Raw genomic sequence first — 125728 nt, 5'->3', positions numbered from 1 at the left:
AAGCCAGCCACCCTAGCAGGGTATACTCAGAAGGCACCGATCGAAGAAGAGAGAGGACACAATTAAGGGTTGCGAAAGGAAAAGTGGACATGTAATAAGTGAAATGATAAGAGTTATATAAGGGCCAATTCGATAATTAAAGGAGCATGGTTTGAGAATAAGTAAAGGGTCATGTGGCAGAGGGCAAAAATGGGACGTTGGGGTAATTGAAAGGAAATACTTTCCGCTAACGACAATTTAACAAGATAGGACATCACAGAACGCATAAACGTATAAAACATGTAATAATACACAAAGACATTCATGTGAGGGAACACAGAGGGGTACCGACTTGGAATGGTCAGTATTATGTGATAACACTACTGGTGAACAAGAACCTGTTTTAGCCGCGCCAAACCTATACCTGACTCGTAACCCCAATATACTGCTATAGAACAAGATAGTGTGAATCAAATTAATCCCTGCCAAGTCAAAATTCTACTAATTTTTATGGTCACATAAGACAAAGTATATAAAACATATGTATATATACAAAAAGATACAGCCTTGTGACCACAACAAATGCACTCGATGTCTAAAAAGAAGGCAGAGCAACAAGAAAATCACCAATAAGGGTCTGACGAAGCAAGCCAGAAGACGAAAATTAATGCAATCCAGTCGGAAAGGCATTATCAAACCGAGCCTGCAATTTTCATGTTATTTTGTTGTGATCAATGCTTCCGAGGGATCACACTTTGTTCCAATTCTTTAGAACTGTCTATCATAGCCTTTTCCACTTGTTACGTCAAATGCAATCAAAAAAGGAAAGCGTAGAGTAAAACTTTAATATGGTATGCCTTAAAATAAAAGGGCCCTAGCCTCTTTTATAAAGACAGAAGAAAAAAAAACTATGACCTACAATCTTACAACAACAAACTTGTAAAAATATTTTATAAATTAAATCAAAGTCATAAAAATGAAATTCCCCTCATAAAATATATTTTTTAATATTAATTCACTCAATATACTTATCTACTCATTATTCAGATTCAATCTATATGATATGCCTGTATGTAATTTCTCTGAAAATAGGTAAGTTCAAAACCCTACATTTGATCATTTTGTCATAGTAAGGTGACCTTTCTGTTGAAAATGTATTAGAGTTAATTAAAACGTATACATATACATGTACAGTGCGTTAACTGGGGTAAAGGTATTAGTTACCCGCACTCTAGGGCATGCCAATTGATTGGTTTATTTTTCTGGGGTTTACTTATTGTGACGATGGAGAAAAGGAAAGCGATTTTTAAATAGTCAGATGCTCGTTCATTGGTTACTTTTTTATGGGGTTTCGTATTGTGCCAACAGGAAACGTGTTTTCATTTTTGCCTATGATACAAAAGAGAAAGATCATCAAAACACTCGGCAAACTGATTTTAACTTGAGTCTACACCCACTCGTACAAGTCAAATAGCTTCGTTTTTCCATGCTCATTCTATTACTAAATTACCACAACCACAACTTAAGTCATGGTCTTAAAACAAGAGCTTCAAATTGGACAGCACGCTCGAATATTCAAAATCAAGAGCCTGCATAATAAAGGACTTTTTTTGTCACAAAATGTAAAGTTCTTTGAAAATCATGTTAGAGGGAAATGACCTACAAAAATGATCCAAAACTTTAACTTAACTCACATGAATTCCCTCAATGGTTGTGAAGTTTGATCTTGTACGAGGAATTCCTAACTATTCGAAATCAATGCTAGAGTAATTGGTCTTGAACAGTGACCTACAGATATGTATATAAAGCAGCACTTTTCTATTGAAAGCACATTAAGAGATATATGTGAATCAAATACAACTGATGCAAAAAAATTCATACTGTGACAGAACTTTTTAAATATAAGAGAAAAATGTATACAACATTTAAGTATTTCTTCAGTAAGACGAACTCACTGGACTTATGGACATAAAATATTATTTTAATCCTCTCTTAAATTTTGGTTGAAATTATTAACGCACCAATAACAAAAATGTTATATATTTGCAAAGGTCGAATGTTAACTGAATTCTAGAGGAAAACTAGATTATAAAAGAACTTTTCAAAGAAGCAGATAGCTATAAATTGTTCTGCTATAGAAGGGAAAAGCACGGTATAATGTATAACATGAACCCTTAAAAAGCGATGATTTAGAAATGCTTATTGATTAAAAACTTACACCACTTACGCTTTATTATTTTATATAGATCAAAAAAGAGTTCAAGAGTTCAAATGAGCTGAATTTATATACTAGTACATGTATATGAAAAAAAATCATCATCACATTCAAATGGCTATATCTAATTTACCAGTACTTAGATCTTCAAAAAGTAATTGGCTCTTTTATTATGCTAATTTAAGCTGTATTATGCAGACGATTAATCTGCTTTTACACTGACCTAGAGTATAAAATCTACTGAATGAAGCTCAGCACGGGTCCACTTTTTGTCATGTTTCTTATTTTTCTTTTGAAAAAGATGGTAAAAAAACCTGAAATGGGATTTAAACTATTTTTATGGAGTTCCCTTGTGTAATAACTACCTGCACTTTCTTACCTTCAAATGTTATAACTGATGACTATATCAACATAATTATATATAAAAAAAATACTCTAGTGAAAGTGACCCCGGTCTACCTTTAATATGACATTCAAATTTTTTTACCCATTACGTAAAATGTAAATTAACAAGAAATCGCACACCCGTAACTGACACAAGTTTTTTTTAACCTTTCCTGATTGATTACTTTGATTTGAGTTTTTTTTTATTTAGGGTGGCCAATTATTTTTCGTGATTTTATGCTAATTATGTAAGGTAACGTAAGTATGACAAAAGTCTACTTGAACTGATAAATAAGACGAAATAAAATGTTTCCATCAATAATTGCTTTAATCAAGATGGAGACTATATATCTGGGAAAAAAAACAAGCGGACATAAACTGGCATTTAAACTCCAAAAAAGCTATGGTTGCTGATTTGTGCCATGTCGTATGAGCACGGAACGTGGCGGGGCGAATATTGTAATTTGAACGTATTTTCGCAATGCGACCTTTCGTCCCGATACGCGCCACATTCAATTTGCCGTGTTTCTACCTTCAGTATGTCCTGTACGTCTTTGTCTGGCGGGTCAAAAACCGGCAAGCAAGAACACGCCACAATTTGAATATCATGTTTTGCCTGCAATCTGTCGTATCTTTTGCAATATGTAATATAATATATTAGTTGCTATTTACAAAATTAAATTGGTCGCGCAGCTACTTTTCTTTATATATATATATAAACAGTCGATTTACTAGACTGATATCAACCAAAATAAATGTGTTATGGTTCATATTAAATACTGCAATCCTATTGGACAAAAAAAGTTTCAAACACATAATGCCGTTCTTGACAAATTCAATTCTTATGCTAACTTAACTTACTCTGTATCGAATGGCATATGTACTTTTACCAGTTTTATTTATTTTGATTGTGATGTATATGTACATGTGATGAGACGAAAATAAACTAAGTGAATTGAATTTAAACACTCATGCACCTATACTTGTTTATTAATTACCTTGAAACATTTTGATGAGTGGTTGGACTATGGCGCATTCAAACAGTAATTACTTCTATAGCACCACTCGGTATCGTCGATTTTATTAGATGATATTATATTTTGTCTAAGTCACGCCCGTTTAACTCACAACGAGTGAAAAATGTCCATCGGTAAAAATGTTGTGAGCAACTTCCGTTCCTCGCTGTGAGCACCCATCTTTGACGTGTGACACGATAAACAAGGTGACTTTTTCATAATTTTTGAAGATTGCAGACATTTATGTAAAAATATCGGAATGCAGTTAGCTAGCGATGTGTTTTCCGAGTATGCACATGTAAAGATATTGTCTGTTGGTGGACAATTTGATGGAAATACCGTGCGACGCAGTCACTCGGGGTAGCTGGAAAAACTGGAGACAACTTCTCTTTGGACCTAATTTAACATTGAAAACGTCGATTCTGGTGACGTTTTGTGCATTCTTACCTAAAACAGATGCCCACATGTCATCAGCGTAAATTATTATCTGAAAGTCTTCATAGAAACCAAGATATACCCTTTTTGCTTTAATCCTCGTTGTGAGCACCATAACCTCGTTGTGAGCAAGACAAGCGCAGTGCGTGTATGGTTTAAATATGTTATTCAGATGGTGAAAATATAATTTTCAATATACCACAGCAATTAAAACGTTTTTTGCACAGCAGCATTGCTTTGCACTTGACGTTGTGCATACCCCAAAGGGAGGCATATTAGTTTTGAACTGTTTGTTTGTCAGTCCGAGCAAATATATGATATTTATGAGCTTCATTCCGTAGTTAAATAAAGGACAAAAACTCATAAAATTCGAAATAAGAGCTATTTTTGAGCTAATTTTGGACGTTGGTCCAGGTGGTGTTTATGAGCTGATTTGCCTCATAAATATCAAAAGTTGGTACGTCCGTCAATCTGTCCGAAAACTTTTACATTGGCCTTAACTTCCTTATTAGAAAACGGATTTGATAACCCTATTTGAACACAACATCCCTTAGCACCTTCCTACGGACCTGTATTTTTTACCTTGACCCCTGAATGGCCTTTACCTTGAAAGTCAAATTGTCAAAGAACATTTAAGATTGGCCATAATGTCCTGGCATAAAGTTTAGGCACAACACATCTTTGGACAAGGCCTTTCAACTATCCTATTTTATTTGAACTTGACCCCTGAATGACCTTCACCTTGAAGGTCAAATTGTCCAAATACTTAAAAATTGGTCAAAACTTCCTTATTAGTAAACGGATTCTACTCATATTTTGAAACAACAACCCTTTAGGCAAGATCTTCAAACTGATCTGTATTTTTTTTATCTTGTACCGTGAATGACCTTCTAGAACATCCAAAAACTTTAAGATTGGTCATCACTTCTTTATAAGTAAGTTGGTTTAATTCATATTTGGACACAATGCCCCTTTGGACAAGACCTTCCAGCTGACCTATATGCATTTCACCTTGACCTTGAATTACCTTCACATTGAAGATCTAATTGTCCAAAAACAAATAATCTATCTGGTCCATAAATCAAAGGACAAAGCACCACTTCAGGGGCATTGTCAACTTACCGTGATATTTCTTGTTTTACACAACTTGGTCAGTCTTTAGCTCCGGAGAAACACATGTATGTGTGTATCACACAGACTGTGAAATTGTTGAAATATTCGTAAACTCCCGTGATGTTCACTCGAGCCAAACTAGATTATACGAAATAAAAAAACCTACACTGATTAGTTCTTCTGTTAATCTGATGACTTGTGAATATGAAGAATAATTTTCAAAAAAAAAAAAAATTTTAAAAAGAAAAAGGAGAACTATTGCAAAGAAAAACTTTTGTACAAAAACGTTTTGATTGCTTTTGGTAGATTGAAAATTGTATTCTTGCCATTTGAATTACATATTAAAACCAGACAAGCACTGCGCTTGTCTTGCTCACAACGAGGTTATGGTGCTCACAACGAGGATTAAAGCAAAATAGAGTATATCTTCGTTTCGACGAAGACTTTCAGATAATAATTTACGCTGAAGACTTGTGGGCATCTGTTTTAGGTAAGAATGCACAAAACGTCACCAGAATCGACGTTTTCAATGTTAAATTAGGTCCAAAGAGAAGTTGTCTCCAGTTTTCCAGCTACCTCGAGTGACTGCGTCGCACGGTATTTCCATCAAATTGTCCACCAACAGACAATATCTTTACATGTGCATACTCGGAAAACACATCGCTAGCTAACTGCATTCCGATATTTTTACATAAATGTCTGCAATCTTCAAAAATTATGAAAAAGTCACCTTGTTTATCGTGTCACACGTCAAAGATGGGTGCTCACAACGAGGAACGGAAGTTGCTCACAACATTTTTACCGATGGACATTTTTCACTCGTTGTGAGTTAAACGGGCGTGTAAGTAGGTGTTTTCTATAATATATAATGCTAACCGTGATGCAATAAGCGGGTGCTGTGGTCTATATAGTATTTAAAGCAGCACGCCTCCAGATTCATGCTAATTTTGATGATAATTTTTTTGAAAATGATTTTAAAGTTTTATTTAGGGGAAATCCCCCCAAAACCGGAAGCAATTTACAAAATTTAAAAATTTGGCCCACTTAAAACCGCCCTTTAAATTTATTTAAAAAGGGGGAAACAAAATAGGGGCAAAAATACCCCTTTTATTTGCGTTAGTTACGGGGTGGGAAAATTTTAAGTATAAATACTAAAAAAAACCCATTCATTAATCGCCCAAAAATTTGTAAAATATCATTTGAATTTTGAATATTTTACATTTCCTAAAAATCTGATTTACATTTTCCCCAAGTTGTTTTTTATTGAAATTTTTTATGCTGATCTGGAGGCATGCACCCCTTTAAGAAAAAGGGGCTTCAAAAGTCAAGGGTTTTGAAAAAATTTAATTAAAAATGTTCTGTTAGTGTCTTTCCCCGAAAGGAAAAAGTTTAAATTTTCCCGGGTGTTTTAATTTTAAATAAAGTTTCAAATGTGACATTAAATAGAGAAGAACATTAATAATAAATAGATATTGAAAACAAACCATTTCTTTTTTTAAAAGCATTGATGGCAGGTCATGCATGCATGTACCACATTTTATGTGGCAGTTCGATTAATGTAATAATTACATTTTTAGTTAGTTACAATTTTAATGGAAAAACACTCAAAGAAGTTAATTTATTAAAGCAGCATGTTTCCAGATTCATGCTATTCTTTTCATGGAATTTTTTGAAAATACATGAAAAGCAAACACAAAGATAGAAAATAACACATTTCAAACGGGACTTTCGATCCTCCTAAATAACGAAATAAATGTTAAAATATGCGGAAAACCCTGACTGCGTTAGTAACGCAGTGGAAATATGTTGATAAAAACTGCAAAAATCAGCCATTAATTTGCATGTAACATGTAAATAATTACATGAACTGAAAATACTTTACCTTTCTTAAAATCTTAGTTCATTTTCTTAAGGTTGATTTTCTTGAAATCTTTTAGCTCATCAGGCGGTATGCTCCTTTAAGAACATACACATATTGTATACCAATAAAAGAAAAATTAGATCCAAAAGTTATTTTAAATTTATTTTAAGGTAAATCACTATATATTGAAATATTAAAGATCTATACGTTAATTATAACCTTAGTACAATATTGTAACAAAACTAAAATGAAAAACAACCCACCTATCAGTTTTACTTTTTTTTAAGGAAATCTTAAAAAGGTACCCGATAAGCGAAATGAATTAAAAAACAGATTTTTTGCAGAGATATCTTAGATTTTAATATCAGATCTATAAATTACAGAAATTAATGAATTATCAGTAAATCAAAAAGAAGGTGACATATTGTCTGTATGCCAAAGGGAGAAAAGGGCAAAAGACTTTTAAAAAATTTGGGCGTCTAATACCTTTACTAAATGTCTCTTACAAAAAATGTATGTGCTTGTATCTCAAATAGATTTTACAAAATCCTTCCTTTTTTAATAAAAAATGATCAAACTGGATTAATTTCTGGTAGTTTCATACAAGTAAAAAGCTTAAATATGACCTTTTTCATTTTACGGAAAAAAAATAAACCGTTTTTTTACTGATAGATTTCGAAAGGGCCTTTGATGAATTAAAATGGGCATTTATATCTAAAACATTAGACTTCTTTAATTAAAATTGCTCTATTAAGAAATGGCTAAATGTTTTTTACTAAAATATACATTCGTGTGTTTAAGCGAACGGGCAAATCTGGGAATGGTTCTTTATAAAACATGGTTGTAGACAAGGAGGCACACTATCCCCCTATATTTTCATTCTCTGTGCAGAAATATTGGCCCTCTTAATACGTTAAAATGACAGTATTGTTGATATTAAAACAGGCAACAAGGAACACCTTATCTCTCAATAAGCAGATGACACGTCTTTTACCTTGGATGATATAGAACAATCCCTAAAGAATGCGTATTTGGTGCTATAATTCTATGCTTATGCCCCCTGCCTTCACATTTAAATAAAAGAAAAAAATCTTAGTTTTAAAGATGCATGTATCATTAGTCTTAATTATACCGATAAAATAGAAGACATTAAATCATCACTTCAACAGCGGTGTAAAACAATTTTAATCCCGTACGAGAAAATAACTGTTATTAAAACGATGGCCTTATCGAAAATCAATCATTTATTTATTTCTCTTCCGAATCCATCAAACAAAGTTATCAAAGAACTAGAAACTAAATTTTTTCGATTTTCTTTGGAGAAATCTTATAAAACAGATTTAAGAAAGAGGATTGAATATGATAGAACTAAAATATTTTATTCATTCTTTAAAGCTAGGCTGGATCAGACGTATTTTGTATAAAAGCAAAAAATGAAGAGATATCTTTGAACAATCTTTTCCTGGTGGATTTGATTTTTCAAATTCCAACCATTTCCTGGTATATTTCTTTTTTCAAATTCCAACCAGGTTTTATTAAAAATCAATTATCGAGAATCGAACGTCGTATAAACATCATAGATAACATTCTGTTTGAAAGTAGAAATTATAAATTGGAATGAATATCTCATGCAACCTATCTGGTTCAATCCGACAGTGAAGGTCGGAGGCACAACCATTGTTATAATAATCAACCTATTCCAAAATGGTATCAGTTAATTGACAATAATCATGGTCAATTCTTTGGTTTACTATCTATTCAAAATATTTTACAAATTAACATAAACTTCCTACAATATATGAAGGACTTTTAGGATCTCTAATTAATTTAAAAGTTAAACTTGAAATTAATGCGGAAACTTTGATACTATGAAACCAATAAATTCCTTATATTAATCAAATTCAAGTTATACTCAAAAGAGGGGTGTCATTCTATTTATAAAATACTTGTTAAAAGATAAATAAGTTCCGAAATCTCAACAACAACAACAACAAAAATGGAATCATGAGCTATTACTACCGGAAAAAAATGCTAAAATGCTATAGTTATACAAACCTAAGATGATTCAAATACAAATAAATAAATATAATATTTGCAGACGACACATAACTAAGACTGGAATAAAGGGAGATAATACGTGCACATTAACGATACACTTTTACTGTGAATATGTTGGACTCTAAAAACTTACATAAAAACTAAATGTCCGGATACTACAGATTATATGAACTCTCAAAAGAAAAAGAAAAACTGATCCTAAGAAAACGGATGATACTTTTAAATTTCATTTTTCTTGTTGAAAAATGATACATCTACACTTTGTGGGTACAATTTCTAAAGTTCATATCAACAAACTTTTCATAATATATTAGTTTTTCATTAAAATGTGGAATCGTTACTAGGATAAAGTTAATAGTGGATGGGATCCTTACCAAACTCTTATAAATATTACAGCTATAAATTAAATGAATACAAGGAAATTTACTGTTAATTTATCAATTAAAAAAAATGTATTACCATCCAAAGTGAGAGAGGTGTCTTGTACAGAATGTCTTCCTACAGTCTTTTTTTTTTCAAATATAGCGTCATAAATATATTGTTTGTGACACGATCGTGTGCAAAAGCATCGAGCCGCTTGTATATTGTAACATATTTCTACGCTGCTGATATAAAATCAGTTTTATTTGCTATGTAGAATTGTGAAATAGTCTAAATTAACAAGTTTATATATGAACATATACATGTATATAATTATTATGATACGAAGCAACGAAATTAAGCAGTGAACACCCTGCAAATAAATGTACTAAGGCAAGTAGAATTATAATAACAATATGCATAGACTTACCTTTTTTTAATCTATGGACTGCATCTATATACGTATACAATATACATTATTGTATAGATAATTTTTGCCACCTGTATATAGTTATTTCTGACTCCCGTCCACCACTAGGGCCGAGGGTCGAGAGTGCACTTGCCACGGCCCGGGGCGCATGTTACCGCAGGAAGACCGTTATGGAGCTTCATGGCCCCAGGTCGTGCTCTGATATTTCATATCGCTTGTCTAAAAATTGTGACAGTCTAATGTTATATAACTGGCACTTTGAAGAAACTAACTAGATTTAAGAAAAAAGATTAGGCATGTTTAGATTTAGTCCAAGATCACATTCGACTAAAGGGAAGTAAATGCCTAAAAATATGTTAGGTGAATTATATTGTTTACCCCTCTTTCCGTCCCACGAGAAATTTTGACATTTTCTTTCTTTTTAAAGAGTTTTAGCATTTGCACACAAATTTAAGCTAAAGTTAGAATTAAGATAAGATAATAATACAACTATTTTAACTACATGTACGTGTATTTGGTACAGCCTCTTCAATTTCAGAAATTGTATAAAAATAAATTCTAAATGTAATATAATATGATCAAATTACATAAGCCGTCATCATTATGAATATTGCTATAAAGTTTTGAAATGTTTCACTTACACATTTTGTATATATTTTTGTTATAATTTAAAAATAAGGTAATGTATACTGTCGATAAGCACAATGTGTAATCAGAAAACAAATGTTTGCAAAACATGTTTAATAAAAAAAAACACTCAATGTTCATGGGGAAATCTAACATGTAAACTGAAACCGCAGTTTAATTATCAAAGTACCATGGCAACCAACAAAACAAGAGCCGGTTTGAAACGGGTGATGCTCCCCGAATAGGTATTGAATACAGTAAAGTACACCTCTTGTAGTCCCAGACAAAGTTCAAAGTGCAATAAATTAAGCAAGGCAGAGTTACTGTTCTTTGCACTGCACTTCTACTCCATGAGATCTTCCAGTTTCTTGTTGATACCTCTTGTAGATTCACAGTAATGTCCTGAACAAAGTTCACAGTGTAAAATTGAAACAAGGCAATAACTCCAAAAATTGCCAAGACAGAGTTAAGGTTCTTTTGTACAACATATCTACGCAATGAGATATATCTACCTACACAGTTTTATGTTAATTTCTCTTATAGTTTTAGAGTTATGTCCCGGACAAAGTTCGTAGCGAAAAAATAAAAAAAGGCAATAACTCCAAAAATAGGCAAGACAGAGTTCCTGTTATTTTGCACTGCTAATCTACTCAATGAGATCTATCTACCTACAAAGTTTCTTGTTCATATCTATTATACTGTGAGAGCTAGTTCAAAGTGTAAAAATGAACAAAAGGCAATATCTCCAAAATTAAGGGAGGCAGAGTTACGGTTCTTTTGCACTGCACTTCTATTTACTAGATCTATCTAACTACAAAGTTTCTTGTTGATACCTCTTATGGTTCAGAGCTATGTCCCGGACAAAGTTCTAAGTGAAATATGAACAAAGGACAAAAAATCTAAATTAGGCAATGCACAGTTATGGTTCTTCTGCACTGCACTTCTACCTAATGAGATCTTTCTACCAACAAAATTTCATGTTGATATCTCTAATAGTATTAGAGTTATGTCCCGGACAAAGTTTAAAGTGTAAAAATGAACAAATGGCAATTATTCCAAAATTAGACAAGGCAGAGTTACATTTATTTCGCATTGCACTTCTTTTGAATGAGATCTATCTATCTACAATTTTTCTTGTTGATACCTCTCAGAGCTATGTCCCGGACAATTTTACAGTGCAAAACTGAAAAAGGGCAATAACTCCAAAATAGGCAAAGCAGAGTTAATGTTCTTTTGTACAATATAACTACGCAGTGAGATTTATCTACCTACAACGTGTTATGTTAATATCTCTTAAAGATTCAAAGTTATGTCCAAAAAATCCAAAATTTGGGAAAGCAGAGTAAAGGTTCTTTTGCACTGCACTTATACCCAATGAGATCTTTCTACCTACAAAGTTTCATGTTGACATCTCTTAAAGTGTTAGAGTTATGTCCCGGACAAAGTTCAAAGTGTAAAAATGAACAAAGGGCAATAACTCTAAAATAAGGCAAGACAGAGTTACATTTATTTTGCACTGCACTTCTATTTAATAAGATCTATCTATCAACAAAATTCTTGTTGATACCTCTTATGGTTTCAGAGCTATGTCCCGGACAAAGTTCAAAGTGAAAATATGAACGAAGGACTAATAATCTAAATTAGTAAAGGCAGAGTTATGGTTCTTTTGCACTGCACTTCTACCTTATGATATCTATCTATCTACAAAGTTTCATGTTGATATTCACAGTAATGTCCTGAACAAAGTTCACAGTGTAAAATTGAAACAAGGCAATAACTCCAAAAATTGCCAAGACAGAGTTAATGTTCTTTTGAACAACATATATACGCAATGAGATATATCTACCTACAAAGTTTTATGTTAAAGTTTCAGAGTTATGTCCCGGACAAAGTTCGTAGCGAAAAAATAAAAAAGGCAATAACTCCAAAAATAGGCAAGACAGAGTTCCTGTTATTTTGCACTGCTCATCTACTCAATGAGATCTATCTACCTACAAAGTTTCTTGTTCATATCTATTATACTGTGAGAGCTAGTTCAAAGTGTAAAAATGAACAAAAGGCAATATCTCCAAAATTAAGGGAGGCAGAGTTACGGTTCTTTTGCACTGCACTTCTATTTACTAGATCTATCTAACTACAAAGTTTTTTGTTGATACCTCTTATGGTTTGGTTTATACAAATTTATTTTAGTTCGATTGTGTTGGAAGCTATAAGCTTATTGAAACACTCTCGAATCCGTTCCTGGAACCAACCAGTACTAAGCAATGAATGTAAAGTTTCTTGCTCAAGGAAACAACGGCTTGCCCCTGACAGGGTTTGAACCCACGCGGTCAGCAATCCTTAGATTACTAGTCCAACGCGTTAACCACTCGGCCACGCCGCCTCTTATGGTTCAGAGCTATGTCCCGGACAAAGTTCTAAGTGAAATATGAACAAAGGACAAAAAAATCTAAATTAGGCAATGCACAGTTATGGTTCTTCTGCACTGCACTTCTACCTAATGAGATCTTTCTACCAACAAAATTTCATGTTGATATCTCTAATAGTATTAGAGTTATGTCCCGGACAAAGTTTAAAGTGTAAAAATGAACAAATGGCAATTATTCCAAAATTAGGCAAGGCAGAGTTACGTTTATTTCGCATTGCACTTCTTTTGAATGAGATCTATCTATCTACAATTTTTCTTGTTGATACCTCTCAGAGCTATGTCCCGGACAATTTTACAGTGCAAAACTGAAAAAGGGCAATAACTCAAAAATAGGCAAAGCAGAGTTAATGTTCTTTTGTACAATATAACTACGCACTGAGATATATCTACCTACAACGTGTTATGTTAATATCTCTTATAGATTCAAAGTTATGTCCAAAAACTCCAAAATTAGGGAAAGCAGAGTAGATGTTCGATATCTTTTGCACTGCACTTATACCCAATGAGATCTTTCTACCTACAAAGTTTCATGTTGAAATCTCTTAAAGTATTAGAGTTATGTCCCGGACAAAGTTCAAAGTGTAAAAATGAACAAAGGGTAATAACTCTAAAATAAGGCAAGACAGAGTTACATTTATTTTGCACTGCACTTCTATTTAATAAGATCTATCTATCAACAAAATTCTTGTTGATACTTCTTATGGTTTCAAAGCAATGTCCCGGACAAAGTTCAAAGTGAAAATATGAACGAAGGACTAATAATCTAAATTAGTAAAGGCAGAGTTATGGTTCTTTTGCACTGCACTTCTACCTTATGATATCTATCTACCTACAAAGTTTCATGTTGATATCTTTGATAGTAATTAGAGTTATGTCCCGGACAAAAAATGAACAAAGGGCAATTACTCCAAAATTAGGCAAGGCAGAGTTACGTTTCCTTTGCACTGCACTTCTATTTGATGAGACCTATCTACATTGATACCTCTTATGGTTTCAGAGCTATGTTCCGGACAAAGTTAAACAAGCTAGTGCTTTCAGGTTATGCTCCGGACAAGATTCTTCTAAAAGGGGTGATAATTCAAAAGTTATTATGTCCAACGGTTTTCATACTCAGTTAAGTCAAGTTGAATGCTTGTCCAAAATAAGGATTGTTGTGTCCAAGTATGATGACAATTCATACCATAAATATCATCAAAATTCTTTCTTTCCTAGGAACATACGTCTTTTGGGGAGCATAAAAATATCATAAACTGTGTTCAAACTTTTTCGCACTGATTCGGTTAACTAACCTAGATGGGAAAAGTAAGCACAATACGAAACGTGTTTACAAAATGGCCGACATTAGTCAAAGTTTGAAAGACTACATGTCAAAAAGTCAATCTAAAGAGCCTTTACTCGGAGATGAATCGTCAAGTGGTGGATTTAGTTTTGGAAAGTTAAATCCATTCAAAAAATCAGAATCTAAAGCTAATGATGATCCAAATGAAGTAGCCAACTCTTGGTTTTCACAGGCACAAAAAGATCCACTATGTCCCGGATTAGTGAGCATTATTATAATTTTGGCGTGTCATAATCGTTATTATTCATCTTGAATTGTATTTCCCAAAAACTGTAACGCCTTTATAAATCAGAAAAAATGTGACATGAAATTCTTTTTTTTTTAAGTGTATATTAATTCGGATAAATTTTTTTGACTAAATTTTATTACATGCTTTTCGGTGGTTTATAGAAATATATCAGTGATATAAAACTGGTAATTCCACTGTTTGAAACAGTGAAATTACCACTTTGAATTTCACTGTTTTGAATTTAAGCCCCTTACGTTGTTTCAATGAAATACCAGCATCCACAGGGTAGTCCGACTATTCTCTCCCTTACCAGTTCCTGCCCTGACGTTTCCTCCCTGACGGTTCTCTCCCTATTTTGGGGGAGAACCGTCTGCATATTTGCAAATAAGCAGACAGTTCCTCCCCATCATTATTTTTATTAATACATTATTATTGAAGTATTTAGATGTTTAATAAATGGATAAGTTTATTGTTAAATTATAATATTAATTGAAATTTATAAGAAAAAGAAAGATTTATAAATTTTAATTGCTAAATATCATACTTTTGTATAATGAAGGAAGGAGATCAATACACATGTGCGTTTATGTTTGCTGTCAGAGATAATTAAGGTGTTTATTAATTCATTATTTAAGAATCAAGGTGTAATCTAATGATTAAAATAACTGTGAAAAGGTGTTGATAAACAAATATTTTTATTAGTTATTTGGTAATATATATTGTTTCATGTTAATGACTACATGTTCTTTAATCAATTTTGTATAAAAGTAAATGTGAAATGTGATTGCATACCAGTTGTTGCTTATTAATTTTCTATAACATACTTGTTACCACCTTTTTCGCTATTTAACAAATGAATGAATATCACTAGAGTAGACCTTCACATAATTACAGGTGTATGTATATCAATTACTGTCCATTAATCATAACCTCTCACAATGAAGGTGTTAATAGGATTAAAATATCTGAAAAAGGTGTTAAATTTACAAACACTTTTCAGAATCAAATAAACATAAATTGCACTTTACTTAATATCAAATACATTCTTTTAAGAAATATTATTAGATTAAGACAAAACTAAAATGATAACTAACAAATAAAAATTGGGGGAGAACTGTCTGCATATTTCAAATTTGGGAGAGAACTGTCAGGGGAGGAAACGGTTTGGGAGAGAACCGTCAGGGAGAGGAACTGGTAAGGGAGAGAATAGTCTGTAATTCATGCACAGTACGATTTCAGGACTTTACACCTCCTGGACGTTTTGGCTACTTTTTTTTTTATAGCGAGCTCGACAAGCTGGCCCGAAGGGCTTGCTTGCAAAGCGAGCTTAACGGTAACGCAAGTACCTGCTAAGTGATGGTTTTGAAAACTTTCGTCAGAAGTACCGAATTGGACACATCGCAACTTTTCGAATTTAAAGATAAGGATAAAAACTGAGGAATTCTGACTGAAAACGGATGTGTAGACTGGTCACTCGCGCACGTCTATGGGAACCATAATTGGACAGGGAACCAGAATAACGGAAGCTGTGTATAAAATATCGAATGACAGTTTTAAAACGGAAAATGTAAAATGAAAATTAAAGGCGCCATTTTGTTTGAAAAATCTGATAAATAAAAACATTTTTTTGTCGAATTTTGTTGTGAAAACTATCTAGAATGAAAGAAAATGGTCTAACTAAGAAAATGAATCCGAACACCAATATCTTTTATTCAGTCGTTAACGCTGTACAGACGTTTAAAGTATTGTTTACGTGACGTCACAATGTAGCGCCAAACAACACGTGCAAAACAATCAAATCAAGTACGCTATTTTAATGTCGCAAACTTTTTAAGTTTTTCATTTATTTCACTTTAAATAATCTTTATTTCGCTTGAAAAATTATAGAGTGAAATAAAATAAACAAACAAAGTCAACGTTTTCAAAACTCGTTATTCATTTAAAACACAATACGTGTGACATCACACGCACTTGTCACTGCATTTGAAATAAAAATGAGCGATTATTTCATACTATTTCACGTTAAAAGTACATCGAGCTCGCTTTGAGGCTTTGCCTTTTTCATATTAAATAATATTGTATACTGTATGGATTAATATCAGTAAACTTGTTTGATATACCTTAGTTGTTGCACCTTAATTGGATTATATTGAGTGATAATTGAGATAACTCAATATCATATAAATTTGCATGATAGACATTGAGAGAATATTTGTTTTTTGAAATGTATAATAAAGAAATTTTATTTAAAAAATGACATTCTTGTTCAAATAAAATTTACCAAATATGTATCAATGTATGAAAAACATAAAAACAAAATGATCAGATTTACTAAATTTTATTCAGAGTCAATTACTATATCTACAAAGACTACAATGTATGCACTATACAATAACATAACATTAAAATAAACACTGTTATTTTCATCATATAATTTTATTTCCTATTTTATAAAAAATAATAAGAAAATAAAAATGGTATCATATTTTATTCTAAATATTCAACTATCATTTTGTCATCTTCATTTTTTGTCATTTTTATTCATTAAGATTAATCTATTACAAAAACTTGCTGAAAATGCTTTAAAAAATCAAGTTAGAATGAGTTTATTACCAATTATTTCAAATAAAATACTTTAATAGAAAAATACTCACTTGTAAAAAAAAAGTTAAAATATTAAAAATCATGTAAGTAAATCAAATTAAATGTACTAACATTGAATTTTCTTTTATATAATACTGTGTGTATATAATACAAAATATTAAAAATCTATAATAATATAAAACATTTCGGACTAATCACTATGATTACTATAATACAATATGTACACTGTACACTTTCACCAGTTCAACCTTGCAAACTATTAAAATTGCTATATGTACATCTTAAAGTTTATAATAAAATCACAAATTTGTTACACAGAGCTATTAGTTACATACTTCTAAACCAGTGTTTATAATGCTTTATTCAAAATTCTTTCACACTTCTAATGGTTCTTATCTGTTATATAAAAACATATTTCAATTAATCAATATTTTTTATGGTATTTAATTTTTGGATAACAAAAAAAATAATGAAATAATATATACATGTAGACTTATAGCTGATAATTCTTTCAGAACTCATATTTATAATTATTTTCCCAGGGAAATTTCACTATATTTATGTCCAAAAAATCTTCTTTATATCATGAACGTAATTGTTTGCAAGTATGTGTTATATTATATATAATATTACAACCCATTATGGTATTTATTTCATATATTTATCAAATTTAAAAAGTGGAGGTGAAAAGACCAGGGTTTTGAGGGTGAAACGTCCAGGGGTGAAACATCCAGGAGATGTAAAGTCCAAACACCCACAGTACTAAGGTACCAACTGTATTATCATTTGGTGCGCTTTTCATTCAGTATTGGGTTTAATGTCTTTTTAAAACGTTTCTTTGCATATAATAAAAAGAAAATTTGTTTAGTTTAGTGTAAGATCGAAATATATTTCACCTTGTGAACACCAAAAGTTCATATTTCATTCGTGGCTGCGCCACACATGAAATATACCTTTTGGTGCTCACTCGGTGAAATATATTCCGATCTTACACTGAACTAAACAAATATCCTCTATGTAAATTATGCCACGCTTATATTGGTATTTTAAAGAGATGATTGTAAATTTATAAAAGTTAAAAACATATTATAATGAAAGGAAAATAGAATTACACAATAAATTTTTCAATGTCTGGTATTATTAAAAGAGGTTGTTCTTTCTTTCTTTAAATCCTTCTGGCATCAAATTGATTTATAAATATTATTTTTCACAGTTATATTGAAGAGTAGACTGTTGACAGCTACTTCCTAGCCCCCTCAATATGTTTTAGCTGAAGAAAAAATGAGCTACTCACTGCCACAGCCATGACCAAGTCATCCAAAAAAAATTAACTGGCCATTTTGTATTTTTTTCTTCTTACTTGGACACAAAATCCCTTCTGACAAGATTTTAAATAGGTCAGACTGAATCTGTCCTTGTCTCATAAATGACATTGATGTTCAATGTCAAATGCTTAAATTTTGCTTAAATACATAATTATTCATTATTGACTACGACTTTATTATTTACATCTACATGATACTGCTGTTGAGCATTGCCAGTGGCTCTTGTTACTCTGTTAGTTTTATTTCTGAGTGTAATCTCTTAAATTATCAGTCAACCATTATTGTACAAAAGTCAGAATATGCCTACAGACATATATTAAATTTAGAAATGTTTGCAATATTTGCAAAAAGATCGAAATGGAAGGAACCAAACCAAAACTTTTTGGCTTTAATCTGCAATGTCAAAATATATATTTTAAGCAAACTGATACATGTATATAATTTATTTCAGACAAAGAAGCAACGTATTCTTGGTTTTGTGGTTTGTCTGCTGATGGGTACTTTCTGTTTCTGTCTAGTAAGTTATTTGTTTGTTTGATTTTGTTTTACGTCACACAAACACAGTATAGGTATGCTCCATCTTTATTGGCCAAGGAAGAACTCAGAAGCCCTTCTGTGCATTTTTTCAGGAACGAACAGGCACCTGAGTAACACCACCAACATTTTGTTAGCTAGCTAGATAGCTAAGCTTTGTCACATGAAATAATCCAAAGTCCCTGTCAGGATTTGAACCCACAGCGGTGAGGGACAAGGGTTTTGAAGGCAACAACCTTAACCACTCGGAGAAATTGTTTAAAATTTATCAAAGATTTATGTGGAATGGCACTACAAAAACAATATTTCATGTAAGATTGTCACATCTACAAATAACAGAACATTTCTTAATCTGTGAGGGAAAATGAAAATTTTGTTGTTAAAATGGTAAACCTGGTTATATAGTAGAGCTTGGTCAGGTTGAGAGGCCGACACCTGAACTACTAAGCTTTGGCTATTTCTGCTTAATGTATGCAAATTTTGAGGTTATTAAAAATAATGTATTTGGTAAAGTTATTGCATTTCAACAATATAGATTTTCTCTGTTGTAAAACATGATGATTGTGTTTAAAGTTCATCATTAAAAAAAGAAGAAAAAAACTGGTTTAAATTTGACCAAGTGCCAGTTGTCCAGTGGCAACATCAGGAATTTTTTCCAGGATTTTGGGAACATGACCCATACCCATGGAATTGGGAATTTCAGCGTTTTTTTGTTAAAAATTGGAAAAAAATGCATGAGTGAAATTTTACAGTGATTTATTGGATGCAAACAATTACTATCTACATGTAGGATGGCATCTTCAAACATTTAAGCACTGCAATTACAGTGAAGAAGCCCTTATTTTCAAAGATTTTAGAAATTTTATTCAATAATTTTATATTGTAACTTTCAATTGAGAATTTTTTCCTGTGTATGGGAAAATAATATACTATTTTCAATTGGGAATTTGACCCAATAACGGCTATAAATAAGCCAAAAAAAAGTCCCTGAACATTGACCACAAAAGGTCACAAGGTCAGTACCACATTTCATTTTCTAAAGTTACTAGCAAGTATTTTGAATGAATCTTAAAACTAAGATGTCTTATGTATTGGTGCGCCTTGCAAAATAACTCTTAGTCTGCTAGCAGCAACTTAATGTAACTGCAGACCAAGCTCAGCCATCTAACAATCATGGTCTGCACTTTAATTTGCTATTAAATCAGTACATATTTCAAAATTTCCCCTAAAAATGATGAAAGGTCTTGTCCAGATTAAAAGTTGGAAAAGTCCATTTAAGATATCTAGAGTGGGCCAGTGGCTATGGATTAAAACCTGATATTTTTCCTGGAATATAGTAATTTTGCACTACACTCCAAAATTTGAAATTACTATCAGTTTCTGAAGTGCATTGCTGGTCTGGGTTTCCTGTGGCAGTTAGCATATTTTTCATCTATATCACATATGTATAGCCCTTTCAATTCTGGTAGCAATAACAAAATAACAAAAGTTTGTACTTTTTACATGATAAGTCTCTGATGTTAAAAAAATCATAAGTATTAATAATTTTATATGACATAACAAGTATTGAACTACAGTTAAACTTCGTTTGCTCGAACTCGGATCGCTCGAATACCTCCGGGAGGCTCCCTTTGCTCGAACTCATCGCCCAGTCCCGGCAAAATTCCTATATAATATATATTGTTCTACCTCGGATCGCTCGAACACCTATTGCTCGAACTCTCGAACCTGATCTCTGGTCCCTTCGGAAGAAATATAGTGTAAATCACACAATTTCGGTCGAACACAAACAGACAACAAAAGATGCGGGTCGACATGTTCTAAATAATTGACAGCCGGCGACCCATGTTTTTAACACCTCGTAATCGTGACAAGGGCAATTAAGGTTAATTGATACAAAATAAAAGGTGTTGAAACCGATTTGTTTGTTATGATAAAATTGTATATTTGCCGTCTTTAGTAATAATAAAAAGAAAATAACCCCTGAAATGCGCAAAAGTCAATAATCATTTGCCCGATGTAAGTTTGAAAACCGTGAGGCCTTTGTTCTATGTAATAATAGTTCAACCTCGGTTGGCTCGAACTACCGATCTCTCTAACAAATTTGAACAGGCCCTCCGAGTTCGAGCGAACGAAGTTCGACTGTATAAATAGCTTCATACACTCCAGATGTATTTACTTGAATATAATGTTTTAAATTTCAGGCATGCTTGTATATTCCCATATTAGTCCTGAAAGCAAGAAAGTTTGCCATGTTATACACTGTAGGAAGTTTGTTCATTATTTGTAGGTAAGTTTTCAGCATTTCTTATGTATATCCATAGTCTGCTGATGGCAAAACATTTTAGTCATGTGACAAGTAATGAGAGCACTTCTGTTTTCATCTGATCTTGATCGGCACTGCTCAACTTTATTATTCTGTCAGTACTGATTTTGAAATTTTTCCCCAAAATTAAAAATTGCCTTTGTCCATTCTGAAAGATGGATGAGTCCATTTGAGATATTTATTTTCTTCTGTGATATGGGTTTAAAAATAATCATTTGCTTTCAAATATAACAAGAAATTTAAAAATCTCATCTTCAATGTGGTATGTTTTATGGTAAAATAAACTATTTAAATGCAATGATGACTTCAGGCATCATGGAAAAAATTAATATGTTTAATCGTGTAGGTACTGTAACTAATTCTTTTGCTTGGAGATCAGTTTATCCTATGTATCCCTCTCTGTGCCTTAGAATTGGCGCTGAAAAAGTTATCAGAAGTACACAGCAGTGGTTATATTATAATACCATAACACAATAACAGGAAGTAAAGATGTGACTTGTTTGGACAGAGTTGTCATGGTAACCTTTTAGGCCTGATTTTTGTTCATTTTGTATCCTCAGTTGTTTCATATGACACCCTCAGAAGCCCCTGAAATTTATCGAAACTTGCTAGGTATGTTTCTTGCTTAAGAGCTGGTCAGAGTTGTTCATATAAGTATATCGCCATTGTTTTTGTCTTTGCTATTAGTCCCTCTATCCGTCTGTCAGCATTAGGCTTGTCAGGTTTCCATCCTTAGAGAACATATGGGGGAGACATGTTTTTGAACAAAAACCCCTTCAAGTTTAATACTATTCAGAAGTTTAGTTGCCATGGAAACTAGTGTGCCCCAACAAAAAGCAAAATCTTTAAAATTTAAAAAAAATCTTGTCCAAATCAGCAAGACACGTGGCCTGACTTATATGTATATAAACTTCACCTGGGACACATAGTATTATAGAATGCTTTTCTACCAAATTTTAGCCTGATGTCAATATTGTTCCAACCATTGTGTTTATTTGATAAACTTATTAGTATGTTTATATGCATATATCATCATTTCATCACCTAGTGGTGCTCTTCAAAAATTGTTGAATGTGTGGTACTGGAGACATGTTTGTATATATTTCAGTTTTTCCATGTTATGGGGACCAATGAATCACATAAAACATTTACTAGCAGCAGAAAGACTACCTTTTACATCTGTGTATTTTGGAACAATGTTTGCTACAATATATTTTTCAATATGGGTAAGCATTCTATCTATATTTATATAAGTTCCACTTATTTCTTTTATGTAGATCTGATGACGACGGTATATGTTTCGCATTCTTTATAATTCAGATTTCCCTAGAAGGCATTTTTTAGCCATGCAATCAAACTGGTTATTACATAGGCATTAGAAGAAGTATCAAAATACCGTTATACATGGAAGTTAAACAAATTGTTGATTTTTGTTAGAAAAACAAGTGTTGGAAGTAATTTTTCACAAATTACTTGAAAAAAAAAGTCAATTTTTAATTGGCAAGATTGTTTTGCCATTTTACCTGTCGGCTTTATGGACAATGCCATGTTTGTTCTAGAAATTGTGAATATTACGTACTCAGTGTTTGTTTTCCCAGGGTTAAAATAAGAAACTGTGTCGCTTTCAAAATAAGGAAAGCTCGCTGATAATTGGTTGTGTGAAAAGTCACCAGAAATGATTTCGTATTAGGTCATGGTTAGATCTAAAAGCGGAGCGTGACTTAGAGCTGATTTTAATCAGATTGAGTCCCTTGCAGGATTCAAACCCTAAGCGAAGTAGTTTGAAATCAACAACCGTAACCACTCTGCCATGGATGCTCCCTGCATAAACCTTGCACTAAAGTACATTATTAGCCTATTTTTAGCTCGACTATTCGTAGAATAATCGAGCTAATGCAGTCACCCATTTGTCGGCGTCGGCGTCCCTGTGGTTAAGTTTTTGTATGTAAGCTGGTATCTCCATAACTACTGAAGGGAATGGATTGAAACTTCACACACTTGTTCTCTGTGATTATCTAAGATGATTGGCACAAGTCCCATAACTCTGATTTGCTTTTTTACATAATTATGCCCCTTTTTCGACTTAGAAATTCTTGGTTAAGTTTTTGTATGTAAGCTGGTGTCTCCATAACTACTGAAGGGAATGGATTGAAACTTCAAACACTTGTTCTCTGTGATTATCTAAGATGATTGGCACAAGTCCCATAACTCTGATTTGCTTTTTTACATAATTATGCCCCTTTTTCGACTTAGAAATTCGTGGTTAAGTTTTTGTATGTAAGCTGGTATCTCCATAACTACTGAAGGGAATGGATTGAAACTTCACACACTTGTTCTCTGTGATTATCTTAGATGATTGGCACAAGTCCCATAACTCTGATTTGCTTTTTTACATAATTATGCCCCTTTTTCGACTTAGAAATTCTTGGTTAAGTTTTTGCGTGTAAGCTGGTATCTCCATAACTACTGAAGGGAATGGATTGAAACTTCACACACTTGTTCTCTGTGATTATCTAAGATGATTGGCACAAGTCCCATAACTCTGATTTACTTTTTCGCATAATTATTCCCCTTTTTCGATTCATAAATTCGTGGTTAAGTTTTTGTGTGTAAGCTGGTATCTCCATAACTACTGAAGGGAATGGATTGAAATTTCACACACTTGTTCTCTGTGATTGTATTGAAACTTGAAGGGTTTGTACCTTTTCGTACAATTTTATGTAGTCATATAGGTAAGCATTATTATACTCAATGAAACACCCTTGTGACAAATTTTCGAATAGTCGAGCGTTACTGTCCTCCGACAGTTCTTGTTACACAAATACAGTCATGTATGTATATTTCCAGGTTAAAAGTACAGTATTTACAGTCATCTTTGCAGTTATTCAAATATTAGCTTTAGTTTGGTAAGTACCCTTAAATCTTATATAAGAGCTTGGGCATTGGTAAAAAGCCTGCACTTAAAGTTCAATTGAACTTCAATAGGGAGAATACTGGATATATGCACCTTGATATGGCAAATTTGAGGTTGTGTATGGCGGGATACTACATCCTTTGTTGTAACAATTTGGATTTAGCAATTTATTTTTATTAATGGAATTGATATATCAGTTTAAGTTTGCAGTTACTTAGGGAGTTAAGTTAGGAAGTGGGAACAAGTCGGTACTGGTTTTACATCTAAGATTAAATTATTTCTATTACTTTGAAACAACTAGTGCTATACCCGACAAAATAAACAAAGTGGCTCAGCAGATATGATCACTGACTTCAATTCACTTGTCTCTCATCAGTCTACAAGGATCATTGCCCTCTTGTTTTTAACCAGGTTTTCAACGAAAACTGGGTTATTGTAATGCCGAAGTGGGCGGGCAGGCAGGCGGGCGGGCGTCAACTTTTGGTTTCCGCTCAATAACTTTAGTTTGCTTTGGCCTATTGACACAAAACTTGGTGTGTAGGTAGCTTATATCAAGAGGCAGCTTGGGATTGCTACCCAGGTGTCTGTGATCAAGGTCAAGGTCACTGTTACTAAAAATAGAAATTCAGTTTCCGCTCAATAACTTGAGTTTGCTTTGGCCTATTCACACCAAACTTGGTGTATGGATAGCTTATATCAAGAGGCAGCTTGGGATTGCTACCCAGGTGTCTGTGATCAAGGTCAAGGTCACTGTTACTAAAAATAGAAATTCAGTTTCCGCTCAATAACTTGAGTTTGCTTTGGCCTATTGACACCAAACTTGGTGTATGGATATGAAATATCAAGAGGCAGCTTGGGATTGCTACCCAGGTGTCTGTGATCAAGGTCAAGGTCACTGTTACTAAAAATAAAAATTCAGTTTCTGCTCAATAACTTGAGTTTGCTTTGGACTATTGACACCAAACTTGGTGTATGGATAGCTTATATCAAGAGGCAGCTTAGGATTGCTACCCAGGTGTCTGTGATCTAGGTCAAGGTCACTGTTACTAAAAATAGAAATTCAGTTTCCGCTCAATAACTTGAGTTTGCTTTGGCCTATTCACACCAAACTTGGTGTATGGATAGCTTATATCAAGAAGCAGCTTGGGATTGCTACCCAGGTGTCTGTGATCAAGGTCAAGGTCACTGCTACTAAAAATAGAAATTCAGTTTCCGCTCAGTAACTTGAGTTTGCTTTGGCGTATTGACTCCAAACTTGGTGTATGGATAGCTTATATCAAGAGGCAGCTTGGGATTGCTACCCAGGTGTCTGTGATCTAGGTCAAGGTCACTGTTACTAAAAATAGAAATTCAGTTTCTGCTCAATAACTTGAGTTTGCTTTGGCCTATTGACACCAAACTTGATGAATGGGTAGCTTATATCAAGAGGCAGCTTGGGATTGCTACCCAGGTGTCTGTGATCAAGGTTAATGCATTTAGTTTTCATGTTATAACTTGAGTTTGCTTTGACCTTTTGTCACCGAACTTGCTGAGTGGCAGCTTTGGATTGCCACTTAGATATCTGGGAGCAAGGTCAAGGTAATTTGCTTACAATAGAATATTCAGTATCTACTCAATAACTTCAGTGCACTTTGACCTATTGATTGCTGTCACATCAAAACTTGGTCGTTGAAAACCTGGTTTTCGTCGCATTGCGGCGCTTCTTGTAATTCTATTTTTAACAGAGTTGTTGCCCTTTATTTTCCAGGTATATCATGAGTTATATCCCTGGAGGACAAACTGGAATGAAATTTTTCTCAAGAATATTTTATGCAGCTGCATCAAAAACAACACAAAACATCCTGCCAGTATAGCAGGAGCCGGTGATCATGTGACTTTCATTCAGGTGTTGATCATGTGACCTACAAATGAGGGGATCATGTGTAATTGTACAATATCCAAGGGAAACTACTGTGATTTTATTGTTGGAAAAGTTCGATAACTGTGCACTGTGCAAGAAAATGATATTGGAATGGCCAGATATGTGATATGTTATGAACAAATATGAAAAAGTGGTTAAATCCATGTAAAGATTTCTCTTTTGAAGAGTGGGTTTTGTTAGATGGTGTCACTGACAGCTACAAGCTGATAAATATGGGAAAACACTACGTTTTGAATACTTACAGCATTTATATCAGATTGTGTACAGTAGATATTATATAAAGAATACTAATTTAAAAGAATTTGTAAAATTAATTAGCTTTATTCACAGATGGTATCCATAATAGGCTCTTGACTTAAAATGTGACTTTGTATTAATAATATTCTTTGGAAAAAAATAAGCTATTGAATTTTGTTTTTTTTAACTTTTATTTTTTTTGCTTATAAGTAAGTTTAGCTAAAATATCCATATTCTATCTATATTACAAGATAAAATTCAGTCATTTGACATATGCATAATGTTCTTTTTTTTTTACAAAAATAAGAAGTATTTTTACTACAGTTTAAAGGTCAAAGTTTCACCATGACTGAATGTAATACTGACCTTGACCCAGTTTTATGAAGCTAAGCTTCAGCCATTGATGTCTAGATGAAAAACAAATATTTAAAATGGACCGTCGGCCCGACATTTCTTTCTGAGAGTTAATGACAATCTTAGATTATCAATCATTTTTCTTCAGCTGTCACTTAAGCAATGTTAACCAGCACATCGCATATCATATCATGTTATAGGTCTATCACATTAACTTATTATTGTTATATGTTTTGTCCCTATATTGATTTTTTTTTTTTGTTGATTTTATTTTCATCAAAATAAGTACTAAAGCTATTTGACCAGTAGTTTCTGTACAAATATTTTACTACAAATTGCATGTTGGTTGGTATACCTGTAAATGAAATACAAAAATGTAAGATGTTCAGTAGAACAAATGTACTGTTTATCATAACTGTTTGGCCATGGTTCAATATGTAGTATTACAAGTAACTCATATTGTACAGGAAGACTTAGCATTTTCCTAATTATCTGGTCAAGGGAAGTAATTCTCAATGAACAACAATGAACATTGGCATCTTACAGTGGCAATCGGGTGCAAGAAAAATATGTGTAAACTTGGGTCAGACTTACTTTGAAGGGTGACTATCCTACTTTAAGTGTGCATTCATTTATAGTTTGTATGATATTTTTCTTTCATGAAATTAATATTCAGATCAAATTATGAGTTTTGAATTTTTCATCAAAATAACTTACGTAATCTTTATCCTGGTTAATTTGTTTAATGTCAAGCTTTCAAGTAAAGTTGTTTTTTGTTAGTTTGAGTGAAATCTATACAACAATTAATAAACAAACATAAAATCTGATTAAAATTACTTAAAAGTGAAAATTTGGCTGGCTTTTTGTTCGTGGTCTATCCAGATCATCATCGCCACAAATATCTACAGAGTTGTGCTACATCCTGCAAATGGTATGATATTCTTTAGTTTTTTCCTACTTCACTTTTGCAAAGAGAATATAGCTTATTTGTTTGGGTATTTACACTGATCTTAACACATGTTTGGTTACCATTTGACAGTACTGAATAACTAATTAGTTATTACCAGTTCCTCCAAAAGTGACGGATTACTAATCCCACACTATAGACATATCAGTGTTGAGAGAAAAATAACCATAAGACTCAAATGTCCGGGGTCAATTGTCGCAGAGAAATATCGCCTCAGTCCAGGATAGAACCAGGAATCCCTGCATTACAAATTCTGATGTTCTTGCTTTTGAGCTTAGCGGAAAATGTTAAGACTGTATTTAAATATGACTCTTTTGAAAATACATATAAATTTATTCAAGAATGTTTATAATATTATAAGAAATTTGGTTGTATAATAAACAGACTGTTTAGTGGTTAAATGTCAGAATATTAGTGACTAGTCACCAAGAATTACATTTTTCAAGTATACATGCATGAAAAATGTTTCGTATAGGAATGTTATACTAATGTACTTTGTGAGGAAAAAAAAGATGAACGTACATATCGTTTTAGATATATTAAATGATATTATCTTTTCTATATTTTTGTTGTAATAAAATAATTGACATCAAAATGTATGACAAGTGTTAGTTTAGTATGTGTCAACACATTTCATTATATTTTACATAACATATTTCATTGTATGTATTTGAACATGTTGTACTGAAATAAAGTAATTTTGAAAATAAAAACTTATTAAATTATTAACTCTGATTTATCTGTTTAAGAACATGAATGGTTCAGATAAGTGTTGTGTTTTCTGGAAAAATTAAATGGCATTTTGTAAATGATTTGCTAAATTTATGACAAATCATTTCACATTCAGCACTATTTACTTCCGATGATAAGTACATCAGCACTAAGTACATCAGCACTTTTTACTTCCGATGATAAGTACAGTGTATCTGATGTTTTAATCAGTTATCAAAGCATCATTGAGCACACGTTTATTCCTTCTAAAGAGCAAAACCATGGTTTTATTTCTGAGGCATAATATGCTATAAGATGCCTTTAGCAAGAGGTGTTTAAAATTTTGTAATATTAAAGTTTGACCATGTTGAAAACTGACTCCATGATAGATGATAGATTGTTTCAATAACTAGAATTTATTGTCATGTAACACATATGTGCTAAAGAGATCCATAGGTGATGCATATAAAAAACAACAAAAGACATCTACTTGAACATACTACTGATCACATCAAACATTTACTAGCCAGTCTAAAACAACAATTAAGGTAATGTAGCTTTGATGTGATGTTCATAAGAAAATGATGTTTGATAATTGAGAGTCATTTGTCTTACTGTATTGATACTAGTGCTGAAAATATGGAAAACATACAGATGTGACCCTTAGCAATACTGCAATGAATAATTTCTTTTTTAATAGCATGGACAAGCCAGAGTTAAAACTGTCATCTTACCATTGACAAATAAAAGTGACTAAATACTGGTATTTGTTAACTATCATTTCATGTAATGAAACTTTGTACACCAGTAAAAGAAACTGTTCTCTATTTCATAAACTTATATTAATTCATATAAATATTCAAGAATCCACAGGTGTATCTCATAGTTATTATACCCCCACCACAAAATGTGGGGGGGGCTATAATGGATTCGCTTTGTCGCGTCGGTCGGTCGGTCGGTCCGTCCGTCCGTCTCCATTTTCGTGTCCGCTCTATAAATACTATACCAATTGAAAGATTTTCTTCAAACTTGGCTCAAATGTTAACCTCAACAAGGGAATGTGCAAAATCCATGTTGCCCATGTGTCAGCTCAAGGTCAAGGTCACAGTTGAAGGTCAAATATCAAACAATCAAATATTAGACAGTATGCATTGTCCGCTCTGTAAGTCCTACACTACTTGAAAGATTTTCTTCAAACTTGGCTCAAATGTTCACCTCAACCAGGGGATGTGCAGAACCCATGTTGCCCATGTGTCAGCTCAAGGTCAAGGTCACAATTGAAGGTCAAATATCAAACAATCAAATATTACACAGTATGTCGTGTCCGCTCTGTAAGTCCTACACTACTTGAAAGATTTTCTTCAAACTTGGCTCAAATGTTCACCTCAACAAGGGGATGTGCAGAACCCATGTTGCCCATGTGCCAGCTCAAGGTCAAGGTCACAATTGAAGGTCAAATATCAAACAATCAAATATTACACAGTATGTTGTGTCCGCTCTGTAAGTCCTACACTAATTGAAAGATTTTCTTCAAACTTGGCTCAAATATTCACCTCAACAAGGGGATGTGCAGAATCCATGTTGCCCATGTGTCAGCTCAAGGTCAAGGTCACAATTGAAGGTCAAATATCAAACAATCTAATATTACACAGTATGTCATGTCCGCCCTGTAAGTCCTACACTAATTGAAAGATTTTCTTCAATCTTGGCTCAAATCTTCATCTCAACCAGGGGATGTGCAGAACTTATGTCACTCTTTTGCTGGCTTAAGGTCAAGGTCACACTTTAAGGTCAAAAATTGACTTAGAAAATATTCTTAAATTTTAACATTTATTTGAATATTTCTAAATCTAGAAAAGGTATTTGCTTGAAACTTAAAATATTTTTGAAGGGTCACAATTCCGATATGCTGTTCGTTCAAGTTTCATAACTCTGTATTGCATTTTACCAAAGTTATGCCCCTTTTTAAGTCTTCAAATTTACATACAATCAAATATTAGACAATACCGGGTATGTTGTGTCCGCTCTATAAATCCTATACTAATGGAAGAATTTTCTTCAAACTTTACTCAAATTTTCACCTCAACAAGGTTATGTGCAGAATCCATGTCACCTTTGTGCTGGCTTAAGGTCAAGGTCACACTTGAAAGTCAAAAATTGACTTAGAAAATGTTCTTAAATTTTAACATGTACTTGAATAATTCTGAAACTAGCGCAGGCATTTGCTTGAAACTTAAAAGATAAATGAGGTGTGGCAAATAAGATATGCAGGTAAAGTTTCATTACTCTGTATTGCTTTTTGACAAAGTTATGCCCCTTTTTAAGTCTTCAAATTTACATACAACCAATACTAGATAATATATTGTGTCTACTCTATAAATTCTATACTAATGGAAGGATTTTCTTCAAACTTTACTCAAATGTTCAACCAAACTGGGTGATGTGCAAAACCCATCTTACCCTTGTGCCAGATTAAGGTCAAGGCCACACTTGAAGGTCAAAAATTGACTTATAAATAAAATGTTTAATACATTGGGAAAATGAAAGGTTATTTGTAACTGTTTCGAACATGATTTGATAATATATATTTATACTATTACCTGTACAATTAGTCTTTTTTTCACCAGAGATAATTTCTTTTTATGTATTTGTGCCACATAAGTTATTCCCTTAGCCACCTTTCCAAGTGGTCTTCTGTCAAGGACATTGGTGGGGGTATTAATCGCATTCAGCGATAGTTCTAGTTCATTCAGGGGCACAGTTATTTTCTCATACATTTGTTTCAAAAAGAATACAAGCAGCAAATCCAAGCAGGGGCCATGCTCGACTTTTTCTTATTTCTAAAGTCAAACACATTGGAGAAAAAATATTCTAGATACCTCTAGGAATCTAAACATCACTGTCTCAAACAAAATATAATTCAAATTTCATATTTGACCTTTAAGGTCAAGGTCACATTTGAATTAATTATCATGTCAGTTTTAACATGTGTGTTCTTTTGTTAAAGAATGAATCAAATCAATTAATTAATTACAATAGTATGACAATCTAAAAAATCAATAGTGTGACCTTGACATTAATGGTAGATCCAAGGTCATTTTAGAATAATTCAACATGCCAGTTTTGTTATATGTGTTCTTCTGTCCAAGTATAAATATAATTTGTAAATAAATAAGATATGACAATTTAAGTTAGATTCAACAGTTGACCTTGATGGTCAAGTAAAGTCAGGGTCATATCAAAATAATTCAACATGTTGGTTTCGTCATATATGTGTTCTTTTGTCCAAGTAAATACACATTCATAAATAAATAGAAAAGTTATAACAGTCTAAGCTAAGTCAATATTTGACCTTGACAGTCAGTGTTAATGTGTGAAGGTCATATTTAAATGTCTAAACATTTCAGTTTTGTAATAAATGTTCTCTTGTCCAAGTATAATTCAAATTAATAACAAATTTATGGTCAAATGTTGCTAAATTAACTTATTTGACATTTGCAGTTAGCACGATGTCATGTTTTATTAATTCTAATGTCTTGTCCCAAGGACTGTTGTGACCAAGTATGAAGACAATACATTTATTACTAAAAGTTATAGCCAATAAAAAAACTAAAGGATCTTTTCCAAAGGATTGTTATGTCCAAGTATGAACACATTTTATTCATAAATGGCAGTTTAATAGCCAATTATACCTAAAACCAAACAAAACTCAAATATTTGACCTTGAAGGTCAATGTCTTTTATAAGTGAAAGTCAAGTTCAGTCTGGTCATCTGAAAGTTCTTGTCAAAAGGGTCGTTGTGAAGGAAATTATTTTAGAAAAAGCAAAAATTATGACCAACATTACTGTCTACGGACGGCAACGGCTACTGTAACGTCAACAGCAACGGTAAGATAATTCAACAACAACATGACTAGCAATGGCTTTGATTTTTTCTTTCTCAAAAAAAAAAAAAGAGGAGCTAAAAGTGAAAAAAATAGTGTAAGTTGATATATCTTTCTTTATCTAAATCTTTGATAAAATATGTGTTAATTTAAGATTTTAGGGTACATTAGTCTCAGCGTCGAATTTTCCTTCTTTAGAAAGAGCAAACGTAGTTTTTATAACGTTAGAATAATGGTTTTAGGACATGTTACATGTTTATCACCTGAGTAATTGACTTGCAGTCCAGTATCGGCCTTGTGAAAACGTTTTGTGTCTGCGTGTGCTTCTGATGTAACGCTAAAAAGCGCGTGCTTGTATTTACTTTTGGCGGGAAATTTGGTCAGAATGTTGTCCAAAAGTTCAGTCGAATGCATTTGCATTCAAAAAATCGGAATTGATAAAACGTGTTATCGTTACATTCTTTGTTTGTTCAACAGTTATCCAGAATGAGACCAGTACATTATAAGAAGAAAGTAAAAAAAATGAAGATACTCTGCAACAATCTAAATGACACCGAGTCTGCAATTTTCACTTCGTATAATCATTGCCCTTAACCAGCAGGTGTTAAGTGCCGTATGGCAGCAAGTGAAACGTTGCCCCGGAATTCATCTTAGTGAATTTTTTTATATTGTTGTGCTTCAGGATCATTGATTCCAACACATCTTGGACAGATGATAACATTTGAAGTACCTTAAAGCATTTAGTAACTGCTTAAACCGGTGCAAGGGGGCGTAAGAGATGTTGCACCATACAGTTCTCATGAACCGGGTCTATATTTTTTACCTTTAAAGTTTTGTATTCATGCTATCGATGGGTGTCCCCTTTCCAGAATTTTCTCTACTATAAACAGGCGATTTCAAAGTTAAAATATCGTTTAAAAATAATCATCTTAGCGACTTCTATCTTCAACAAAATTAATAGGACAATTCTCAACGTTAAAAATAACCAAGGCTAGCTCTGTTCTCAATGTCTAAAAATGACCGTGGCATGGTCTAAACTTAATGTTGAAGGCACCATTAAAGTTGTTATAAGACCTTAACAGGTCTACATGACCAAAACACTATCAAAAATATGAATGAATAGTTGTCAGCCATCACCCATGTAAGATCAAGGTAAAAGTTATAACGTTACACACTGTGAACATTAAGTTGTCATCATCACTGACACTTGGGGTGTGGAGCTCCAAACGCCTTAAAAACCAAAAAAAAAAAATGTATACATATTTGTCAATCCCAGAACATATACTTATCATGATAAATCTTAATTAAAGCAGTTTTGAAAAATAAAAGCATATTTCAACGTCTATAATATAATATATATACTGGGATTGTCAAATACACAATTTATTTGGATTTTGTTGTCATCATGAGATCTAGCTCATGTGGTCATTCATTGGCATGTTTCATTAAAATTAACCCTAAGCAACTAAATGATTTCGTTCATATTTCAATTTAGACCTTTTTCAATGCTGCAATTTCATGAATTCTAAACTTTTAAATAGAGAGTCACATTCCTTCAGAATAGAATTTTCATTAAATAATACAAAAATAGTCATGGTGAGTGTTCAAATGATCGATTTCCTAAGAGGGCAGTCAAGAGAACCCTTCTCTGGAAAAAAAATCAAGACGATTATGAGTGCCTGAAGGTCTTAATTGAAGATCTATATTATTCAACTGTCACATATGTTTTACACAAAACTATAGTCTTTCAAATATTTGACAAAATTTAATATTCGTACTTTCCAAGGGACAGAACTCGTCAGGGACAAATCTTATTACAGTGTTCGCAATAAAAAAAGATACTAACTACTTTGCTCATATTACTTGTTATTGTTTCTTCTTGTTTCAAATACAACTGAACTTATTTAAATAACGAATAATGAATGCAACGTTCATGAAATAAGTAAAGTTTTCGTTTCTCATTTTAGGTGTTTGAATTTCTCAAAATATATAACGTTTATACATTACAATTCTATGAAGTGTATACCACAAAAGGAAGTTATCGTTGTCTGCTTTTCACGGATAGTGACGAGAGGCGTTTCGTTAATTTCCGTTCCAATATTTGATGTCGGAAATTACCGAAGTAGAGCTACATGCACCAGCCGCGTGATTTTTCAATCCCATAGTACCTCACTCAAGGTTGTTATGCGTCATTTCATGATCGGGATTGACTAACAATGGCGATGTGTTAGTTGTCAAAATTGTTATAAGTTATCGTAAAAATGGGAGATTTTCTTCATTTCTTACTAAATAGAATTTAAGCTACATCTTATATAAAGTTGCCGAGAATCTATACTCTTGAAAAACGCTTGAAAATAGAAAAGAAATGAGCTGCGACGGATTTATCAGTACAAATCCTTTGTTCTTTGTCTAGACACTCGAAAAAAAAATTGAGTGATAATTGACAAAGTATTTTCGGTTAACAGAGGATAATTGTCACAGAAACTCGAAATATTGCTGTTGATAGTGGAATTATACAAGTCAAATAACTTGAAAAATGGCCATTTTGGGGAAATAAAAACCCGAAAGGATGTAATGCACTAAGTGACGTCATAACTATAGTGAAATTACTGTATTTTGGGCAACGCCTTGCACTTGGATACATTTCTTTCGGAGTTAATGTTATAGAATATATAATATAGTAAATTCCTAAAATAAAATTGTGTTTATATATTTTGGAAGCCTTTTCTTTTTTACCTGTATTTTTTCTTGGTTTGTAATGAAAAATCCTTCAATTGCGCACTATCAAAATGGAAATTACTCTTTCAATAATGCGTTTACGTGTATCTAGAAAATTATACGTGTATTTGCTTTGAATTTCAGCAAATTTCTCCGCGTGACTGTACACACATATATAGGACAAATACATGTCTGCACTTCTTATCAAGCAGGTTCTGGCAACGCTCCAAGTTTTTTGTTAACCTAAAACACGTTCTATACACATTTAACCGAGGGTGGTTCAATGCACAAGCTTAATTACACACAGCGAACAATAAAACTTATTTTGCCCGCGGCAAACTAATATCTTTCCGTGAATCAATTGTAACGCGCCAGCGCTTCCGTAGAAAGAATTATTTGTGAGGCTACCGCGGGGAGCTGTCAAACTTATTGAAAATCAATAACCCCTAGAAGCGGATAACTCGGCTGTCTGACTACTGGACTTGCAAATATTATAGTTGCCTCGCTTATACGTTCAATGAGAAATTAGAAGCATTCTTGAAAATGTTGAGAATTTTTTATTTTAGTTTTCTGATTTTAAAATCCAATTCAATTAATAACAAATATATGTTTTTTTATAAATTTTCTTGAAGCGTATCAATTTGAATACTTTCAAGCTTTTAAAAGGACAAGACCTTTTCTCATTATTACAAAACAGTAACACTCACACATACCGAAGACAATTCATTGGCTGTATAACAAAATTCTGTCACTAAATTTCGTATGTTCAAATAAAAAAGCCTAATACCTAATTAGGTTGATATTGACATTTTCAATGACATCCTAGGAATTCATTTTATGATTCTTTTACACTGCTAAATTCATTTCAAAAGTAAAACAACAACATTGAACAAGAGAAAAAAATGCGTTTCCTTTTTTTTTTTTTTTTTTGTTGCAAATATAAGAAAATGTTCCATAGATCAACTCATTAATGAATAAACTAATATAATATTAAAAGCAATCAAAATTTAAATAAGACTCCATGTCGGCTGTTTAGAAGGATGCAAATGCATTATAAATAAATTATATGCTACCGTTGTAAGTGTAGAATTTAAAGCAAAAACATTTTAAATTGACATAACCAAAAACTTTATTCATATTTATAAATATAGGGTAGATGCTGCACATTAAACTATTCATTTTAAACGCTCAGACAAATAACTTATCTTCGATAAATACTTGTACAGGTCCTTTATCTAATATATAAACTTTTAAATGAAAATAAATATTTCAATTCTTACTGAAAACCCTTACTAAGACAAATCAAAACTCGAAATAATGTCGATCCCATTCATAAGAATGTTAACGTTGAGCTGACCCCTTCCTTCTACACAATCACATGGCATATGCTGTATATTAAGCTGTCACGTGACAATGACGTCACGCGGTTTAGTACGAAATTTTTTATCGGGACTACAGCGAAGTTGTAATGTGTAATGCAATGTGCTATTTTAAACGAAAAATGTCGGCGTGTTTGAAGTTTACAATAGGGATGTAGAATTCTAGGGAAATGGTACGCGAAACAAGGTATCTTCTCGTTGGGAATTTACCCGAAACGATTACAGAAAATGAAATAGCGGAATATTTCAAGAGGTGAGTAACGAAATATTTTACAGAACGTGTCTCTAATAACAATTTTGAAGAAGGGTCATGCTCGTCGCGCAATGGAAGTATTATTATCGCGTTTTGAGTTATTTTAGCTCGTCGACAGAACACACATTGAATTTGCGAATGCTTAATAGAAATATGTAAAAGATAGCAAATTAATGATAATAATTGATGTGTTGCGTCAACAGAAATTTTGTTGTTGTTATTCACCACTCATTGTTGTGGAAAAATTTCAATTGTAACCTCTCGCCGGACACTCTATACCCTTATTTATGTTGCTGTTCATATTGTTTAACAAGAATTCCGAATTTTTGTCAAAGAAGAAATTGAAAAATAGCACATGTTTAAGCATTCTTAATTACTGTGTTGTTGCTATTATAATTGGATTAAAAGTAGTTCCAATTAAAAAGTATGGATGCAAATAAGTGTCATAATTTGGAAAAATTTGAATGTTTCAGAAAAAAATACAAAAAATAATGTTTTAGATCTAATATTTTTATGTGAACATAAATTATGAATTGCAATTAACATAATTTGCACAAATTTTTATAATTTAGGAATATTTGCACATCTCTACTTTAACATGAAATTAAAAGAAAATTTCACCACCTGAAAATTAAATAAATTAAAATAATGTCACCACTTTTTATTTTACTTTTATTTATTTCTGCATTTACAATAGATACAAAAGTACTATATATTGAATATTGATGACCAAGTTATTTTGAGTGAACAACTCTGTATTTGAATTGTGCATCAAACTTTCCAGAATTAAATTAACCAACTTTCTTGGCTAGAAATAATTGTTGTATCATGTGACAAATAAATATGGGGGAGGTACCATATACATGTACAATTGATATCTTTTAGTCTAACTTTCTGTTTAAGATCAAGAAAAAGTAAAATTTTAATCCTTCCTAACATGCATAATCTTGCAGAGCTGTTAATCTTTTGGGTAAATCCCTGCTTAATTTTTCATGATGAAAAAAGTTAAGTATTAATTTAATGCTTTAATGCGCTGTCAAAGGTTTATTTCCTATTAAAGTAATCATATGGGCTTGTCCAATGTTTGTACAGATTTACTTGATAACTATAGTCTAGGGTAGAATTAGAACCATATTGCATATATTTTTTATCAATTTGATTAAAATGCTAAATTAATATTTTTGCCAAGTTTTGAAAAGACTGAAATGAAATACAAACATGAATTCTCTTACTGTTGTAATAATGTAGGGATGTGCTGAAGTTCTTACTCTAATACTATATTTAGCATTTTAAATGAGGTGCTTTATAAATCTAGACAAATTTACAGTAATATTGTAAAAATTTATAATCATGATTAATGCCACCAGCCAGTAAAAAGCTTGCACCTTTGTGCACACATGGCTATAATATAAACTATGATATATAAATACTGAGTTTTGTCAAAATTAATTTATAGATATTGTTAAAATTCCTCACATGATAAAAAGGAAATTTTTTTGTAAATTAGTGCTATGCTATATTAAAATTAATTGTACTGGTAACAGTTAACTATTTCCTAAATATCTAAATTTTTTGGCTTTGCTAATATGTGCAACCACAGTATGAATATTACTTATTAGTTAGATGGAAACTATAAAATAAGTAAAAACAAATTCCAACATGAGGCCCCCAACCGCTTCCAAATATAAAACACAAAGACTTAATCTTTGCTTCACATTTATCCCCATTTCATGCATATATATAATAATAAGCATTTATGTCATTAGTTTTTATGACCAACTGGATTTACAATCTAATATTATGAGAGTTCTTACAAGGACCAAGACAAAATCTTATGGACTGCTCCAGTGGTCCAAGTTCCCACATTGTTCCGACTACCTTGCTGGCAACAACAGACTAATGGTGTGACAAGAGCCTCACTTTGGTCCCATCACTGTTTACTAAAATATTCGGCCACTTCATATCTTGAAATTTTCCCAAAAAATGATGAAAGTTTGTCCACTTTATGATTAGCATGTTGAAGGTTCAATGGACTTCATATACATACTTAATCATAGATATGTACCCCAGTTCTGCTCAACAGTGATTTTTCTCGCTTAATTGGGAAGAGGCCTTAGCCTCATGATTTTGGGAAAAATTATCGCTAAAATTGCTAATTTGGGAAGAAAAAAGCAGATTTAAGTTCAGATTTTTGGGAAAACTGCATGATTTTAAAGAAAATTTCAATTGGGAAGAGGCCCTGTTTCGGAGTCTGTTATATAAATAAAAAAATCACTGCTCAACTGTCTATTCTAACTAGTTTAATGGAAAATAATTCCAATATATATTATTTTTTATTGCAAATTCTTGTCTGATACCATTGCAAATAGTTTATTAAGATTTGATAGAACATCTTAAGGAGTCACACATTCCTTTCATGCACATTTCTTTTTCAAAGAATGATGACAGAAGTTAATTTTACAAGATCTGTATGATATTTGAAGAATCTTAGTATTCTACGAGGATATTTGCCATTGGGAATACATAAATAATCTTGATTTCAAGAGCTTCTTAAAATCATCTTTCTAATGAATTTTCATGGGAAAATTTGGTGTACTCGGTATTAAGTTGCAAGTGTCTTTAGCTTACCATGCTAGCACTGGTGTTTTAGTCATTTTCGGTTCAATTATAGATTATAAATAATTCATCACATGTATGGCAAAGTAAATCTTGTTTAAAATCTCCCTTGAAAAATTACATTTAAGAAGACATCATTTTATGTTTTTACTAAGTGAACATGAACTAGTCTTTTATTTGTTGCCTTTTGCTTAGTAGTACAGTACTTGTACATGTAATGTGATGGATACACAGTGACATTATTAGAATGGACAAAAGTGATATTAGCAGGACTGGTACAAACCATACAATAATATAATGTATCAAATTATGACATTGTATGACCACAGTAAGTGAAAGTGGGCCTAGTGAAAGCTTTTTATAAGAGACATCAGTTCTTAGTTGTTGCTGTTTTTTTAATCTTTAAAAAAAATGTCAGGTTTTTCATGAATTACCCACTAAATACCAATTCCTAAACTTTCCTGTGTCATCACAGAAGAGCTTGCAGGCAAGTCTGCACATCTGTGCATGATGTGCAAGGTTGCAAACTATAGCATTTTAATATTAAAACAAAGGACAGTTTCAAATTTTAAAGCCATTTACGCAAAGTAAGATTGCAAGGTAATGGATGAAATTTGCTTTGGCAAAATGGTAGTTTTCCTTCATTGTTGCCATCCATTTCCTGAAAGTGCAGATAATTTGATTATCTTCAAAGATATTTCATTCAAGAATGAAGCATAACACTTGAAGCCGAGTACAAAAACGAATCTGAAGAACTAACATGTCTGTCTGAATATATATGTAACAAATTGGTCAAGTCCCTGTGGCCTATCAAATCCATTCCTATGACATTTTTGTGACTATCGTAATTCATCGTTTGGTTCACCATTATTGTCGGATATTTTTGCAGACATGACGTTACTGCAATCATTTTGACATAGATTTTAGCATTGCCCAGCATTCTATTATTAAAGTTGTTATAAATGTTTTTGCCCCTCCAAATTTATGCATTGGACTGAAAAAAAAATGTGCTCCTTGAATTTGGAATTTGACATTGTTATGGGGAATTTCAGAAACTGCAAGATTCAGACTTTGGAGTATTGTCCAATAGACAGGCATGGTTATAAACTGGTGTCATCTATTAAGACTGGCAATTAATGTTTTAAACATTTTAAATGCTTTATATCAAGGATTTACTGCAAAACTGTTGAAGGTCCTTCTTTATTTCATATAACTTACTACCATTTTGCAGTCATAACTGGTTGAACAATTGTAAGTAACATCTTTGCCATAACATGAATACCTAAGTTCTGTGGAAAAACTAAACCTCAAGTTCTGTTGTACATTGGCAATGATGAAAAAATTGAGGGAAAAAAATAGATTGGGAAAGCAGGAAAACTAAAATGCGCATTTAGAATTACAAGAATGTTTTATTAATTGAGTATACTAGATATGCAGGCATGATAATTTATAATTGATGAAATCATAAATTAATGAAACTAATTGTCACTGACTTTCCATAGTTATGTTGCTGTGGGCAATTTTGGCTTTCCATAAATTTGACAGCATTTGTATACAGGTTTTAGCGGGATTGTTATATATGAAAGTTGATAGCAGCTTTTAATGTTTAATGCATTTTGCCCAGAGGGTATATTTTATGCCTTAACCAACTAAAACTGATTTCCCTTTGCCACCAGTATAGAGCCAGGTTGGCCTACATATATAAGTGCATTGTGACCATGCAGACTGTTGTATTTTGTTTTGATTTTTCATTATTTTGATATAGAAATCCCTTTAACTTTAAATTGACTGTTCCAAATTCAAAGCAAGACAAAGGGTTAACTTAAGAATTAATATAGTAGGGATTTCCCCTTGTTTTATAAAGCATCCACATATATTTTTAAGGATGTTATATTCATACATGGCCGGAAAACAAAACAATATGGAAAGAAACTATAATATTTATACAAGTGTATTTGCATTACTTTACTTATAAGTTGTAAAAAAATCCTGTAAATGCAATATATATGTTATTAATAATATTAGTGTTGGGTATCGGACGCAAGATTCACTATCGATAATCAGACCACCACAATCGATTGTCTGCCGATAGTATAATCGAGTTTCGCACTTATTATGGCCCTTTTTTCTTTTTAATGTACCAATCCTTGTATGTATTTTTTTTATACAGTAGTGACCACATTTTGAGAATAAATAGTATGATTTGCTCTTTGAATTCAAAACAAACAACACAAAGTAGTATATTAAACCATCCAAAATAGGTTTTGAATACAAAAATGACTTTAGGATGTCTGAAATTAAAGAGATTCGGATGGGAAATTTCTATTTGACCGCATGTGAAATAATCGATTTTTAAAAAGGACTATCGATTGTCGCCGATTTTGGGGTGGTCCGATTAGTTATCGATTTTCAGAGACAATCGGGACAACACTAAATAATATACCATTTTTCTTTATAATTTTACTACTCTTTTACATAATTAGTGCCAGCAAAATATAAGTCTGACCTATGATGTTTATTAAGAAATTGTACTTTAACATGTTGCATTAATTATGCTGTCAAGAGAAATCAGCTTTCTTTATAAATAGACTAGTAGGAAATTCTGAGTGAATTTTCCCATATTTATATAACTAATTGTGGATTTTTAATAGATGTTCACGGCAGTCATTTAGAACTAATTTGACAAGAGCTTGGAGACATCTTCAGTTTTCTGGCTAACCATTATAATATTGCTATACATTTGATGATACAAGGGCGAGTCAGATAGTTTGTACTTCCCATTTTCTTAATGGCTTTTCCGAGAAGCCTCTTATATTATTCAAGTATTTAAAGATATAAATTGCGCACATAGCTTGAAACCTTGTAAAATTTTAATTAAAAGTATTGATGTTCTCATGATTTATGTCGGTCCAGTACTTGTTTACGATATTAATAGTCTCGTAACACAGTGAAGAAATATGTGTCGTTCACCTTGTATAACAAAATTTGATCGAATTAATATCGACCACAACTACCGAACTAATCAACAGAAATCAATGCAAAGTGGAGACTTAAACAGTAGCTAGCTCTAAGTCTATTTATTCAGTACTTTTTACATATTGATTATTATCGAGATCACATGACCTGGTAACTAGCAAAGCAACATTGATCATGCCTCAACCGCATGATATGGCTTGCTCTATAAGTCAATAATACGGTTTAAATTTAGCCGACATTTAAGTTAGTACAAAAAAATAACCCTATCAAGTTTTCAGTTACGGAGATACAGTTTAGACTTGTTTATTTAGATTTTTGATAAAAGACTTTATTTATAATAACCGAGAGACGGTTTGGTTTAGCAGCTTTTAATCTTGAACTTTACAGCCATCTTGTCCTTGATTTCATTTTCGAATTTCAGCTACATTAAAAAACAATTCATATACAGCAGGATGTTTTCTCTAAATTAGATAATTGTTTCCAAAATAATCGTGTCGTAAAATTTAGACTCAAGGTTATAATTATACTTCGTTTATAGAAGCACTGTCAAAATAACACCATGAGCCAGTTTAGTGATTCATATTTAAAATGGGCGAATCTTTTCTTTCTCATTTTATTTCTCACACTGAAACTTTAATTAATTTTGCGATGAATAAGCGTGTTAAAAAATACCAGTCCACCTATCAGTCTATTGTAGTATCCAAATAAACATTACATAATTATATCATTTAAAACTTTCTTTTAGAATATTCTTGTTTTGTTTTGAGATACGGAAATGGCTTTGAATTTAACAAAATTTAACAATTTTTTTTCCTCTTTAACTTTACCATCTACAACTTATAGAAAGGATTTTCTTCTTAGCAGACTAGAAAATTTAATTGAGTTTTAAGTTTAAAATATTAATGTTTTGGATGAAAAGGTTTTGAAATGCAATGTACTGTTTTCAATATTTTGTTAATGTATAAGTAAAGTAATGCCAAATAAAGTCGTTATGATTATGAATTAAGCAAAACGCAAATTGTTTTCTTAAGAATTCTACATTTCCATTCATTGTATATATTTGATATATATTTGTGTCTTTGCTAGTAAGATACATGAAGTTAGTTCAACCCTGTAATGTCCATCGCAACAGCACTATAATGTCAGTCAACCTAATCATTATGCCTATCAGATATTTTCGCCCTCTCGCTAAATATATAAAATATATTTATACCGCGGTCATTGTAAGTTATTCATAGTGTTTTCAGTTTTATAATTATTTTCAAATTTATTCATCACTTTTCTAACATCCAAAACTTGATGTCATAGTTTTGTTATCTGTTAATAACTGCGATTAACAAATAAAACTAGGTTTAAGCCAGTTTTCTAGTCCAATACAATAGTTAAGTGTAAGCCAACATTTTGAATTTCAAGATGGCTACCAGAAACAGCTATCAACTTGCCTGGATATTTGCATACATTGAACATAGTCATGCTGTAATGAGTCATTGGGTAAGTCCACTTCTGCACAAGCAGAGGGAAGTCTGGTTTTAAATGATTTTTGCAAAATGCATTCTATTCCCAGCATAAAATTAAATATTTTTTTGCATTATCCAAGTCCCTGTATAGTAACGATTCATATGCAATAGAAATATCATAAACTTTTGCTGCAGTTAAGGAGGAAATGACATAATTTGGACTGCAAAAGAAAATGGATGAGTCCTAAAATATTGACAAACTAGCTAGGGAAAAGCTTTGATAAAGATTTCAAGCTGAATGTATGCCCTTGGGTCTGGTGTTATCGCTTTTGAAAAGGTTATGGACTTGGAGTGTAGCCAAGTTAATAATAAATTGCTGTATGCACAGAGAGACTTTAGATTGTTTATGTTTGGTGGAGAGGATTGTAAAAATGGAAAATTGATCAGAAATGTTGGCTGGTCGCCAGAGTAATATAAAAAGCTGATCCTATGTGTTATAGTTGATATAAACAGAACAAAATCTAAATACATTCAGGCTTTTGTAAAGTAAATCCATGTTTTGTTGAAGGCTTACATTGTAGGACAATAGGGATATTGAATTAGATTTAGAACTACTTGCTTGCGGTGTTAAATTACTTCAAAACCATGTTTAAACATTAAGAGTGCAGATCTATAGAGGGGGAACAAAAGCAAATAAAATCCACTTAACATATTTGTATTTGGTTCAATACAGTTTTTGGCGCAAAGTTTTGAAAAGTTTGCCACATCAACAAATATAGATTGAATTCAGCTGGTTACTGGGTAGATTTTAAATCTTAAAAGTTTGTGTATTAATTGATTTTGGTTAGGATGTGCCATTAGTACTTATTTGTTACAGACAGATCAAAAAGATTGGCCGTTATGATTAATATTGGCAACTTAAATGTCATTGCTTTTAAATTCATATAAAACAATTATACTAATATAAAAGGAATATTATAAGTTGAAAATCTATTTTTAAGTAACAAAAATTACTGTAATTTTTGAAAAGGTGGTAATGAAATCTAGAGAATTATAAGAATTTTATGAATGAAACTAGTGTAGAAATAATCTAGATGTCATACATGTACATTTTGATTTTAGCTTTCAGACCATTGTATCAATTCTGACAAATTAAGGAGTTGAAATTCTGAAATGAAATCAAAACTAAGCTTGAAATTCAGTTACCATTTTGGTTTATTTATTACTGTTATGCACATTAGGCCAATCTTTTACATAACTTCATCAAGGGATGGGTCTAAAATATCTTTCAAAAAGTTAAAATTGAACTTATAAATCCCGCACAGCAACTTATGAGACTTTAGGAGCAGACTTTCTCGCAAAATTTTGAAATTCTGGCACTGTTTTTCGAACGATTCCGGACCAGAGAATGTCATCATTATACTGCTTTATAAAGTTGAGGAAATCAGTGTGGACTGGTTGCGAAATAAAAAAAAACGACAGACATTATTATTGATCAGACACAAAGCTTCCTGCAACATCACTTGAGAACCCCAGATCACTCAGGGAAAGAAAACTTTTCTGTGTGTAATGAAAGGAGAAAATGAAAAAAAAAGAAGTGAATCAGCATTCTGTGGTAGAACAAGAAAACCCCAGAGCAAATCTTTCCCTAGTTAATATAGCAATGGAGAAAAAAAGTTAGAAAACAGATACTGCCCCGATCAATGTTTTGTTATAAAAGAAACAGATGTGTACCATAACAGTTCAGTCATTTATTGTAACAGCTGGTATAAGTCATCACCTTATTCTTCAGTTAAAACAAAAATTTGCTTTTATTATAAAATGGTATCAATCAAACAAAAATTGTATTTGTTCATTATAATTTCTTAAAACCGTAACCATAAATTTTATACAATTTGAAATTATTTTTTCTGCAAGAATGATTCTTTTTTTTTCTATAAAAGTGCTTCCGTTCGATATTTTTAACAATTCAAAGTGTGTAAAATCACACATTTTGTAATCTAAATAAAATTTGATTAGTTGTTTCATTTTTAAGGCGAAATTAATGTAACATATGTTTGAATTAGTCATGTGATTGTAAAATAGGTTAGTTTCATATCTGTTAATTTAAAACACCACATTTTTTCACATCCGGAGATAAGAAACAAGTTGGAGTGTTTTTAGTTTCCTTCGAGGACACGTATCCGCCTTCTTAAACCGGCAGTTCGCTGGCTGTTTAAACTTTATTATACATTGCATTGCGTCAGACAGTTTCATAAAATAGCTGTCCTGAATATTTGCTAAAGCGATACGAAATACTTGAACTTCTTCCCGAGTCGAATAAACACGTTTTAAACGGATGTTATCTTTGTTGGCAATCTGCCAACTTGTTCACAAACATTGGATTTTATGGCCAACTCTTCTTGTGTATACATATCTACTAAATATTCATGCTCATATCAGTGTAACGAGAATGATAATGACAGATAGATGAATGTCACATCTAGCATGTATACAGTTTGGGTTTGATAAAGAAATGAAAAATCCCCCCTATCATAATATCTTCATAATGGGCGTACAGTACAATCAGTGCGTTGAGGAAATAGGTATAATGCTCGGCATAATGGCTTGGATAATGAATGAATGTGTACATTGAAATGTTTGAAAGAAAATTTGAATACTACATATTGTACGGATTCCCATTGTGGTCTTACATTTTATAAAAATCCATTTTTAACACAAAAAGATCTTGAAATGCTGGGTCTCTTTCAAATTATTCCTCCTGAATGCAAGTGACATAGCAAATTTAAGACTGAATTTCTATTTTACACAAACCTGTTCTTAAATAAACTGGTTGTCATGGATACAGTACGAACATATAAGATTGAGAAAATAACGCATTTGCTATCAATTTTCTCAACACGTTTAGAAAAGCTATATTTATAAGCAGTTAAATTTAACATTATATTGCATGTAAAATTAAGTTGCCATTCTTGTTATGATTGCAAAATTTAGCGGGCCACGATTAGTGCTTTAGATTCTTTAGTTACACACAAAGTGGAACTTTGACTCAAACTGTGGTATATTGGTCTTCAAGTTCATTTTGTTCATATTTACAAACATTATTTAAGTTTATTACACTTTTGTAGGCCACTGTTTATTGTTTTGATTATATACCTTTTAAGCTGATTTTAATATTACGATTTGTTCATCATTGCAAGTACATAAGTAACCAATGGCATGAACACATTTGATGGACATGTTTCAAAATATATTATATTTAGATGAGTATCAATAATATATAATTATATCTTCATTATGAGAAATGTGAAGGGAATTTATTATTTCATTTTGGTTCTGTTGTATTTTTCAGATATGGAAAAATTCAAAAAGTGAAATTAGAAAGAAAACCAGACAGTTCATCAGATAGTGACGAAAAGGAAGAAGGATGTATTACTGGTCTTACTGCTACTGTTGCATTTACTGACATTAAATCTGCATCAAATGCGCATAAAGCAGAGAAAAATATTGGAAATAATGTACTATCTAGTGAATATAGCTCCGGTTTCGGGGCCACCGGAAGTGTTGTGAAACGTACGCATGAACCAGAGATTTTTCCACGAGTGCCCCCTCCTGCACCCTTTCCAGCTAGAACAAAAGGGTAAGTTTTGCAGGTCTGAGTTGAAAAAGAAAAGTAGATTGTAAGCTTTTTCTCAGGAAATTTCTTATTTTATCGTGTATAAATGTAAGTAATCGGGGTAATTGGAAAGAAATCTTATTTGATCAAACCTTACCTTATTGTAATATCGCGTTTTTGAGAATTGTACTTCAACATTCGTATATTTGACATTTGTGTCGAAAAATTTCTGAAACATAGATCAAAAACTATTGTTGTGTCACAAATCTTAAAATGTACTTCCTAGTTAATTGTTATTATTAGTTTTACAATAAGTTTATTTTGAATTGCAAAAGGAAATTAAGTAAATATAACAACTTTAGTGTCCGCGTGTCTGGTTTCAAGATACAATCCTATGATTAATTTCAAAACATTTCATGTATTGGTGTATATTGTATACATGAAGGTAGAGTTTACATTCATTACTTTGTGGTCAAAGCTATTTTAAAATATGTCGCATTTAAATGGATCTTCTTTTGCTACAGCTTGCATGTTGTTGTTTTCATTTGTATAATATGACGGTAGTTGTGTGTTTTTTAACTCTTTGAGTTTTTGTTATTGTGACGATTTTTATTTTTTAAATGGATTAACACGACGGCGAATTATTGTGGATGTGAAATGAATAGGTTTTATATTTTGTTGAATTGCTAAGTTAATAAGCCAGATATCTGTATGATTTTCCTACTGTATATGGATTGAAAATTGACACTTCTACGGATAGTTGTGATCTTATGACAGAAATGAGACCGTATATATATATATATTATATATATATCTTTTGGAATATATAGCATATGATATCTAGAGTGTTGTGATGGGGATTAATTTAATTCTCGGTGGATATAACAGACTGTTTATATTGTATAGGAACCATGTTTTTGACATTATTTGTTAATGTGAGTGTATATATATAATATAAACATTATATACAGTATGTAAGGAAGAATGAATAATGGTTTTAAATAGAAGGTACATAAATATGGGTTCCTTAAAAGACTGCAATATTGGTGAAAAACTGATGTTTCTGGAAGTATTTACATGAATGCGTGGAATTTATTTGCACTCAAAATAGGAATAGTTATGTTGTTAAGAAAGGAATGTACACATTATTGGAAATACTAAATGTTCATAGATTCACTGATGGATTATCTAACTAAGGCATATAATAGGTAAGTATTTGGAATAAGCATGAATTTTGTTTATGTTTTATAATTATAATTCTTTCAGTTTAACCCATACTCTGCTGAAATTTCTTAAATTGACTTGCCCAGCTCTATCTATTCTTTTATCAATTTTTGGAATATCAAGCTGAAAATATAAAGTTTTTGTCAGCCAACACTGTGTAGGGCGTTAGCATACAGGTTGGCCCGGCTGCATACTGGTTGCAAAGACTTATCACTTTCGGTTTCAGCAGGGTGAGGGTTAAATACGATGATTTGCATGGCATTGCACTGATGTTTTGTACATTAATATGATACATGTAATAACACAAGGGTTTCAGATGCTTGCTGTCTTTTCATTAGCAAGTTTTTGTAAATTGCATAGATTTTATGTACTTCCAGTTTAAGTTTTAGATATTAATTATGGCAAAACAAGGATTTGATATGATAACGAAACCCTTGACCATGGAAGCAGACTATATCAATATTGGTAGAAGACCACTATTTACATTGGTAGCAGTCAACTATTTATCGGAGGCACATTGATAAAAAGAAAATAAGGACTAGAATGAATGTTGGAGGCAGACCACTAAATGGGAGCGTGTGGAATAAACATTAGCTGTTTGGAACAAAACTATTCTATGTTCTATTGCCTAGCTATTGGTACATGTTTTAAGAGCAGGTTTATAATTTTATATTGAATTAATTTTTAACTTGACATTTTTCTTTGTTAATAAGGCATGCATATTGATTTTTCAAAATAAAAAAACAAACAACAGCCCTGTTACTTGATACTTGTTTCAAGTCAATTATTTTAATTCCTTTGTTCTCCTACATTACAATACATATTTGAGATATAGATTATATAGACAAAGGGGAAAATGCCAACTTCTAAAGTGTATTTAATAATAAATGACAGTCATTTTCAAATATTATTCATTAACAAGTTTTGATTTGCATATTTTGTAAATGTTATTCAAGTTGCTGCCAAGAAACATCTATACACATTTCAAGTACTTATTAACTATAAATTAAACACATTCAAAGCAAACGAAGATATTTGATTGTTTGTTAAAACTTCATAGAAATTCAAGCATTGAATAAGAATCAGTTTTAGACAAGCTGTTTAAATGATGTGTGGTAAATAAAGACCATTGTTCGAACAGCCATTTTAGAAAAATTGTAAATTGTCAGCTACTTAAAGATTTTAACCTTTACCCAGCTTGTGTCCAGTGTAGTTCAAGATCAACCGGTACATGTTTGCCATCGGATCACGGTAGACAAAGTTCGCTTTTTAACAATCAGTACTTATTATGGAAAAAAAATGATTGTTGTTGTCCAGTATGAAAGATGGACGAATCTTTTAAAGATAGTTTGAGAGGTATGGGTTAATAGTATGACAGAAATCTGAATCTCTTATACTCTCACTATGGTCAGTTTACAATTTAAGTCTAGTCTAAAAAAGTAGCCTTAATTATTCTGATGTCCTTTGTTTTGTTCAGATTGTTTGTTTACGACACTGTTATAAAATTGTCAAGTTGTGATTGATATGTGACGAGCAATTCTCATAAAATATGAAAGGTAGTGTTTTCAGGCAGGGGAAAGACCTATTTTTATGCCTCATTTTTTCATGGACTGTCAAACTATATACTTATGTCAAGAGGGCAAGCCATTACATGTGTTGTTTTTTTGTGTACTTTGTCAGTACTTTTGCTTTATGAAGAGTCACAATTTTTTGTTGACCTTTTCAGTTGGTTAATTTTTTGTTAGCAAGGAATTTTTCCCAGTATATGAAAATAAATTTTGATTAAAGCATACTTTCTAAAGTTCATGCAAATTAGTTAACAATATTGCTGGTCAGAGCCTGTTGTTTGTTAGTTGTAAACCAATTTTATTATGCCCCCATTTTGAAAAAAAGGGGGTATATTGCTTTGCACTTGTCGGTCCGTCGGTCCGTAGACCAAATGGTTTCCGAGTGATAACTAAAGAACCCTTAGGCCTAGGAACTTCAAACTTGGTATGGTGATTGGTCATGACCAGTAGATGACCCCTATTGATTTTGGGGTCAAGGGGTCAAAGGTCAAGGTCACATTGACCTTGAAAGCAAAAACGGTTTCCGATCAATAACTAAAGAACCTTAAGGCCTAGGAACTTCAAACTTGGTATGGTGATTGGTCATGATCAGTAGATGACCCCTATTGATTTTGGGGTCAAGGGGTCAAAGGTCAAGGTCACATTGACCTTGTAGGTAAAAACGGTTTCCGATCAATACCTAAAGAACCTTAAGGCTTAGGAACATTAAACTTGGTATGGTGATTGGTCATGATCAGTAGATGACCCCTATTGATTTTGGGGTCAAGGGGTCAAAGGTCAAGGTCACATTGACCTTGAAAGCAAAAACGGTTTCCGATCAATAACTAAAGAACCTTAAGGCCTAGGAACTTCAAACTTAGTATGGTGATTAGTCATGACCAGTAGATGACCCCTATTGATTTTGGGGTCAAGGGGTCAAAGGTCAAGGTCACATTGACCTTAAAAGCAAAAACGGTTTCCGATCAATAACTAAAGAACCTTCAGGCCTAGGAACTTCAAACTTGGTATGGTGATTGGTCATGATCAGTAGATGACCCCTATTGATTTTGGGGTCAAGGGGTCAAAGGTCAAGGTCACATTGACCTTGTAGGTAAAAACGGTTTCCGATCAATACCTAAAGAACCTTAAGGCTTAGGAACATTAAACTTGGTATGGTGATTGGTCATGATCAGTAGATGACCCCTATTGATTTTGGGGTCAAGGGGTCAAAGGTCAAGGTCACATTGACCTTGTAGGTAAAAACGGTTTCCGATCAATAACTAAAGAACCTTAAGGCCTAGAAACTTCAAACTTGGTATGGTGATTGGTCATGATCAGTAGATGACCCGTATAGATTTTGGGGTCAAGGGGTCAAAGGTCAAGGTCACATTGACCTTTTAATTAAAAACGGTTTCTGATCAATAACAAAAGAACCCTTAGGCCTAGGAACTTCAAACTTGGTATGGTGATTGGTTATGACCAATCAGATGACCCCTATTGATTTTGGCGTTAAGGGGTCAAAGGTCAAGGTCACATTGACCTTGTAGGTAAAAACGGTTTCCGATCAATAATGAAAGAACCCTTAGGCCTAGGGACTTCAAACTTGAGATGGTGATTGGTCATGATCAGTAGATGACCCCTATTGATTTTGGGGTCTAGGGGTCAAAGGTCAAGGTCACATTGACCTTGTAGGTAAAAATGCTTTCGGATCAATAACTTAAGAACCCTTATGCCTAGGAACTTCAAACTTGGTATAGTGATTGGTCATGACCAGCAGATGACCTATTGATTTTGGGGTCAAAGGTCAAGGTCACATTGACCTTGTAGGTAAAAACGGTTTCTGATCAATTAACTAAAAACGCTTAGGCCTAGGAACTTCAAACTTTGTGTGATGATTGGTCATGATCAGCAGATGACCCCTATTGAGTTTTAGGTGAAGGGGTCAAAGGTCAAGGTCACATTGACCTTTAAGTAAAAACGGTTTCTGATCAATAGCTCAAGAACGCTTAGGCCTAGGAACTTCAAACTTGGTATGGTGATTTGTCATGACCAGCAGATTACTCCTATTGATTTTGGGATCAAGGGGTTAAAGGTCAAGGTCACAATGACCTTGTAAGTAAAAACGGTTTCTGATCAATAACTAAAGAACGCTTTGGCCTAGAAACTTCAAACTTGGCATGGTGATTGGTCATGACCAGCAGATGACCCCTATTGATTTTGGGGTCAAAAGTCAAGGTCACATTGACCTTTTAAGTAAAAACGGTTTCTGATCAATAACTCAAGAACGCTTAGGCCTAGGAACTTCAAACTTGGTATGGTGATTTGTCATGACCAGCAAATTACTCCTATTGATTTTGGGATCAAGGGGTCAAAGGTCAAGGTCACAATGACCTTGTAAGTAAAAACGGTTTCTGATCAATAACTAAAGAACGCTTCGGCCTAGAAACTTCAAACTTGGCATGGTGATTGGTCATGACCAGCAGATGACCCCTATTGATTTTGGGGTCAAAGGTCAAGGTCACATTGACCTTGTATGTTAAAACGGTTTCCGATCAATAATAAGAGAACCCTTAGGCCTAAGAACTTCAAACTTGGCATGGTGATTGGTCATGACCAGCAGATGACCCCTATTGATTTTGGGGTCAAGGGGTCAAAGGTCAAGGTCACATTGACCTTGTAGGTAAAAACGGTTTCTGATCAATTTACTAAAAACGCCTAGGCCTAGGAACTTCAAACTTTGTATGATGATTGGTCGTGACCAGCAGATGACCCCTATTGAGTTTTGGGTCAAGGGGTCAAAGGTCAAGGTCATGACCAGTAGATACTTTATAACCCTTATTAATTGTTTGATCACTGGGTCAGACGTCATGCATAATAACCTTATCACATGACTAATTGGCTGCTGATAGGGGGCATACATGTTTTACAAACATATCTTGTTTATTTAAAAGTTGATATTTTTCATGATGTTTAGGTAATGGTTTTAGATGCTTGTTTCCCTAAATGCAAAATATAAACAAAGTAGTATTTTGGCTTTCATACAAAATACTGAATCACTAAAGAAAAATATGGCTGGTAATTGGTCAATGGGTAACTTAAAGGAAAATGTATAAATACATCAAAAGAAAGCTTTTGAGAAATACAAAATAGTCATTTCTGGGGCATTTTCTTAATCTCTACTGAAATCTGAAAAAATGCTTCTTTTTTTTTCATTTTCAATTAATAAAGTTGGAGCCAGTGTAGATCCTTGTATCATCCCATTTTTTTATGGATTTGTTTAAAGATCTTATTTGTTAACTGGCTTTGATATTAGAATATACATCAGTTCATTTTAGCAGCATATAAAGTAATTAAAAAATGTAAAAGGATAATCCGATACCAAAAATAGAAAGGTTTTGAGAAGTGAAAATAATAGCATTTTTGGGCTCAATAGGCCTTTATAAATACTAGTAATAAATAATCAAAATCTGCATATTTTTTAGCTTTTTTCAATACAGCAATCAATGTTGTAATAAACATATCTGTGTAAATGGCCATTATAATATAATGCAGTGTAAACAATCTTCTATAGACACCTGTTGTTAGGATATCTAGTTATGTAATATCTCACAATTTATGTTTACATGTGTAGAAACCTTGTGTAAAAGGTCCATTATAACATTATAGGAGTGTAGGTGTACAATTACACACATTGGCATAATATTATGCAAAATTGATAAGTGCTCTCATTTGATCAATGTGATGCAATGTTGCCTAATTGTATACATAAGTTATTGATACTATTACATATGCATGTGTAATTTACCTGTGTAATGTTACACAATTCTATGCAATGTTATGCACAGAAACAGTTAACATATCTATATGATGGTACACTTTTATGCAGTCATGTTGTTGTAACTTTCACAAGATGAAAAAAATGATAAGTTGGGGGAAATGGTTCAAACATTGCTGTTGGCAATGTAGCAAAAGTTTGATGTACATTTTATAACATTTAAAGAATGTTGCAGCTTTAGTCCTTGTGGTTTGGTGGAGCACTGTATGATCGCATCTGTCGCTCTCGTTGTCTTGTACATGAATGTCATTATCCTGTTGGCATTTTAATATAATTTGAATACATAAATGATAATTAATGCATTCTTAAAACAGAAAATGAATAGCAAAATTTAATGAATTGTCATTTGGAAAAGGAAATTTTTGCGCTGTACATATTATATTTTGATAAATTTAGAACGTGGCGATGTACAAATGTAAGATGTCAGAGGTATAATTGTATGACAGGTTTCAGGCAAATTTTAGTGACAACTATGCATGGAAATTATTTGAATTTGTACTTATGGATAGACATTGTTTTGATTTGTTCTTTGAAGCATTGAAGTTGCTGAGACTTTTGACTGGTATTTTGTATTAAAAGTATTTGACCTCTTCATTAACACATTTCCAGTAATATTTTGCATGTCATTGAATTTTAATTACATCTAGCTCAAGTTTATGTACATGTACTATTCAATGGTATCTTTTCTAGTGACAAGTCTTTAATTGTTTCATATTTCTTATGAAGCCATACAACAAAGATTTGGCCATCAGTCAAAAATCCTGGAAAGTCGTAACAATTGTAATGGTAACAAAGTGACATCATTTATGTAATCTGCCAGATATAAATAACTTTGTTGTTGGACTACATAATGTGACTGACTCACAGGTTTTTCTATAGGATGATGTAGCAACGAATTTATTTTAATCTTGATTGACATCCAGTGATGAAAAGCCTGAGCTATCAGCAGACCCTAGGAAAAATGTTTTATTGATTAGCATATGGAGAAAAAAAGTGAAAATGAAGGAAAACTTCCTATTAGTGCTGAATCCATTACTTTAGTCATTATCTGTTTCTGGCCTCAGACAGAATATCAAATCTATTTCCATGGTAACAGTTTTCTGTTCTATTGATTCTCTCAAGTTAGAGATTCCTCTTTTCTCTTCAAATCAAGAATCGGTTTTCAATAATAAGAAGAGGGAAAAAAAGTTTTTCCTACGCCTGTTAGGCTAAATGCAGAAAATCTCTGGGAGAAAGGCAGCTGGCTTTAACACTAACATTGGGAGCAGTTGTTATACATTTATAAGAGGGGAGAAATCAATAAGGATAACAGAGTTATTTTCAGTAGCAGCAGCTGATGATATGATTAATGGGTGCCTTATGTTGCCTGAGAATATTACAGAAGAGAAATCCATGTTTTACACAGATTCATGATAATTTTTAGTGTTTTATGCCCAAGGAAAAATAACAAAAAATACAAGAACAAAAAACAACAACCAAAAAACACGCAGAACAAAAAAAAACATTAGAATTTCATTGATTTAAGGTCACCTGTTTCCTAAATTTCTAAATGATTAAAATCTAAAGTGAACATATGTTGCAAATGCATAATTAATAGCTGTTTTTCATTCAAATTAGTACCATTCTCTAACTACTGTACACAGAAAACAGGTTCAATTAGGATCTTCAGTTTGAAGCACACACAGCATCTTGTGTAGATTACATGACACTTTTATGTGGTTTTCGTTTCGCGATGCCATCAAAGATCTTCAGAAAAAATCTAGAGGAACTTAACAAGTTCTTTATGGCACAAGGTTTTTTTTTTATATCTAGTATATAAACTGTAAAGTTTTATGTTAAACGAAACAGTTGATACGGCTATTATGGTGTATGTAGTGTACGGAATTTGTGCCAAGATTTTCTGTTTCATCATGCAATCGACATGCCAAAATACCTGCTCATTAACGTACCTTTTTACCATGGGAAAACAGAAAATCAGATCAACCTGATATACATAAGCTAGGTGAACACTAAGACTTTTGCTGGGTGCATATATATAAAGGATTATCTTTGCTTGTAGATCTGTCTGTTTTTCTTGGCTTGCCATCAGTTTTCATAGTAAGGTAACTGTGAGGGGCATCAGAATTACAGCCACCAATTATCCCTGCATGATGGTAAGTAAGAGGTGATTAACAATGTTAAATTGGTTTGAATAACTGGAGTCTATGAATCTCTAGGTAAGGTGGTATTGACCCCTTGTGCTGCTTCCAAGGTTAGCAAAAATAATTTTTTCCTGTTAGGGGACCATAGGACCTAAATTGTGTTGGTGAGCCCGTAAAATCAAACCAAAAAAATACTGTCAGAAGCTTCATCTGTGGCACTATAATTATGGCAGTGGAAATGATTATTTACCATAGAGTATTGGTCATCAATGATCACTTAAGCCATTACAGTCAGTTATTTAGCCAGCTTTGTTTAATGGTCATTATGGCCACTGAAAGAACAAATGATCTGAATAAGCAAGGCAAATACCAAGTGTAGTCATGTAATGATAATTTCGTATGTAGTGAATAGTTTGAGCCTACTGTACTGGAAAGTCAAATGCTCTGGAAACCAAACCAAATTTACATGTATTTACAAGTAAGATCTTCAGCAACAGATATATAACAGGATTCAGAAGCTGTTAATAGAAAATGTAATAAAAACTTATTTTTATATTTGTAGACCAAACAATAAGTAACAAATGTACATCTGTTTTTCCGTATATTTTGTACTGAAAGATTGAGAACACACAAAAAATGTTAATGGATATATAGGATAAATTGAACTAATAAAGCCATCGGCAGTCCTAGCTTTCATTATGTTCTTGTTGGCTAATGTGCCTATAAATAGATGACAATTATGTTATGGGATGTTATAGGATATAGAATGTAAAAATGAGACCCAGATACAATGAGAATGTTTTCATCCTATTGTGCTGCAAACTGATCATAAAAGAATGCGTGAAAGAAAATGTTGTGTCTAATTGGAAAAATGACAGAAGCTGTTAATATCAGTTATTGTGTTGCATCTTTTATTTTGTCCTCAATAACATTTCTTTGTAATGAGTGTAATATACAAATGGTTGACAGCATGGTAATGGTTTTCAGAATGTCTCATTATTATAAACGAAGACAAAGGAAGTCGACAGAAACCAGAGTTCAAAACGGCGGATAAAGTGTAGCTTGCTTTGGTATTACTTTCTGGGTAGATTTTTCACCAGGTGTAGTTTTTCTTTACTGATATATATACCGGTATCATTAAAACGGAGCTATTTTATCTGTAGAAGATAAAAATCCTACATATATCACCATAGCAACGGTGGAAAAATGAGTGCATTGTTGAAAATAGCCTTGTACATGTCTGATGAAATGTGAAAAACTAGATGGAGGGAAATTTTCACTTGGCAGATGGCCATAATGTCTGACTGACATGAAAATTACTGGCCTATTTTCACTGTTTAAAGTGATATTTTAGTGTGCTTTTAACCTTTTGTCCTTTGTGTATAAGTGATCCAGCCATTTCAAATAACTGTTAACTGTTCGGTGTATTTTTTTGGTGAGAAAAGAACTTTCATATTTTGCCATTTTGGTCTCCACAATTAAGACAAATTGTACTTCTATAAAATTGTATCTGAAAAAGATTTTCATACATGCATTGATGTTACATTTCTTTTATATTTAAAGTTCAATAGTCTATTGTTTGAAAGCTTAATTCAGGGTGAGACTAACAATGTTTAATAAAAATAGCTACCAAACACTTAAAAAGTTAACAAATGAAGTACTATGTAAAATGTTTTCACTTCCTTCTCGTGAAAGAGTAAGTGTTTATAAACGAGGTTTTTCCTGGAAAATATAGATTTGATCTTAATTGCTTCATATGTCATACAGATAGCATACAATACATGCATGTACCACAAGAGAAACATACTTTTAGGGCGAATGTGTGTTGTTTAATGGATCTCAAGAAACTTACGTTTGAAGTTTGTCAAGAAAGAAAAATCTATATTCGACCTACATGGTTAAAAAAAAACGCGCAATTCGTCTCATGTTTTATTCAGAATTTTTTTGTTGTTGTTGATGATGAAGATTGAGAGTGAAAGAGCAAGGAAAAAGAAAAAAACCCAAGCTGTGAATAATTAATGAGCTTTCATTTTGTAGATATGGCTTCAGGCAATAATAATGTACAACAAAGGATTATGTCTCGCCTGACACATTTCTGTTTGCGTTTTTTGCATGTGCGCATGTTTTCTTTTTATTTCAAGTACTTCTTGGTAAAACAGTATAAATACATTTGGTTAAATTCCCTTTTATGGAGAGTAGTTTCACTTTTGATAATAAGTATAAAATGTTTGTTTTTTTGAAAATTGTTTGTTTAGCTATTTTGTTAAGCTATTAACATATCTATGTTTAAACAAATGAGAGAGCAGCCCTTTTTCTGTTGCACAGTCATGGTCCAACACAAGTCTGTAAAATACCTTTCGGCTGTCCATGAATGAATAATAACAAAAGGCATATTTTTCTTGAAATTGATGAAGAAAAAGTTACCTAACTTTCTACATAAGAGTTTTATACATGATACTTATAGCTTGTAGGTGATATTGTTTGTACTTCGATGTGTAAAGGACATTAATACATAAAAATACTGTGTATGTTGCCATATTTTTTCTTGCAATGATGTGTAGCAATTTGTTTGAAACACGTGCACTCTTTAAATTTATTGTTTAACCAGACGTAAAATTAGATTTTCTAGTTTTAAGGGTGGTCTCGACAACTATGTATCAGTCTTTCGTTCTGTCTTGTTTAAAATGCTGAGATTACAAATCACAAAGCACTGCATTGTAGATACTTTTTACATACTTTCTCACATGCAGTTAAAAATAGAAAGGGAATTTAAATTCTTATGTTTTGTGTATTTTGAAAAAACAATGACAGTCAGATTTGATTTTGTTCAGAACAAGCAGTTGGTTACCATATTTACTCAAAACAGCTATGTTTGAAGCATCTCTATTATAATTATATCACATGTATTTTGTAATGCGCATGTTGATCTTTAACAGCTTTTATCCTGTTCTCAACAACAAAAAATGCAATATTTACAATAGATTTGTCTGCTTCACTCAAAATATAAATTATGAAGTTCACAATTGACTCACTGCATTCATTAATGAAAACTTTAAGCACAGCTCCCAATTCAGTGTTCTCGGCTATACAATATTTCAAGAATCTCTTAACAATGTTTTCTGGACTAAATTTTACCTATTGTCTGCTATTTTCTTTCTGTTTCCCAGAATCCATCTCTGTAAATTATTTACAGACTGGTTGTATATTTTTCTTCCTCTTGAAAAGTTCTGAAAATTGCTGAAACAGATGGTGCACCAGTCTGCTTTACCTGGTCTTAGATATACAGACAGATGTTGGCTGGTTTCCTAAATACTGATTATAAATCTGCAATACACCTTCCAAATCTCCCGGAAAACTTGAAATAAATCTTGTTATCTATGTAAATATTCCTGAAATGCGACTTGAATTCTAGCCAAACCTAGTTTCTTGCCAATTTTTGTGGAGCAAATTACTGTTGTTGTTTTGTTTTTTTTCCCCAGTATTTTTCATCTTATTTTCCCTCATGAGTTTTTTGCTTCTCAGAAAATGGTAATCATTTTTCAAGCTGTTTTCACTGTGAATTGTACTTTAGGTTTTGTTTTTTGTTTTTATTTTTTTTCATAAGTGTTTTAGTTTTATGAGATTATACCCGAATATGATGTAGCATTTATTTCATGTTTTAGATAGCTTTTTAGCCTTAAGATCATTGTTACAACTGTGTTTAAAATGAGTAACCAAACCACAATCCTATCTGTGAAGTATTGTGGTTAAAAAATTTAAACTGAAGTAAACATTGGAATGAAAACTTTGTTCTTCTTGCTGTATGAGCATATTGGAGATCATCATATTTCATGCTCAAATGAGCAAAAACATGAAAGATAAATGTAAAATCCCAAAATGATGGAGCAGAAAATGGATATTTATGTTTTTGGAGATTAAAAGTTGTCTTGTCAGAAAATCAGTTAATGAAATCAAGCATTTCCATAGAAACTAATGCATTTATAATTAGGATAGGTATATGTAAAAATACAATCATATATTCATCATCATTCATGGAAATGATATTTTATCAGGGATAGGTATTAAATGTAGTTGATACTGTTGATGTATTTGTTTTGTTTGTTGGTCAAAAGCCATGGACTATGTCCTAGATAACTTGATATTAGGTTGTCTGTAGTTATCTCCAGATGTCTTCATTGTGTACAATCATGTTAAACATATTGTATCGAATGGAAATTTACTGTAAAACATATGAAGAGATATCATAATAGCTGCCCAATCAGGGGTTTACTTTTATTATATCAGTCGAATCCCATCCTCTTCTCAAGTGCATGTAATTCACAACAGTACTGGTTATTCTTTGAAACTGAAGAGGGTCAAGATTTTCAAACAAGTCTTCAATCAAATCAAATCGAACTTCTCACTTAATTGGCATATACCCACAGTAAACTTTTTGAAATATTTTTGCTGAGTGTTTTTGTTTTTATAATTTTGGCAGAAATACCCTGCAGTGTCATTCTGTTATTGTTGGCTGTATTTTTGTGCCATTAAATTAACATTAGATTTATAAATTCAGATCTGGCATGTGCATTATAAAAAATGTCCTAGATTTTATCTTGAACATATCTGTTCTTGTTTTGATGTTGAGTTTATCTTCTGTAACGGATTAACATTTAATGACTTTGTACCCGAGACTTGTAATGTACAAACATATTTATCTTGTTAAATTTCGCAATGTAAATTAGGATCTACCCATTTCATGATTATATTCTTTTTAGAGTTTTACGAATGTAAAATGTATCTGGGCTGTTATTTGTTTAGATCTTTTTTTAACGGAACCTATACTTCAATATAGACATTGTTTTGAATGTTATTTGAACATTGTTGCGTGGCTGGAACATTACTGTAAAATGATTGCCAAACCTAAGCGATGTACGTTGGTTTTACACCGAGCTCCCTATATCTAAATGTAAAGCTATTTGTTCTAGATGAATAAAGAGTAGTGTCAATATTAATCTAGCCTCCTGGGGTTTGGGAATAAATCTATCAATATTTGCAGTTCAATGGATCAGTTATCGATCTCTTCCTAATGAATTTACATGTTACAATTTGACTTCACGACCAAAATTTACTTTTGTATCAACTAATCAACTTTAGTGAGAAACCATTCTTATATTAACGAGAGTTAATTAAACAGGGAGGCCTGCTGCAAAAAAGTGAAAATATCTATTTTCATTGTCGAATTAAAATTAAGTCTTCATTTCAGCAATGCATGATCTTAGGGGATGCAAATTTATTCTGTAGTGTGTGTGACTGAAATGGCAGGCTATATAGATGGAGTTTTATTACAGAGATTTTCATGTAATGCGCATTAGCCCTATACAAAGGAGCATAAAAAAGTTTCGAGTTTGAAAGGTCATTTTACAAAACAAGGTATTGATTTTCAGGTTTTGTACTGAGATTATTACAGTCGTTTTCAAATTTAAGCTTTTCAAATCGTCAAAGCGGATGAATATCTTCATGCATGGACTATTTTCAACAATAATCCAATGTTAATCTTGCTTGAAATATATTCGAAACTTAGCCTATTTGCATGCATATTGAAATGTATCGTTCAGATGAAAAGCTGACGGGAAGGCAGAATAGCGGTATTAAAGCTGTTACATTGGAAAAGAAGGAAGTAGCGTGGAAATAAGCCGTGACATCGATTTTCCATAATTCCCTGAAGAACTTGATCTTGCGTTATCTTATGAAAATTGTTTCGACGGAAAGCTATGTTATTAATACAAAATCTTCCAAATGCTCAAATATTCCAAAATTATATTTGGATATTTTATATTTATTTAAGGCTTTTTCATAGCATAACTTTATTGTATTTTTCCTATACAGTTTTTCTACCGTGGGGAAACAGTTTAAAACATCCAAATTGCCTCGTCATTGATTGAGATTCCTGCTAATGGTAGATTTTCATTAACTCTCAATAAACCTTTCCCTGGACAACATCCATTAAGTCTATAGAGACATTTGCTTTCATATTGTCACCAAGTAGCGATTGAATTATTGAAGTCGTTTATAACTCGCTATTGAAGAGCTGCTGATGACTTCGCGATTGTTAAATCAATGAATAAAGACGCATAATTTTACCTATTGATCCATTTCCCAGTAGCTATAATATTCTCCTGTGCAAATCAGTATTTGGTCAACATAACTGAAATTTCCGCCAAATAAAGCTTCTCTGTAAACTCGCCACTGTATTGATCTGAAACCCACGCAGAATCCGAGTTTTTCCAGTTTTGCGTTGCCTGGGGAATTTTTCTATAATTTTCTAGGCGAGATGTTGGATACAACAGAGTTGGCAGCTTTTATTAGATTCTCGCCTTTCGGCTTTAATGATGATTCATAGCTCTAGAAAGAAATTAGGGCAGGATAAGATTTGTCTCTCATTTTAGTCTCCATCAGGCAAATTTGTAACAGAATTTAGTCTTGTATAATTACCCAAAAAATGTGTTCTTCAGCAAATTTGAATTCTATAAATGCGTCAGTCTTCTTACATATATCAGGGGCTTGGCGCGAATGGTTGAATCTTGTAATGACATAAAGGAGTTACTTTTTAACTGTTATATGTTTTTTGTGAGATTTATAGACTATAGACTATGTTGATTGACTAAAACGATTGAAATTTTAGTAAAATTTAAAAAATCCCTTTTAAGATAGAAATTTTAATAAGCAATTTAACATATTGATTTATATATAATAAATGATTGTGTTATGTTATAAACTGAAAACTGTTTTTATGTAAAATACAATACAGAAAAAACCTTCCATTGAATTAACTTGATGTTGAAATGTTGTTTCATTTACCAGCCTTGTGTAAAGTTTATAATATGTTGTTGATTGGTTAAATCATTTCTTCTTCATAAAACATTATGTAAATGTTTTCCATCAAGTTTTTTCTCAAGTCTGAATCAATCTATTCTTTATTTGTCCCACAAGTACAATACAGTGTAAACATGTTGCGGTTTTGTTGAAAACCAATATGGCAGACATTCAAATGTGTAGTGATGTGGTTGGGGGCCATCTCAAAGTTTCTTTGTGTAGTTAAGTTGTAGTTTTGGTATCGGCCATTTGTATGTGCTTTGTTTGATAATATTTTAAAACAAATTGTTTCGTTTTGTTTAAAGATTGTTTCATTTTGTTTAAATTAAGCTGAATATTTGTAAAGCTCAGCATTTGTTAGACATGTTTTAATATAATTTCCACTTTGTTGAATGTTTGAAATTTTAAAATAACGTTTTAATAAATATGTTGATTGTATCAAAATTATACCTGAGAGATGAATCAGTAAATGTTGTGGGTTTGCATGGTCATGACTTAAGGTGATTGTATGCATACCATTCCCACATTTAAATTGTTAATGTTGTTATTGTTACTGTTTATTATGATGGCTGTAATTTTGTTTTTTGTTGTTTATAATGGCACTTTGAATAATTCTATATGTTAATTATAATATGAACAAACCATCTTTTTATTATTTCAATGGCATGTTTCCTTTGTGTGTATGACTGTGTTTTAATTTAAGTCATTTTATGAAACTACAGATAAGATCATGTTTATAATTATTATAATAAAATGTATACATATGATATTTAATGTTTTATTAAGTTGAGTTTATTGTAGTTTTAATTTGATATTTATGCTGTCGTTTAACAGCCAGGTATTTTTATCATCAGCTCGATGTACTATTTTGAGTTATGTTATGCCTGAATTTCATAGTCATTCATTAGTTATTTGATTGATCGTTAGAAGATTATAAAATTACCCTTCCTCATGACAGGAAAGAATTGATTGTCCACATTGTTGTATAAATGATCAAGAAAGAAAGAAAAAAATTGATCAGGCATTCCTGGCAATGTTTGTACATCTGTTGCAGGTACATTTGCATACAAATGCATACAAATAATTACGTGATGTGTCATACCTATATATATATTGTTGGATGAAGGAGGGGATTTTACCTCGTTATTTTTGTATCTCCTATTAATGACATTGCAAAGTGTTGTTATTTATCAACGAAATGCCAAAAGAAAATTATATCTAGATGAATGATGTTTTTCTATTTTTAACAATCTCATTATTTTGCAAGGTTGAATTGAAGTGCCTGGGTAAAGCTTCTTTTTTATGCCACCGCAGCATCTGCGATGCGGTGGCATATAGCGATTCACCTGTGTGTGTGTTTGTTTGTGTGTGTGTGTGTTATATAGATTATATAGTGAACTTAAAAAATCTTCTTGTGAAAAACCACTAGTCCAATTTCAACCAAACTTGGCAGGATTGATCCTTGGGTGAAGGCCTTCCAAAGTTGTTCAAAGAATTTCATTCCATGCAGAATTCTGGTTGCCATGGTAACCAAAAGGAATTATAAGAATAAATTTAAAAAATCTTCTTGTAAAGACCCAAAAGGCATAGAGCTTAGATATTTTGCATAAGGCATTGTCTGGTAGACCTCTACCAAGATTGTTCAAATTATAGCCCTGGGGTCCAAATCGGCCCCGCCCCGGGGGTCATTGATTTTCACTATATGTACATATAGTAAAAACTTAAAATACCTTCTTGTCTGAAGGTACCAGGCTTAGAGGTTTGATATTTGGTATGTGTTATTATCTATAGGTACTCTACCAAAGTTGTTCAAAATTTTGCCTCTAGTGTCAAAATTAGCCCTGCCCCGGGGGGTCATAGGTTTTCCTCATATGTATATAGTAAAAACTTAAAAAATCATCTTCTCTAAATTGACAGAGGCTAGAGGTTAGATATTTTGCATGAAACATTGTGTAGTGAAACCTCTAGCAAGATTGAACAAATTATAGCCCTGGGGTCAAAATGGGCCCCGCCCTTGGGGTAATTGATTTTCACTATATTTACATATAATAAAAATTAAAATGCCTTCTAAGGTACAAGGCTGAGAGGTTTGATATTTGGTATATGATATCATCTATAGGTACTCTACCAAAGTTGTTCAAATTTTGCCTCTAGTTTCAAAACTAGCCCTGCCCCGGGGTCATAGGTTTTCTTTACATGTATATAGTAAAAACTTTAAAAAATCACCTTCTCGAATTGACAAAGGCTAGAGGTGAGACATTTTGCAGTAAACATTGTGTAGTGAAACTTTAGCAAGATTATTCAAATTAAAGCCCTTGGGTCAAAAAAAAAAAAAAAATTGTTCCTACATTACTATTTTAGTGTTGTATTTATGCGGTGGCATAGCATTTTTTACAAATGCAATCTTGTTTTTTGTTGAAAGTACATTATAGAATTTATAAAGGTGTAGTTAATTATGTATAATTTTCTTATAATTTAGAACATGGTGTTCACAAAAGTTATTTGAATTTAGGTTTTTGTGCTATACAGAAAAAAAGTGTTTCTTTACTATAATTTTCTTTAAAAAGCTGAAATTTTAGCAAATTACTGTTCATTCAATCAAAACAAAAAGTAATAGCTTTTTTCCACATAAAATTATGCATCTAAAAATAGGGAGAATTGAATTATAAATTGAAAAGAAACTTATTCATGTGTTAAGAAATTGTTAGCTTTTGAAATGTCAAAACACATTATTTCAATTTACATTTGAATTTTTGATTTATTCGCACAAGTTCATTTTTGTTTTCATAAATTGTAATTTGATTTTGATGTTTATTTACATTTAATGGGTTTTTGTTCTATTTTTATACATGAAAACATGATTGTTGATTTTAGAATTTGATGAAATTTTCCTCTCTTTATTTTTTTTCTTCATTATTCTCTTATAGATTTTTATTTGTTTACTTGCTATTGTTTGTTGTGCTGTTAAAAGATGAAAGTGTTATTTTTGCCAGTTTGAGACTTTATATGTGATTTGTTATTAGATATAGACAAAAATAGACAAAATAAGAAAGAAATTATATCAATTTTACTTATTGCATATACACTTTTTGTGTGCTTTTCTTTTGACCATAGATACAGTTTATATCAAAGATATGTGTTTTGTTGCTCAGATTAATATTGCTTGCATATCATCATCATTGACAATGTTATAATGTTATGCATTTTCTTTGATCTGTCTAAAGCTTGCTGAAAAGAATGTATTTGATGGTAAAGTTGAATCAAAAGTTACTTTAATAATTTATTTATTGTTAGTTTATTTATATATTTTCAGATTTGAAGAGGAAGCCGATGGTTTTGATGTTTATTACGGAACTACTCCAACATATAGCGAACCGTCATATCCTAGTCCTTCATTTGCTGAACGTGGTCGACCACGAGAACGATGGCCGGCAGGTGCCCCTTTTCCTGGGTAAATATCTTTGCTGTTTTTATTTCCTACTCTTTTTCTTTCCATTTTTTGGTTGAAGAGTTGTTGTTTTTTTTCTCCAATTTTTTCCCCTGTGCATATTTGAAATTAAAATATTTGAATGCAGATACAACTGCATGTGTTTGAATGACAAAAAAGTTCTCCTTTTGAATTTATACTAACTGAAAAAAAAAAATTGAAAAAAATTGACATTTATTTTCTTTGCCGTGTACATAGTACATCTCGACACCCTTGTCTGCGTTACAAATGAAAAATAGAAATAAGAAATGACATGTCCTGTTATGATTGTTTTCAATTCGAATATTTTACAGGGGTCACTCAAATGCTTGATTTTCTTTTTTAGTCTGCTTCTTTGTCAAAAATTTTAAATTCAAAATTTATGATTGAATAAATAGTGATACTAGAAACTTTTAGAAATTAACTTTTATGTTGAAATGCTACCTGGTTAAGAGAAAAGAGTTGACTAAAAATAAATTAGTCAAATTAACGAACTTGAATTCACTAATTCGGTAGTTTCTCAGTTAGTGAAAAGGGTTGAAGAATGAATTGAGTTTGTAGAGGAAATGAACACAAAGGTTTTTATTCAAAAGAAAAGTGAATTATTTAGAAGCACATTAAATTTGTGAGAGAATAATTAATAGGGCTTTTGTACTGGAAACTTAAGATTTTTTATTTTTTTCCCATATTTGAAAGTTTCCTTTTGTAGACGTGGGGCTAAATGGACACCAGGGACTTCTAGGCAATTTTCCGACTCTTCCAGTAAAGATGGATTTGAAAAACCAAAATCTGCAACCGCGTCAATTCCAGCTTCATCGCCTGCCTCGCACACTAGTAGTAAGCGAAGTAGGAGAAAGAAGAAACATTCAAAGTCTATAGAAAGGTCAAGGTCAAGATCGAGCGGGTCAAACAGTAGCAGAAGTAGCTCATCTGACAGTGAAAGTGGCTCACAAAGGTTTGTATTATAATGTATGCTCGAGAAATGAAAAACCTTGTATAAATATATATTAGTTATACCTATGCAAATAAAATAAATGAAGAATTTACTCAAATCACTGGTGTGGATGATGGTCAAAATTTGAATTGAAAATTTGATTGAATTATATAGATAAGTTACATAAGATCAGTAAGTTTTTATAAAGATCAAGTTTACGTTGTTGCCAGTTTGATGCTTTTAAAGTTTTCGTAATTCTCGTGTTTTACAGAAAGAAAAAGCAAGCAAAAATAAATGGATGTAAATTGCTTGATATCATCTCCATTTTCCCCGCCATTTTATAATTGAGAGCATGGGTTTTGCCTGTTTGGAGTAAAAGTTTTTTGCAGGATGTTTATCCTATTATGTTTTGAGATGTGAATGAGATTAGCAATAAAATGCACAACCTAAAAGCAAGAATTATTGGAGGCTCATGCAGGGAAAAAAACCATATTTCCTGCACCTTGCGTTATAGAAATAACTGTAGTAAATTGTTATAATTTGTTTATGTGAATTCTCACTTTCTTATGATTGATATTTATCCTTTGTATCAGTTTTGTGTGCGGTGAATTATTTTGCATTTTGTTCTCCTCACCCATTAAACGTGGAATGAGAGTGTCACAGGCTTTTTAGTGTGCTCTAGAATTAGTAAATGTTTGATCGATTAACTTTAGCCTGTAGCATGTTGAAGGCATTGAGAATCGTGAAATGATTCCAAGAGATGCGTTGTAGAAAAAAAAAGAATCTGAAAAAATATCTGTTAAGAGGAGAGATTGAATAAGCTTCATTATTTCACCTTCTTTTATAATGTTCAGAATGAATGTTGTCGTTTCTTGACTGTTTGCGTGCATTAAGGAGTTAAGATTTATAATACAGGAAAGGTTTTAAGCAGCATGGCAAAATGATAAAGAAGGAAAAATTCTCTATCGAGTTTCATATTTCTTGACGTTCATGAAAACTGAAGCTTGTTTTGTCAAACAAAGTAAAACGTGGTTATGTTTCCTTTTATTTGCGATTAATGATGATGTGTAAGGATTGATTATTGAGCCGTGGCGGAAGTTTGTCTGTTTATGTCATTGACACTTTGAACAAAACGAGGTTTATTCTATTTATAGCAGCAGCAAAGAGCGAACTAAGTCAACTCTGTCCTCCATGGTGGCGAAGTCAGAAGCGCAAGTTTCTGCAAGCAGGGAGGTCGAAATAGAACCTGGGGAGCGAGAACCATTAGGAATACTTATAAAAAGACTTCCGCTTAGATCCAGTGGTATGTATTTATTTTTTCCTCGTGTTTTGTTTTTCTTCCTTGCTTGTAAATTAAGGTTTCCTTTTAGCAAGCAAGAGTGCTTCTCAATTGCGTTTCACCAAGTATTGAACATGATTTTCTGAAAGCTTGCATTTTGTTCATTATTGAAATATAGATTTTAAAATAATTGTTGATTTGGTTCACATGGAATATGATATTTGAGATATTCATTGAATTATTCAAATCGAAAAAAAAAATGGTCTAGCTTTGAAAATGGAGATATTGATCAGTAAATGAAATTGATAAGCAAGTATTCACTATGTGTTATGTATTCGTTATTGGGAGATTTGGTGCAATTTTAAAAAGCGGATTTCTTTTCTTTTCATACCGGATAACTGGTGTTGACAAGTTTTATTCAGTTGAAAAAATGTACAAAGCAATACAAAAAATTCAAATGTGAATTCGGATAGATAAATAGATAAATAATTACAGTCATTTGATGAAATAGTGTTTCACATTCTGACGAAAATTGCAAGGTTGGGTGGTTAAATAGGTGTTATTTGCCAAGGTCTGTATGCCTATAAACTGCTTTTATAATGTGGGAAAATAATTTTACCTTACAGCTACTTAAACGATTGGGACTGTGAGAAACATTTTAGAAATATACTTGTTGCATCTCATTTCACATTAAAGTTAATCTCGTTTAAGTTAATCTTGCAGTATTTTGTTGTTTCTTTTACGACAACATGTATGAAAATGTCATTTACCTCAGTTTTAACTTGGAACATTTTCATTGGAAGTCCACCAAAAAGTGAATTTAAAGTTGTTGTTTTTTTTAAATTATCAAAAATATGAAGATGGAATACATAGGTGGTGTTGTTCATTTTGTTACAAATTTGTTGCTTTTCATCAAATCTAGAATGACATAGCCCTCAGAGATAATGTCAATATCTAAGGTCATTCAAACCTTGAGCCTGCTGGCGTGAACTAATATTACCCATGCAACCAGTGCAGACCAAAATTAGCGCACATTTTTGTGACCTGATCGTGGTCTGCAATGTTGGCTATATAGTCAGTACATTTTCATGCTTTAACATTTTCACTAAAAACGATGAAGGGTTTTGTCCAGATTAAAAAGATTGACAGTGTAAGCATAGTAAGGGCTAAACAGTTAAGATTAGAAAGATTGAACTTTCAGCCTTGTAAAATGAAAAAAAAAGGGCAATGTTTTAGTTTTAGGCACAGAAATTTCTATTTCTCAAAAGTGATCCTGAATAAGCTGATCTAGGTTGTATTTTCTAGAGATATGACATGGCTTTCGGTTGGTTAAGGTATAAATCTACTACACCCTCAAGGTGTGGTGGGTGATCATTTATACCCCTGAGAGGTGGCCAATTTCTGGTTACAGTGGCTGGGTACAGGGCATAATTATCTTTATAAATTTTACAGCATGATAGGTTTAAGGAATGTGGATTTAATGGGTTGGCTGTAACCTGATAGGAAGTTTTGTCCTATGTGAAACAGTATATTTAAAGGCAGGTAGATTTAGATGATAAATTGTGGGGTTTTTATATATGTTGATTTTTTTTTACTTGGAGAATGTGTGGGAAAGTCAATTTCTGATGTGCATTGTAAAAATGTGGCAAAAACTAGTTCAGTGGTGCATTTAATTTATCACAGAATTTTTTTATTATATATTTGTATATTGATATATATACGGATGAAAAAGTCAAGTGTTGTTGATGTTGTTATGTGACTGGTATCTGTTTATAAGGAAATATTGACAGTATTGGTTAGTGTGTGAATTAGTTCCATTTTGCCTGGATCTCCAATTAAATGTGACCAATGTAGCTGTGGTGGAATGTTTTTTTTCCCTGGAAGCTCTGTAAAGGCTATGAATAATGCATTGAACTGCTTCGTTTGCAGACCTCGCGAATCAATAATGACCATACTGGTGGAATGGTTTGGCGAAGCGTAATTTCTTTTTTTTCTGTGGAGAATAAATCGTATATAGACAATCTCTGGGGAATATCGGTGATTGCGCCACAAAATAGATGTATGTTCCTCATTCCTGGAAAATCTCGTTAGATTTTCTATCCTATTAAAAAGTTGGCTGATCTTGTCAGACTTGCGTTTCCGAGGGGACATAATTTACGTGGGAATAATACAATTCTAGTCCTATCAAAACTGTACCGGATTATGTTTAATCCGTTCCATATAAACATGTCCAAATTTTCTGTTCGATGGTTTCAGCAAAAAAATAGAGATTTTTTTTTCAAGTTTCGTTCTTGCAGAGATTTTGTTTAACAAAGTTTAGATGATCATTATAAAATTCATTATATTGTTATATTGAAATGAATAGAAGTTCTAGAAAAATTGATGATATAGATGATTTAGAATGAAAAAAAATTTAGAATGAAAAAGAAAATGATATTAAGGTACACTTTTATGCTACTGATTTTCTTTTAAATTTATCTGATATCCGAACTAAAATTGATTATATTATTACAGTGGCCGTGTTGTATGATATGGATATTATTCCCAAGATTCCATCTATCTTTTTGTTTACTTATCTCATTTTCTCTACGATCATGAATTTATGGCCACGTTGTTATTTAAGTTTATAAAGCTATCATGTTACATTCTGCCTGCCTCATGATTCCATATAAAGCATTTCTCGGAAAGGCTGACTTTAGTAGCTCCATTTTATTGGCAGAATTCATCTGTCTCAGATAGTCTTAATGATGAACTGATTTCTAATTTTATGGCTAATTAGCTTAGAGGTAAGAGTTGAAAAGTTCAAGGATATTACATGTTGTTGTTATTTACGTTTTATCTACATTATTCAAAGAATGATGGATCATAGAACCTTTTTCCCTTTGATTGAAGGTCTGTGAAAGATAATGGATAGTATGAAGAAGGTGAAAATTACTGAATATGACTTTATTGTTAGCTATCTCTTATGTTTTGGGAAATTTTATGTCAGTGTTTTTTCTCAATTATTCAGAAGCGGCCTTAGCCTCTTGATTATTGGGAAAGTAATCTCTAAAATTGCTTTTATAGGGCTCTGTTATATAATGTGAAAAATCACTGTATGTACAATTTATTTCAAGTTGTGGCTTAAGCACATAGTGTCTTTCCCTTCATTATTGTAACAGTATTTATTGCAAGTTAAACCTTTAAACTGCTAAATTCCTTAAATGGTCATGCCCAGCTTCCATGTTTGGAACTGTCCATTAACAATTGTGGGGATATCAAGAGAGAAACATGAAGTAAGTCAGTTAACAGTATAGTGTCTGAACCAGTCTGGCCTGGCTCTAACTGGTGGCAAAGGCCGATAACTTTTCGGTTCCGGTTAAACGATGTAATTTGCTCCGCGTTTTATTGATTTTTCCTCAGCAATGTAACTTATGTAAGAGGTAATACTTAGCTAATAAAGTGACAGTACCAGGCCCTTGTCATTCAAATCTGAGATGGTAAAAGTGGCAATCTGTGTTCACGATTGCTAGACTGTATGCTGTGCTTTATTAAGTCTTAAGTAAAGGCTTCCGCCTAGTTTTACTACTTTCATTTTTAACGTTTCTTTGAATAAGTGTTTGTCAGGTAAGGACTGGAATTTTGGAGAATCTATTTTTATGAAACCAGTTGGATTATATAATAATTATATGATTATAATTCAGATTTTTCTTTTTTCGTAATCTTTATGTAATGAGTCCAAGACAGTGCTTTCATTATTATAAGTTAGTGGATTTGTAAAGTTATGTTTTTTTTTATATGAATCATTTTTACAGTTCTTTAGACCTTTAGTTAACAATAACTGTCTTATGATCTCAAGTCGTCTTTATACATGAATTTCATTTCTTATATTCTTCCTGAATGAAATAAGAACAAAAAACATGGTACACTTACACACTTGTATCAACCAGCAGGAAATGAACTTTATTATTGTTGTTAAAATACAAACAATGAGTGGAGACTGTAGATGTAATAAAAGGAAATGTGGTTACAAATAGGAGTAAACAAGGAAATTTTCCTGTTTTGTGAAGTCATATTTTGTCATAATTTGTACGGAGTTAGACATTGTACATATTGAAGAGATAAAAAGTTTTCAGTCATAGTCTTCTGCAGTTGGAATAGTCACTGTTTGAATTTAAGAACAGATTCTGCAGTTGTGGTAATTATTATGGAAATCTGTACAGCTGAATGAAAATTGTGAAAATATTATTGCGCGATTATTTTCTTTTGCAAGGAAATTTTGTATCTTCAATAGTGATGATAATTTTAGTGATAATTTGGTTGCCTTGTTACTGATTTTAGACGACGTAATTGTATAAGTGATAATTTGGTTGGTAGGTAACTGGACGTTATGATGGAAATTTATAACAGCGATAATTTGGTTGCTTGGTAACTGATATTGATTATGATAATTATGATATCCTGATGCGTTGAAAGTTATTTAACTAAATTGTGTTCTATGTAACTATTGAGCGAATATCTGAATTTTGTTGTGCAGTGTAATGTAGCATTCAAGTTTGTTGGGCGATGTTAGAGTTATGACCATCGCTACTGTATTTGTCAATATTATGTCGAGCAAAGAAACCTGAAAGACGCTGCTGGCAGGTTTTGATAAGGTTGCATTAATTTTGTAGCACATATTTATTTGAGACAGTTGCAACGAGAACGAGGAAAATTCTCATTGCCTTATATATACAAACAGTGTGGGTAGATCTTTCCTGTCCGCAAAAACCAGAGGTTTCTCTGACGAGAGTCGTCAAGTTTTCCTTTCTAATAATGTGAAGTTCTTATTGGTAGTTCAATTTTGAATTGTTTCTTGGAGATTCATTACAGTGTATGATACGTCGGTTAACCAGCTTTGTCCATTTCCAGTTTTACAAGGAAGTGCTTTAAAACTTTATATTATCATTTGATGACTGATAATGCATCTCCGGAAATTGTAATGCTGGACCTCCAAAGAAAAAATGTACAAGGTTTCAAGTTTTGTAGCTTTGAAAAAAAATTATTCTTTTGTGTTTAGTTAAAATGGTTGTAATTTTGTTTTATACGATTTAGCTTGACTATGAAGGAATTTATAAGCTAAATTAGCTTACAGAATTGTGCCTTTGAAGAATACGTCATGGAATAATTTTTATGTTTGTATAAATTAATATGATGTTCATTTGTCTCATTGCAGATACAAGCTTGAGGGATGGTCTGTTCCATGAGTACAAAAAGTACGGTAAAATAACTGCTGTCCAAGTATCAGGGGTCAACGAAACAAGATATGCCATTATTAGTTTTAAACAGTAAGTTAAATGTTGATGTTTATAATTAAATTTAAGATTAAAAAAAAAATATATATCATTCACTATAACAGAAAGTATTCTGTTACCTCAAATTTTGCATGGAGTACTCTCAATTGCAGTAAACAAAAGGCATCTTTCCATTCTATTTGTTTATATGGGATATAAAAAAAATATTCAAAATATTACTGGGAAAGACCATATGAAACAGAGCAATCTATGTTTAGATGGGGAATGATTTGAGAATAGGATCCAAACCCCTTTGATTACAGGAAAAACATACATTCTTTCTTTTGCATATACAATGAAATAAAAAATGTTAAAAGTACTGTAAACATTTTTTTTAAGGAATTGAAATTATCTTTGGAGAGGCCTGAGGCAGATGGCCAATAAATCGAACTATGTCTTAAACCTGAAGACAAGCCGTCACCAAGTTGCAAAATATGCATTTTCTTTTTCAGAGCGGAAGATGCACAAAAAGCTTTGGAAGCGTCACGAGAAAAGCGTTTCTTTGGTTCTCAAATTATTGCCGAGCAACACGAGGGCTTAGGTATGCTTCTTTAATATTTTTTTAGATCTGCGGCCATTTTTACTTTGTTTGAAGGCAATTCTCAAAGTGTGTTGTTTAGGTCATTCTTCTGAACATGGATGCAGTCTGGTATTAAGGGATTCTTTTGTTACTGTCGAAATTGTTTTTGTAGTTATGCCAAAATAAAAATAAAACAAGTCTGCTAAGGCCTTAATGAAAGCAATTGTCAGCTATTTCTGACCAAAACCATAAATCCTACTTGTCAGAAATGTTACTTTGAAATGATACAAAAATAATGAATGTGCGTGTGTGTCTGACAGAAAAGAATGAGGCTAGAAATTTACGTACTTACAAACCCAGCAATTTAAGTATTATTTGTCAGTGGCAAACAAACAATTTTTCAAGTATGCCCTAAGCTTCAGTAACCTTCTATCCTAGAAATGACACGTAGGGTATTATAATAGGAAATCTATCGTTAATATTATTTTTGGGATATAGATTTTCTGTCCAGAACATTGTCAACTTGTCACAATGTCTATGCAAAGTGCGAACATTTTCACACAAAATGCTAGTCCGCGCTAATAAACGTATCCAGTTGTCATAGAAACCGTTTCTCTCCATTTTCAGTTTAGTATTGTGATGTGCCTGACAGTATTTTTGTTTGTTTGTTACTCAATTTTTTCTTCTCATGTTCGGTAAGAGATTGGTAGGAAGATCCTTAGAAACAAGTTCATTAGTTACAAACTATTGATCTGCTATCGAAAGCCAGTGTTACAAGTGTAGAACTTTGTGAATCCAGTATACAGTATGTGTCTTTGACAACGGCAAAATAACTTGGATACAGTATATGTGATAAGTTTTTAGTATTCATTTCGACTCTTGAGATATTACTGTTATTTTGGGACTATATTATACATTGTAAGACTTTTTCTGCTCGTTAATGATCAAGAGATTTATCAAGAAGTGGAGTGAAGTTGAAAAGGTTGGAATGTTCTTGGATATAGAGCAGTTTCATTGTGATGTTGTTTGGAAGGTTTCTGATTTTTCTTTTTTTATTTATTGGATATTGAAAATAATTGGAGATAAGAGAAATAATGGAGATATAGAGTAGAGAATAGCAAAGAAAGTTGTTTGGTTTTGGAGGGATATTGGTTGTTTAGGAAAGAAAGATATACATGTATTATGTTGATGTATGCTTACAAGTTGGTGATTCCAACAGATAAAATGATTGGTTTGAATTTGAAATGAAATTTACCAAGTATTCAGCATTTGTGTTTTTAGAGATTTTAAATTAAAATTTAGATTTAGTCTATTTCAAAATCTTTATTTGTATGAAAAAGGAAAATATCATTGTATATTTCCAGAAACTAGACAAACTTCAAAGGCCTGTTTAATATTTTGTTGGTAGAAGGAGTGTAATTATAATTCATATATTAAAAAAAAATGTTGATTAATTATTGTAATTCCAAAAGCAAAATTTGAGGAAAAAACATTTTCAATTAGCAATGTGTAAAGTAAGAAAACCTGTTTGATTTTCTATTTCCAGAAGCAGAAGATGGTGATTTCTTAACTCCAGAAGCACAACTAGATGAACACTCCCCTAAAGCCACCAGAACACTTTTCCTTGGTAATTTGGACAAAGAAATTTCTATAGAGGAACTAAAAGAAAAACTGGAAAAATATGGTGACATCTTGGTAAGGAAGTAAATCAAATATTCATATTGACATATTTTCAGTTCTCATAGTTGAAAGATAAAAGTTACGGTTAGATGTTTAGTCTCAACAATATCTTCTACGTACATTTTTTTGACAACTTTATCTTGCCTTGGCAAACATTTTGTTATTATTAAAAAAATGTATAAAGATTTTTAATTCATTTTCTTTGCATACATGATGTATTGTGATAAGATATGTTGTATATCTTTAAACACAATTCTATATATATGTTTTATTATACAGGATGTTGATGTAAAAAGACAAGGTGCTGTTACTGCCTACGCATTTATACAATTTACAGACATTACTAGTGTTGTAAAAGCCCTTAAAGATCTTGATGGGACCACATGGGGTTCTACAAAGCTCAAAGTAAGTAACGCTCTCGATAAAAAATGTATGTACGATAAAACAATACAAACTGAAACATTTTGTGATTCATAACTCGAGTTTTTTTTTTAAACGCGAGAGTTTCAGTGAAACATTTTGGCAACAAAAGATTCTCGCTGCTGGAAGCATCAAAAAAATTTTTTTAAGAATTCACGCTCAATTTAGAAAAATAAGGATAAATTTTTATTTTATTTTTGGTAACTTACCTGTGTGAAATATTTATGTAACCCGAAACTGAAACATGTGTTGAAACAGAGAAAATTTTAAAAAGAAAAAAGCAATGGGTCTTACTTGTGACTTAAAAAGTTTGAGGTTTTATTTAGGTTTTCTTTATCGTTCGTCCGTCCATATTAAAATCTTATTGCCTAATTGCACTGTGACTGATATATATATTAATAAATGTCTGTTGATATGGAAATACATGTATGCCTAATAAAGATCATCATATCTTGTTAACTATCTATTAATAGTGCCATTAAAATGATTGTTTGAGCCATTATTTCACTTTGCAAAAGTCTTGTATAATTTTAGTTGATTACACATTTAAAAGGGAAAATAAAATCTCTTAAGTATATAGGAATAAGTAAGTATCTAACTTTCTATACTAAGCAATTACGACCTCTTAGCAACACAATTTTCCTCTATTCGTCTGCTTTTTTATGACGCTATTATTTACTGACGCCTTATAGGTTTCAATATTTTTTGTTGTTGTTCCATATTTTTTTGCTATTGACTTTATTGGAGAAAATTAATTTTTTGATAAATAACCCAATTATCTGACTTGTTTTCTTTATTGAGGGAATTGGAATGTGAGTTTTTAAAGACAGCAATTATAACAGCAATTCTGTTTCTTATTGATCTAGAATTAACAAGCTCTTGCATATTTTCCAACCAGTTATATCCAGTTTTCTTTTGATTTCTAATGACATGTATTGGAAAATTGTATTTTTCTCTGTAAAAGAAACATGTATACGAAGCAATGCAATCTGTAATATATTCATTTTATTAAAACCTTTATGTAAATGACCGATTTTGTTTTACTGCTAGGTTCTTTAGGAATATAAAATGTAGTTTGTCACTCTTGGTGTTTACTTGTGTGCTAACAGTGACATTTTTCAATAACTGGCTGTATCTAAGACAGGATAGTTGGAAGGGTTTTTCGAATATTTTTTGTTTGAGGCCTTGTATATTAAATAAATGATGTATATGAGGTCTCATATAAACATATATACATGTAAAATTGTTTAGTTGTTTAGGATTGTTTGATTAGCAAATAACAGAAATATTGTTAACATTACCATGGGAACAAGGAAAAACAAACATGTATACTGATTTCCTGGTCATTTTCAATTAGATCTAGTTCTATATCTATTATTTGATATACAGTATTTGGTCTTAAAGAAAAAGATTCACTTCAAACTTTTGCATACGATTAATACCCATATGTAGAAAAATGTTGTTTTTGCATCTATTATCAGTTCTTTATTTAATATTTGAGGCCTCAATAATTCCATGTTTTAAAAAAAAGCAAAATACATTGTGTATCTGGTGAAACAAAAATGATGAGCTTTGCCACTAGAATAAGGCCAGCTAGCCTGTACAATCATGTAGTCTGACCAGGCTCTGTAATGTTGAACTACTTTATTGAGATTTTCATTTGATGTCCTCAAATTGATAATTGACAGTTCCAACATTGGAGGCTGGATAAGTGTATGTTATATAAGAAATTCAGCAGGCTAAAGGTCTAGAATTTATAAATTTACATGCATACTGCCTGTACAGCCTTGTACACTTTGTCCAATATTGTTCAACCCAAATCCTATCCATCCAGTATCCCACAACCCCCATTCAAAGAAGGAATTAAAAAGAGAATAGCTATAGTTTTCTGACAGGTAAAGCCTTTAATTTTCAGGCTTGATATATATATTATGGTCATGAACTTTGTGTTTACTTGTAAATTTTATTTAACACTACTGAAAGATAAGGGAATACTAGTCTGAACATGTACTGGAAAATGGACAAACTGTGTCGTAAAATCCCCATTAATGAGATTAAAATGGAATTCAAGATAAACCATTCCCTTGACAATTTTGGGAATTCCTGTGCCAAACAGGGTTTAGATAAATATCAAGGATAAGAAGGTCACACCAAGTTGTCCTAGTTTTCAGAACCCCTTTTGTTTTTGAGACCTCATTTATTTCAACTCAAAATCAAAGCAAACTTTTTCATGTAAATTATGCAATATGGTTTATTTTAAGCAATTTTTATACTTATTAATGTTGTCGATGGAAAATATAACAAAATGATGGAATATATTCAACTAAGTGCATTTTAATGATTAGAGCCTTAAGAGAGCAAGAGCTTTATTACATGACAACCACTCAATGGTATAACTCGTAGTTGAAGTCTAAATTGACCATGCGTTGGTACATTTGGATATGTTGACTTATTTTTCTGCCACAAAAGAAACAAAGGGGTTGAGGGATTGAATGTAAATTGTTCACTTCCTATTTCCGTCACTTGTATATCAGTGCTTATTCTTTAATATTTTTAGGTTGGCTTTGGTAAAAGCATGGCAACACCAGTGGTATGGTTAGGAAATCTTGCGGACACTGTACACGAGAGTTTCCTCTGTAAACAGTTTGCTAGGTTCGGAGCGCTAAGTCACACAGTTGTGGATCGAGAGAACCACAAAGGGCTCGTGTTTTTCATGAACGTGGAAAGTGCTCAGTACGCACTTCCAGAAATGCGTAACAGGATTTGGAATGGCAAGAAAATACATGTAAGTCGCCTTCAAGTGGTATTTTGTATTTGTGTATTTGCTTATACATATTTTCAGTAACAAATGAAGTCATAAGAAATAGATGCGAACAAACCTTTGTCCTTAATTGAACTTATAATGGTGGCCAAATCACAGAATGGAGCATATTTCTCTTCAATATTTATTGGTTTCTTTTTCTTAGATTACTATTTTTGTTAGACAATTTTTAGCACATACATGTGGAGCATTAGGTTTTGCTTCAATGATGGTTTGTTTGTTTTATGAGTGCAAACCTCAAGAGGCTTTTCCTTGGTGATGACAGATGATACAGTTTTAAAACACTGATTCTGATGAATTATTCATCACTGTTTATTGTGTCATAGTACTCTATCTTGAATACGGAAGTAAAATATTTGTATTCATAAACTTTCATGAAATGCTGAATAATTAATTGTTACTCTTTGTTCAAGCATATTTGGTTACTGCATTTTATTCATTATTCAGCATTAATTTGTATGTACATTTCTGACTTCCGAAAGATGAAATTAGTAATGATCTGCCATCTAGATAATATGTTATGTATGAATGACTGTCTATTGTTATTTATGTAATATTTTATAATAGTTAAATGTAGGCGCACAAATAGAAGAAATTTAATGCTATTATGGACTTTGTTTCTGTCATTTGATTTAACAATAGTAATGCATAGTGATAAGATATGTACATTCGAAATCAAATGTTTTCACTCTACTTTGTGATTGGCTCAAATATCTGCAATTGATGCTTTTCTGTTTGTTCATTATTTTCTCTTATGCATTGTATGGAAAAGTGAATAAGGATAATACACTATAAAAATGTATCAGTCAGACCTGTGTTGTACATTAATTTTGTTTCTCGTTCTCAGATTGATTACGCGAGTCGAGACTGCCAGGAAATGTTTTACAAGAAAATGGAGCAAACTGGCCAGTTACGGCCTGGTGAGCGCCCAGATGCTAGATCCATGCAGAAGAAAATAGCAGAAAATCCACACTGGGATGATGGAGGGTATGTATATTTTATACTCTGAATGCTGATGGTTAAATTCACATCTAAGTTTACTGTACTGTTTCTTAACCATTTTGTTGATTGCTTGTCAGCTTTCATACAATATAATTCATATAAATATTGCCAATACAGTTTTTATTGGCCTTAGAACTTATTCTCCATTTCTAATATTCATAAAAGTTATTTAATATCTAATAGGTATTAAATAACTTTTATAAATATTAGGAATGGAGAATAACTGATTGGAGTACATTTTAAATGTCATACCCTACATGTACTTTATGAAAATGTGGGAAAGTACTTTTATAAATAAGACATTTGAAATGAAAATTTTCATTTTCAACTTTTCCATGTAAATGCAATATTTTAAATATCATTCTTTTAATGTGATAGTACATGATATGAAAAAAAAACTGGTAATGTATATAGGAAACCTATCCTATGTATTCGCATGGGTAATTTACAGAATAATATTACTGGCCAGGAAATGGTACTCCTAATTTCTTATTTCAATTGAAGAAAGGGATGAACTTGCTGATAACACTTTGTTATAACTTGGTAAACATGTTTATCATTTACTTGATAAAATAGGTTGGGTTTTTTTTCGGGGTGGGGGGAGGGGGTTGATTTCAATATGTTAAAGAACATGTAATATATATGTAAGATATTAAGATAACAAAAATAGTTTGTATCTCTTGATATTTCACACATTCAAATGTATTTGATAATTTTTAAAAAAGAAATATCGTCTTAATGATGTATTTTATTTATATAAATGTTTTCTATTTGCAGATTTGATCCAAATTTCAAGAGAGGGGGCTTCACTCAGTTTGGACGTGGGCGTGGTAGATTTCAGAGAGGAAGGGGCTTTTTCAGGGGCCGAGGAGGAGGACCAGTGTTTGAAGGTCCTTATCCACCTGATGAATTTGCCATGCGTAGAAAGTAAGTTTTCATAATGCTTTCTTAGATTTATTCAACTTTAAATGTAATGTTTTTTAACCCTTTACCTGGTAAATTTCTTAAATAGACATGACCATAAACTGTTGTCAATTTTAAGGGATATCAATATGAAATTTTGTATTTAGTCAGCCATCATTTCAGAGTCTAGTGATACTGCGCAGACTGTCCCTATACTGGTGGCAAAAGCTAATCACTTATATTTCCAGCAGTTTTTGATGAGTACTTTTCAGCAAGGGGTAATTCAATACAGTTGATACAGGATCATGTAATCTCTGTTACATCACTGAAACTTGATGCATCCCTCATTTTGATAATTGCACAGTACTCTTTATCAACTGCTTTAATCATCAGAAAATGGATACAGGTTTTATTTCTAACAAGCAGCAAAATACTCTGTTGATAATAATTTGCCCATGCACACAACATTGCAATCTTCCTAAGGGTTTCGGGAGTTAATTTAATAGCATGTTAGGTAACGGGGATTATATTTGCTAATAAATCATATAGTGACCAACTTTAGGGAAAATGATCAACATTTTGTTTTGGAGTGTGTTGGGAAATTCTTTGGAGTTTTGTTACACCTTTATCTGTGAATACTTTCCTTTTTAGCTCGACTTTTCTATGAAAAGGGGAGCTATCCTACTCGCCCCGGCGTCGGCGTCGGCGTCACACCTTGGTTAAGTTTTTCGTACCACCCCACTTTATTTCAGAAGTATTACAAGTATGGCTTTGAAACTTACCATACTTGTTCACCATCATAACCTCCATCTACAGACAAGAGTACATAACTCTGTCAAGGTTTTTGACAGAATTATGGCCCTTTTTTGACTTAGAAAGTGTATTGAGCTTGGTTAAGTTTTTTGTACCACCTCACTTTATTTCAAAACCATTGGAGGTATTGCTTTGAAACTGACCATACTTGTTTACCATCACGACCTTCATCAACAGACAAGAGGACATAACTCTGTCAAGGTTTTTGACAGAATTATGGCCCTTTTTTGACTTAGAAAGTGTATTGAGCTTGGTTAAGTTTTTTGTACCACCTCACTTTATTTCAAAACCATTGGAGGTATTGCTTTGAAACTGACCATACTTGTTTACCATCACGACCTTCATCAACAGACAAGAGGACATAACTCTGTCAAGGTTTTTGACAGAATTATGCCCCTTTTTGACTTAGAAAATACATTGAATATGGGTAAAATCCACTTATTGCCTTAACCCTTTGAGATATTGCTTTGAAACTTTTAATGCTATTTCACATCATTACCCCCATCTGTACGCAAGAGAAGGTAACTCTGTCAAGGATTTGTTTTAAAAATTAAGGCCTTTTATCGACTTAGAATCTTGGTTAAGTTTTTAGTACCAGTCCACTTTTTGACTGAACTGTTTGAGATATTAATTTGAAAGTTGGAATACTTGTTTACAATCATGATTCCCAAACATGTCCAGGAGAAGGTAATTCTGTCAAAGATTTTATTTGAATTATGGCCCTTAACTGTCAATGTTTTGTATTATAGGCAAGCACTAAAAAACTTAAAAAATCTAAAAAAATTCATTCCTATCCACTGAACCTGCAGTGTTCAAGGGTATCACACAATTCAGTAAAATAATTCTTCACTAAATATCTTAATGCTCATGGCCATTGTTCACTTTAAAAATACAGAGATTCTTGTATTGCCTTTTACTGCAAAAACTTTTTTTATTGGCAAGCAATAAAAAAGTCGAGCGCGCTGTCTTACGGACAGCTCTTGTTACCAATGTAATCAGTATCTTATAAGTTCTCTTTGCTTTTCAGACAATTTGATGAGTACAGTCAGGGTAGTGGCCAGTACGTGGAGGATGATTATGAAGCTGCTCTTCGTGAATACGGTCATAGTCAAAGGGAGCGGCATGAACGGGCTAGTCAGAGTCCACCAGGATATGATGAAGTTTACTATGAACGCACCACCACACAGAGTGGACATGACTTTGATCCATATGATAAACACAGATTCGCTTCTTATAGGAGTTTAAGTCCCGGAAGTGATCGTGAAATGGAGATACCGGATGAAGAATTTACTCGGTTTAAAGCTCGAACTCCTAGTGATGAACGATACTACTATAAAGAAAAATTTTATGATGAAGCGCGATCTCGTGATCGTTCACACAGCAGTGATAGTGAACAGCGTTACAGACTGTCTTCGGAAGTGGTGCGAAGGCGAAGTAGGAGCCGGTCTCCTACTTTGTCAAAATTGAAAAGAACCAAAGAATTACCCATATCATACAGATCTCATTCCCCACCCACTCCAACTGAGGAAGAAGGTTATTACCACAGTGATAACAGCCCAACAGACTTTGATAGTGCTTATAGAAAATATGGGGATTATAAGAAAAGACCAAGTTCAAGTAGTGTTGAGGGTGATAGAAAAAGTAGTATTCTCATGAATACAGGACTACGTAAAGAAATTGAATCTAAAACTGAAGAACGCTCTTCTCGTAAAAGATCATATGATCAGCTGTCCCCGAAGCGTTCTGACTCGTTGCATAGAATAGAAAGGCAGCATAGTAGAGGCAGTAGGGCAGACTCATTATATGAATATGAACGTGAAAAACTTTCTGCGAAGGAACTTATTTCAAAAGTTCATCGGTTACGTTCGGAAGTAAATGAACGATTAGGTGTTAAAGATAGTCCAAGTTCAAGTTCTAATAGTGAAATCGATCCTGCAACAATGACAGAAGCGGATTTAATAAAATTACATCGTGAGAAACAAAAATTGTTACAAAAATTAACGTTAATAGAGGATAGCACAAACTTAAGTGAAAATGAGAGTGATTCACGGCATGGATCTAGTAAGAAAGCGCGTTTGGATTTAAAATACTTACAAAAGGCAGATTCACTGACTAAACAGGAGTTAAAAGAAAAACTGAAACATTTAGACGAGACTCAGAGCTATCGAAAACAAATGGATGCTCTTAGAAAGAAAGAACACCTCAGGGATTATAAGAAATCTAAATCAGCTAGTGATGTTAAAAAAGACATTTTGGATTATAGTGAAGAGGATTCATATTCATTGAATTCTCCGCGCGATTATCCATCAGGATTTATGCCAAAGAAAAGGCGAAAAGTTGAGGGTGATATTGAAAGAAAAGGTCGGTCGTATCGCTCGAGACATGATGAAGAAGCGGCTGGATTTAGTAGTGATGATGAAAAAGATAAACATGAGTTATTGAGACAAAATAGTGCGCACGCAGATTTATATTCCTCTAAATCACGAACGTTATCAAGTCTTGATGCAAGGCTTGAGAGTGCTGAATTTTCTTCTCATTCAAAAGAAGAGTCTCGTAGAGTGTCCTCAGGTAGTGACAATAATAAAGAGCATAGTGAACACAGTGGTCGCAGTCGGCGGCATAAAAAACGGGATAATCATATAACACCTCTAATTCCTCTAGGTGATGATGATATGCCAGACCCAGAAACCTCTGATCCGCGATTACCGCGTGGCAAATGTGAACGCCCACAGGTTTTACCATTGCCAGATTTTGCTCAATTTATTCAATTTTCTCCATTACCATCACCTTGTCATTCACCTGAACGTTATAGTGATCTCCCAACAGACAGTGGTAGGGACAAGTTACGCGAGTCTGCTGTAGATTCGGGTAATGCAGATGCGGCATATCAGTCTCCTTGCTTTTCACCTCAAAGTAGTAGTAGTAAGACTCATTCCCCGTCCCAATCTCCAAGTGGGTCGGGGTCGGACACTAAAGCTAACACAAACTCTGATAGTGGAAGTGGTGAGTTACCATTAGGTTTCCCCACTGACACTGAACAAATTGATCCTGATGTCAATAAAACAGACAGTTTAGATTCTGTACAAGATAAAACAAAAGTTCCAGAAGTATCAAAAGAACATGATGATAGTTTCTCTGATAATAATAGTGACAATGATAATTTAACATCAGATAATCTTTCAATTGAGGAAAGAATTCGGCAACTTGATGAAAAATGGAATAAAGCTCAAGCAGTTGCTGCAGTTACGCCAAAAGTTATTCCTGATGTGGACAGTATGGTGAACAATTCATCAACAACACCATCACCATTACTTACGCCCTACACAACAGCACCAGTTGTGACCACTGCAGCTTCAAGTCCTTCAACTTCAGCATTGTATTCAAAATATAGAATCCGTAAAAGGAATGACCCTTCAGGGTCAGGTACAGAAAAGAGTGATGGTCCGTCAGAAATTGTACAAACTGTCTTGTCTAAATCTAGTATTTTTGACCAGGACAGTAAGAGACTTGGACAAACAGATGAATCAGTTGAAAATAAGGACTTAACATCTACAAATGAGAACTCACCAAAATCTTATAGTGCATGGAATAAGGCTGAAATTAAAGAAAATCCAATGGTGACTGTGCCAGGATCCCTTTTAGACCGATTAGGTCAAGGGAGTAATGGCTCTTTCCCAACATTGACAGTGAATACCACATTTCCTAGTGCTACTAATGTGTCCATGAACAAAACAGACTCTATGAATTCAAGTATATACAGTTATGACAATAGGGCAGCCAAACAAGTAAGCCCACTACCAAGTTTGGATATACCAAGTGTTAATGATAAAAGCAGTCTGACTGTATCTTCCGCAGTTTTAGAAGATAATCTTTTACAAAAAATTGACTTTTCAGAAAAATCACCACGGTTAGAACGAAATGGTTTAAGTGGAAGTGATTTAGATTTAACAAAGACTGAAATTGAGAAATCACCAGTATTACCCAAATCAATATTGAAAAATCGAAGTGACTCGGACTTAAGTTTAACAAACAATTATTCTGACAAAATCAATCTAGATAATAATGTTCTCTCTTGTTCTAGTGTTGAAAATAAGTTTGAAAATGTTATTAAAGAAAACAGAATGGAATTAAATGACAAAAGTGAATTGATCAAAAGTGAAAAGAAAGATGACATTGATGATAATCACTCTAAACTTGTTAAATCTTCTAACTTGAATGGGGAGTCTAAAGATATCAAAGAGGAAAAATGTGATGATGTTACAGAACTGAACAAAAGTGGTGCTAAAAAGGAAGAAGCTGATAGTAATAAAGACGTTATTTCTCAATCCAGTGTGGATAAACATAGATATGAAAGTGCTACAAATGACACTGTTAAAACTGAAAGTAAACCATTAACTGTTGACAAAATGCATTCTGAAGGTATAAATCAGGACTTAAAATGTGAAAGGGCTGTAAAAACAGACATTGGAAATGTTCCTATTGTTAAAGTCAAAGAAGAAAGTGTTGTAGATTCAAAGAAATCTGAATCTGATACTGAAGTGAAAGCTGTGAAGCAAGAAGTGAAAATGGAAGTGGAAACCTCTGTTGAAAGCAAGAAATCTGATCAAAAAGCACAGTCCAGTAAAACACCAGACAAAGAGAAACATTCCAGTAAAGAATCAAGCAAATCTACAAAAGATAACACTTTTAAGGAACCTAGTCATAAGAAACAAAAGGTGTCCAAAGACAGTAAGGACAAGAAGTCTGACTCCAATCACAAGGACGAGAAACATAAAAAGAAAGAATCAGATAAGAAAGGTGAGTCTTCCCACAAGTCAAGCAGTGATAAGAAAGATGATAAACATAAACAGAAATCAAAATCAGAGAAAGACAAGAAAGATAGTGACAAAAAATCAAAAGAAAAAGATGAGAAGAAAGACTCTAAAGAAGAAAAGAAGAAAAAGGTTGAGAAGAAGGAGAAAAAAGATGACAAAAATGACAAAGAAAGTAAAGATGATAAATCAGATAAACATTCCAAAGAAAAAACTCACAGTAAAGACAGTGAAAGTAAAGATAATAAGGAGAAAAGTGGTGAAAAGAAAGAAAAGAGTGAAAAGAAGCATGAGAAAAAAGATGGGCACAAACATGACAAACATTTAAAATCTCCAGATAAGAAGTCCAAGTCTGCACATAAAGAAGAAGATGGCAAAGATAAATCTAAAGAAGCTTCACAAAAAGAATCCACACCAAAAGAAGGAAGCTCTAAAGATGTTGAGAAAGATAAATCAGACAAAGACAAGCCAGAAAAGAAAGGTGAATCTAGCAAAAAGGAACACAAAAGCTCTTCTCATAAGACAAAGAAAAATAAAGATGAAAGTAGTAAGAAAACAAAGGATGAGGGCAGTGAGTCTAAATCGGTGAAGGAAGAACCTGCTGAGACAAAGAAAAATAAGGATGATGAAAGTAAGAAAGTGAAAGATGACCACAGTGAGCACAAGAAGAAAGACGAGTCAAACAATAGAAATAATAAGGATTCTCCAGATAAAAACAAGGATGCCAACCGGAAAGAAAGTTCTGAAAGGAAAAGCTCAGAAAAGGTAAAAGATAAAAGTAGTAATGGCGAGAAATGTAAGGAAGACAAATCTAAGAGTAAAGAAAAGGAAAACAAAGATAAAGATCCAGACCATTCCAAATCTAAGAGTAGTAAGCCTCAATCTAGTACTAGTACATCAGAGTCTAGTGACAAACCAAAATCTCAATCAAGTGAAGCCAAAGTTGAGAAACCAAAGGCTGAAAATGAAAAAGAGGAAAGCAAAAAGTCAGAAAACAAGGAAGACAAGAAAAGCAAGGATGTTGAAATGAATAAAAATTCTTTTTCTCTGAAAAAATTTACTAAAGAATTGGATAGTCATAAGAAAAATCCTAAACCTGAAAAAGCAATCAAAAATAAAATTGAATCGAAAAAAGAAAGTAAGAAACCTGCTGAACCTGAGTGCAAAAATAAGAAGGATACTCCCAAAAAGAAAGACAAAGATCATCCTATGTATAATGGTTTGACAGAGGAAGATCTTGCTATCTTTGCTCAGTTTGCTGATGAGTCAAGTCTATCAATGTATGCAAAAGTTAAGAGACGATCAACTGAGAAGAAACTGCATCATGATAAAGAACATGAAGAACAAAAGAAACTAATAAGTGAATATAAGAGAAATCAAAAGAACAATAAAAAGCACAGTCTAAGTGATATAACAGAAAGTAGTGAAGTGAGCTCTGATGATGATAATAGACAGAAATCTAGTTCTGGACAGAAGAGTAAGAAAAAGTTTGCTTTCTCCTCAGATGACAGTGCCAGCTCTACTGACACAGGTGCAGACATTCTTCAGAAAAAGAACAAATCAAAAATGCAAATGAAGAAACCAAAAAGAATTCTTGATATTTATTCATCCGATTCAGAAGAAGAAGAAATGAGCAGCAAGACTCCTTCCAAAAAGTCGTCTTCAGGAAAGAAAAAGAAACTAGAAGTTCATAGAGAGCTTGAAAATAAATTTGAATTTGACAGTATAAGTGATTCAGATAACAAAACAAGTGCTACAAAACAAGCAAAAGTCAAAACAAAAACAAAGACAAATAAGAAACCTTCAAAGTCAACCAAAACAGAATCAAAATCTCAATCTAAGAGTGAGAAAAAGGATCTTAAACTACAGAAACCTAAAATTCAAAGGAAAGACCTCAGTTTTAAAGATTTATTTTCTGATGATTCAGATGACAGCATGGACTCTGATAGTGACAGCGATATTATGATGACTTCTAAATCCAAGAAGAAACCGTTTTTCAATAAAAATGATAAAAATAAGAAGAAGCTTCCTAGAGGCAGTTCCATCTACACCTCATCAGAAGAAAGTGATAGCAACAGTGAGGAGGAATTCAAACCAATGTCTCCTCCTAAAACAACAGTTCTACCAAAGAAAACTGAGAAGAAAATTTCTCCATTTAAGGATCATGACAGCGACTCATTTAATTCTGATATTGAAATTAAAAGTGAGAAAAACAAAAAGGATATCAAAAATAAACTGGAAAGAAAGCACGATAATAGTTTTGACAGTGATAACAGTCTCTTATCAGACCCAGAATTGCATAAAGTCAATAAGTTTAAAACTGAGCACACAGATAAGATTAATAACAAAATTGACATTGAGATATTTTCCAGCTCTGATGCTGAAAGAAAATTCAAGAAACAGAAGTCAAAGGAGAAAGCTGAAAAAGATATGCACAAGTTTAACAATAATAAAAAGCTGCATGACATCATTACTGATGATGGTAGGTTTGACGGTCTGACAAAGCTGGAAATGGCTAAAGTTTACTCTGAAACTGTGTATGAAAAGGACACTTTGTTATCAAACTTGACCAACAAAGATAATCTTCCACCAATTCTTGCAGATATTAACAAAGAACCTCTTTATAAATTGGGTATGGAATCAGTGAGAAATGATATTCCAAATTTGAAAGATATCACTTTTGATGAAAAGTCAGGGAAGATAAAGAATAAGAAACACAAGAAAGAAAATAAGAAGAAAAAGAAGAGTAAGGACAAACCTGGAAAAGAACTTTCAAAGGAGAAAATTGACAGTATCAGTAACAAGTGCTTTGAGCCAAAGCCAGAAATTCCATCTCAAATTGTTGATCAAGCAGAACAGTTGAAACAAGATTCTGATTTAGAAAACGCAAATGCAGTTAACAGAAATTTATTTGATGAAATGAAGACAATGAAATCACCTGAAGGTAAAAAGAACAAGACAAAGAAAGAAAAAGATGCAAGTCATAATATCAGTAGTAAACAAGTCATTGAAAAAGAAAAGCCTAAAGTGGAACGAGAAAGGTTATCGGATTCTGATTTTTTGTCCGATTCTGAAAAGAGAAAAACAAATCAGGTTGACAAATTATCTGTCACAAATAAAAAATTGGATCTCAAGAAATCTCCAAATTCTGATGTTTTTGATTTCCAGGAGGAAGAAAGTAAAATTGAACCAATTAAGGAGTCACATATGAAAGTTATGAAACCAGACTTGTATGTGGCCAGTGATCATGAGGCAGATACTGCTGCTAATGTGCCTGTTGAAATACAGAGTGTGGAAATAGAGTTCACAAGTGAAGAGCAGGATTATAAAGATGATGGAAATGTTTGTCCAGAAGTGGAGACAACAGAAATTGTAATTGAAGAAGCAACTGAAGTCAAAGTTGAAAAAGAGAAGCCCAAACCTAGAAAGCGGAAGGGACGTAAAAATAGTGGAAAAGAAGATCTTACTGAAGAAGCAGTTTCTAGCCTATCAAAGGAAAGCAAAAATCAAAGTGACATTCAAACTGAAGTTGTGCCATTTGAAGCTCCTGCTTCTAATGAGCAGGAACTTGTCATAGATGAGGGTGTTTCTCTACATGTTGAGGATGAAACTGATAAAGCTGTAGAATCAATTGTGAATGACGAAAATGATGAAACAGCCAAAGCAGTTGAATCAATCCTGCTTGATGGTATGCCAACATATGCCATCTCTGAACCTGTAGAACCAACACCAGAACTGGACACTAATTACTTACAGCCTGGGTTTGCCCCTGGTCTTCCGGCTGCCATTCCACAGGTTGGGACTGAAGTTGAAACTACCACTGCTAACACACCTCTCAAAGGAAAGAAAGGAAGGAAAGGTAAACGAACAAAATCAGGGCCGGCAGATACACTCCTTAATGAGAACTCAAATAAGCTCCCTGAAGGAAAATCATTTGATTTACTTGGGGATACTGCATTTGCTCCGGATATTACAAATCCTTTGGACCAAAATGACGATGATGATGATGGCAGATTGCAAATTGACTTTGATCCACCCAAACCAGAAACTAAACAGAAAAAGCCAAGAAAACCTAAACAAACTAAGGGCAACAAAATGAATGATGCTGCAGCTTTAGCTGCTGAAAATAAGCTTGATAACCTCTTTGGAAACTTCAATAGTAGAGGTCAGAATAAGGATGAGCTGAATAGGGACTCCCTTAGCAGTGAGAGTTCTGAACTTGATAGATCTAAGCATGAAGAGTTACTATTTATGGATAGGGAAGACCAAAGACATGATTCAGACATGATGTCACCAGATGAGAGATCTACATCTGATGACTTGACAAGTCCTGATGTTATCAAAGCAAAGCCAAAGAGAGGACGCAAACCTAAAAACAAAGATCCAGCTAGTGTTCCAATACCAAGAACAAACTCACCAAGGGCAACTAGGACATTGTCACCACGTTCTCCAAGAAGCAACTTTGATCCAAAATCTCCAGAACCAAAGTTGAATTGTCCAAAGAATTTGATTGTAGACGAGGGTAGTAAATCAAGTGCTAATGTGTTTGATTTTGATGATGATGAATTTGGTTCTAATAAAGTTGGTCAGATTCCCTCAACAACAGCACCAACTGTGGCAACAACCACGCCAGCTCCAAAGCAGCGAAAACCAAGACAAAAGAAAAAGGTTGAACCTGGCCTGCAGAGCCCAGAAAATCGTAGTATGTTTTCTAGTCCTGAGCACAGTGATAAGCTTATTATTGGAAGCCCCGACCCAAAAGATGTATTTAGTCCAGATCATAAAGTGCAATATAATGCATTTGAGAAAAAGACATTGTTTTCACCTACATTTCAACCAGAAGAACAAAAACTTGAAGTCAAAACTGCAGCTGATGATAAGCCACCAGAGCCATTATTTAAAGCTTTCTTCGAGGCAAAACCTAAAAATGAAAAGGATCCTTTACTTGTCAAAAAAGGCATGTTCAGTCCAAAAGAAGGTGAAAATAAGACACTAACAGCCGCACAAATAATGAGTAATGTAGATAAAACAATTGAGGATGTGTCTAAAGGGTTATTTGAAAGTACTGATGATGAAGCTACAAGTCATTCCAATGAAACAACACCTGTTCAAAAGAAACGTCAGTCAAGAAAAAGTAAAGAGGAGGATATAAAGTCCCCTCTTAAATCGCCAGTTCCAAAATCTCCTATGGTTAAATCTCCAATTGCTAACCACATCAACAGTCCACCACCATCACTACCAGTACCTCCTCAGCAACCTTTGGTCTTGCCTGGAATGGGAATTGGCCAACCAACAGCTCCAGCACAAATTGGAGAACCACAACTTGCAGGACATGTTGGAATGTTTGGTCAGATGTCACCACCAGTTTCATTAGCTGCTTGTCGTGCTCCAGGTCAAGCCAACTCTGCACCAGAAGCTGCCAAAAATGTGGAAGGTCCACAGAAAATTCCAGAAAAGATGCTCCCTCATTCTTCACCTGTTAAGACAACTGTGTTGCAATCACCAGTGAAATCTTCTGGTATTACTACAATAGCTCAATCTACAGCTGCTACTTCAGTCATGTCAACTGTCTCAGCATCTGTGGCACAAGATCTTAGAAAAGGTGATGGAGCAATGGAAGGAGTTCTCAAGAATGCCATGCCTGGTTTTCTTGTTCCTGGTATATCTGCGTCTACTGCAATGAATGTTGTACAAGAAATGACTTCTGCTGCCAGCACTGCACACACAACAGTAATATCATCAACAGCAACATCAGCAGTAGCAACAGTTACACCAGCTTCTGACTTAGCCAAAAGGCAGCAACAGACTGAGAAAATGGCACAAGAGCAGCAACTGCTGGAACAACAAAGGATAATGGAGCAAAAGTTGATAGAACAGAAACAAGTAGAGCTTCAGAAGCAACAAGAGCATCATGTGAAACTGAAGGAGATGGAATTGAAAAGACAGATGGAGCAGAAACATATAGAAGAACAGCACAAGAAGTTACAGGAACAGTTGAAGAACAAAGAGCTCCAAGAGATGAAAAATAAAGAGGAAGCTATGAAACAAGAGAAGGAAAAGAAGCGGTTAGAAGAGCAGTATAAGTTGTTACAGCATCATCAGGAGCAGTTGAAGCAGCTTCAAGCTGTTGTACCTGGTGTACCTCCACTAAATCAGCAGGGCATGTTGTCACCAGGAGCACTATCGAGGCCTAGACCAAGTTTACCATCTCCTAATGATGGCAAGAATGGACCAAGGCCACAAATATCTGCACATCATGCAATGCCACCAGGTCCCTTTGGTTTGCAGGTACGTCCAGGTCAATTCCCTCAGCATTTGACTCCTGCACAGATTCAAGCTATGCAGCAACATTTGGTACAACCTTTAGGTCAAGACAAACTACCAACCAATGCTGAATTAGCCCTCAAACATCAGCAGCTTCAACAGCATATTGCCTCTCAACAGAAGGCACAGGTTCAAGCCTTAGCAGAGCAAAAGGCTCAGATTGCTAAGCAGCAAGCAACACAGGCTAAGCAGAGTTCCCAACAAGCTGTACAAGGCAAACAGCCAGCTCATAGTGCCCCTGCCAAAACTAGTCCCGCAACAGCAGCAGCCAAGAAAGGTGTTGAACTACATCGACCTCCTCCCACAAGCCAGGGTCCAGGTATTCCACCTCTGCATGGCAAGGAAGGTGCACCATTACCAGGTAGCCAGGAAGCTGCCAACCAGCTTACTCAGCAGATTAAGCAGCAACTGGCAATGCAAGCTCAACATAATCAGGGTCACCCAGGCTCACATGGTGGACCACCACAAGCTCCACATGGCTTACCTGGTTGGCAAATTCCTCATATGAGACCAGAGGGTCCAAGACAACCAGGTCCACAAGGGCCTGTTACTGGTGAGGCTCGTACATCTATGCCTGGACCGGTGCCGGTTCTTGGTGGAAATCCACAACAGGTTCAGAGAGTGTCCCCAAATCCACCCACTAAGTCACCAACAGTTGCACAGACAGCACCAAACATGGTTCTCGGCTTCTCACAGCATCAAACTGCTGCACCTCGGGCACCAAGTCCAGCTGTTGCTAAGGTAACAGTTTTCTTTAGTTTACTTTTTAAAGAGCACACATATATTTTTCAGAAAACAGTTTGATATTTTCTTATTTTGAAGATCCCGTTTTTGCATTGCATATTATAATTACATGTATTTTGTATATTCAAAATGATCATTTTTACCACCATAAGAATTTAGAAATTAATAAACCTATTTCTTATTTTAGACTGCAGAAAGGCAAGGCTCAAATGGCAAGTGGGCAGGGACAGCAGGGGCACCTCCAAGACCCAGTCAGCCAGAAGTAAGACCAAGAGTGCCAACAACTGAGGCAGGTCCACCAGCAACTAGACCTGAGATATGGGGTATGTTATTAGACTTTTATAAACTACGTGTATTGTATGTGTCCATTGGCCTTTTTAGCTTATACATGTTTTGAATTAGATGGTGTGCATTATTAAGCAAATCAAATGTCAAAATCAAAACTTTTTACAACAAGCTACAGAACCCTAGTTTTAATGAAACATAATGTATCTTTGTGTCTGTTAACAGGTGTAAATGGACCACCAGGCTCCACCCCAATGAATATGAACCCGATTCCCAGACCAGCTCATCAGCAACCACCATCTGCCCACCAGCAGCAGCCCGACACCTTACAGCTGACCCGGCCTCCTGCGCCAGCAGAGAGGGGAGGCAAGGATAAATTCATTCAACAGCAGCAGCATATTCAAGAATTGCAGAGGCAGGAATTGTTGAAACACCAGGAATTGCAGCGGCAACAACAGCTACGGGACCAGGCTCTACACGCTCAGGCTCAGAAGGAGGTTCAGATACACAAGGAGCGGGAAGAGAGGGAGAAAAGGGAAGCCGCTCAAGCAAATCTTGCGTCACAGAGTCAGGTTGATCCAAGACAGTCTCCCGCTGTGAGAATGACTTATCCCTTTGTTGAACCAAGGCCACCAAGTCGTGATGGCGGGAAAATGCAACAAAGTCCTGCCATTGTTGATCCACGAGACCCAAGATTCCCTCAGCAGTTTCCTGGTCATCACCCTGCTGATTTACGCATGGGCTCCTCGCAGTCCAGTGCTTTCAGTCCGGCTGCTGGAAACAGTGGTGATCCTACTCATATGTACTCCCAAGCTGAACTTCAGAGGCTTCAAAATGGTCTTATTCCTGCATATCCACCAGGTCTTATGTTGCGTGAACCCCATTTGATTCCAGGACATGCACCATACATGCTTCCAGGACACCTAGCTTACATGGCCCAACAGATGGAGCACCAACAGCACCTGGTTGATGGTCGTCCACCATCGAGGGGAACTAGTAGACCACCCTCAAATCAGCCAGTACATACAGTTTCCCCCACCCAGCACACTCCAAACGATCAGCGCAACCAGGGTAGAAATCAAAATCAACAAGGAAATGCTCCGCCTCCATCCAGCAGAGATCCTCCTCACCCAGGAGATGGTAGTTTACTGAGTCTGTTGCAGCGCTATCCAGTTATGTGGCAAGGGGTTCTTGGTCTGAAGAATGACCAGTGTGTAGTTCAGATGCACTTCATCTCGGGATTTCAGCCTCTGGTAAAGATGTCATTGCCCCAGCAAGCTCCAGATGGAACTGTGCAGCCACTCCGTATTGCTCAGAGAATGAGGTTAGAGCAGGCTCAACTAGAGGGTGTTGCCAAACGCATGCAGGTGTGCTTTTGCCAAATTTCCTCATTTAAACATAAATGATATTATCAAAACTCTCTGAAAACGTTATTTCACAGGAAAAATTACATTATTTTAATTGCTTACTTACATTAACATATTGTTAATACTTTCTTAAAAGATACTTTGACAGATAAAAATAAACCCACTTTAGTTGAATTACACATAGATTTAAAAGTAAAAATCTAAAATTTTGTCATGGTGATATATTATTAACACACCATAATCTGTTGTTTCAGATGGAGAAAGATTATTGCATGATGCTTGCTTTACCATGTGGACGCGACCACACAGATATTTACCAGCAGACGCGAGCCATGTCAACCGGATTTATCCAGTACTTACAGCAGAAACAAGCGGCTGGTATAGTCAATGTTGCTGACCCAGGATCACAACAGGTGAATAATTCTAAAATATATTTCTATTTTAAAGTGGTTCTACCGTGGTTGAACCAGAATCGGTTGAACCAGAATTCGAGGAATCTTGTTAATTTATGGCAAGTTAATATAATCTGTATGTAGACAAAGAAATTGCTATTGTCGTCCGCAACATTTCTATAATTTTAATCTTGATGTTTTATTAAATAAATCTGTATGATTCAGCCCATTTCATAAACATTTTGTAACATTTTTAAGCATTTTTGTATTGGAATGGTGTTGTTGTTATAATAGAATTTTCATTCTGCTTATTTTTATTGATTGTAAAATCGGTTATAAAGAAATTATTCAACAAGATATTTCTGGTTTATATTTCAGCCTGCATATGTGGTTCATATATTTCCACCATGTGATTTCTCTCAAACGACCTTGTCTCGACTTGGATTTGACCTTTTATACCAGGTCAAGGACTTAGCCCATCTTATAGTCATCATAGCAACAGTTGCTTGAATACAAAGGTCACAGTGACCTTGTTTCTCAGTGTAAGTCAGCAACATTGATAGAGGAGGAGACGCCATACTCAAAATCTTTTTAAGAGATTTATTTGTTGTGTTGTTGCTAGGAAATAACCATATAAATGACGACAATATTCAAGGATATGACAGTTACGCAGAATTGAATAGCATACATTTGTGTTAAAAAACCTGTGTATTTTAAAAATAACCCCGGATTTGACTTTATATATAATATATATATACATGTATATCTATATATACAGACCCAGAAATGAATTAATTTGATATATGTTGCGTATAATAGTATAGTGAAATTAATAATGTAGATTTGTACAGGATTATTATACAATGTATTCATGACACTTACGCTTAACACAACAGCTGTGTAGAGTTGGGAAGGAGGCTGTTGTGTGTCTCTCCCTTTAAACAAGTGTTGTCTATAGTTATTGTGCATAATTACTTAAATGCATAAAAAAAAATATGTGTAATGGAAATATTGGCTGTTCTTTGTGGAATATAGTTAAACTAACACTGGAGTAACTAGTCGGTAAATTAGTGAAAAAAAACAACTTCGATGTTGTCACCCCCTGAATCGTTGTGTTTTTATGTACTTAATAACTATTGTGCTGTGTGTTTAAAAAAAAAAGACGCAACAAAAATCCACAAAAAATAACGACTGCAGTGATTGCTAGTGAACTTGGACTATATTTGTGTATTCATACGCTATTACACGTGCATGGAATTACTTTCTTTGGCTGAATTACTTTATAGTCAATATGTGCGTTGTTGTTTTTACTATTATTAATGAAATGTGAAAAAAGTGTGATGTGCGAAATTGACGGTCACTATGCTGCAATTTCTATTGTTATTTTTCTCTCTTTATACTATTTTTTATCTTGGATTTACTGGTTATTTTAGTTACACTATGGATATACCTGTGTTATTTAGACAGACCACAGATTTGATTGGAATTATAACGTTTTGAGGGGTATTTTTTTCTTCATGGTGATGAAATGGATTTAATTGTGGTGATTTTTTTCTTATTATTGAGTGACTTACACCTGTTACTTGGAGTTTGCATATTACACTGCCAGATTGAACTCTTTGTTGGAATTGTTTATTATATATATAAGTGTTGAATCATGATTTGAATTAAATTAACTATATAGTGCTTGATGATTAAAATGATAACGGTCTTGAATTATTTTCTTATCATGTAGTTTATAAGTCCTTTTTCATTCATTTTTAGGACTTTTCATTCATTTTTAGGACTTTTTTTTTTTTTCTTTCTTCAATTTCTGGATTTTAAAATCATTTTCTAGATATATTTACATACACATTCTTTATAAAGCATTTGCACTAGAAAATAGATGTTTCTGACAATTTTGATTCACGTTTTTAGTGAACATAGATACTATGTGCTGGACACGATATGGTTTTTTTTGCCCCCCTGTTCAGACCAATTTTTTTTGTATCATTATTATTGCTTATTAAAATGTTTTTCATTGCTGTAGGACTTTGTGCTATCATTTGAACCGCTTTCTGGCGGGGCTTTTTTCACATCATTCGATAGAATAAATAATTGTTATTATTAAACATAGTTCTTCTGTACCTACATGTAAATGGCAGCTAGGATTCGTAAAAACATTTTTTTGTTGATATATTTGTTAAATTTTTTTTTTGCCGTGTAACACATCAGTAACAGTATTACATTATTTGACATAAAATTGTGTATGTGTTGTGTACCTGACATATACGTGTATTGTGTGTGCACTTAAGAATACACAAAAATGTATGTTGAGTGCATATTTAAGGGAAATCATTAATGAGGACTAATTCAGTATGTTTAAAGATGATTTTGAATAGATCTTTATACTACTTCACATTAAATAGAGAAAAAGGAGGAAAAAAATTTCGACAAAAAGCAACACTTAATAACCATTTTAAATAAATATTGTATCGGAATTCCTAAAATCAGTTGGACACAGATTACTTTACCATTCACACAAAAGAAGATGTCCATGATATTTATACCATTTTCCATCACTTTTTAGAAAGAGTTTTTAAAATCATAAAAAAAAGTTATTTGCGCAACAAAAATGCTGAGTAAGGTAAAATAAATATAATCATCATTGTAACAAAAAAGAGAAAATACAAGGTGTTTTGTAATGTAATTGTCCATGTATTATTTTTTGTTTCGTGTAAACAAAGACAAAACATTTTAATTTGTCTTGTGATGAAAAGCAAGGTTACTTGGATTTCATGCAATCATATAAATGTATCACTCCGAAGAGGGTTGTTAAGGATTTAATTTCTCATTTATTCATATGTTAATGCAAAAAAATGGCCAAAAAGATGTGAAAAAATAAGATAAGATGAAAGACAGTGGCTATTAAGCTGTAGTTAATCAGTAAAATGAGATAATTAATGCTTCAGTTGAATGAAAAACATTGAAATATTTGAAAATTTGATGTAAAACTATTGCAGAGTCTGGTTGAACTACCCAAGACCAAGTCATTAAAAAAAAAAATACTAAAAAAGATTAATTAATTTTTATGTTACATAAAATGGTACTTGGTTATTTTTTATTAAGTTATCTTATTTCTTGTACCCTTTCTTGTATAGTGTTTACAATTTGAAAAAATTCAATAAATTATTCATAGAATTTATTTTTTTAGAATAATTTAAAATTTGTCTTTGCCCAGTTTATAATTTATTTTTTTACAGCTTTTGTTACATTTAAGGCAAATATGGTAAATAGAAGTTAAATTCAATTGTATGGAATTCACAAGGTAACCTTGTTTTATCATTAATATTGTTTACACAGTTAATGAGTAGAAAAGCATGGTATTTATCATGTCTATTTGATTTTGTTTACCCAACAAACTTTGTTAATGATACACTATTATACATTATATTATAGTAAAGTGTTATGTGTACATACGTTGTATTTTTGTAGAAAAAAAGGTAAAAAAAAGAAAATTGTGCAATGAAAACACAACTTTATGGACAAATTATTTTGATCTCAAACTTTTGCTTTTGAGTGATTGAGTGAAAATAGGATCATCTTTGTCTGTTATTTCTTCTGTCCATCATCGAGTGAAAGAATGAATGATCAATACTTTGTTTATTGAATTGGTAGAAATATTTTCTTCTGTTTTTTTTTTCTTCTTCAGTTTTAAATTAGTATAATTATGGGTGATTTTTTTTTCTTCTGATTGTTAAAAGATCGGGTTTATTTTTGAAAAAAACAAAACATTTTGCTTTAAATTGGAAGCCATTTTCACAATATATGCGAAATAGACTTTATTTATTAACTTTTTGAAATTGTTGTTAGTTTCTTTTATATTAGAATTTTTATATAAATTAGAATTGTTTGAATATTAAAACTGATCCTATGGTCATATTTTAGGAGAAAGAAATAAAAAGACAAGGGCTATGTGATAACGTTTCTAATTTATTCATGTTTATTTTTTTTTCTGTGATAACTAAATTTTGTTTCATTGGAGTAACTGATGTTTTGTTACCATAGAAACTGAATATTGGTTGCCATAGTGATGAGTATTTTTTTTGAAAATCATTGAACTGATTAAATTGATATAGGGCATAGGAAGCTGGAGGTCATGGGTTGTGTGTCGGGGAGGGGGAGGGGTTATGATCAGAAAATATTTACATTAATGTTGCATGAAATTATAAAAATCAAGAGATAAAATTTCAAGAAAAGTGCTATCTGTTTTGTATATATTGAGGATATGGCATACTTTTTTGTAAGCTTTATTATATTGGGACTATTTTTGTTCATTTTATTACAAAATTGTTAGTCGGATTTTGAAATTATTCTATATCCACTTTTCTATTTAAAGAAAAATTTTAAGATTTTAACATTTTTTTTCTTTCTTTTACATTTCTCTTTTTTTTTTCTCCCTACTGTTCTATTTCATATTTCGTCTACATTGTTACTTGTTATTTCATATGTCACTTTTCTATGTAATGCCCCTCATTTTCCCCATTTATTATACATGGCATCGTATATGTTTTTGTGTAAAGTCACTTAATGTGTAATACCATTGTTACCCCTGGTTATAAATGTGTATATTTGATTGTACATATGTGTATATATTAATGCAGAGCTATCAAGTTTATGTATATATTGTATATATATGACATTGTCTATGTATATATAAGCCAACAGCCTATTGTGATCTTTAATCCCAAGAGGAACATTTCTATAGAGATAATCTAGGTTTCCATGGCAACAGGTCTTGGATATTTTCTTTAATTATTTTAGTTTGGGGAAAAAAAAGCAAAGAACGTCTTTCCTGCGCTTATAAGGGAAGCTGAAAACTGTCTTTTTTCAGTTTTAATTAAATTTAAGATACAGATGTGTTTAATGATGGGTTGAACTCTTATTTAGATGTATTGTCACCAGACGATATTTTTTTGTCTTTTTTAGAATTTTGTTATTTATGAAATGTTCAGAAAATTTCTGAAATTGGTTGCTATGGTGACCGTTGTCATGTAGGAAGTTTGTTTCTTCCTTGGTCTTGTCTCACTAAAATCTGATTAAAATGTTAACAAATATATCATGTTTTGTTGTCTCTTTTGTCATGGTGTATAATGATATATATAGAGATTTCAGAAAAGAATGAATGAAATGAATGTGTCTAGCTGCGGAAACAAATATCTCAAATAGAGCATGCGGGGAAACGTCACTGATAAGAATAAAGTCCTTTGCTGAAGTTTGTTTTAAAGTACCGGAAAGTAACAATTGACAAACAGAGTAAATATTGTCCTAAAAACTTGGTGTTATTCAATAGCCCCTCTGAACTTGGCATGATGAAAAAGTGCAACAAGAATTCTGACTTCTTTGCATAAATAAATGTTACACATGTAAAATCGAGTGTGCTATTAAACCAAATGGGCATTTCTTGTTTTTTAGCATTTCCAAATAACTGGTCACATTTCCAGAACGCAAACAGGCTTACTATATAAAGTGTTAATAGTTTGACAGTATCACCGCGATCATGTTGAGCTCTTCAACAAAGACCGCCAGATGTTCAAAGCGTGTCTGCACGAGAGCTGTTCTGAACCAAATTTGCACAGAACTTAATCACCTGTAAAATATTGGTCCATCATGCTTTACAGAGCTATGACCCCTGAAACGGCAATAAAATGCTCCTTTGAGAACCAAAATATGTTTTCTTGTCTACATGATAGCAATTTAATGTTTTATTTATTTGAAAAAAAAACTTGTACGTTTTGAAAGGCTGACTAAAGTTACGAGCCCTTAATGGGCCAGAATAGATGCCCAAAATAGGCGTCTTCTTAAAATGGCAAGTCCAGAAGTCTTAGTTTTTGTATTTTTCGGTGGTACTCTTCAAAGTTTGTTAAAAAATAATTGCCCTATGATCAGTAACGATATTCACTAGTAAAACTAAAAAAAATATATACACGTATTTCTTTTGGACTCGATATTTGACAAAATTTTGTGGTCTTCTAACACTCGTAATGTCACAAACCTTTTAGATTCTGTACGTAAAGTGTGTACGTTATGTTATATCAGTCAATCAAAATCGCATTGATCCAGGATTGACGTAACTGGTGGGAGAAAATGGTGTAATTCTGCTTAGAAGGAGGTAAATAACCACATTATCAGGAAACTCAACACCTTCATTTACGTATTATTGTTTTATATTGAGGGTCACCGTACTTTAACTAGTACTTTAAGAATGTTTGTTTTTATTTAAATTTCAACTCATAACAACAGCGGCCTGAATGGAGCCCATATTGTCAAAAGGCAAATGGTTTTCAGTACACTGTGCCATTAAGGCCATTCTATTACAGTATACACCTATCAAATGACACTAACATTATCGCAAATGCTGCTTACTCAGAGACATCGGGTAAAGAAAAGATTGAGTTATACCAAATACGTTTCGCTTTACATCAATTTCTACTTTATACAGTGAAAGAAACCTCGTATTAAGTATCATTTAATTTATCATTTCGCTAAATATATCCCGATAGTGCTACATGTTATCCCTAAGGGACAAACCTTATTAGTCTGTCCATTTTCTATTCCAGTCTTGTTAGCGAAATCTCGTCTGTTCCAATATTGAAAGGTCACCTCATTAATGTCTTGTATTTTATCTTATCTGAACGCTGTAAAATACTGTACGTTGAAGGATGACAAATTAAAACCATTTTCTTAACTAATGACTTATGCATATTTAGTCCGGGCTTTATCTTGTAGTTTACATAATGGAATAGTTGAAACTTATTGAGAATATTTCTAGTCTCTTAAATGGCGTGATGGGTTTCAGGTTTTGTCCTGTTTTAGTTTTCTGCAACTTTAACATCACTGCACCCAGCAATCGATTGATTAACATGCGATAGTCCCAGACATGTGCAATGGATGCATAAGGTGTAATCCTAGACTGCCTTGGTTAATCATTCTATGCCATGGTTGGTCACTCTCTACCATGGTTAATCACCGCATGTAATGGTTAATCACTCTATGCCATCATTAATCACCGTATGTCATAGTTAATCACTTTATACCATGGTGAATCACTCTGTGCTATGGTTATAATCACTCTGTGCCATGGCTAATCGCTTTATGTAATGGTCAATCACTCTATGCGATGGTTTATCACTATGCCACGATTAGTCACTCTACACCATGATTAACCATTCTATACCATGGTTAGCACTCTATACCATGGTTAAGAACTCTATATACGCCATGGTTTATCACTCAATGAGTTGATAAGATTGTCATTACAGCATGCTGACTTGACAATTTGGCTCCATCCCATCGTTCGCTCAAAGAGCTAAGACATAGTCGAAATACTCCGGTTTATTCTGTATTAGATCTATAATGAAACAATTATATTAAAGTGCTATACTTTAGCTCTGTCGCAATTAAACATACTCTAGCACTTTTGTTGTTGTTGTTGGTGGTGATGGTGGTGGTGATTTAATTGATCTAGCATATGACGCCTTTGAATTTTGTTTTCAATTTTGCCTAATATTTCTTTATATATAACACATTCAAGCATATTTCAAATCATTACACTATAGTGTCATACTATGATACATGTACATTGCACATGTAAATGTTACGTTTGTTTGTTTTGGGTTTTACGTCACATCGACACAGTATAGGTCATATCGCGACGTTCCAGCTTTACTGGTGGAGGAAGACCTCAGGTGCCCTTCCGTGCATTATTTCAGGCACGAACGGGCACCTGAGTAGAACCACCGACGTTCCGTAAGCTAGCTGGATAGCTTCCTCACATGAAAGAATCCAAAGTCCCTGTCGGGATTCGAACCCACAGCGGTGAGGGGCAAGTGATTTGAAGTCAACGACCTTAACCACTCGGTAAATGTTACGTATATTTATCTATGTATTCTAAGTACATGTAATTTTGTGTTTAAATTTTAAGGCAAGATTTCATGCGTGAATCTAGAATTTAAGATTCAGATTGGTACGTTATAATTTAACAAGAGGGCCATGAAACAACTGCTTTTCAGTGTTGAAAATAATCCATTGTCAATATTTTCTAACAGTAAATTTGAGCATAGAATATCTTTAAACAATAATTTGAAGAAATGCCATGACCTGGGGCATTTAAGCTTTAGCTTAAACGGGGCCAATCAAATTAATATGAGCAAACTTGATAAAAGACTACCTAAGATTAGTAAGAATGCTACAGACAAAGTTTGGTGATCATCCATCAATTATTTCAGTAGGAAATGATGTTCAAAGGTTTTTCTATTTTTAGCTTTAGTGGCCCCTAAAAGGGGCCAATCAAATTAATATGAGCAAACTTGATAAGAGACTACCTAAGAATGCTACAGACAAAATTTGGTGATCATCTATAAATTAATAAGTTCTCTAGGAAATGATGTTCAAAGATTTTTTCTATTTTTAGCTTAAGCGGCCCCTGAAAGGGACTAATCAAATTAATATTAGCAAACTTGACTACCCAAAAATGCTACAAAGTTTGGTGATCATCCATCCATTGGTTCTGTAGAAGAAATTGTCTCAAGTTTTTTTCTGTTTTTAGCTCCAGAGACCCCTAAAAGGGGCCAATCAAATTAATAGGAGAAAACTTGACAAAAGACTACCCAAGAATGCTACAGACAAAGTTTGGTGATCATCCATCCAATTAGTTCTGTAGAAGGAGACATTTAAAGGTATTTCTATTTTTAGCTTTAGTGGCCCCTAAAGGGGGCAAATCAAATTAATATGAGCAAACTTGATAAAACACTACCTAAGAATGCTACAGACAAAGTTTGGTGATCATCCATCAATTAGTTCTGTAGAAATAGACGTTTAAAGGTATTTCTATTTTTAGCTTTAGTGGCCCCTAAAGGGGGCAAATCAAATTAATATGAACAAACTTGATAAAACACTACCCAAGAATGCTACAGACAAAGTTTGGTGATCATCCATCCATTAGTTCTGTAGTATAAGCTGTTTTAATGTAATTCTATTTTTAGCTCTGTTGACCCCTTAAAGGGGCCAATTGAAATTATATGAGCAAATTTAAGTGCGACTGTCACAAGGATGCTACAGACCAAATTTGAAGTAAATCTGCACAGCAGTTTCCGAGAAGAAAACGATTGTTGACGCATGACGACGGACGCCGGAGCATCCCCCTTTGATACTAATAGCTCACCCTGAACCTTCGGTTCTGGTGAGCTAATAAGGTTAGATGTCGCTAAATTGGAGATAATTGTTATGTTCCTATATGTTCTTGACTATGGTGGCACATTACTATTTTTCTTAATTAATAGTACTCTGTCAAATACCAGTCGAAAATTTCAATTCATTTCTGAAACTGTTGTTCAAACTGGAAATACGATTTTATCTGGCGCTTTCTTTGTAAGAAGACAAAAAAAAACAAAAAAAACTTACAATGGTAATCTCCGCTCTCTAATCGATAACAAAATGATTATATTTTTTCTGAGAAGGAGGATAACCCAATATTTTATCCTGTTTTACATTATGACGTAAATACAAATTTGTTTTTTAGCGCCAGTTTAGAATGAAAGGAAGGTGAAGGGTATTTCTCATTTACCTTCAAACCTTAAATACTAGAAAATGTCACTATGGTGATTTGCTCATCATTTAGAGTGGATTAAACTTTCAACAATTTTGTGTGTACATTTGTATGTATGTGAAATATGCTGCAAAATATTGTACTTTTTGTTAATAGAAGTTCCTGACAGTCCGTCCGTCCACTTCTCTTTCATCTTTCATTTCCGATACATTGTACATTTAAGTCAAACTGCTTACAATAAAACCCTTAAAGGTACATTATACCTTAGAAATCAGTAAAATTTCAATTATTGAATAAGGGCAAATATGTGTTTAAAATGTTCTAATAATGTTCAATAATGTTAAACAACTGAGTAGCGCTGAATGTACAATCATGTGTCATCAAGGTTATAAAATGTAAACAAAGTACTATTTTGACTTAAAACAAAATGCTAAACCACTATTATTGTACCAATTGACAAAGAGCAAAAGGAGAAATGGATAGTTTATCTATATGGTCAATGAGTATTTTTTTGAAACTGTAAGGAGATACCAGTTTTTGAGAAATAACGTTGATAACATTTCGGAGGCTTAATGAACCTTTAAACTTAACCGTTCAACCAGGTTAAATTAAGTCCTATTTTGTTGATTTGTTTTACAATACAAATTATTGTACTATGTTGTAAAAGTATATAGACTGTTCTATAACTTCTCGAACCATTGGTGTGTTAAATGAATTGTTGAGATCAGTTGGTTTTATTGTAGCATACGGAATTAGGATTGTACTATTTATAGCAAGTTCACCAAATATGATAACAAGATCATCAAATATGGATGCTTGAATATGAAATAAGCAATGAATATCATTTTCTGATATAGTTAAGATATATGGCTAAACGAATTTTGCAATTATAAATATACCTACATTGATCTTTTTATAGTATTGTTGATCGCATTATTGACTTACGGGAAACGATGTCCTAGTGGTTAAGGTGCCTGCCCCTCAACCAAGGAGTCGTGGGCTTGAGCCTAACTCGGATAACGACAATGTTTTCCTCATATTGAACCAGTATTGGTTAGTTTCAGGAAGCGGACTCCAAAATGTTTAACTCTGAGCCTGTTGGCGGCAATTGAATGCACCCATATATATAGGAGCATTGCAGACAAAGATAAGTAGGCACAACTTTGCTGTTTGCTGTTTTATCATGGTCTGCAATGCCCGCTTTTCAGCCATTCAATACTTTATTTTGAAATTGCTGTGCGCAGACTGAAAGATGGGCAATTCCTTTTAAAGTATTTATTGTGTAAAGGGTAACAATATCTAATTGTTAAAAGATCGTCTGACCTTTAGAATGGTATAAATATATGAACATGTAATTTTGGCTGTATTAAGTATGATTCATATAATATTCTTGCTACAATCATTACCTAGAATTGATAAGTAGGTCTACCAATCTTCCATAATCTTGCTCTAAGCTAACAATTTATCTTAATTATTACATCCTAATCACAATATAATAGAGGCAAATGCATTCTAGGAGCGACAGTTTTAAATATTTCAGTTTGAATTAAAGTTTTCGTGAATGAAGCGAAGATTTTTCTAAAAGAGAGCCCGCCATCGGCTCCTTCCCTCAGTAATATTGAACTTCATAAACGATCTGGGAAAATAAAGTGAGATGAGGTTTCCTAACTAACATATTAGCCGTGCTTTTATTTCATCTAACCCAGAAGAATCAATAAATTTCCCTCTCGTCTCCATCCTATATAATACTGGAATCAATAATGCACAGATATTTGCTGTAAACACATCGCCTGATTCAATCAATATTGTTCACAAAAATAAGGATGCGTTGCTAATATAAATTATTAGATATCCATAGCATATAGTGTGTACATCAAGATAAAAATATATTGCTGGAAGAGTAACGAACAGTTGTTTTGGTTTTTATTTGTTGTTGTTTTGGTGTTTTTGTTGTTGTTTTTCTTTTTGGTCTTGTTTCTTTGCATTATTTTTTTCCAATTTACCAGGATATGACAAAATGAAAAGGAAATTTTACAACTAAGGCAAGTCAGGTCTGTGATAGAAAAGAGATTCAAAAGTCGAGTCATTTAAACACACTTATATAGCAACTTAGTTTTGTTGAAATACATTGTTAACTTAAATATATTATAAGTCGAATTTATTTAATAGGACCATTTAGTTTTCCAAAAACAAAGATTTTTGGCATGAATAATAAACATATTTCTCTGCTCAAACAAAATTATCCTACCCATAATATTGTATTGGACGTGTACACAACTGGTAAACCTATATTAGACGAGAGAAAAACATTACATGAACATTGAAAAACACACTAGTTACTTCGAGTACAATATGAATTTGATATGGAAATTCTGAACTTAGAGAATAAATACGAGTCTACAAAGAGTACAATATGGGTTTTATATGGACTTTTGGACAGGGAAAACGAAAACGAGGCTAGATTATGTACAAAATGCAATTGATACAGATAAATTGGACTCGGGGAATTGACTAATAATGAGTTCTATTTGAACATCACGTGGTGCAACTGTGTGGTGAAAGTTTATTTGTTACTTTTAAAAGTTACGAAATAAAACCGAACAGTCATAAAGTATTCCTTCCCTATGAGCTATTTTGTATTGTCAATTAACCTGTTTTATGTTGCAGATGATCCTAGAATAGAACTTCTATATCATTAGCGGTTATAGATCATGGTTGCCATAACAATGTAAATTTCAATATCAAAATAGCATTCATTGCTAAGAAGCAATTATGGAAGGCCTTTGCAGTCGCTATGCACCAAAACTTTTCAGTACAATACGTCAAACAAAATTTAAACCATTCAATTAAATTTGATAATTATTATGCTGGAATTGGATAATGAAAATTTGGAAAATGTCCTCCAATTATTATTTCAAGGGTTTTCAATGTCAAAATATAAAACTCGAGCAGACGACAGTTAAAGAGTCAGACTGCAAGGATGTGCAGGCTGGTCTGGCTCCATGAAAGGGACAAATATTTATATGTATAATTTCAACTAGCAATAAAAGAGCTGTGTGACTATATACTTTATAATAGTATGCCTGTTTTACTTATAAAATTGGCAAAACAATTCCACTTTCAAAAAAGTCTATGTTAATTTAACTGTAACATAATGACAGTTGGTATAATCAGTGTTTGCAAGGTTGTACTAATAAGCATATTTTGCTACAAATTTCATTACTCATATGTAAGTATGCAATTAATTAAATAATTCAAGTGTTCGTGATTTTGGAACTGGTATTGACGGTTTTTATTTTCATTTGTTTTGCAATAGAAGGCAATTCAGCACAACATAACTTTTTTGTCTTCAACCGCAGCAAAAGCCTATAAAAATAGGGAAATAAAGATGGAAAATAGGCTCAAACAAAAAATCTGTGTCTGTTATTTTCATTTACAAGTTTTGTTTCCATTGATCACTAAAGTATCTCCCTATAAAGAATGAATCATTACTAATTATAAACACAGTCACGCTCCACGTTTCATTTACTCATGTTATTTTTCTTTCATTACATTAAAGCATTGTTGTGACTCAGAAGGAAGTAGAAAAAGAATCCTGCAAAGACCTAGAATAATTTATCGTGCATATTCAGAGCCAATGTCTACGTGGAAACAATAAAAAAATAGATGCAAGGCAGGAAATAACCCTGGACATGTAATGTTGCAGTATAGAATGGGGGAAATCAATAACCCATCACATGATACATTCTTATATCAAGATGCCAATATAAATGAATGACTCATATAACAGTGATATCAGACCTCTGTAACCAATTTACGATCTATATTGTAAATGTACCGTGAATTTTTCCTCTGAGAGATGATTGGGGATTTTGGGGTTACAAGAATGTACCTTATTTGATATAAAACCATGAACACTAAGTTTTTCAAGTCATTTACTTTAAAATAATCTAGAACTATCAATAAATGTGATAAATACCCCCGCAAGACTGCTTCGGAAATGAGGAAGTTACAAGTAACAGAATACCTTGTAAAAGATTTGAAATAGTGTTATGGTTGTGGATAATTAAAGATAGTTGTGATTCTTGAATGTTGCATTTCCTTTCAATATGGTTGACCATTGATGAAGTTTTATTGAATTACTCTGTATTAAATCCAGAAAGAGTTACGCTTCTTGAGCACTGCACTTCCTCTCATTGCGCTTGACCATTGTTTGAAGTTGCATAGAATTTTAAACATTAGTTTTTAAGTTATGCACCGGACAAGAAAACGGAACAAAGGGCAATAACTCTATAAATACTGAAGATGGAGTTATGTTTATTGTACACTGCACTTCTTCTCATTGCGCTTTCCATTGTATGAAGTTGTATTGAATTCCAAGTGCTAGTTTTCAAGTTATGCACTGGACAAAAAAGTAACAAAGGACAATAACTGTAATAATTAGTCCAAATAGAGTTATGGTTCTTGTGCACTGCACTTCATCTCACTGCCTTTGACAATTGTATGAAGTTTCATTGAATTCCAACTATTAATTTTCAAGTTATGCACTGGACAATAAAAAGTAACAAAGGGCAAAAAACTCAAAAAATGAGTCAAGAAATAGTTATGGTTTCTGTTCACTGCACTTCCTCTCAATATACTTGACCATTGTATGAAATTGTATTGAATTCCAAATAGTAGTTTTCAAGTTATGCTCTGGACAAGAAAAAAGCAATGGAAAAGTAACAAAGGGCAATAACTCAATAATTACTCTGGAAAGAGTTATGGTTCTGGTGCACTGCACTTCCTCTATAGTGCTTGACCATTGTTTGAAGTTGTTTTGAATTCCAACTAGTAGTTTTCAAGTTATGGTCCAGACAAGGAAAAGTATCAAAGGGCAATAACTCTGTAATTTGTCAAAATAGAGTTATGATTCTTGTGCACTGCACTTCCTCTATAGTGCTTGACCATTGTTTGAAGTTGTTTTGAATTCCAACTAGTAGTTTTCAAGTTATGGTCCAGACAAGGAAAAGTATCAAAGGGCAATAACTCTGTAATTTGTCAAAATAGAGTTATGGTTCTTGTGCACTGCACTTCCTCTTATAGTGCTTGACGATTGTATGAAGTTGTATTGAATTCCAACTTGTAGTTATCAAGTTATGTTCCTGACAAGGAAAAGTAACAAAGGGCAATAACTCTGTAATTAGTCAAGATGGAGTTATGGTTCCTGTTCACTGCACTTCCTCTCAATGTGCTTGATCATTATATGAAGCTGTATTGAATTCCAACCATTAAGTCTTCCAGTTATGCTCCAGACAAAAAAAGGAATGGAAAAGTAACAAAGGGCAATAACTCTGTACTTACTTCAGGTAGAGTTATGGTTCTTGTGTGCTGGAAAGAGTTTCGGGGGTATAATTTACCTAATCTTATCGATATCAAAGTTATCCCCCCCAGTAAAAAATAAACAAAAGAGAACATGCGTATTTCTATACCTTTTTTATGTGAACTAAAGAATTTAAGATATTAATACATGTAGTACTGTACATTTTGTAAGGGACAAATGTGATGTTTATAATAATAATACATATATGTCTGCTGTAAATTTATGAATCATATTTTCTATTTCAGTTAAAGAAAGCAATAGTGCAGTATTCTGTTTATTTAATAAAGACCTCAGACAGGTTATATGGTTATGTATACAAATGTATATACATGTAGTTCTATGCCATAAAACCTTTCCCTAGCAGCCTAGGTAACATTGTGATATAAACATTTTTGACAAGATATATGGTTGTAAATTTAATACTTTAACAACTTAGTTTGCAACTACATTGTAAGTAACCATTTTAACACAACCATATAACATGTAAAAAAATAACACAGCAAAAATACTTGGTAGACTTGCAGCAGCCGTGTACATATAACAACTATATAAACATCACAATGACCCATTCAATAACAGGGTTACAAACATGCAGTATTAAAAAAAGTAATAACTGTTTATACTGAACCATATAATCTGTCATAGATCATTTTCAACTAATATTTTAATAATCCAGTAGTCAGTGGGTTAACTAGAAATGTTTTCATATAATGCTCCCATATTCCAAAGTTTTTTACTCTATGGACTATTAGCATTACACCAGGAAGGATGGACAATTTCACATCTATATGAATCCCCCCTTCCCTTTATTAGGGGCAGAAAAAATCAAAACAAACAATGATTTAACTAAATACTTGTATTAACATGTTATTGCATCATGCTACAGAGGTATATAAAAACTAAGATTCAGAACTCACTGGGAATATCATATGATGTAATATATCACATCAATTATAAAATAATCTATATGTCAATGATAAAATATAACAATACTTTAATATACATATCATAACAATTGTAAATGAAATCATATAAATTTCTGACATAAACATATATTTATTTTTTTACAGGACTAGTTTGTGTCTTTGAATAATCTTTTCCCTACAAGAAAGTCACCGGCAAAAACTTTCTAAATAAAAAAAAATTGTAAACCTTATTTCTTTTTTTTTCTCTCACAAAAATCAGTTTAAAAAACAACAAATCAAAACACAATCTTAACTAAACAAGAGTACGGAAATGGCCTATCATCTCTCACCTGAATAAATGCTACCTTTGTTCCTGACAAAAGGTTTATCTAACTCAAATTTCCTTATTGGATACAAAAATTTACTATATATCATGTTTAAATTTGGCATGCAATCTGTCAAATTCTGTAACAAAAAGATTGAAAAATGCATTATATTATTTTGCCTACATTTTGCCTATTCTTCTTTTTCACACTTAACAACATAAATTTTGATGTTAGATTTTAAGTCACACACTAACACTATAAAAGACATGCAATGAATGAAAGCGCAATTTTTTTATATTTCGAGACCGGTTACAAAACCATTCTAAGTACACATATAACAATGGGCTGGGTGTCAATGAACAACCCACATGTTGAACTCACTGCTTTTTTCAATCCCATTTTCTTGTATTTGGTCAAATACTGAGCTGTAATGATGTAACATTAATAATATACCCATCAAAATCTGAGTCTGTTTCAGACAATGTTCACACACTCGCTCAATAGCAGGATAATGTTCCATATGGGGAAGTGTAAATTGGTTGTCAGTAACAGAAGTAGGCATGGGGCTAATTTAGTGTATATCTTGTGTGAACATACGCATTTTATTATTACAATTATCTACTATGAATGTAAATGTCATTATTTTAGGTAAGCACGACATGATCAAATCATGATTAGCCCTAATTATCGGACAATTATTTACAAATTTACACTTGGTAAACTGTACATATCTTTGCTATAATTATCTTTCCACATTTGGAAACAAAATCAATATAACATCTAGAATCAAGTTGTTTAACCCAAAATCCTTAGCAAAAAAAAATGATATACAAAATTGTTATGTTGATAAACTTCCTGTACCTTAAATTCTTTTTATAAGCTGATGAGATATTAAAAAGTTTCAGTGACATACAAGAGATATCACACTGACAGTGAGATACACAATCATGGTTCCTGTTCTATACAATTCAAATATATAGTAAAAACAGAATAATGCATCAGCAATCAATATTTTCATATCATGGATAAGGCAAAAATTAGCTATATTTGGCACAATTTGATAAGCTCTAACTATTTAAATGCTATGGAATGCGACATATGATGAAAAGAAAATTGTTTGCTTTCAGTGAATATGAACTTTATCTCTTTTCTTGGTATGTCATCAATATTCACTGAAAATCAACAGTTTTCCTCTCTTTATATACTGATTTATTTTATATCAATAAAAACAAGAGCACCACATGCGGCGTTATTGCTCGTCTGTTAAAATTTCTAAATTAAACAAGAACTGTCTGAGGACAGTAACACTCGACTATTCGAAAAAGTTGTCACAAGGGTGTTTCATTGAGTATAATAATGCTTACCTATGTGAATACATAAAATTGTCCGAAAAGGTACAAAGGCTTGTTATTAATAGTGTAGGAAATGAACTAGTAAATCATGCATATTTTGGGGGTCAACCAGTCTATGTCTAGGAACAATAAGTTTTATATACCAAAATGTTCACAAGGGTTCGTAGAATACGAAACGATTTTTCATTTTAACCCAAATGGTCGGACAATCAAGAAATCCAAGATGGCGTCCAAGATGGCCGCCAAAATTCCTCAAAAACAGTAATTATCATTAATTGGTCAATGTTTTCAAGAATTTCAAAGTTACTTTTGTCTTTACATATAGATATGATAGAAAATACATGTTTACCGTAAATAAATTGGTTTTTGTCCACTTTTATGTGAGAAATATAAAATATTTGAAAAAATATCATGAAAAATGTATAAAAAATAACCTAAAAATTAAATTTTATATAAATTTTCATTTCCATGACAACATATTTCAATTTTTATTTCCATATTGTACTTTTTTGCAAGAGTACAACTTCAACTCTTATCATTTATGACAATTTTAATGTTTATTGACATTTTTCTTATGGACGCATTATGATTTTAAACGGGTGGGGTATAATTAAATTCAGCTAAAATTTACATCTCTAAAATTGCGTCTAATTCTTATGATTGAATGCCCAAATTATTGGGGTCTTTTTCACGTAGACTTCCTTGTTTTCTCTGAAATAAATACAAAAATATGATGTTTAAAAATACATTGAAATTTCCATCAGTTTTCATGATTGCCATGGTAACATGTTATAGAAAATAGGCTAAATCTTTCCTTTAAAGATATTTTTGCAACTTTACAAAATATATATATACATTATAATCACAATACTTTTCAAATGACATTCTTAATTTACCGTGGTTATAACAATAAGTATAGAAATGAAAAAATTCATTCCCTTGATGATACTTTGCTTTTTAAAATAATACTGTGTCGGTGTGACGTAAAACCCAATCAATCAAACAAATAAAATAATAATACTGCAGACAATTTTTGTTTAAATAAAGACGATGCTGTTAAAGGTTACAAAAATATAAATCCAACTTAGTTTTACTCCTTTTTTTTACTTCATCATTATGTATATAATGACATATATTGCAGGATTTGTTTAAATACAGTTCCACATGCATATTTTAAAGAGGTTTCATAGTACTCGGATATGATTTGTTACGAGCCAGGCGTAACGAGAAAGAAAAGCCAGCAACAAACTTGAAACAATAACAAATTTATTACAGAAAAATTATCAAAGAAAAAATAAAATAACAAATTATCTTTACAAATACCTGAAGTCCAAATAAAAATTACAAATGTCTAGTCTGATCCTGGAATGATCCTTTTTCAATAGCACAGTTAAATCTAAGTTAAATCCAAGAACACTTTAGAATAAATTCCCACAATAAAATCCACAAGAATAATTAATAATCCAAGCTCCAATAAATCACTTAATTTCCAAGTTGAATAATACTCCAAATATATTGATGACTTAAAGATCACTGATGACTAAAAAGGTAAAGGTAATGAAAAATATCTCCTTATATATATTAACTAAGAAGTTTCTAGAATAGTCTTCCATAAGTTTCTAGAATAGTCTTCCATTTACTACCGTAATCATAATCTAGCAACTTCACCAATAAAGATCATTCCAGAAATTTCTATCTAAATATAATGTATGAGTTTTCTACAACAGTTAAGAACGTTCTAGTACATACATGTAGTTTATGTTCTAAAAATAGAACAATGATAATATTGGAAATACCAACTGGTCAGATACAAACTATATACATGTAATATGTTGCATACATAACAGATTAAATTTGGATATGTCTAAAATCAAAGCCACATTTGCATCCTCTCTCAAATTGCATGTAATTATACAATGTTCTTTAAGAGAATTAAGAACTTAAGATTTCATTTTTGTGTATATTCAGACTTCATTATTCCAGTTTTTGATGTTTTGGGCACAAAGGATCACAAACAGACCACAACAATTATTTAGTAACTGTTTTGTTTTTACCAATATTGTTTATATTATGTGGATATCAAAATCATTTGACAGACTTATCCAAATTACCACTTTCATCTTTGAGCAAGACGTCACCTAAATTTTTTACATATATTTCGAAATTCAATTCTAGAAGCAAATTATGTAATAATGACATTAATGTTCAGCATTTTACCAATATTTCTGAGAATTTTGGTACGAATTTTGATACAGAAATTCTTAACTGTCTTCACTTAGAGCGCTTACATACATGTATAAGAGAACTTGACACACTATTTAGTGGTGAAGTAATATTTTTAACTTCTTATATTGAAAAGGAATAAGAATTGTGATCTTAACAACTACAATTTTTATTGATGCTTAAGAGTGTATTTCTATGGTGGCACAAAGGTGACATGTGTGTGTTTTTATTTATCTCGTGGCCACAATATACTATGTCGTGGCCACGAGTTACTAAGTTGTGGCCACGAGATAGCTAAGTCCTGACCACGAGATACTATGTCGTGGCCACTAGTTACTAAGTCGTGGCCACGAGATAGATAAGTCGTGTCCACGAGATACTATGTCGTGGCCACGGAATACTAAGTCAGATTACACCATTTATTTGAATTTCCCTTATTAACTAGGCGTGTGTTATAGTACAAGGATGCCCCTACTTTTCCAGCCTGTAAAAGTGCCACTTATTCAACTTATTGAATGTTCATTAATTTTACATTTAGCATCACTGTGACCCTGATTTTTGACCCAATGACCTCGAAATTATTAGATGCCATCTACTGATCAGGTGCAATGATCTTTCTGGGTTATATAAACCATGGCTTATCCCTTCTAAATTATTCATCAGACAAGGATTTTACCAAATAGGCTATCTACTGTCCATGGGCAATGTCCTTTCCAAATAAAATAAACCAGGACTTATTCCTTCTCGTGTTATCGTATAAACAAGGTTAACAGGCCGTAGTACGTAAAAACTGACCAATTCGATAACAAAATTTGTCCCAACAAAGAGCTATAGTCAAAAATAATGTCTGATGGGCCTTGGAAGGTGACTTTCTAATATGATCCTAAAGACAAGTTCAAAGTGAATTTCTTCAGTATTTTCAAAGAATAATGTTGCTTGAAAAGTAAGTTGTTAAGTTCAAAAAAATTCATAATATATATATAGTGTATTCTGATTGATTAATTATCTCGTCGCCACGACTTAGCTATCTCGTGGCTACGACTTAGTAACTCGTGGCCACGACATAGTATCTCAAGCCCATGACTTAATTATCTTGTCGCCACGACTTATCTATCTCGTGGCTACGACTTAGTAACTCTTGGCCACGACATAGTTTCTCAAGCCCATGACTTAATTATCTCGTTGCCACGATTTAGCTATCTCCAGGCTACGACTTAGTAACTCGTGACCAAAAACATAGTATCTCGTGGCCATGAGATAAATAAACACACACACACACACACACATGTCACCTTTGTGCCACCGTAAATATCTATTGTAAATGTACTTACAAAATATTTTCATTGTTGTTACGAAATTGGATTTACAAATTGTGCAAAAATAGCACTATCTTTATGGACTCGACGCTCTTTGGAAACAATAAAATAATTCAGCTATTAGCTTTAACAGTTTAAGATGATCTTCATGATTAAAACAATTCTAGTAAAGTAAAAAAGTGTCTAATCTAATCCAAATATGCCAATTTCCGATATTTGTTTCATGTCACCACAGACCTTGGGTTAAAATGAAATATCGTTTCGTATTCTACGAACCCTTGTGAACATTTTGGTATATAAAACTTACTGTTCCTAGACATAGACTGGTAGGGTCCTACTAACCGGTCCTCGTTTCCTACCCAAACATGAAGTTGCAAGAGTTTTTGTCAAAAATCAACTCACATGTTTTCCTTTACAAGGAGACAAAGTTACATTAGTTAATATAAATTACTTTTATCATGTTCATAAAATGTTTTAAGTGTGGCATAATTTTGCCAAAGCAATTCAACACGATGTAAAAGTTACTGTAAACATTGAACAAAAGGATGAATGGTTGACGTACCAGACCGGCGAAAACCAATATAAGAAAACACATTGAATAACCAAGTTCCAAAAGACAAATATTAGTTATTTAGATTAAAGACGCATTTTTGCAAATAAAGAATTCTTCACATAGGAAATCATTAAAAATAACATTAGTTTTTTTCTCTTGAAAGTCAAATTAGTGATGAAGGGAGTAATTGAAAATGGCACATTTGATATTTTTTACAGATATACGAATATAGCAGATACTATCTCAAACAATTTGAAGATTCTTTTTTTAATTTAACCATGAACATCAATTGGCATAATTGCACAAACCTATTCTTACTGAATGGTTGGGTTGGCACCATCACATTTCTGATTTCGCAAACACTATATCGGTGGCTCCATCACATTTGAATTTACAGATTTACCTTTTCTTACTTTAATATATCTCATAATTTTATATTCATAACCTTCATTTCTTCAGGTGATAAGCATGTTACATGCTCTAAAACAATTATTTAAACAACAGATATTTTTAGAAACTGTGTTTACCTTCTCCAGCAATGTTTTGATAGCATTTAACACATTACCAAAAGAGCCACCGTTTAGTATGGGTGTGTTTATATTGATCGGGTGTTAAATTCGCACATACTGGTACTTTAGAAGCAAGAGTTGTGATTTTGTCTGACCATGCTTGAAGAGCTTATTAGAACCTTTTATAGTCATTTGAATCAAGTTAGATATCAAAACTAAATACATTTATTTGATTGTACTGTTGCTCCATATTATTATGTGGTTCTTATAAAATGAAAGAAATCGACCTGCTGGATATCGGATTGTGCTTAAATATTTTGGGAGTACCAGATTTGCATGTGTATGGAGAACTTTTAAAGATTAAAAAATATAACGTTATAGATATTTAAGGCCAATTTCTTGCCCTTTAATCAAAAAGTTTCTTTTCTGCTTTCAACTAATAGCAGACTGGAGCAATGATGTCTGAATACATAAAAATGAAATTTTTAGGTCATAGTACTCATACTCTGAAAGAACGTTGTATAATTATAAACAATCTGAGTGTAGACACACATTATCTTGGTTTTGAACATATTCAAGTAGCAAATTTAAGCATATCCGAGTACTATGACACTTGTTTAATATTCATACGAGACTGTCCTTAATCTTAAACATAGCCTTCAATTTACTTCGGTATATACATATTATAATGATAAAACAACATTAATTATAATAACTACTTGGATTTATGACAATGTTATGTAACCTTTTACAGCATCATCCAATGTAATCTGCAGTAGATCTAGGCCTATTATTACAAATCATGAGGTGTCAAGAGAAGACCATTAATTTATTATTACACTTATGGTCATTTGAAAAATGTGGTGATTATGAATCATTCAAAGTTTGTAAAAAGTTGCGTAAATGCGTTTAAGGTTTTATTTCTATAACGTAATATTTATATTTCTATAAAATGTCTTATGGTAACCATGAAAACTGATAAAAATTTCAATATTTGCTAACTTCACACTTTCTATTACATGTATTTCAGAGAAAACAAGTCAGTCAACAACACAACAAATACAAAAAATTGGAAAATAAATTATCAGAAATAGGCGCGCAATTTTAGAGATGTAAATTTTAGCTGAATTTAATTATACCCCACCCGTTTAAAATCATAATACGTCCATAGGAAAAGTATCCATAAACATTAAAATTGACATAAATGATAAGAGTTGAAGTTGTAATTTTGCACAAAAGTATAATATGGAAATAAAAATTGAAATGTGTTGTCATGGAAATGAAAATTTATATCAAATTTAATTTTTAGGTCATTTTTAATACTTTTTCCATGATATTCTTTCAAATATTTTATATTTCTCCCATAAAAGTGATTAAAAACCAATTTATTTACAGTAAACATGTGTTTTCTATCATAATTATTTGTAAAGACAAAAGTGACTTAGAAATTCTTTTAAAAAATTGCCAAATAATGATAATTAATGTTTTTGCGAATTTTGGCGGCCATCTTGGACGCCATCTTGGATTTCTTGATTATCCGACCATTTGGGTTAAAATGAAATATCGTTTCGTATTCTACGAACCCTTGTGAACATTTTGGTATATAAAACTTACTGTTCCTAGACATAGACTGGTAGGGTCCTACTAACCGGTCCTCGTTTCCTACACTATAAGATGTTTTATCGAGTAAATCACTGCTTTATTATTATGAATGCATAAAAATGTCCAAAAAAACCCTTCAGTAGTTATATAGATACAAGCTTACAAGCAAAACCTTTACCAAGAATTTCTAAGTCGAAAAAGGGGCATAATTATGCAAAAATGCAAATCAGAGTTATGGGACTTGTGCCAATCATGTTAAATAATCACAGAGAACAAGTGTGTGAAGTGTCAATCCATTCCCTTCAGTAGGTTTGGAGATACTTGCTTACATGCAAAAACTTAACCACAGGGACACCGACAAATGGGTGACTGCATTAGCTCGATTATTCTGCGAATAGTCAAGATAAACTGGGGCATAACTTAAAAAAAAATTATTGCTTTCAGAATTATGTCCCTTGTCCAACAACTGCACCTTGTCATGATAAGAGAGTATTCAAAGTTTTATGTTGATATCTTTTAAAATGTTTGTTTGAATATTAAATTTTTGCACGATGACAACAACGACACTGCAGCGATCATAATAGCTTCACTTTTTCTTCAAAACAGACATGCTAAAAATGATGTAAATTTTATGTTTTAACAAATCAACTTTGCAAATATAGTATAGTATTGTTGTATCCTAATGAAATATAGTATTAAAATTACAATATGAGCAAAAAAAGTTAAAAAGCAAAAAGTTACAGAAATAAGTGTGACTGGTATATCAACATTAAAGTGGATTGGTCTACAAAGGGCACATTTTCCAAAAGTATTTCAAAAATTGATAAGAATAATTAGAGAAACGTATCACTCGGATATTCTTATGAAATATTTCTAAAAAACAAAATTTTGATTATAGTTCTAATGTATATACATAAACATGATGAATTACAATATTTTGTTCTAGAACACTTTTATAATTATCTACTACATGTATATATTAATATGTCATATTGGATCATGTATCTAACACTTATCAACAATATCCATATACTTGCATAGTGGTTTGCTCTCAGGTATGATACTATAAACTATCAACATAATTATTTATGGTATAACAGATCTTCCATTATTGACCAATTCACTTTAACCAGATATTTGTGATAGTGTAATTTTCTCTCTTTACAATGGCCATGGTGACAATAATATGTACCAGTATGTTGTGTAATGGTTTATTCATGCTTTGAATATGGTGGAACAGTCTATTTTAAGTTTAAAGAGTTTTCAATATCAAAATACATAAACTGAGCTGATGTAAAAATCTATACAGGTTGGCCTAGCTCTTAACTGATGTTAACTGCTAATCACTTTTCATTCCTGTGCAAACATGAAAACAAGAGGGCCATGATGGCCCTAAATCGCTCACCTGACTTATCAAACTCATCCAAACAATTACCTAGACAAGCATTCTGACCAAGTCTCATGACAGGTGAGTCAAAAATGTGACCACTACAGTGTTAACAAAGATTATCCATATTTGAGCAGTGCGACTTAATTTTTACCCAGGTGACACATATACAAACTTGACCTAGAAATCATCAAAACAAACTTTCAGACCAATTTCCAGGATACTTGGATCAAAACAGTAGCAACTAGAGTGTTAACAAGATTTTTCTATTTTTAGCTCCGGTGACCTAGTTCCACATGCGATTTCGAACTCATCCAAGCAATTACCTAGACAAGCATCCTGACCAAGTTTGATGATAATTGAGTCGAAAATGTGACCACTAGAATGTTAACAAGGTTTTTCCATATTTGGGCGGTGTGACCTAGTTTTTCATCCAAGATGACCCATGTTCGAACTTGACTAAGAAATCATCAAAACAAACTTTCAGACCAATTAACAGAATATTTGGATCACAACAGTAGCCACTAGAGTGTTAACAAGATTTTTCTATTTTTAGCTCCGGTGACCTACTTTTTCATCCGAGATGACCCATGTTCAATTTATTCCCAGCAATGACCTAGACAAGTTTCCTGACCAAGTTTGATGACAATTGAGTCAAAATTGTGACCACTAGAGTGTTAACAAGGTTTTTCTATTTTTAGCTCCTGTGACCTAGTTTTTCATCCGAGATGACCCATGTTCAAACTCATCCGAGCTATCACCAAGACAAGCATCTTGATCAAGTTTGATGATGATTGATGCAAAAATGTGACCGCTAGAGTGTTAACAAGGTTTTTCTATTTTTAGCTCCGGTGACCTACTTTAATCCGAGATGACCCATGTTCGAACTCATCCGAGCTATCACCTAGACAAGCATCTTGACCAAGTTTGATGATGATTGATGCGAAAATGTGACCGCTAGAGTGTTAACAAGGTTTTTCTATTTTTAGCTCTGGTGACCTACTTTTTCATCCGAGATGACCCATGTTCGAACTCATCCAAGCTATCAACTAGAGAAGCATCCTGACCAAGTTTGATGATGATTGGGTCAAAAATGTGACCACTAGAGTGTTCACAAGGTTTTTCTATTTTTAGCTCCTGTGACCTAGTTTTTCATCAGAGATGACCCATGTTAAAACTCATCCAAGCAATTGACTAGACAAGCATTCTGACCAAGTTTGATGATGATTGGTTCAAAAATGTGACCGCTAGAGTGTTCACAAGGTTTTTCTATTTATAGCTCCTGTGACCTAGATTTTCATCGGAGATGACCCATGTTCGAACTCATCCAAGCAATTGACTAAACAAGCATCCTGACAAAGTTTGATGATGATTAGTTCAAAAATGTGACCGCTAGAGTGTTCACAAGCAATTGTGGACGTACGACGGACATTCACTGATCCTAATAGCTCACCCTGAGCAAGCTCAGGTGAGCTAAAAACCCAACAACTATTGCTTATCAAAGAAGCATGCCTCCAGATTCATGCTAATTTTCATGAACATTTTAAAATTGTATCTAACAACTAAATATTGTGAACAAAGAAACTTGTTTACACATTGCAAACAGCACTTGCAATCCTTATTTCCGAAAAAAGATCAAAATAAACAAAAACAGCCCTTTCTGCATTAGTAACACAGTAAAAAAATGGTGAAAAATACTGCAAAATCACTCCTAAATCACGCATACATGTAACATATAAATAATTACTTGAATCTTAAAGCATTTTACTTTCCTTAAAATCTTAGTACAATTTTCTCAAGTTTATATTTTCATTAAATATTTTGACTCATCTGGAGGCATGCAGCTTTAAACGTTAACAAAAAGTTTAATGTATAGAAATAATAATGTCACAGATTTTATACATGGTCTTGTTTACAACATTAACTTAATAATTACATGTATGTAGAACAAAAAGAATGAAAATCAATATTTTACATCTATAATGGTGTGGGTTTTTTTTGTTGTTTTTTTATGACACATCTCATATATTATAATAACAGATGTTACCAGTACTTGTTTATCTACATAAAAATCCATACCAAATCAAAATAACATTAACTTCCTTATCAAATATTTACTCACTGGAAACGTGGATATTTTAACCACTTTCAACTCAACAACAAAAAAATAGGCAAGTAATTAAGACTTCAAGTGGCACACGTTTTTTTTTCTAATCTGTCCAGTATAAGTTGAGTAACTATTTTCCGCTAGGGTCGTACCATATTCGTTCAGATCGGAAAAAATACGTTGTTGAGTACAACTAAAACAAATGTCATATCTTGCCATAAAAAAAAACTATGGTAATATTTAGAATCAATTCAAAACTTTCGGCCCCTTAGACTCAGTCAAATACTAACCTCAGTTAGCAGTTATTGAATTTTCTAATCGGTTTTTAGCTAAAAACCAATCATACCCTTTTAAAAGGATCAACACACCCGTAGTTATTATCTTATAATCAAACAGTTAATAGTTTAACAATAAAAAACAGAAAAGTCCATTACAAAATATAGCAGGGTCAAGGTTAATGATAACATTTTCTTATCAAAATCCCCCATACTGAACAATGGACAGTTCCAAATTTAAAGCAGGACAATTCCATTAAAAAATATAGTAGGGTCAGGTTTCATATGAAAATCCCCCCACACTGAACAATTGACAGTTCCAAATTCAAAATAGGACAATTCCATTATATAAATTTAGAACTGTAAAGATAATTTCATCATATAACTAACAGAACACAAGCACTCTTAATCTTTTGAATGGAGACACAATTTACAGACAATACTGTATAAGACTTCTCTCTATAAATCAGACAGAAATCAAATTCTTTCACTAGGGCACTTCACAGTCATCATCACAGCATAAGAATTCTATATAGACATTTATGGTAAATTCAGCAAATGTTTTAGACAAAACTTAACTAAATGAAGACAACAAAGTATCAAACAAGAGCCATCACAACGCTAGACTTTAACAATACAATTAATTTTTTTATATAATAAAATGTCGAGCTAAAAACGACTCTAAACAATTCAGCAACCAAGGCTCATATCATGCATTACAGCTCCTACCACTGCCATTGTTATGAAAAAATGAGTATTTGGTTACACCATGGAGTATTTAAAAAATAAAATACCAGAAAAGCCAAAAAAAAAAATTATGTGATGGCTTAACATGACTTTTTTGTCGCTAGTAATCTAGACTTAACCTGTAACCCACTAAATTTATGTAATTAATTTGCTCAGCTTTGAATTAGGACCAGCGCACTCGAAGTTTAAAGGGACTTCTCTTGAGTTTTTTAACATGATAGGACTGGAATTATTTTCTTTGAGATTTGTGAATCATTTGATGTATGTCTAAACCATTTACATATATCCAATTTTCTGATCATTCCTTTACCCTATATTTCCAGAATTATCATTTTTATTGAATGTGCAAAATGACACAAAAATGAGAAACATCCCTATTCACTCAAATCAAGCTAAGAATTGCACATGAGTATCGATTCTAACTATTTCTTTTCAATTTCATTCTGAGTTTATTTCTTTATCATACTTTGTAGTTTGTACTATGCTTCACTTGCTCAATGAAAAAGCTCCTAATTTTAAGATCAAAGTTGTCAATATTTTTTGTGTCAATATTTGTTGTAACAATCAGGAATGTATTAAATCAAGCTTGACTAAGATGAAAATTTGGCCACTTATTTGAACCAGCCTTGACTTTGGTTCCTGGAAGTAACCAATACTGGTGTCACAGCTGTGAACCCAGTCAGACTTAAACCTGCATTCCAGAGCACATTGCACAATATACCACCAGTAAAAACATTAAGTTAACACTTACTCTGCTAGGACTGGAAGTGATTAACATTTGTGATAAGCATAGAGCTGCATCACAATGTCCACCAAACTCAGGCTCTATACTGTTTGCTGACTTAGTTCATTTTCATCTTGATATGCCCAAATTGATAATGAACAGTTTAAAATAATGGGAGGTGGACAAGTCCATGTAAGGAAATTTAGCAGGGTAAATGGTAACAAAAAATATCACAGAATTTAACAGATAAGTAATTAAGTCAGGGAATGATCAGTTTATCAATCAATGATATGATTTACAGATTAAATTAGAGCCATTTTTATCAGTTATGTAAATATGATAACTAACAGATTGCTGAACACAAAATAAAATACTGATACAGTGATTTTATACTTTGTATAACAGAGGTCTATAAAAATCCTCTTCCCAAAATAAAATTTTCTTTAAATACATGCAGTTTTCCCAAAAATCTGAACTTACACCAGCTTTCTTACTTCCCAAATAGGCAATTGTAGCATAAAAAACTTCCCAAAAACTTTAGGCTCAGGTCCCTTCCAAATTTAGTAAGAAAAATCACTGTGATATGAACAAAATGTGACAAAGTTAAGGGGAAGTAACTGTCTAAATTCTCCAAGTCAGACTGCAGATTAGAAAGATCATAGATGACTCAAAACTAAAACTACCCACTAAAATAAGGACAAGACAAGTTGAAAGAAAAATGAACACTTTCTGAAATGCTGTTTGTTTACAAATAAAGCTAACTTTGGTTCTGTCATTATTTACATAAACAAATTTCTAAAAATTGCAAATTAA

General features: G+C 32.7%; 2 protein-coding genes across 3 annotated transcripts; both read left to right on the top strand.

Annotated features, from left to right (window-relative positions):
- The first annotated feature begins 14203 nt into the window (after positions 1 to 14203).
- On the top strand, positions 14204 to 28385 carry LOC132724852 (uncharacterized). Its single transcript, XM_060709810.1, has 6 exons — positions 14204 to 14447; positions 18855 to 18920; positions 21142 to 21227; positions 22372 to 22489; positions 24111 to 24169; positions 25925 to 28385. Exons 1-6 carry the CDS (start codon positions 14238 to 14240, stop codon positions 26028 to 26030), a joined length of 645 nt encoding a protein of 214 aa, XP_060565793.1. The 5' UTR covers positions 14204 to 14237; the 3' UTR covers positions 26031 to 28385.
- Positions 28386 to 36361: 7976 nt separating this feature from the next.
- On the top strand, positions 36362 to 101037 carry LOC132724837 (msx2-interacting protein-like). 2 transcript variants are annotated; one of them, XM_060709792.1, is made up of 17 exons: positions 36362 to 36601; positions 47003 to 47290; positions 66182 to 66319; positions 67044 to 67289; positions 68423 to 68571; positions 73742 to 73853; positions 74312 to 74400; positions 75926 to 76074; positions 76339 to 76464; positions 79037 to 79264; positions 80148 to 80287; positions 81080 to 81229; positions 83046 to 93894; positions 94085 to 94220; positions 94408 to 95549; positions 95804 to 95962; positions 96320 to 101037. In XM_060709792.1, the coding sequence occupies exons 1-17, from the start codon at positions 36519 to 36521 to the stop codon at positions 96449 to 96451; spliced, it is 14316 nt and encodes a 4771-aa protein (XP_060565775.1). In that variant the 5' UTR covers positions 36362 to 36518; the 3' UTR covers positions 96452 to 101037. The 2 variants fall into 2 exon arrangements, with proteins under 2 accessions (XP_060565775.1, XP_060565784.1); XM_060709801.1 differs by lacking the exon at positions 67044 to 67289.
- The last annotated feature ends 24691 nt before the right edge of the window (positions 101038 to 125728 follow it).

This window comes from Ruditapes philippinarum, unplaced genomic scaffold, assembly GCF_026571515.1.
Source record: "Ruditapes philippinarum isolate M1 unplaced genomic scaffold, ASM2657151v2 ctg502_1_1_1_1, whole genome shotgun sequence".
In the NCBI taxonomy this organism is placed as follows: Eukaryota; Metazoa; Mollusca; class Bivalvia; order Venerida; family Veneridae; genus Ruditapes; species Ruditapes philippinarum.
Note: the sequence above shows the minus strand (reverse complement) of the source record. Positions and strands in the feature narration are given on the sequence as shown.

Bases quoted from the DNA above. Each gene is read 5' to 3' on its own strand.
- LOC132724852 (XM_060709810.1), top strand. From the start codon at position 14,238: ATGGCCGACATTAGTCAAAGTTTGAAAGACTACATGTCAAAAAGTCAA. The intron at 22,490-24,110 runs GTAAGCATTCTA...GTATATTTCCAG, and splicing joins CAATATATTTTTCAATATGG to GTTAAAAGTACAGTATTTAC. The intron at 24,170-25,924 runs GTAAGTACCCTT...TTTATTTTCCAG, and splicing joins CAAATATTAGCTTTAGTTTG to GTATATCATGAGTTATATCC.
- LOC132724837 (XM_060709792.1), top strand. From the start codon at position 36,519: ATGGTACGCGAAACAAGGTATCTTCTCGTTGGGAATTTACCCGAAACG. The intron at 36,602-47,002 runs GTGAGTAACGAA...TGTATTTTTCAG, and splicing joins ATAGCGGAATATTTCAAGAG to ATATGGAAAAATTCAAAAAG. The intron at 79,265-80,147 runs GTAAGTCGCCTT...TCTCGTTCTCAG, and splicing joins GGAATGGCAAGAAAATACAT to ATTGATTACGCGAGTCGAGA.